The 144,179-nt window shown below is 34.7% G+C and overlaps 2 protein-coding genes and 1 long non-coding RNA gene across 3 annotated transcripts; 2 read left to right on the top strand and 1 right to left on the bottom strand.

Annotated features, from left to right (window-relative positions):
• Window positions 1-14,658: 14,658 nt before the first annotated feature.
• LOC138713567 (uncharacterized) lies at window positions 14,659-17,487 on the top strand. The gene is made up of 2 exons (XR_011335918.1): window positions 14,659-15,322; window positions 17,386-17,487. It is a non-coding gene; the product is annotated as an uncharacterized lncRNA (long non-coding RNA).
• Window positions 16,187-25,794, bottom strand: LOC138713566 (putative nuclease HARBI1). The gene is made up of 2 exons (XM_069845739.1): window positions 24,480-25,794; window positions 16,187-17,727 (listed from the first exon to the last, which is right to left on the bottom strand). Exon 1 carries the CDS (start codon window positions 25,600-25,602, stop codon window positions 24,481-24,483), a length of 1,122 nt encoding a protein of 373 aa, XP_069701840.1. The 5' UTR covers window positions 25,603-25,794; the 3' UTR covers window positions 16,187-17,727; window position 24,480.
• Window positions 25,795-33,485: 7,691 nt separating this feature from the next.
• On the top strand, window positions 33,486-112,723 carry LOC138713565 (PRKR-interacting protein 1 homolog). Its single transcript, XM_069845738.1, has 3 exons — window positions 33,486-33,660; window positions 103,986-104,165; window positions 111,691-112,723. The coding sequence occupies exons 1-3, from the start codon at window positions 33,526-33,528 to the stop codon at window positions 111,886-111,888; spliced, it is 513 nt and encodes a 170-aa protein (XP_069701839.1). The 5' UTR covers window positions 33,486-33,525; the 3' UTR covers window positions 111,889-112,723.
• Window positions 112,724-144,179: the final 31,456 nt, after the last annotated feature.

The following is a 144,179-nucleotide window of genomic DNA, read 5'->3' as shown; positions in this document are numbered from 1 at the left end:
AGACCGCATTTTATCACTCTTTTCGATTTTCCACTCATACCAAATTTCTCTAAAAATTTGTTTTTTGCGAGATTTTAAGCCATAAAATCATAAATAAAATCTACAAATCCCATCGGATTTCTCTAGTTTCTTAAGAAAATGTCGAAATCTTGTGTACACACGTATTTCTGTCCAAAGATTCTTGTTCGCGTCCAGATATATTTGCGTTTGCTAGTGAATCGTAAAAAGTGGAAAAATCGTCGTTTCTCGAGTTAGATATGCGTTTTTTTTTTGTATATATATTAATAAAACCTACAAATTTAACCCGATTGTGCTAATTATTTCTGAATGGGTTTAACATTCACAATGAGACCGCATTTTATCACTCGTTTCAATTTGCCACTCATACAAATATTCTCTAAAAATTTAGTTTTGCGAGTTTTTAAGCTATATAACCATGAATAAAATTTACAAATCGCATCGGATTGCTCTACTTTCTTAAAAAAAATGTCAAATTCGTGTGTACACACGTATCTCTATCCAAAGACACATGTTCGCGTCCAGAAAGAGATGTGTTTGTTAGTGTAAATCGTTGAAGTGTGAAAATCGTTGTTTCTCCAGCTAGAAATGCGTTTTTTTATACACATCAATAAAACATACAAATTCCAACCGATTGTGCTAATTCTTTCTGAATGGGTTTAACATTCCCAATGAGACCGCATTTTATTATTCGTTTCGAATTTTCACTCATACTAAATGTCTCTAAATTTTGGTTTTTGCGAGATTTTAAGCTATATAATCATGAATAAAATCTACAAATCCCATCGGACTTCTCTAGTTTCTTTAAAAACTGTCAAAATCTCGTGAACACACTTATTTCTATCCAAAGTTACATGTTCGCGTCGAGAAAGAGGTGTGTTTGTTGGTGTAAAGCGTTAATGTGGAAAAATCTTCGTTTCTCGAGCTAGAAATGCGTTTTTTCTTTTTTGTATATATATTAATAAAACCTACAAATTCCAAACGATTGTGCTAATTCTTTCTGAATGGGTTTAACATTCACAATGAGACCGCATTTTATCACTCGTTTCGATTTTCCACTCATACAAAATTTTTCTACAATTTTGGTTTTGCGAGATTTTAAGCTATATAATAATGAATAAAATCTAAAAATCCCATCGGATTTCTCTAGTTTCTTTAAAAAATGTCAAATTCGTGTGTACACACGTGTTTCTATCCAAAGATTCATGTTCGCGTCCAGAAAGAGATGTGTTTGTTATTTTCAATCCTTAAAGTGGAAAAATCTTCTTTTCTCGAGCTAGAAATGCGTTTTTTGTATATACATTAATAAAACCTACAAATTCCAACCGATTGTGCTAATTCTTACTGAATGGGTTTAACATTCACAATGAGACCGCATTTTATTACTCGTTTCGATTTTCCACCCATACAAAATTTCACCAAAAATTGATTTTTATGAGATTTTAAGCTATATAATCATGAGTAAAATCTACAAATCCCATCGGATTTTTCTAGTTTCTTAAAAAATGTCAAATTCGTGTGTACACACATATTTCTATCCAAAGACTTATGTTAGCGTCCAGAAAGAGGTTTGTTTCTTAGTGTAAATCGTTAAAGTAGAAAAATCGTCGTTTCTCGAGCTAGAAATGAGTTTTTTTTGTATATACATTAATAAAACCTACAAATTCCAACCGATTGTGCTAATTCTTTCTGAATGGGTTTAACATTCACAATGAGACCGCATTATTCTCTCCTTTCGATTTTCCACTCATACAAAATTTCTCTAAAAATTTTTGTTTTTGCGAGATTTTAAGCTATATATTCAAGAATAAAATCTACAAATCGCATCGGATTTCTCTATTTTCTTAAAAAAATGTCAAATTCGTGTGTACACACGTATTTCTATCCAAAGATTCATGTTCGCTTCCAGAAAGAGGTGTGTTTATTAGAGTAAATCGTTAATGTGGAAAAATCATCGTTTCTCGAGATGGAAATGCGTTTTTTTTTGTATATACATTATTAAAACCTACAAATTCCAACCGATTGTGCTAATTCCTTCTGAGTGGGTTTAACATTCACAATGAGCCAGCATTTTATCCCTCGTTTCGATTTTCCACTCTTACAAAATTCCTCTAAAAATTTGGTTTTGCAAGATTTTAAGCTACATAATCAAGAATAAATCTACAAATCCCTTCAGACTTCTTTAGTTTCTTAAAAAAATGTCAAATTCTTTTGTACACACGTATTTCTATCCAAAGTTTCTTGTTCGCGTCCAGATATATATGCGTTTGCTAGTGAATCGTAAAAAGTGGAAAAATCGTCGTTTCTCGAGCTAGAAATGCGTTTTTTTTTATATACATTAATAAAACCTACAAATTGAAACCGATTGTGCTAATTCTTTCTGAATGGGTTTAACATTCGAAATGAGACCGCATTTTATCACTCGTTTCGATTTGCCACTCATACAAAATTTCTTTAAAAATTTGTTTTTTGCGAGATTTTAAGCTATATAATCATGAAGAAAATCTACAAATCCCATCGGATTTCCCTACTTTCTTAAAAAAAATGTCAAATTCGTGTGTACACACGTATCTCTATCCAAAGATTCATGTTCGCGTCCAGAAAGAGATGTGTTTTTAGTGTAAGTCGTTAAAGTTGGAAAATCGTTGTTTCTCGAGCTAGAAATGCGTTTTTTTATATACACATCAATAAAACCTACAAATTCCAACCGATTGTGCTAATTCTTTCTGAATGGGTTGAACATTCACAATGAGACCGCATTTTATCTCTCGTTTCGATTTTCCACAGATAGAAAATTTCTCTAAAATTTTGGTTTTAGCGAGATTTTAAGCTATATAATTATCAATAAAATCTATAAATCCGATCGGATTTCTCTAGTTTCTTAAAAAAATGTCAAATTCATGTGTACACACGTTTTTCTATCCAAAGATTCAAGTTCGCGTCCAGAAAGATATTTGTTTGTTAGTGTAAATGGTTAAAGTTGGAAAATCGTTTTTTTCTACAGCTAGAAATGCGTTTTTTTATATATACATTAATGAAACCCACAAATTCCAACCGATTGTGCTAATTCTTTCTGATTGTTTTTAACATTCACAATGACACCGCATTTTATCACTCGTTTCGATTTTCCACTCATACAAAATTTCTCTAAAAATTTTGTTTTTGCGAGATTTTAAGCTATATAATCATGAATAAAATCTACAAATCCCATCGGATTTCTCTAGTTTCTTAAAAAAATGTCAAATTCGTGTGTACACACGTATTTCTAACCAAAATTTCTTCTCTACTGCAGTATTTGTTCCGCTATGCTTTAACATCTGAAGGAGAGCCAACATATTTCAAGCGCTTTTTGTGCTACTAACATTAACTCATCTGCCTCCACTGTAACGAAAATTGTTACTTATGCCAATCTTCCTCTCGATAAAAACCTAATGCAGGTTGAGCATAAAGTATAAGGCGCGCAAATAGTGTAAAATATTGCTGTCTTATTACAAAGTTTATGTTTGTATTAGGTAGGAACGGTTCATCTATGGAACCGCCAAAATAGGAACCAATTAAGGCCGAATTCGATCCCCGAAAATATATAATTCATCATTATAGATATTAAAAATTACAGGAAAAGCCCAAAAACATGTACACGCAATGCTCCACTTCCGCGAAATTACAGTCTGTAGTTTGGACAGTGACGGCATTATATCCTGGGTTTGAGCTCCGAAAATGTATAATTCTTAATTAGAGACATAAAAAATTGCAGGAAAAATCTAAAAACTTGTATCGACATTGCACATCTTCTGCCAAATTACAGTCTCTTGTTTGGACAAAGTGACGGCAATATATCCTGAGTTCGAATACCGAAAGTGTAGGCTATAATTGTTTATTAGAGGCATAAAAATTTCCAGGAAAAATCTAAAAACTTGTACACACTGCTCGACCTCCGCCAAATTACAGTCTGTAGTTTGGACCCAGTGACGGCATTATTTCCCTTGTTTGAGCCCCGAAAACTTATAATTTTTTATTAAAGGAATAAAACGTTTCAGGAAAAACTAAAAACTTGTATACACAATGCAAATCTTCCGCCACATTACAGTCTGTAGTTTTAATCCAATGACGGAATTACTTCTTGAGTTCGAGTCCTGAAAATGTATAATTGCTTATTGTAGGAATAAAGAATTGCAGGAAAAATCTAAACTTGTATACATAATGAACCCCTCCGTTTAATATCGGACTATAGTTTGAACCTAGTGAGCGTGTTATCTCCTTAGTTCGAGCCCCTCAAAATTAAAATTCATTAATGTGAGTATGAAGGACTTGCTGGAAAATCGAAATCTAAAAAAAAACTTACATATTGAACCCCTTCCGCTAAATTTCAGTCGTCACTGTCTTCTCAGTCATTGTTTTATTCTCACTCTTTTCTTTCCTTCATGAACTGAACTTTGAGACGAGACAGAGGGAAGGCAGAGGGCAGAGAAGGCACAAAAATGACAGAGTGAACTGAGTGTACAGAGAGTGGACTAAAATACAGAGAGTGGACTGAGAGTACAAGAAAGTGGACTGTGAGTAGGCCTACAGAGAGTGGAATGAAAGGACAGGCAGTGGACTGAGAGAAGAGAAAGTGGTCTGAGAGGAAAGAGAGTAGACTGAGAGGATAGATGGAGCACTGTGGGGGTAGCGAGGGAACTAAAAGAAAAGAGAGGGACCAGAGAGTGAACTGAGAGAAGAGAGAGTGGACAGAGAGGATAGAGTTGACTGAGAGAACAGAGAGTGTACTGAGAGCACAGAGTGTGGACTCAGAGGACAGAGTGAAGACAGAGAGTGGACTGAGAAGACAAAGAGTGGACTGATAGGATATAGAGTGAACAGAGAGTGATCTGAGAGAACAGGGAAGGGACAGAGAGTATAGTGAGGTGAGAGTGGACTGAGAGAACAGAGTGGGGTGAAAAACTAGAGTGGATTGAGTGTACAGTGAGTGAACTGAGAGGACAGAGAGTGGACTGAGAGGATAGAGAGAAGACTGAGAATGAACTGGGGAAACTGCGAGTCAGAATTCTTTCCTCTGAGTCCTCTCTGTGCTCACTCACTGTAATTTCAGTTTCGGTACTCTCTCTTTGATATTGGTCCACTCTGTTTCCTTTCCCTTTTCTACTACCTCAGTTCTCTCTCACTCTCCTCTCGGTCCAATCTGCGTCTTCTCAGTTCACTCTTTTTCTCCTCAGCCCACTCCATCCTCTCAGTTTTCTTTGTATCACTTTCCGTCCTTTCAATCCACACAATGTACTCTCAATTCACTCTCTGTAATCTCTGCCCCTTCTCTGTCCTCTCAGTCCACTCTCTGTTCTCTCAATATGCTCAACATTCTCTGTGTCCACTCTCTTTTCTCTCAGTTCACTCTCTGTTCTCTTAGCTCATTCCCATTCCTCTTCTTCATTCCCTATCCTCTCAGTCCACTCCCTATCCTCTCAGGCTACACACTGTTGTCTGAGTCCTCTCCCTGTCGTCTCCGTCCACACTGTCCCTTCATTCCATTCTCTGCCCCTCAGTCTACTCTCTGTACTCTCAATTCACTCTCTGTAATCTCTGTCCACTTTCTGTCCTCTCAGTCCACTTCCTTTCCTCTCAGTCTACTCTCTGTCCTCTCAGTCCACTCTCTGGTCTCTCAGTCTACTCACCATCCTCGCTCTCCACCTTCTTGTCACTCAGTTCAGTCTCTGTTCCCTCTGTTCTCTTAGCTTACTCCCTATCCCACAGTGCTCTATCTATCCTCCCAGGCTCCTCTCTGTCCTGTCAGTCCACTGTCATTCCTCTCAGTCAACTATCTTCTCTCAGTTCACTCTCTGTACTCTCAGATCATTCTCTGTCCTCTCAATCCACTCTCTGTACTCTAATTCCAGTCTCTGTTCTCTCAGTCCTTGCAAAAGTTTCTACAGCTATAGGACATTTGTCACAGCGTTATATCAACATACCAACAACACCTAAAGGAACGGCAAGGGTTAAGCACGGATTTTATACGATTTGGCGTTTTCCTAACTATATAAATGCAATTGACTGAACACATGTGGAAATACAATCACCAGGTGGAGGAGATGCAGAAATCTTCAGAAATCGAAAGGAATTTTTTTTCAATTAATGTGCAAACTGTGTCTGATTCTTCCTTGTTGATTCGAGACATTGTGGCTAGGTGGCCAGGCTCATCTCATGACCCACATATTTTTAATTCTTCAATAATTAAGAGGCGATTTAAAGATGGAGAATTTGGTGCAGCCATTCTAGTTGGAGATAGTGGATATGCTGTACAAAATTATCTCATTACACCACTGACAATTTACACACACGCCAGAGGAACAACTTTTTCAGGAGGCCATCATAAGGACTAGAAGTCCAGTAGAGAGAGTTATGGGGTATAGAAAAGAAGATTTCCTGTTAAAAAATGTTATGTTTTATTTAACGACGCTCGCAACTGCAGAGGTTATATCAGCGTCGCCGGATGTGCCGGAATTTTGTCCCGCAGGAGTTCTTTTACATGCCAGTAAATCTACTGACATGAGCCTGTCGCATTTAAGCACACTTAAATGCCATCGACCTGGCACGGGATCGAACCCGCAACCTTGGGCATAGAAGGCCAGCGCTATACCAACTCGCCAACCAGGTCGACAAGATTTCCTGTTTTAGCTACTGGAATCAGACTAAAATTCGACAGAATTCAAAGTGTAATTGCGGCAACAGCTATTTTACACAATATAGGTTGCAATGAGAATGAAAATATACCTCCTGTTACTGATGACCAGTTGGATGCCATTAACGCTGTGCATAACTTCCCTCAAGCAACTAACAACCTCCCAAATGTAGCAGAAAATAATGTCAGGCGAAACCACCTTATCCATCAGTACTTCCATGATTTGTTGGTGAACCAGTGAAGGAAGAGATTAAATTAACATAAAATAAGTTTCATTCACTCAGTACATGTAACATTGTTTATTATTCATGTTAAACTTGCATATTTTCAAAAGTATATTATAACTTTACTTCACTGGAAATTAAGCATTACCAACACCTTATCCATCAGTACGTTCATGACTAAAATTTGTTTGTGAATCAGTGAAACAAAGGGATGAAATTAACATAAAGTAAGTTTCAGTCACTGTAGTACATGTAACATTGTTTATTATTCATGTTAAACTTGGATATTTTCAAAAGTATATATTATAACTTTACTTCACTGAAAATTAAGCAGTACCAGTAATTTACACCATACCTAATTATTAATCCTAAAATTGTTATTTTTTTAAACCTGACTTATTATCTTGTGTGGTGTAGCTTTAGATGCAACACAACCTCTCTAATATAGAATCTAATGATGACCTGACTTAACTGTAACTGTGTTGTATAAAATATTACTACTGATACACAAACATTTTAACACATTATAGTGTAGTCACAATTTATGTAAAAATTTCACTTTATTTTAATTACGCAGTGATGTTACAAGTTGATATATATCTGCATTTGTATCAAAATTATATCAATGTCGGATTTCAATGACAGAACGTAACTAATTACTTGAAGTATGCAGTGTGTTTATTTTCTAACATATAAGAAATTAGCTCGAGGGAATATACTGTATATTTCATATTGTGTTCATGTCTATTAAAATAATTAGAAATGAAACTAACAATTGATTTATGAACACTTTGATGTCATGTTATAATTAGGCCTAGGCCTACTGTTTTTTTTCTTATGTATTATTACTATATTATAAATAAGCCATATATAAATTATGTTATAGGTGTTAACATGCAATAAATTTCGTTTTTCAATTGGAATTAAGTTAAACTACCTACTGATTAACTTGTTATTCAATTACTTAAGAAGCCACATATATTTAAATATCTTCTGTTTTAAGTAGCATGATAACCTGATGTGATATGTTGATTATGGTATTATTAATACAGTGAATGATATAAACCGAATGGCTTTATGAAAATATCAAAATGACATCATAACATATGAGGACCACTAAAAACTACTACAAAACTAAAGTTATCAATACTGTCTTTAAATATATAAGTTACCGGTACCTAAAGTGATTTAATACATTAGATTAAATTTTTTAATTTAAATAAAAAAGAACATATAGACTTGAACAAAATAAACACCATAACTACATCAAAATCTTGTGATTTCAGTTAGCTGTTTGTTTCAAGGTCCAATTCCCTATTCCTAACATCAAGTTCAAGAATTCTTCTTTTCATCCCAAGATCAAACTCCTTATTTTTTATATAAAGTTTTGTGAGTTTCATCTTCACTGTATGTTCTTCTTTCATAATATATGTTACCGGCACTTTAAATTCATGCTCCATCCTTTGGAATTGAATTTGATCCTCTATTGCTTGTTTTTGTAACTGCAGAACTTGTTTTTCTTGCCATAATGCCATAAGTTTCTTTCCTGCCAATAAACTGTCTTGTGATGGCCTTTTCTTCTTTACTAGGAGTGGAGTGGAAGTAGGTTTCCTTAGGTCCCTAATACTGAATTGACTGCTACATGGAATGGCTTCTACTTCATTAATTTGTATATTATCCAGAGATACTATTATAGTGGTATATCTTCAGTTACCTGATCAGTGGGATTTGAATTGTCACCTGCGACAAATGCTTGGGATTCAGAAGCTACAGACTTGTATAGATTCACAGATGAAAAGGGAATTACATTGGAATTTTGAATTGATTGGATTTGAGGAGGAAATTGTGCTTTTCCATTGTTTGCAGATGGGTGCTTCCACAGATGCGAGTAGTAATAACTGGCCAGTACAATCTGAGTCACATACAGATGGTAGCCCCTCAAGTTGTATTGTGTCAATTAATCTCTTTTATTTTAATATAAGTTATTATTAAGTTCGGTTGATTTGGGTCTCCACCTGCACCTATGTGTATTTTTTATCTTCGGAAAATCTCCTTTTACAGGTGTTTTTGAGGTTTTCATACTTCCCCTTTAATATCTTCCAATCTCTTACCGTACTACAGTTCCACTAATTTCATTGAAACTTTTTGCTAGCTCTTGCCAAGCTTTTTCTGTCCTTTAAAGATGTACTATCGGTTTGCTTACATTCTAATATATCTTTATTTGGACTAACTAAAGAGAGCAGTAAATCAATTTCTACTGGACTAAAATTCTTACTTTTTTTTCCTGAATTCTCCATTTCTGAACACAGGACCTTACAGTGTACGTTAATCAGCTTATGATAATCTGATCAAAATTCATAATGGACGATGAACCAATCACACAGTGCAACCAACCGTTTACTGAAATAAAAATAATACAAGAGGATGACACCTATTATGAATATTTAGGCCCTGGGTTTAGGGCACTGGAAAACTGGACAGAGCAAATGTTGGCACCCTAACCTCTTTCTTTAGCTTCATCCATTCTATTACCAAACAAAATGTGAAACAATAATTGTACCAATTCACCAAACAAAAAGCTGTTTTTATTACATTATTTATAAACATTCATTTTTATTGAGCATGTATTTAACAATTATTTCAACATCCTACCTTAAAATACTTTCTCTTGCTCTGGGTATTTGCCCATTCTAGCCAATTATAAACTAGGGCCTGTGAATATTACATAAATAGATTAGATCACATACTACAATGTTAAAAATAAAAGCAATTTCCCTTAGAATTATCATGATCCTGGGTACATCAGGTAGGCCTAATTTAGTGGGTTATCGAACACATTAAAAAGCTGGAAGTTGTCTTCTTGAAATTAATTAAGATTGATTTTCGGAGGGAAAGGAATAAACTAACGGAAATTATTTTTATATTAAAATGGATCCACATATGCCATCAGATAATGCACATTAACACAAGACACAAGTTATTGTACGATCTTGCCATCATAGAAAGGTGGAATCGAGAATGCTTTCCAATAAATTCAAGAAAACTACTGATTAAATGATAGATAACACTTCACATGGATATAAATTATTTATTTATTTGTGAAACTAGTAGATGCATTCCTTCTTTATTTGCGTTGATTTGATTATAGGATTAATTCTCTGTAAACAGCTGACATGTTGACGCGCCATCAGTAATCAAGTTAAGCCTGGTTCAGACGGTGCGTGTTTCTGTGATGGATTCCAAGGTGGCTAGCAGGCCGGGTGCCGCACAGTGGTTCATTTTCCCAATTTCTTGGCCAAAACCTCTAGAGATGTTTGAATTAATTTGAACGTAACAAAGTCGAAACATATCGTAAAAGTAACATAATTAAGAATTAAATATCGACTAAATTCACATAAATAGCTATAGTAACTGCTTTTTGGCGTGGATGATCATTTCATTGCTTCTTAGAATATTCAAAGTTATAGTCTATTTTATCTATATATGCATATATGTATATATTATATGTATAATATGTGTATAGTACAGTAATTCTTTCACTCACTAGCATCAAAGTGTGCGGAGATAAGGGAGTCATCTTCATCAGGGGCCTGAGTGGACACATCTAAATGTGTAGATGCATCTGGAGCTGACAGAAGTTATATTACACCTGCCCACATACGCTTCAGTTTCTTTCTTGGGACTTTCAATATTATTTATGAAGTATGGTCCAACAATGCCTGCAGATCAGTTTCAGCAGACTTTTCTGTTTTTTGAATGGCATTGGTATCGGGATAGCACGTCTTTTGTGTTCTGTATTGCTGGAAAATGTAAGCGTTGGATTTTTAGCCTCGGACCTAATCTGGTTAGACTGGAATTTTGTTAATATTACTTCAACTAGAATGGACAATGCTTTTACTCCAGATAAAGGTATACAACGCTCTGAACTTAATTTAAAAGCTTTGCTGAATTTTGACGTACTGGTTGGTGTTGAAAATTGTACATCTTGTATTGGAACAGCAGTATAAATCTCTCCTGCTTCACGAAGACTCATTTGTGTGGCATATGCGAGTTCAGAAGGACCTACGTTTCGTCTCAATCCCTGTGCTTTTCGTCTTTTATACCGTTCACCACTTTACTAAATTCTAGTAATGGACGCTCGACTCTCTGTTGTGTTTCAGTAACGCATATTGGAAAACTCGTAGATTTTCAAGCCATTTCTTATTCTGTGGTAGGAATCTTTCAACTGTCCTACTTGACAGTTGCCATCTGGTTTTAAAATTATATATTAAATGTTTTAATACATTCTTTAGTTCATCGGATGATGTTGCAGGGGAATCGGTTATGATTCTAATGCGTTCTCTTAAATAATCATAATTTTCTTCAAAATTAAATGATGAACGTACTGTAGTATAGTAAACAATTCACGCCTAGTGAGGTTTATGTGATGACTTTCATACCCTGAAAGGAATTACAGAAATAATTAAAATTTTAATAAATTGATGAAGGATTAATATACGACACAACAATTTTTGTGGCAACGTATTTCATAGGTAAGCAAAATGAAATAATGCACAAGAAAGCTAAAGGTTTTACTTATTCTTCGACATTGGAACCAAGTCTCTCGATATATTTCTTTCATCGTGACACTTTTCAGTACACCTCGTTCATAAAACTCCGTTTTTTGGGCGCATAACCACCTGCGCACGGCTGATTTCACTTCTTCATCCGAACCGAAGCATTGTCCTCCTAGGAATTTCTTCATTGTTCCGAAGAGGTGAAAGATGGTGCAAGGTCTGGACTGTAGGATGGGTGATTGCCGCCTTAATGATGCCTCTGACATTGGGTGGTGTTTCAGCGGTCACCGGTCGGGCGGAACGCTCTTCGTCGGCGGACTTCTTCGAAGAATCTGCACCACCTGGAGATGTTGCTATGGTCCAGACAATCAAGCGCCACACACCTCCAATATTTCCCTGTGGATTTCACTCCAATGTTTTGTTTTTCGCAATAAAAATGACTGCACCTCGCTGCCCTTCACAAGTGAACGATCGTAGAAAACGCGTCATTTTTACTCAATAGTTACAGCTCATTTCGCCAGGGTGACATCCGATCGAATCATTGCTGTATGTAGTGCAAGATTTAAACTAACTATCTGCCAAATTTGAACGTCCTAATCAGAATAGTATTCCGTTAGATAATTGTTGTGAGTTACCTTCCGATCTTCCCTTGTATTACAACGCAAAGACGCTGTGCGCACTTCAAAACTAAATTCGAGCTAGTGGGCCCAGTGGCAGTTGGGGGCAGACTTTCTTTATTGGTACATGAAAAGCATCCACATAGGTATGATTTGTAATGAGAAACTTGACAGGACCTCGCAGGACCGATAACTTTTAACCTCCGTGAATCCGCCGCTTTCACATTTTCAACAACAATCAACGTGATTATATTATTTAATATCTAAACGCCGTTAGTTAACTAAATAATTAATTAAAACTATGGTAAAATATTCTACACACTTCCAGGAATCGAATCCATGCTTCAGTATTTAGTTTCACACTTATATAACTTTTTTATAACACTTCAAAAACGACCTTCCTTTCATCACGCAAACTCAGCAACTGCACTGTCCAAGAGCGACGCATTTTCAGCCACGTATTTACAAGCACAGGACTGGAGATGGGAGATAAGATATACGATGTCTACATGCCCTGTCCTTCCTCTTCAACTTAAGACAACAACCAACCCTCCCCTATATGTTTCAGTTTTGGAGTTTTGGCCAGGAATTCGGGAAAATGAACCACTGTGTGCCGTGGTGGCTACGGTGCTGTGTTCCGTGGTGGCTGCGGTGATGGTTTTCGTTCACACGGAGCGAGCTGCCTTGCATGCTGGATCCAAAGAGTTTGAAGTATTACAGACTCTTTGGCTGGATCCCAGTTTGGAAGTTGGAGACAAAGAGTTTGTAATACAAACTCTTTGGTTGGAGATGCTGGCACGGAACGATTTGCAAACATCAAATTTAATATGGAAGCTGTATGTGAAGCTGTACGAAGAAGACGTTTAGCTGCCTTTGCTGTTTTGCTAGCTTTGAACGCTGAGGAGACGGATCAAATTAAAAAGAGTAGAATGTGGAGCCGAAAATGGTTACTGCGTAGAAATACGGGCCAAGATGTCTTAACAATGTTGTTTGTATAGCATGTAAACATGTTTCGTCTCTGTACGCCTCAATTAAAGTTCTGACTTGATTTTTGATCCAACCGTAGGAATTCATAATCAAAATTTTCGACTTGCTCTCTTAAGGAGAGAGGATGGTATTTTTCAAAACCTTTTTCCTATTTCGTGTAAATTATTAATTTTTTGTATGTAGAGAGCTCATAGCTGTGGCAACTCAACCAAATAAAAATATTTTGAAAAAAAAAAAAATTATTTGGGGGCCCAAATTTGAAAAAAAAAATATACCCAATGCAGGATTGTACTAAAACCGATATATCTAAACCGTTTTTAAAGATAGATTCAAACAGTTTTTGCAATGTATTTGCAAAAGTATGTTCTACAAACTGTCTGTAACAGAATTTTGATATTAGTCCCTACGTTGGTAAAATAAACAATTAAAATTGAATAACAATTTTCTGATTTCCTTTCTTGCAAACAAACGCACGTATTTTTTAAATGAAATCAGTTAACAAAATTCTGTTACAGAGAAAAGTTTCCTAATAGTCTAAAGAATGTGTGTTCTAAATATCATGCATGTATCTTAGTAGTTCAGAAATTATATTCATTTAGTCTGGCAATGTAGCAAAAAAAATGAAGTTACTGGAAACCAATAAAAGCGGGCGTGTGATTTAAAAATCCATAGCGCAGGAAGTTTAAAAATGACGTCTCAACATCCGATAAGAGCACAAATACCCAAAAAATGTTATGCAATGTACTCCACACATATCAAAGGGTATTTTAAAGAAAAAAACAATTTTTTGAAAATTTAATTTACCGGAAACAACAATAAAAGTGGGCGAGTGATTTAAAAATCCATAATGCAGGAAGTTTAATAATGGCGATCCACACATATCACAGAGTATTTTAAAGAATTTTTTTTGAAAATTTAGTAATTTTTCACAAAAAATACCATCCTCTCTCCTTAAAATAGTAGCTTCTGCAACCTTCCCGAGGTTGATCCACACTGTTGTTTTCGCGCTCCCAAGGTCCCAGAACGGTCTAGATAACACTCATGATAAATAAGAAACTAACCATAAGTGGAAAACAACTAAAATTCTACATTAACAATAGTAAATGTTGTAACAAAGCAATTAAACAAGAAGTTTATTTAAAACACTAAAGTTCTATATTTGATTATTCTATCCTTAGAAACTAAGAAATACATAAAAATAAAAAGATTTAGTTGAAGAACAACTATTTTCGTAACACTGAACCAGCACAGAAGCACGCAGGAAAAATAGCAAGGAACCTACCCTCGAAATCCAGCAAGCTAGCCATCCACGGAGCCACCAGAGCGCATTATTAACGGTGAGTGACCACGCAGGCGGCCCATCCGCGCAGCCACCTTGGAATCCATCACAGAAACACGCACCGTCTGAACCGGGCTTTATTGTTCAATGTAGCCAACACATGAGAAGCCATGAGCATCTAGTCCAACATTAGTTTAAACGGGTGGGCTGCCAGATATTTATGGAGAAAATGGAAGCATGTTTAAACTGAATAGTAAAGTTGAACGGGTTTAATTTAGCCCAAGTTTAACTAACTTAGGAGAAAACTGCCCTAAACGATGCAATATAACTGCCGCCATTTGTTATGTTGAGTCTCAGCTATTGTGAAATGTACCTGCTAAAACGGTTTAAGTACATGTTACTACTAGAGCTCTAGCTTTATCTATGGTGTGGTAGCTCCTTTACTTGTCTGTGTCTTGCGCATGCGCAGTGTCCCGTCATTGGACTTGAAAAATTTCTTGTGGGACACTAATGGCCGTGTGCACCATTCTCGATCATCTAGCCCGTTTATCAGCAATCACGGAAACATGGTCAATTCTTGACAATGATCAAGTTACAGATGCGGTGCACCGACATTTTCCCTCGATCAACTCATTACCGTCAGCTGACGGTACGCTCGCTTGAGAAGAATCATCTGAGCGCTAGGTAACCGCGTATAAAACAGCGAACGAACGCACTCTGTCAATTATCGCTTCGTTTTTGTTTGTCGCCTTGTCGGACTGTTTCAAACATCGTCATAGGTTTCAAAACAAGTTTCATGGAAGAAAAAAAGAAAAGAGCACCGAACTTCTCACAGTTCGAAGTGGGAATTCTTTTAGAACTCGTCGGCAATTCGGCATCTATATTAGAAAATAAAAGTACTGACGGAAGTTCTCTAAGAGAAAAGCAGGCTACCTGGTTGGATTTAACCTCACAATTCAACGCTGTTCCAGGTGAGTTATACGTGTTTACATAATTTATACAGTGGTTATTTCATACTTTTGATAATAATTGGGAAAATTTTAGTATACGGATACCTCACTGACAATTATCTTGAAATAGGCTACTAAAAAGAGCAGATTTGTATGTATTTGTCGAATTCTCATCATCTTGCTTACGAAGGGACATTGCAGAGCCAATAATTTATTTGGGAAAATTTCAGTATACGGATACCTCACTAAAAAAAAAAAAAAAAAAAAAAAAAAAAAAAAAAAAAAAAGGCAATTCATCTGTGTATGTCGAATACGCATCATCATGCATACGAAAAGGAAGTTTTTAGTGCCAATTTATTTTGTGTGCATGAGATTGGAATTTTGGAGTAAGAGGGAAAGGAAAGTATCCTTGTTCTGAAATTTATCCATTTATTTTGTGTTCACAAGGTTGGAATTTTGGAGTAAGAGGGAAAGGAAGGTATCCGTGTAATTTCTCTTAATTCAAGCGTCAATAGCCTTATTGTCCAAAACGTCATGTAGGTCCTAATAGTTTGAAACTGCAAATCTATAGCTAATAAGTGATAATCTCGCATTCCACAAAATGGTCATTTAGTTTTACTATATTATTACCAGCATATAATAACTACTTTATTATTAAATTGGACAGTTAGGCCTAAATAATATTTTGTCCTCAAGTAAAGTCCCCAGAAACATATATAAAATATTAGTCTATTTTTACAAAAAAAATACATATATTTTTATTATTCATCTGCAAACTTGCAGAGACATATCACTTTTTAGCCATCGATATATTATTAGACCTCCCTGTGAAAACTGTTGGGTAGTGTAAGGAGTGATTAAATGAAATTGAAGATTAGACAGAAGTGAATAAAATAAATTTATTGCAATTTATATCAGTGTTCAATATCATAATCAAGTAGTATTATAATTTTAAAAAATTCCAGCGGTCTACATTAATACAAATGAACATGACAGTTATCTGATAAATTAAATAATTTACATCAATTGAACATAATATGTAATAGGTAAATAGCCTATTTACAGTGAGGTCAGTATTAAACTATTTTGAACTACTTTTTACTTCACAAAAACACACAAAAAAACATATTTTTTTAACAATTTTCTCTTTTTTTTTATTAATACAGAGTTGCCGAGTTAAAATTCTGAAAAAGCTGAAATTCATGTTAAAAACAACAAAAATAAGCTGACACCATTAATTATTATTTTCATAAGATAAAATAAGTAAATACATTACCATGCATACAATAACAAACTATTCAGCATTTGAAATGTAAAACACACAACAAATACAGCCAGATTGCTATGAATTATTTTTATTATACTCTTCAGTGTGGTACATCTGACTTTATTAAAATATTTTTTGTCAAACACTTGTTCAGGGCACTTTCCAACATAGTTTAATTTGCAACATGCAATGGAAGAGAGAGTTCTGAGTTTCATTTTGTCGTTTCTATAAAAATGTGTATTGAAAACTTAAATAAACCGATTAATACAAAATAGACATTGGCACAGCAATTGTGACAAAAGCTGACAACAGATATGAACTGACAAGCTGACAAACTTTAGAAAATGCTGGTCAGTTTTAAAACCTGACACTTGGCAAAACTGTTAATAAAATACACCAAACCTAAGTTAAGCTGAGCAAACCTAAACTAAAGTGACAAGCCAGGCTTTGCTGTACAGTGAGAGTATATTTCCAAAAAAAATTTCACATTCTTTTTGTAAAACAGCAATTAAATCGAGGTTTTGCAGAAAAAAAAAAAGTTACGAAATCCAGTACTGACCTCGTTGTAAATAATGAATATGTAATATAATGTGGAGTTATTGGAAGCTGTGATAAGTAAAATAAAATTACACAATTTCCTTTCTTTCTAAAATTAAATAAGCTTATGCAGGGTCCCCTACAAAGTTTGAAGTATATTGTACTTATGGTTGAAAATTATACATTAATAGAGACTGTGAATACATTTAACCCACATTTTCTATATAGCAGCATAATTATTAACATGGTTTTTACATATTTATGTTTCTTTATGTTTTAGGTGTAACAAAAAGGTCTACACAAAATCTAAAAGTATGCTATGAGAATTTAAAAAGACGTCTACGCAAAGACCTTGCAGATGAGAAAGTAGAGACATATAAGACTGGCGGAGGAAAAAAGAACATTAAAACCACAAACATTGACCCTATGTATCAGCTACTGTAATACAGGACATCACACAGAGAGTAAATGTACAGACACCAGTCGATATGGTATCGCCTAATATCTTCCAAGAAAAGGAAGTGGCACACTCCAAGACCCCAGCCAGCTCCAAGCAGTACCAATGGAATCGTCGTCGGATGCCTCAAAAACCAAAACCTTCATGTGATGCTGTAGCTGACACCTTTAAAAAAAGAATAAGTGTACTGGAAAATCAATTACGAATGATGGAGGAAGAACATCTAAAAGAAATTAGGATAAAAAACTTAAAAATTTCAGTGTTATGACAGAAACTAAAATACTGGAAAAAAAAAAAATTCTGTTAATTGAAATGCCTACCACTGTCTCTTCCCGTTTTCAACTGGGTCATTCCGTGTCATTTCAACCAATATTCTTTCAAAATGTCACCCACCATCTCAGATCATCTTCGTATTAGGTGAACATGTTTGCTTACCTGAGATGTGAACATAACCAAAATATTTGTTTTACCTGTAGCACCATTTCTTTGTTATAGCTTCATGAAAATATAAAAATTGCATATATGTCACAAACACGGTTTATAAGGTACTCCAGAAACAAAAATTGCTGCAAAAATGGAATAATTGTACTTGATTCTTGTATGTAATTGTTTGTTTGTTATTGAAGATTTTGAAATTACTATTGATATGAAATTATAATTGTTTGCTTTCTTTTACACACACGCACACACACATTATAACACTTTCCATGGATTTGGGCCAAATGGTTAATCCGTTTCAGTATCAGTTATCAGTAGTTGTTTCAATGGTCGTTCCTAATGTCTTGTTCCCCAAGGTTGGAAATTTTTCATTATTCTTGGGAGACAATGTCGTGGCATCCATTGGATGTGTTCAAACCAGTTATTTTTGTATTTAATCCAGCACTGATGTAACTTTCAGTTACTGGTAATTTAAAATTTGTTTATTAGCCTTGTGATCTAACAAAATAGCTATACTGCGCAGTTTTTCTCATGAACTTCATTTCAGCCGCTCTAATTCTTGATTTATCAGATGTTTCTAGAGTCCATATGTCACTGCCATACATTAACATTGGAAGTGCCAAATTGTTACAAATTTTACTCTAGTAGGTACTCCTTGAAAATTTTGTAGGTTAAAAAATATTATTTGAGTCCTGTTATTTTTAGGAACTTTGAGATGTAATTTTTTTCATTCTCATGAGACAGTAAACATCCTAAATAGTTAAATGACTTTGTTTGCTCAGTGATTTTATTATTAGTAACTATTTCACTTCTTACTGGTTCTTGGCCTATGAATGTCATCATTTTTGTTTTTTATGGTAGAAATTGCCATTTCATAAGCTTGTATAACTTTATTCAGTTTATGCGCTGCTATTTGTAAAATATATATATATATGTGTGTGTGTGTGTGTGTGCGCGCGTATTTTAACTGTATATACTTACAGCCTTAGACACAAAAAATGACAGATCTCCTGTAGTGTGAATTTGTCTAAGTCCATTTTGGACAGCACTTGGTTTACACGACTAGGGAAAGGATATTTATTTTGCACTTAATTTATTATTTGAATATATCTTCCTTATAACACATATATCTTCATAACACCTATAAACAGACAAATAAAAGCAACTAACAAAACAAAGAAGAAAAAGAGCGGAGTCATGCATAAGAAATTTCTTCATGTGTTAACCTAAGCTCTCATTGAATCAATTGAAGTCTTCCGAAGGGGACTTTGTATGGCGGCCCATCATTTTTTGTGTCTAAGGTTGTACATGATACATCATAATAAAGTCTAAATGTGGAGCAACATAGCTTTTAGAACCACTACATATCTGATACAAACAAAAATAGACATTTATAATTGTACCCCGGGTCCAAGTTTAGTAATATAATTTTCACACAAATGTTTGACATTTTATTTCCTTAATATTCCTGTCATTTGGAATTAATGGGTTCATTTGTTATGTTCTTCCTGTTGCTGTGTGCATACTGCCTTCACACAGTGTAATGCTCAAAAGCAACCTCACAGGTATCACTTTGAGACCTATAATATGATAATGCTGGGCCATGTGGACGCATACATTTAACAGTTATATCCCTTTCATCAGTATTTACTGCTTCTGCAAATCTTTTGCACCAGTATGAATCATATACACAAGCCACGTTGGAGTTTGCACTCCAACTGTAATTATTGCACTTCCATTGTGAGCTGATGCTGTAATGTTCATCAGCACTAACCTTTTCGCACCAATTTCATTTATTGACAAGGACACAAATTGATGTAGACTGTGAGTACCAGAAATTATAAAAGCTTGCTGAAATCGTTTATTCAGTTGGACACGAGTTCATGATGTCTTTTATGGTACAAAGAAAAATTTCAATTTCTTTAAGTGTTTCCCTACAGAAGTTGTAGATCAGACGTACTCATGGTGGGCACATCGCCCAGTGCAGAAGATGGGCGGGTGCTGGAAACTTCTGTACATGCAAACAGACAGTGTCGCGCACTCAGACCTATTGTAACCTAGCAGTAAGGTTGCTTGCGGTTTGTATCATGGATAGACCTATTGATACAATATTTATTTAACCTGGTAGAGAGAGATAAGGCCGTAGCCTTCTCTTTCCCTCTACCAGGGGATTACAACTACAATATCAAAAATATAATTTAATATTAAATTTACAATTACAATAAAATCAAAGTACTAAACATTACTTGTATGATAAAGACTGGACAATTTATTATAGAAGTTAAGACCAAAGAAAGAATTAGTTACTGATGTACAAATTAAACATAGCATAATTAAATAGGGATGAAATTACTGAAGATCGAAGTATTTTATGCTACAGTAAGGAAGCTATTTACAAAGAGAACAGAAAAGTACCAGCACTACATTTAAAGTGACTCTTTTTGTTCAAACTGACAAACTTGCCAAACACTTACTATGTGGGCACTCTGTTATAGGGACAGAATATAACATTGAGCCACATTACAACATCAGGCATGCTCAAACATATGATACTATGCAAATCATGCAAATCTGGCTTTCAGGTAGTAGCTCCCTGTAAAGCAGGTTTGAATAATCTCAAGGAAAAATTGTTCTGGGGCCGGGTATCGATCCCGGGACCCTTCGCTTAGCACGCGAATGCTCTACTGTTCGAGATGAGCGTATGCAAGTAATATAAAATTTAAAAAGACTGTCATCAGTGAAGTAAGTTATAGGGAAGTAAAGCATTATTCCAGACATTTCCCTGGTTACTGAAAAAAAAAAACGGAAAAAAATATAAACAAGAAAATGCTTAAAGCAAAATCATAATGATAACATTTAGTTGTGCACATAATGTAAATATATTATAAATACAACACTCTAATTTGAAAAAAAGATATTGAAATAAAGTGATAAAATATTGTCAGTTCCACTAGGACAGTTGTTTTTAATCTTTTTTTGGAAAAAGAGGCCCCTTTGAAAATATGGTGAAAGCTATGGACCCCCTTTCTAGAAAAATATAAAAAAAGGACTAACATTTTCAGATACGCTTCTCCTTTTTTACTGCTGCTTTTTAGTTCTGTACTGGTCAATAGGAGCTGGATATTTTTGTGTATTTTACATACACACGGAATTGTGTTCCTGGTGATCCTGCTGACACAGTGTTTTGGTCTTAATAAATTGGCAAAATGTTGAAAAACAAACTATTGTGGAAGAGGGTTTTGCTTTAAAAGTAGAGTATAGTTCTTGCAGATTGCAAAGTATAAGGCATTTCTGTTCATGTACATTTTTTTAAATGCTTTGTCTCTGATGCCTGACAATATTCTGGTAAATTCAGATTATTATAAAAGCCAGTTACCATTTTCACGGTTTCATCTGCTAGCTTCTTTCCTCTTTTTATGTTTCAAAGATAAAGTCTCCCTTTCTCTTTCACAAGTTTTCTTCATTGCTTCACTCTCTTTCTTTTTTGACCAAATTTAAGAAACTAGTGTTAGTAACTAAATTTTTCCCTGCTAGTTACAGTTTGAATTTTTTGCATTATTAGGTCTAAAAGTATATCAAAATCTTCTGTCTTTTGCTTTATTTCAGTTCTAAGTGTTTCCTCTTCAGGTAGTGAAGCCGAATCAGGGTAAAGGATTCTCCCCCCCCCCCCCCCCCCGTATAAAATTTACCTAGTTTTGCTTTGAGAGAAGTTGATGCAAGTTCTATTTTATATTTGGCTACAGATGCCGTTCTGTGTTGTGGGATGCCATGGATGTTGAGACACCCAAACTAACAAGGCTTTCATTTATACCCTCTTTAAAGAAAATTTCCATAACAGTTTGACTACAAGATCATCCAAAGGACTGGACTGTTTGCTTCCTCAGAAACTTCTATTATTTTTTTTATCATTTTTCCTGCATATATATATATATATATATATATATATATATATTGAATAAGCAGTCGCGGACAGCCGATGAGGGGTGGTCCTCAGCTTGGGGGTTGGGCGAAGAGCTAACAACCCATCACCATAAAAAAACAGCTTGATACGAATCCTTCAAAGTGGGATATGATGATAGAGAATGGATTAATTTTGCTCAGGATAGGGACCAATGGCGGGCTTATGTGAGGGCGGCAATGAAGCTCCGGGTTCCTTAAAAGCCAGTAAGTAAGTAAGTATCATTTTTCCTGCAATTTGGACACATCTTTATGCCAAGTGCAGCATTATGTCCTTTCCTCTGTAATTTCCTGGCATTAACAAGGTAGGCTATATCTCTTTCAAACCAGATATGTTTTTTTGTGTGTTTTAAACAAATTACACTTGCTCACTATGAGTGAAAACCTCCAGAGATAATTATTTGTTCTTATGGTAATCACAGCATGTTGCCTTTGTTACAAGACTTGATATTGCTATATCTTCTCTCCATAACAGAAATTCTCCTCTTCTTTTGTTTGCTTATTTGTCATTAACAGACCCTTGACAGGTATCAGTATTTGAACAAAAGGCAGCATATGCATTGACTTTATGACAAGGTTTTACAGATAACACTCCATTACAATCACACAGAAATCAACGCAGCCTTATTTTATATGAAAGACTGAAAAGAATACCTAACGTAGACTACTGGAGAACCTTCTCAGATACTCGTACAAGCTTAGAGATCCAACAAGGTTTCATACAGAAAGTTAAATATCTAAAAAAAACCCCCAATATAGCCTACCATTAGACAAATATAGTATGGAAAGGTTACAACTTCCATCTTATCCTGTCAATAGATTAAAAATCCAAATTACAATATAACACTATCAACACAAGATTCCAGAAACTGAATGGGTACACATCTACACCGATGGTTCTAAAATCAGCAATAACTTTAATAATACGACTGGTGCTGGAATATATAATAAATTATTTTGCTTTTATATATTTCTAGGTCAAAATTCAACTCACTTTGATGAGAACTTGAGGCAGTCAATTCTACATAAAAACAACTTTTCTATCACAGTAACCTCTTTAATAAAGCTGTTATATTTAGCGATTCTAAATCAGTTATACAAGCCATTAATGCAAACACCTATGCAACAAAAAGAATTACTGAAATTCACCAAAGTATCAAACACTAAGTTATCTCTTCACAATAAATAGTTTTGCAATGGATTCCTTCACACTGTGGAATTCTTGTTAATGAGATAGCAGATTTCTTAACAAAAATTAAAAAAAGGCACAATGATCCAACAAATTAAAAATTCATGTTTATCATTTCAATTTTCCAAAGTAATAATTAAGAAAATCATCCAACAAGAAATACACAAAAAATTAGTAGGCCTACATGAGAGTATAAATAAGCAATGGAATATTTTATTAAACAATAACAATTTAATTCCAGAATGCCCATGAATGAAAGCTGTCGTCGCACTTTTTCAATTATATATGTGATATGATTGTTTGGCTGCTTATCTATATAAAATAAATATTTTTCATACTCCTAATTATTTATTTTGTAAAGAAGAAAATACTATAATGGATATGACACACCTCAAGAATTGTACAAATTTAACAGTACACATCTGTCATAATACTGGGAAGCAAGAATGCAAATGGAAGAACTCCAATACACAGAGCATTAGCAACCAAACAACATTGACTTTTGAGACTGTTATAGTATTAAAGATTATACCTGTACAATAAAAAAAGTAATAAGCCAACAGCAAGTTTACACTATCTAAAATACTCGTAGGCCTATATCAATATTCCATATATAGCTTAAGTGAACTACCCAAACTTTTCAGAAATATAATGCAAAGCAGAGTTTGAAAATTATAATTTTACATATGCTTTATATGGCTTAATTTCTAGATTTTATCAAAGTATTTTTTTTTTCTCGAGAACCTCTCATTTCTAAAAAAACAATTTTCTTCCCTAGTAAAGACTGGTGCACACTTAAAAAAAATCTACAATTCTGAATATACAGCAAATTGTTCTTTATAATATTATACATATCTAAATTTTTGAAGTAATTTGACACTTAGGTAACTAAATTACCAGTATACTGATAGCAAGAAGCCATATTGCGAAATTCTCCAATGTATATTGAATAAAATAAAGGAAGAATCGAGGCTCTGGCGTTCATTCTTTACTTTTTATATCTACATTTGTTCCACTCTGCACTCATCAATATCAGTTACTGAGTGAGAACACATGAACTTCAACGGGCTGTAACTCACTCATGCAACAACGGAATAATCTAAATTCTGCCAGATTTCTGTACTGGTACACATAAAACTCATGACCAAATATCATAACAATCGCTATCAGTGGGTAACATGTTTTAGTTGCACTGACACAGAATGACTCTAGCGCTTTGTCTAAAAAATAAGTGTTTCAGAAATTGCTAAATATAAAGTTAAAATTAATGTTCATAATTAAAAGCAAAAATTAAATTTCAATGTTATTACATTGATGCTACTGACTGACTTACCTTATTGAAAATGTTGGTTAATTATAGCTTGACGAAATGCTCTCCCAGGCACAGCATCATTGCGCTGCATCAACTCTCCTTGGGGAACAGGTTCATCATCATCAATGTCAGGGCCTCTTAAACCTCGTAACTCCTCTAGTAGTCGCACCATCTGTGGATCTTCAGGCGGTTCTTCATTGCTGGTGCTTCTGGCAATGTTATGCAGTACTGCAGTAGCAGTTATTACAGTCATGGCTTTCTGCAGACCACATCTCAAACCCACTGACAGTATTGGAAACCTTCTTTTCCATATACCATACTGCCTTTCTACAGTGTTCCTTGTTTTGATGTGTGCTCTATTATATCGCTGTTCGGCTGGAGTTAGTGGATTTAATAGTGGAGTTAATAAATATGGTTTGCAGGCATAACCTCCATCTCCTAATAAATACCCATGCGGTATTTCACCATTTTCAAATTGTGCTCTACGAGCACAGTTACGAAATATGGTGCTATCATGCACAGATCCTGCCCATCTTGCCACAATATCCCTTATCAATAGATTGTGATCACTGATTGTCTGACAATTCAAAGAGAAATAACCTTTCCTATTACGGAAGTGTTCTGCGTTGTCTCCCCCAGGAGATTGAATTCTAATATGTGTACAATCTATTGTTCCTATCACACCCGGAAATCCATCTATTTGATGAAATCCATCCATTACATTTTGTAAATCGGCCCTTGCTGGAAAAACAATGAAGCGTGGAAAGAACGATGCAATGATTTCCGACACTTCACTGGTGATACGCTGCACTGTTGTTCGATGTATATTAGCAGTGTCCCCGATAACAATATTAAAAGCACCTGTGGCATACGATCGTAAAGTTGCCAAAACTCTGTTCATAGGAGAAACGGGATTATTTCTGTTGGTAGGGAACTCTAACCTATCGTTCATTTGGTCCACTAACCACCACACTGTTTCTTTACTCAGTCGAAATCTCTCTTCAAATTTTCTGTCTCCCAGATCTTCGAAAGGATCTCCTCTTTCTACAATAACACCAATTCTATTATTTCCGCAGTGATTTGCGTGTTCAAGATACATCATTTCATCTTCGATTCCATCAAGTACGTCAAATCGTGCCGCCATTTTGGTTTTCTCGACTTGACCATGTTCAATTCAAGATAATCAGTCCCACACCCGTGATCAAATTTGATCATCATCAACTCGCTTGTTTAACTTTGATCGAGATTGATACTCCGCAAATTGGCGTTGAAGACGGTCAAGTGCCGACTTAACTTTGGTCAAATTTTGATCGAGAATGGTGCACACGGGCATAAGTGCAGTTTCTCCGCTGTTTCTATTTCTGTGCGACATTTCCGTAGGTGGGCCAGCCGAATTCACGCGACAGAACCCGAACATAGTTCGGAAGTCAGTAGCAGACAATTTTTAATCAGCTGTTTCTAGAGATGGGTCGGAGTCGTTCATTGATGCGAGCTAGCTCTTTGACTCCCGCTCCTTTTGAGGAGTCGTTCATTGAGAGTCGTTCAAAAGAGCGGAGCGGTATAGTGCCCTCCCTCTTTCTCAACCAGCTCGCTCCTAGTGATCACTCACCCCATGCTTCACCACCGCACCCGCTCAGACTCTTCTACGATGACTGCAGAGCGGGTGTTAACTGTAGTACACATGCTTCTCAATAGATGTCATTGCAATACACATTCGAATGGTCTGTTGAACTATAAAACGTCTTTGGTGAATGCGGAGAAAAGCTTCATGTACAGAGCCTATTTACATTATTTACGCTATTTTACGAACCAGTAACAATCGTGAAGTATCAGTATGTAGTATAAACAGATCAATTAAAAACAGTTCTGAAAGTGTTGGTAAAGTAGTATAAATAGCAATTATGAAAGTGTACAATGCTACATAAAAACAGCTAATGTGCAAACATGATCTATTTAGTAATAAGAACAGGAACATGACAGTATGCAACGTTTAAACGTGTTTGTATTGAAGTGTAATTTAAACATCGCACGTCTCTTTGTCATTGCGCATGACCACACTGACAGACGTGCTGCGCATCGTTGTGATCAGGGATTGTATACAGCTGCAATGGAGCTGTGGAGCGCTGTGCTGTTGTGGAGGGAGCGGAGCGTTGGGAGTGTGCCATAAGCAAGAGAGCGAGGTGAAGTTGCCTTGCTCTCCCAAGAGTAGGGAGCGAAATGTAATGAACGACTCGCTCTTTTGTAAGGAGCGAGCGGAGAGCCGCTCCAGAGCGGGAGTCGTTCATTCGAAACGACTCGCTCATGAGCGGCCCATCACTAGCTGTTTCTCTGTTTCCGCGCGCTTTGTAGCATCATGTCAGAGTGGAACAAAAACCAAGTAATGAAATTAATCGAGCTTTACGAACAATGTCCATGCTTATATGACATCAGAAGTAAGGACTATCACAATAGGATTCGGAGGGAAAATGCACTGAAGTTTATTTGTAAAAATTTGGGGTCTGTTCGTCCGAATACTATTCCCTCCGACATCAAAACAAAAATAAATAACATCAGGAGTCAATATGCAAGAAAAAAATTAAACTTACAATTCATTTTAATACAATCAATATCTATTGGACAATTTTGTTCCAGTTTTAAATATTTACTGAGAACATGGAATAACCCTTTCTCCTGCCTTCTGGATATCCATTTCCTTTCCCAGTCTCTCTTTGTTCTTTTCTTTACTTCTCATTAGTGCAAGCTAAGAAAACACTTGAAGCTGGAGAAGCTAAAACAGCTGCTTTTATATTGTTCTAATCCATTCTGTTCATTTAAAGGGCTCACCACATCACTCACGCGTTGCTTGAGCTCAAGTAGCAGACGAGAAATCTGCCAAGAGGGAACGGTTATACTACATTTATCGGACGGAAAGCGCTTGATATAGGAAGTTGCTCGACAACTTGCGTCGACTTGTGGACGAGAAATCTGCCAAGTGTAAATGGTGATGCTACATATAGCCGAGAGAAAGCGCTTGATGTTGCGAGACATTAGAGAGTACCGCATTCTCGACGGCGGCAGCCATATTTACTCCTTGCTCGGCACAGACGCGTAAGCAGTAATGCTAGAACGATGGTGATTAAAGGCGATATCATACATTTTGTTGTAATTTATTGAACACAGGAGACAAGAATTAATAAACATTATTGTCCTAGTGAAATGACTCATGTTATTATTATTTATGTTATGTCCATTTCAATATGGATAACATCGGCAATTTTCTAGTGCAATTACCACACCAACATTTCGATCGCCACATTTAGCAAATTGTTGTCGTGCAGACAATTTTCTTAACAATAAATATATTCTAGTCCTAAAATAGTGATAAGACTTTTTCAAAAATATTATAACGAATTGAGAATATGAGTTGAAGTGTTAATGAATAAAGACTTCAAATCCTTTAGTGTCAATACATTTTCTACCAACGTGTCACATTTTTCTGCATTTAGAATTATATCTAACACGAATTTACAAGGGTATACGTAACATTTCCATGTACGACTTGAGAGTCACTAATGTGCTAATAAAATTTATAGATTCATCCACGTTATCAGTTATTAGATATAAAATACAGTTTTCACAAATATTGTATAACTTATTTTGTTTTATTTTGAACAAAACTGATCCCAACAAATAGTAAAGAGCTTGTTGTTCGCTCAAGTCAATATTTCCATTTTCAGTTAGATTAAAATTTAGCCTATATCAATTTCTTTTGCTCACATTCATCTTCATTAGACTCTCTGATTCGGGTTTACTTACATCTGTACCTAGAAACTCAACTATTGTTCAGAATCGCAAACTGCGTAATTTTTTTTAAGAAAAACTGATGAATCGTAATGCAGTTTTTGAATTGTATTGCATCCGGGATTGGATTTAAGGAACGTACAGTAGAAAATAAATTTTCTAACACATCCTGAGTGCATCTATCTAGCATAAGATATAAGAAGTTCCCTTTATTAAGACAATTTCTTGAAAATCAAGAACTGTTTTTATTACCAGCATTATACCAGTTTGGAATAGTTTCCAACGTCCGCTTTTCTCCACCTTGATATTTTCAATTATAAATATTAAGTAATTATACTTACTTATTGCTTTTCAGGAACCCGGAGATTCATTGCCGCCATCACATAAGCTCGTCATCGGTCCCTATCTTGAGCAAGATTAATACAGTCTCTACCATCATATCCCACCAACCTCAAATCCATTTTAATATTATCCTCCCATCTACGTCTCGACATCCCCAAAGGTCTTTTTCCCTCCGGCTTCCCAACAATACTCTATATGTATTTCTGGATTCGCCCATACGTGCAACATGCCCTGCTCATCTCAAACGTCTGGATTTAATGTTCCTAATTATGTTAGGTGAAGAATACAATGCGTGCAGTTCTGCGTTGTGTAACTTTCTCCATTCTCCTGTAACTTCATCCCTCTTAGCCCCAAATATTTCCTAAGAACCTTATTCTCAAGCACTCTTAACCTCTGTTCCTCTCTCAAAGTGAGAGTTTTCAAGTTTCACAACCAAGGCCCTACACCGATAGCTGCGCAGACCGTATAGGTCTGGCCAAATAGAACGTTGCGCGTGCCGCCATTACTGTGGCAGCCTAAGCTAGCAGGCAATACGTTTATAGCTACAAATGTCACATATATAAGTATACGGACCCTTAATAATACGCAACAATATAATAAGCTGTCAAATTATTGTATCCTTACTATATTAAAATAATTAATAACTACACAAAACTATTGATAAAACCAATACAACTGGATTGAATTGCATTTATAAAGTTTCATACGAAGGCCTACCTGCTGCAGTTGAAGAAATAAAGTACAGTACATAATCTGTAATTATATTATTCTTGTCGAATCTAGCAATCCTCTTGATATTCACATATTAAATACAGTACGAGCGTTAATGTGACGAACAAAGTGACATCAAAAACGGACAGGAGTCAATGTTCTGTGAAGAAAATTACTGGATTACTGTTTATCTTCGAAAAATGTCGGAAGTGTATTCTGTTGAGTACAGCTATTTCACTCAATCTTACTTCAGAATATATTAAATTGGAATTCCAATAATAATAATAATAATAATAATAATAATAATAATAATAATAATAATAATAATAATAATAATAATAAATTATTATTATTTAGTACTTACATCAGAAAAAATATCTTACCTAATGATTCATAAACAAGATAGATTTAGTTAAATGCTGTCTAACAACTTTCTTGTGCAGGCTCACATTATAACTCTTTGCAGTATGATGACATCTAATCTTGATGTACATGTCAATGGTCAACTTAACTATTTCAAGATATGATTTTCTGGAAACTCGTTTTCTAATGCATGGTCATGTAGATGCAAAAACATGTTGGACAGATTGAGGTGTTTCATTACCTCCTTTCTTGCAATACAAGATACGGGGCCTTTGGGTGGTACACCATTGTTCTGCTTCAGCAACAGTCTAATTGTAGATTCACACAGCCTACATACCCTTACTATATCATCAGATGGAATCACAAGACCTCCATTATTTTTTCTCAGCAAAAATGTCAAATTACTGCCGGAGTTGTCTCCATAGAGAGATTCTTCACATTTGTCACAGAGCATCTTTTTACTTATTTGTTTCACAACGAACCCTGCAATATAAACTACCACATTTTCTGAATATTCAGATATTTGACAAGATGAAAAGAAAAGTGGACTATATACATAATCTACATTGGGACTTTCCGTTGTATCCAAACGTCTCTGATTTTCAAAACATTGGGGATCATGTATCGGCTGAAATTTTTTTTATGTCCCAGGACAACAACTTTGTGAAACCAGTTTCTGTGCAATTGCCTGTGCGTTTACATTTCACTTCATTAGCAACTAATAAGTTCTTGTAGGCTGCCTTGAACTGCTGGGAAGATGGGTTATTGTTATATCCTAGTCTGCTCCTAATCATATTGAAAAAAAGTTCAGTGTGATCTTGGCTAAACTTGTGTGTTGCAAGATAATTCAACTTTTCTGAATCAATCAGTTCATAAAAAATCTTCCTTATCCCCCTACACAGAGACAAGAAGCCAATGATAGCCATCTTCCTAGGTGTCTGATAAATAGGTCTGCCATCACTAATTTTAAGGCCAAGCAAATATGTTTCAGCATAGTCTAAGAAATTCAACAATACATTCTTGTTTGCTTTAGAAAATACACTTTTGTAACCCTTTGCAAGTGGGTTCTTTGAATTAAAAACATCAAAGAGCTTATCAATAAACAAACAGAACTCAGCAGTTGCTTCTGCACCCTCAAATTCTTTAAGTTTTATATCACAACACAAAAACAACAATGCATTTCCAACAGAAGAACTTAAAACTTGTGCTGCTAAACTGACTTTCATTTTCTGTTGTTTGTATTGAATGTGGTGCTTTGTAATTTTGTTGGCCAGGACTAATGATTCAGTATTCTGAATTTCTTCAAGTGCCTGTATGTACTTCCAGTCAATGATTCTGTTGTTATGATCTTTCAGAATTTTCATATCCCCAAATAAATTTCTCATTAATTTCAGCATGTGACAGGCATCGAACATAATCTGTATATCATGGTCTCCTATACTAAATGCTGTATTTAGCTCCTCAGCACTGAAATTGCAACCTAATTTATTACCCATGACTATGTTACTGGACAGACCGTCGCATGTGACAGATACGACATTTACTTCAATAGCTTGTAAGCGGCTTATACATTCACTGATTATGTTGCCTTTTACATCAGCTGACATTCCATTGATTAAGAAGTAAGCGACTGGAATCTTCCAGGAAGCATTTATAGCAACTACCATAATAACAAGTACTTCTTTGGCTTCCTCCATTTCGCTCAGACATATACCATCACCTAAATCCACATATCCCGTGAAGGAATTGCCATCCTACTCAATGGGTTTTTTTATGGACATTTCGTCAAATGTTACACTGGCATAAATAGGATATCTTGAAAGTGATACACGTTTCTCTAATGCCAGGAAAACTTCAGGAGCGAACCCAGGACTTCCATCAACTGAATTACGCCACTTTCTTATGGTATTTACATGTGGCAAAGACATATTCAGACACTTCCTAAGGTACTGATATGCACTCGGTGAATAAAAATGCATTGTAAGAGCCAATTTTTTTAAACTGTCTGGGTACTCTGAATTAGGGGATATTGTAGCTCTCTGTATCAAATCAAGCATCAGATCTGAAAAATTGTTGTTTACAATATCATGCAAATTTTCATTAATCAGGTTTTTTCCTTCAGTTCTTTCGTCAAGCTTTTTAAGTTAGATATTATAATTGCATTTCTGTCACATTTTCGTTTACAAGCTAGGTTTTCTTTTTTCAAACTTCTAATCCGTTCATTCTTTTTCTGTAATTCGTCTTCTATTAATCTCAATCTTTTCTTCGGACTGAGCGTATAATTGTGTTCCGAACTAATATTATCAGGGGCGTGTGAACATTTGGCGGTAGCAGTTACATTATCTGGTTCTGAGAATTCAGTACTTCTATTCAAAATCCTCCTGGGTGGTTTTTCGACCTAGAAAATAATATTTTACCATGAAGACATGATATGCTGTCAAATACTTTTAATGCATGTAGTTCAAGTCAATGAAAATTAGGCCTATGTAAAGTGATCTTGTTTAAACAACGAACCTACCTTCATAAGATGTTTTGGAAAGTTAAAGAGAGATGGAACTGCATCATCTTTCAAAGTTTTTTTAAATGCGATTTCCAGAAGCAATCTTCTGTGAAATCTTCTGAACACAGTTTATGATACTTTGTTGGAATAAAATTATCTCTTTTAATGACAGACAGCCATCGCGACAGTAGTTCTGCTTTTTTGAGAGGAACGCTGGAAATAATACGTATTTCATTATTATAATACTCTAAGTGTCATATTTAAAAATAATTACTACCAATATGTTCGTCGAAATAGTTTTAATGTTAAATTATTTGTCTTGCCACACGCTGATAGAATAATTCAATCTATATGGAAGTGCTGTTTACTGCCTGCATTAATTCAATGTTAAACTATTATATACAATTAAATATTGATATTTACCTATGAAAAGTGATACTGGAGTCTTTCTTGAAGCGATTTGTGCAGTTAAAAGCCGCACAAGAATGCACCATTATGATATATTCATCAAATAAACACTGGATACACTCGAAATCACTATCACACCCACGTGCTAAATGCCACAAGTTGCCACAATAATGACGATGCGCGAAGGGTTTCAATTTTGTACAGCACATCAGCGCTCGCTGTGCGTCTAGGTAAGTAACTACAACGTCATTGTTCACAACCATAAAGAACAACCGGTAATATAACTGTTTTATAAATTCTAATTTTCAGATTTTTTGATAGCAGACCAGATGACAAAATCTTCTCAACCGAATAATACCAAGCATTTCCCATATTTATTCTGCGTTTTATTTCCTCCCGAGTGTCATTTATATTTGTTACTGTTGCTCCAAGATATATTAATTTTTGTACCTCTTTGAAGGATAAATTTCTAATTTTTATATTTCCATTTCATATAATATTCTGGTCACGAGACATAATCGTATACTTTGTCTTTTCGGGATTTACTTCCAAACCTATCGCTTTACTTGCTTCAGTAAAGTTCCTGTGTTTTCCCTAATAGTTTGTGTATTTTCTCCTAATATATTCATGTCACCTGCATAGACAATAAGCTGTAATGATAATTCAGTACAACAGCAATTGATTACCCATTGATTAACTGCACGACAATACGGCATTCTTCATGATAATGATGGAATATCACACTAGAAACCTGTTCTTACGCAAGTCTTGCGATGTATTGAGTCTCCGCAGGAGTAAATATGGCCGCCGCGTCGGTATTTGTCGGATCCAAAGAGTTTGTAATATATATTACAAACTCTTTGGTCGGATCAAAAGAATGCGGTGCTCTGCGCGACATATAGCAAGTGTAAATAGGGAATAAAAGCGAAGAGAACATCAAGTCGGCCGTGGCTGGCTACACTGATGATGGCTGTGTTAGAGAAAGGTGTATGTGTTAAAAGCGATAAAAGAGAGTGTAAAGAAGGCGGAAAGCCTATGATTGCGAAAACTCCGTATGATCTTCAGAGACTGAAACTAGACAAACTGATGAAAAATGTGGTATGTATTTGAAGAGAATTTGCACATGAAGTAGCTTAGAAAAGAGTTGTAGGTGTACACCTTTAACCTTAAAATGAATTTTTGGATATATTTCAGAACACGGATACCTTCCTGTCCCTCTTACTCCATAATTCCAACCTTGTGCACACAAGATAAGGGTGAATATTACTTATGTTCCAGCCACTATAGGAACTTGATAAAAGACCTTGGATTTATAGTATTGATTAGTAGAAATTTATGTGATCACTGGAAGAGCTGTAAGCCCACCCAACCAGCCCTAAATACGTACCATATGTACGAAAATTGTCGTGCATGAGTGATGAATATGCCCATATTTCGTTAATGTAACAATGGGTTTTAGTGTTTGTCACCAACATAATAATAATAATAATAATAATACACACTTAATCAAACCTAACCTTACCTCACTCATAACTACACACACAATCATACCTAACCTAACCTGCCACATAATACTACACGCCTGTAGTAACATTTCTCACATTTAGTATCATTTCGTTTGCATGTATTGCCGATCCTGCTGCTGGTGCCGAAGCTATCTATATAGTGGAAGTGTATCGTAATTCCATGAAAAAAAAATATATATGGCGGCTCTCATAATAATTACATTTGGTATTTTCCTAGTACCTGGTACTCGTTACATAGACCACTCTTACACTAAACCTGGAGTAATTTAAGCTTATTAATCAAATAAATGATTCTACTTACTCTTTTTTATATGCTCACCTGCATGTAATTTCTATTTTATACACATTTCATTGTTATTTTCCATCCGAAGATCATTAAGAACGATGAATATTACTTAATATCTCCTATCGTTCTTCAATTAGTGTTTATATGCCATGTTAAATTTAACTTGTTTTCATAAGTTAACAATGATACACATTGGGAGCAACATATAAGAAATTATTTCCTACACAATCCACGCTATATTCACGTTGTTTTGAAATGATTAATCGAAAATGGTTTCCTTATTGTTTATTACACGCACATTGGTATGTAATTTCTATTCCATACTTTTTTTTCTATCCCACGATCATTAAGAATAGTGAATATTGTTCATGCTTGTTTCCTGTACTTCTTAAAATAATGTTCTGTGGCATGTTAGTTTTTATTTGTCGTTATTTACATAAAAATGATGCGCCAAAAATAACAATAATTTCGTACACACTCCACATCCTGTATATTCACATTTGTTTTTCAGTGATATATTAAAGAATGTACCGGTACCTTCAACTCAAATGTGATGGACCGGTTAATTATTATAAATTAACTGCATGAAGGTTTGGGGGCCAAGTCCCCAAGAGGGGGAACACTTCATAAAATATAAGTCGTACCTTCAACCCAAAGGTGATGGACCGGTTAATTACTATAAATTAATTGTACGAAGGTTTGGGGTCTAAGTCCCCAACAGGGGTTTTAGGGGGCGGAGCCCCCTAAAACAAGAAAGAACACATTATAAAATGTAATTCGTACCTTCAACCCAAAGGTGGTGGACCGGTTAATTACTATAAATTAATTGCACGAAGGTTTGGGGGCCAAGTCCCCAACAGGGGTTTAGGCGGAGCCCCCTAAAGCAAGAAAAAACACATCATAAAATATAACTCGTACCTTCAATCCAAAGGTAATGGACCGGTTTATTAGGCTACTATAAATTAATTGTATGAGGGTTTGGGGACCCCCTAAAACAAGAAAGAACACATTATAAAATATAACTCCTACCTTCAACTCAAATGTGATGGACCGGTTAATTACTATAAATTAATTGCATGAAGGTTTGGGGGCCAAGTCCCCAAGAGGGGTTTTAGGGAGCGGAGCCCCCTAAAGCAAGAAAGAATACATCATAAAATATAAGTCGGGGTGTCGGGCACTGAAAAGTGCCTTTTGGAAAGCATGGTGATGCGCATTTGACAAACGCAGTGTACGTAGCCTACTTGCTAATAATCCCTTTTTTATTTGTCGTTATTTACGTAAAAATGATGCGCCAAAAAATAATAATAATTTCGTACTCACTCCATTTCCTATATTCACATTTCTTTTTCAGTGATTTATTAAAGAATGTACCGGTATTTAAAAGACTTAATTAGAAACATGTTACATAAATCACCCTTGTGCCAAAAGAGAATGCTCCCTGGACCAAATTGTCGTATTTTGCAGTGGTCGTCAGTACTCGCTGAAAAGGGTAATAATATAATATAATTATGTTGTACATAGCAAGATCGATTATTCAATTGATAGGATATTTTATGAGGTTATCACGACTGAGATATCTATTGTCAATTGTTTTTATTTGTCAGAAGGCCTTGACTGACGGGTATATGACTGGCGCTCTTAGGGGTGCAGGTCGGGGTTTAGGATGGCTCACAAGCAACAAGTTATACTAAATATGTTAAACATAAAAACGACCTATGAGTCATTCTACGTCAAATCGCACAGCCATAAAACACTACCTTCTCGGAAATGGTCGAATTTTTTTTCATGAATTCCAGACATCAAATAAAGATACCCGTATTGTTTTATTTTCACAATTATTAATTATTTGTGTAGTTATGAGTATCTGAAATTACGCAAATTATGCGCGCGCTGTTACATAAACTCACTTGGAACTCTGTTTCTACAAATAATTGAGATTTGCGGTTTGGCGCATTTTAAAGAAAAAATACAACACTTTTTATTACTTTAGGCCTATCACTAATAAATTTAAAATTTGGCTATTTTTTTAATTATTTCTTTTTCAAAGCATAATTACTATATTAAATAGCCAAGTTAAAAATCTGAAAAAATTATAGACTTGTTCCCTGATGTATTATCTGTAAACTACTGCATTTATAAATGTGGGATCTCCACACATACATTTGTAACAATTTATTTTCCGGAGGCATGCACGCGCTCGCGATTCCCAGCTAATGTACTACTTGCAGCCATAGATAAGACTAGAAGGCTGTCGGCGGCAATTTTTACGAAATCCCCCATTGCATGTAATATCTGATCTCGCAACACTACAAAAGAAATGCATTCATTCATCAAATGATCAATACCGTAAGGAATAGTAAATATCTAAAGTTATCTTATTATTGTCAGAGCAGCTAAGAGGGGGAGCCCTTCACAATGCTGTATATATACTGTAATATAGCGAAGTGTTTAACGATAGCAAGGATGGGTAAGGCAGTAAACTTTATGGCAGTAAACAGATGGCAGGAGACAAAATATAGAAGAGAAAAATAATCAGTCAGGGTTTGAATTTCACGGAGTGACGTGACTTCTATACAACATCAGTGACAGTAAAGAACGCGTAATATATAACAAGTGTTTAAATCCATTTGAACTTTCTAATCACGCTTTTAAAAAGAAAACACTAAGACGCGTAAGTCGCGATTAATTGATAAAGTTCAATTTAAAGGAGTCTTTGAATGTGCGAATATGTGATTCATTTGGTAAAAAATCTATCAACTTCCAGATAGGTCGGATGAAATTATATGTGAAGCCGGTAGTTCTTGTGATATTAGTAAGCATGAATCAAATAAAAGTGCGGGCAGAGAGAGTGATTATCCCAGTTCTTATTCTAGCAGATCTATGGATACAGCATTAGAAATCACCAATATTGAGGAATTAAACAAGAGTTTGATGTCAATGGAATCCCCTATCAAGAAAAGAAAACTACAACGAAAACGATACCCCCGTGAAAAGTTTAAAAAAAATAAAAGGCTTCCAAGCAAGTAAAGTTTTTCATGTAGAAGATGCATCGTCATCCCTTCAAAAGTCGCCATATTTTATTTTTGACGGAATGCAAAGAAAATGTACAACCTGAAAATTACATAGTTAGGCCTATTGCAGACTTTTCTGAAAATTATTCATTTGTAATACAAGACTGAGTACAAGGTGTGCATTGGAAAAAATGCCAAGACACAATACATCCTTTCGTAGTATATTTCAAAGAAGATACAGAAATTCATCACAAAAATATTGTCGTCATATCAGAAAGCATGAAACATGACACCGATTCCTTTCATTGTTTTCAATCCGAAGCAATCAACTTCTTAAAGCAAGAATTCAATGATATGAAAAAAATCATTTACTTTTCCGAAGGATCAAGTTAACAATACAAAAACAAAAAGAAGTTTAAAAATAATTGCTTACATGAAGATGATTATGGAAGTAGTGCTGAATGACACTTCTTTGCATGGTAAAAGTCCATGTGGTGGCATTGGAGGAACTGTTAAAAGACTTGCAACGAGAGCAGCCTATACAAGATCCTATAAAACAACATCAACAAAAAAAAAAAACTGTTTGATTAGTCACAAAAAACATTTCTAAAGTGTCATTTATATTTTGTCCATTGAATAAGCACAAAAACCACACTGAAAATTTGCAGGCCAGATACCACAATCTAAAACCAATAACTGGTACATTAAAATTACATTCTTTCATTCCGTTGTCAAAAACTGAAGATTTAGGCCTAGTAAAACAATTTTCTTTCAAGAAAGGAGGTAGGCGAATGAAAATTTAAAGTGTAGTGTGAATGAAAACAAACGTTTAAAAAGCATAATGTACAAATATTTGAGGATATCATAATAAGTAAATTAGCAGTGTTTTCTCGAGTGACTTGATCCCTACTGTGTGTAATCTTGCAACGTTCAGTCGATCATCCAGCGCCTATCAACCTCCCAGCACGCTTCAACGCTTCCCGTCCACTGCTGCTGCACCGACCGCTACACATTGCGTCGTAAGTAATTAAATTTCCATTAAACTATTGGAGATCCCATTGTGATTTTTTCTGGAATTATTAAGAATACTTCAGTGCGCCTAGTAGGCATTTTTTTTAGATTTTTAATACGGCTATTTCACATTGATATCTAACTTTTAAAAACTGAATCATAAAAAAATATCTGTAATAATTATATTAAAATTAGTTAGTAAATAATTAACAAAAGACAGTACTTTAAGCTTTTAAATGCATTTTTCAGAAAAATTTTAACATAAATATCTTCGGAAATATGACGCTTTAAATGTTGGATTGTGCGTCATTTTTAACGAATTTTAACATGCAATATTTTAAAAACATGTGGACTTAGGAGGAAATAAAAGTACACTTGTTGGTTTATTAGACCCATAGAGTTGGTAAAAAAATATAAACGCAATCAGAAATATGATGGTCAAAATTTGTATAATTTTGTGCGATTTCACGTGGAATGACTCCTATGTAACAAGTACCAGGTACTAGGAAATTACCTTGCATTTAATTCGTTCAGTCTATGTCTTGTTATAATTATATTAAATGTGTTAATGTAGTAATAATCATATAGGCCTATATATATTACAATAAGAATTGAAATGTGTTGTGGTTGTGATAAAAGTATTAAAAATTGGTTTATAGCGCCACATTGGCAGTGATACAAGTGTTCAATATTCATTCAGTGGCTGGTGGATACTCTATATTGACCAAAATAAATTATTGGCAATGAAAACTTCCTTTTCGTATGCATGATGATGTGCATTCAACAAACACAGACAAATTTGTTTTTTTTTTAAGATAATAATTGTCAGTGAGATATCCGTATACTGAAATCCCTTTTGTTGTCTGCATGGTTTAAGTTTAGATTCCTTGAGGCCTGTATCATATACTGGAAGTGAAGTGGTTGTCGTTGAAGATGTCAATCCGTCAGTGAGGATTGAATTTTGTTTGATAAGGTGATAAATTATGTTTTGTTCTAGTGATTTGTGGGGGTAAAGTGCGGACGAAAACTGCTAGAAAAGTATGCCAACTATGAAGTTCGAATGCCACCAATACCAAAAAAAAAAAAAAAAAAAAATCAAAGATGAAAAATTAAACATATTTTCATTTCCTTTAATGACTTGTTCTTTAAAACTATGAATATATTTTTGATTTTCCATCTTTGATTTTGTGATGTTTGGTGGCATTTGAACTTCATTTGATAATTGGTAGAACGTTTTTGGTAGTTCTCGTCAGCCATGTTGGATTTCGCCTGCTTTCTAGGAAATTACCAACGCTTTTTTTTTTTTTAATGACCTACTTTCAGCTTCAAATATGTAGTTCTTTCTAAATAAAGTTCCGATAAATCTTTGTAATAGGGTTTTAAAGGAAGACAGATAGTAAGGACTCCCCACCAAAGACACCACATGAGAGCATGGGTGAGAGGGTTTGGATAGACAGGTGTGAGTGGGATATAGGTATGCAATATTATATATACCACAAGCCCAAACAAACCTAACCTAGCCTGTCACTGATTTGACCTTAAGAAAACTCGCCTTTTCTCTGTGACCACTGATCAGTATGGAAACTCACGACAATGAGATGTGCTGTCCCTCCCTGCCGCCTGTTCTTTTCACATCGACTGAGTGATCCCACCCACTCTTTCGCACCTCTGTGGGACCCTACTTTCACAGTTATTTTCCACCCTTATTTCTGTGCGAAATTTGTGTCAGCACTTAATTTTTCTTTTGTGTATGGTAGATATGACTCGACTAGAAGCAAAGTACATAAATACATTTGTAGATACCTTTATGTGGTAACACATCTGTAAAGAAATGCCCCGGAATTAAAAGGCAAATGCAAAAACTTTGATGTTTTTCTAGAAAACGTAAGTACACCAAAGGAGGCTATATTTTTCTTTCGCTTCAATGGATTGTGTCACATGCATAATTATAATCATGAACAAGTGGTTTCACGTTGCCATCATACATACTCTTCACGTGAGGGTCATTCCATATAAAATCATCATAGTAGCTCACAACCCGACCCTTTCAAGTTTTAATTAAATTTTGTCTGTTCATAGGCCACATGGAACTATGTACCCATGTACATTTTTATTGTAAATTAAATTCTTTTGATGCAGTGCTGTTGCATATTTGCTTTACGGCTTGTGGTATACAAACTACTCTTCTTTGAGGGACTTGTTAAGCGTAAAGAGTTGATTAAAAACTGTTAGGAAGCAGCCATTCCATAGTAACAGATGGGACAGAGAGTTCTCTTCAAGACAGAGTAACAATTTTATAACATGTTCTTCAAAACTAAATTGGAATAACTACAAATAGGCCTACTCTCCAGTAGATAGGCGTATACTTTCAATCTGTCAAAAGTGGAAGCATAAGATTTCATAAAGCAAGCTGAAAATTGCAAATCTAGTCTTTTAGGTAAAGCTTCCTGTAAAGCAGATTTGAATAATTTCAAGGGAAAAATTGATAATTTTTATTATGTAACGGACAGCACACAATTTAGATATCCACCTTACTACTGCATATTTAAGGTTAAATTTCTGCGATTTTATTTGAAGTTAATCAGTACAACGTGTTCTTTAGTTTTATTTAAACATACCTACAACTTCAAATTAAAATATTACATTTTTTCAGAATTTATTACTCTCTCTTACATAAGTGGGAGAGAAGGGACGGGATGAAACAGATGCGGCAGTTTGGGTATTGAAGATCATGAATTAGATAATACCAGATTATTTAAATTTAAACATGTATTATATATTTTCTCTAATGGAATTCTTTTTTTTAGCGATATAATGTATACTTTTACTTAAACAAAACCATATATTTTACTTATTAGAGCTAACATTATCTCTTTTATTATTCTCTTAATTTTATCACTGTTTCCAGAGTTTTTCTTAAAGAAAATTCATAAAAAATCCTTCTGACTGGAAATCAGAGCTGTTTCCAGAGCTTCTTACTGAAGAATGAGACGTCACTTTATTCATCATCATAATCATCATCATCATCCTCATCAAGGTTTGGGCCATTTGGTCCATTCCTTCTCAGAGAAAATGATCTTCTCATCTATTACAAGATCTGCCTATACTCTGTCTTCCAACTGGAGTATAGTTCAGAAGTAATTCTGGGAACCTGTCTTCATGCATACGTTCAGTATGTTCTTTCCAGTCTTCTTTACATTATAATAATTTATCATTGAGATTAAAAATCTTAAGTTCAGCATATATGTCTTCAGATATTTTACGATCTAAGAGAGTAAACCTCCCAACCGATCTCAAAAATCTCATCTCTGCAGCTTCTATCTTCCTTCTGTCTGATTTATTCAAAGTTCAGTTCTTGCTACCGTATGTGAGCATAGGGACTGACATAACTTTATAAAATTTAAGTTGTGTGGACTTTTAAGTTTTACGTCCTAAGATTCTTCTTATAGTGTCACACATTCCTTGGAACTTATTCACTTTATAAGTTATATCGTTTTTCTGGCAGTAAGATACATTGCACCCTAGGTAATTAGGAGTTTACTTGTTCGATTATTTTGCCCCATATGACTATTTACCTATGAAAACCACAGTTTATTACTTTATTCATAGTCCAAATAATGTTAGATTTTTTTACCTCATCATCTTAACTGAAAAATGTTTCAATGAACTTGTTTTAGAACTCTTTTCAGCTGAAGCTCTAGAGGTACTAATAGGAGCAAGTGATGATAATTCATTATTCAAAGTCTCTTCATATGAAACTTGTGATTGTGCTGACACTGCTTGTACGAACAGCAAAAGGTAGCTTACTTTGTTGCTCTGAAACTAATGAATGAGCAAGTGCAGAATGTCTCTTGTCTTTCCTTTTTCATGTGTTTTGTGTTTTGACTCATGAAATACCACTGGCACTAATATAAAAGTCATATTTGCACATAATACAACTTGCGTTAAATTTATTGTTTTCTACTGGTCGAAGCCACAATTTCCATTTTGAGTTATCATGATGTAGCCAGTTTTCATTGAAACTGCACTTCCCAGCATCTTGAAGAAATTTATGAATCAAACACTTTAGCTTTCAGTAACTGAAGCTAAAAATATGGATATATATTATTTTAATGTACTGAAGTACACATGATATTTCCCTGCAGATATTCTACATCATCATACAATGAAAGAGTAATGGAACAGAGAAAAATTCTCTCAGGCACCGGGATTTGAACTCAGTTTTTCAGCATGCATTAATATCAGATAGAATATTCATGTCTAAATCCAAACGTACACATACGTAAGTAATCTTAAACAATTTATTAAATTCACAGAATACAACATAAGCCAATTACGATTCCTAACTGATTCATATCTTTCCCCCCTTTTATTTCAGTACATCACAATAGAAGCCAAAAGCATATGTTCTTGATAATGATTGTCAATATAAAACACAAGACTTATCAACTTGTAACATAGTGTTACACTAATTATATAGTATTTTAATACATTTTATCCTTCGTAAATTTTAAATCTATGATATAGCCTATCTTCATCTTCATTCACAATCAAATTTTAATCGATGTTTTTAACACCACTGATATTTGCATAATTCAATTGCTTGCTATTTAATCATGTATGTACACCTGTAACATGAGTTATATGTATATACAACTACTTTCGTTTTCTTTCAGACTTGTATTGTAATGAAATCAATTATAACAACCTATATTAGTTTCACACATAAAACTCATGACGATTTCATTAACCATGTACATTATACTGGTAGTCTGTCAGTTTATTCAAGTTTCAGATCACGCATTTTATTATATCTGATGATGCCAAATAATGCGAAAACGTTAATATATATTTAATACTTTCATAGCAAATAAACATTTGCAAATAGATATGTCTTATGATTGAACTTATATATATATATATATTTGTACTATATTACTAGACATATCTGAACATAAAAATGAACTGCAAATCTACGTGCTGATGCTTTATCCACTAAGCCACACCGGATACCCATCCTGGTGTCGGTCAGAATAGTCTCAGTTTAAGTTCCAACTCTTGGATTCCCTCTAGTGGCTGCCCTCTGCACTACGTCATAGATGTCTATGAACGTAGGACTGAAGTCCACATATGTGCTGAGGTGCACTCGTTATGAGTGACTAGTTGGCCGGGATCCAACAGAATAAGCACCGTCTTAAATCACGAAGTGATTTACGCATATCATATATATTATTTTAATGTACCGAAGTACATATGATATTTCCATGCAGATATTCTGCGTCATCATACGATGAAAGAGTAATGGAACAGAGAAAAATTCTCTCCGGCACTGGCAGAGGGCGGCCACTAGAGGGAACCAAGAGTTGGAACTTAAACTGAGACGATTCTGTCCGACACCGGGATGGGTATCTGGTGTGGCTTAGTGGATAAAGCATCAGCACGTAGAGCTGAAAACCTGGGTTCAAATCCCGGTGCCGGAGAGAATTTTTCTCTGTTCCATTACTCTTTCATCGTATGATGACGCAGAATATCTGCATGGAAATATCGTATGTAGTTCAGTACATTAAAATAATATAAATGATATGTGTAAATCACTTCGTGATTTAAGACAGCGCTTATTCTGTCAATCCCGGCCAACTAGTCACTCATAACGAGTGCACCTCAGCACATATGTGGACTTCAGTCCTACGTTCATAGACATCTATGTCGTAGTGCAGAGGGCGGCCACTAGAGGTAACCCAAGAGTTGGAACTTAAACTGAGACGATTCTGTCCGACACTGGGATGGGTATTCAGTGTGGCTTAATGGATAAAGCATCAGCACGTAGAGCTGAAAACCCGGATTCAAATCCCGGTAGCGGAGAGAATTTTTCCCTGTTCCATTACTCTTTCATCGTAAAAATATGGACATTAGTAGCAGGCCTGTGAAAGAATAAATTGTATACACATAGAAACCTGATTCAGTTTAAAATAAGTACAATGCATGTGGTTGATCAGTGTGCGATCACAAAAAAATTATTTATGATTCCACCCTTCACCACTTAGCATGGAACATCGAACACCACCACAAATTCAGTTTTAAGTCTCCTCAGTCAAAATGTATTGTATTTTTCATAATTGGAGACAGTTACAGTATGGCATAAAAATATGGTAAAACTATCAATAAATCAATATCTACTTACCAAAGTTTAACTTGTGTTCGTTCAGGTGCTGACACAAAAAGAAATCATGACCACTCACTCAATTTCATTACTTTTTCATTGCTTTATGACCATCTGTTCAGTTTCCTTACTTTTTCATGACTCAAGACCAGTATACACCCTGCACACGCACTTTCTAAAATATTTCTTTACAATTCAGTTACTGCAGTTTCATCTTCAAATTACACATACACTGAGAACATTAAACGAGGAATAAATTGGTTATTTACTAATTTTTTTTTTAATTCTCGCGAATATGTTAAAAATTCAATGTTAAAAATGTATTAGTGTTGTATTTACAGTAATTATTCCAAGAAACGATATTAGTGATTTCCATTGAGCCTAAAATGAGTTCTAACAGAACCAAAGTTATAGGCTAAATGTTTATGTCTATTAATGTGTACTCATTTTTTATTTTTTCAATGTTGAAACACAACAATTTTCGAACTGTTTCGAAACATCAAAGTCACAAGCCTGTTCGATTTGATGTGCAATGCCTCATATATATATATATATATATATATATATATATATATATATATATATATATATATATATATATATATATATATAGGGAAAAACTGTGTCAATATGTACAGCTAAACAGACATGGAGATTAGATACTCAAAAGCTGATAAAAATTAAAAGAAAAATTGTAAAAATGGCATATTAACTTATCAGTTGTTAAAAAATCCATGTCTGGTACCTTTCAGGAATATGATTTTATTTTTCATGTAATTCTCGCACTTACAACATCTGTGTACAAAGTTTCATCTTCCAGCTCAAGTGTTATAGGTACATGCTACAATTTTTTTTCTGACAGTTGTTTTATAATGTACTGTAAGTAACTAAGTTCAGAGCTTCAAATTCTGAATCTTTTGAAACTCTGAAAATTGGGTCATAGTTCTGCCATCTATCCGCAATATGCAGAACCCGAATCATGCAAGTGAAGTGTGTAGGCATTAGACACACACACACATTATTGATGATAAGAAAAAAAGCATACAATATATTACGATTATTTTTTTATTTGGAATATTCCATCATATAATGGTTCTCCTTCAACCCAAACCAATGTGCTGTAGCCAAATGTCTCTGCCCTGCATCTTCATCATCAATATTACAATTGTAATTGATAAAAATGTCCCTAAGTTATGTTTCTTGGTGACATGTTGTTGGCTCGCAAATAACATTAGGATAGCATCAAATCTTTCTGCCAGGTACCATCATTTTGGTTCTAAGACTATACAGAGGATATATTTATGTTGAATCCAGCATGTATCTACACTGGTGGACCAGAAGAAAGGAGCAGCTGAAACTTTTTGATAAAGAAATGTAATTCTATAATCATGAGTGTTGTGTGACTTTCCGACTATTATATCAAAACACCATTTGCTGTCATACACATAAGCTACAAAATGTTTTATCCTTCACATCCTCAAATGTGACATTAAAACAGGCTGAAAGTATATCGTCGAAAATACTGTATAAAAAATGTATAAAATTCCTTGAATTTTGAGGATGTTGGTACCACTTGGATTATGATTTTATGTTTATTTCTATGGTATTCCCTTGTTCCAGGAACTGCATATCGTCGTGTGAATGCAAGAACTAGGTAACTCGAAATTTGCGTTTTCTAGTTACCTCTTTTATAGCATAGCAAAAATCGCATAAAATGTAATCCGGGATCTAGGTAACTGATCGAACGATACCAGCGACATTTATTTTCCAATATAACAAATAGGTAAAAGAAAACGAGACATATTCCTTAGTGCAATAAATAAGTAAATGGGCAATGTCACAAAATATGAAAAATCAAGTTACCTAGTTCTTGCATTCAGGCGATGATATGATCCTTTGAATCTGTGCGATAGTGCATTATTGTGACTTAAAATATCTTACAGATGAAACATAAAATAGCATGCCTGTTATATGTTCATATGCAAATTTAAAAATTTTCAACTGCGTGTTGTAAACGGCTTTAGCTGCAAGTCATGTGACTGTTTCACCAACTCCATTATATGCACCCTTGCCATGAACTTGGTGCAAAGAATTGCTATTTAGCCTGTATACTAAGAAAATATCTCCTTTTTGGATCACCATACTTGTGAAATGTTTATTGTTTTTGTAGTAGCAGCTCACTATCAGAAAATTAAAGTATCCTTTGAAGATCAGGATGTTTACCCCTAAGATACTCAGTTAGGCCTACAACTAGTTGAAAGCAATGGGCAATTACAATGCTATGTTCCATATTACTAATGATATACATAGATATGGGATGACTGAATTCAATGTAAGTCACAAAAAGGTGAAACATAGAGTGATCATTAACCCAATGAAAATCGTGAACAAGCATCTTGGGCAAAGTTCTCAGAAAAATCGGCTGAAAACTGGATTATTGTCTGGCAATGTACTCATAATAGTGGTTATGGAGGTGGGAGGGTTTGTCACCTAATCTTTCAATAAAAGAAAGTCATACTTGTTCACACATGTCACAAACCTATATCTGTAGTGATACACTGTTGTTTGTACACTGTCTGATCTAACTTTTATATTTGTTCGAAGTTTTCAAACATCACCTTCACAGCTTCAATCTCTAGATAATTGACACAGTCCCCTAATCATACAGTCTTCAGAATTGGTATCAGTCATAACACATCATCGTTTGAAGAAGTTGTTTTGCACTACACAAAGATTGCTATTAGTAATTTTTTATATCAGGAATGATAATAAAATGTACCATTTATTACCATGAGAAGTATCCTCGAGTATTACATCGGCTGCTATTACTATGATTTTGATATTTGGAACTGTTATACAGTATATACAAAGTTAGCCAGTTATTATGCTCTTATTTGATATTATAAATTTTCTCAAAATTGAAAAAAGTGTAGGCCTAATCCTTACAAATTTGTAAGGATTGAACCAGTTAGTGTTGGAAAACGAAATGTACTGCACAGACTATTAATACTGTACTGAATATGAGGAAAAAATATGAAATATGAAATCTCTCCAAGACATCGCCAAATACAGTCATGAAAATTTGAAAAAAATAATTTCGGCCAAAACTAAGACCAGAATATTTCTTTTCTTTATTCATTATTTTACAAACTGATATATTCCATTGTAAGGATTGAACCAGTGAGTGTTGGTAAACGAAATGTACTGCACAGACTATTAATACTGTACTGAATATGAGGAAAAAATATGAAATGTGAAATCTCTCCAATACATCGCCAAATACAGTCATGAAAATTTGAAAAAAATAATTTCGGTCAAAACTAAAACCAGAATATTTCTTTTCTTTATTCATTATTTTACAAACTGATATATTCCATTCATAGATGTATATGAGAGGTAAGTAACTGTCCTGAAAAGAATAAGTCTTTATCTTGAATCTATCCTATTGGAAAAAATATTATAACATACCAAATCTCAGCAATGTTTCGTTATATTATGTGACACTCCTGTGGACAACCCTTGAAATTTTGGGACGTAACTGTCTGCCTAGTTTTTACTGTAGAAAAAGCTCTTTCAGATGATGGGTAAAATATGTGTCATTAGTTATTTGCTTTTAATAAGATATATTCAACACCTCGTTTTGTATTTCACTGCTAATTTTCAAAATTCTGGACTGCGCTGGCATGCAAACTATTTATATTTCACGATTTTCCTTTCAGAATTATGCATGCTATATTAAGATTTCTTCACGAAAACAAATATGTTAATTTTGATGACAGTCTTGCGACACTTTTTTTTTTATTAGTTGAGTTCACATAGAATAACCTTAGCAAATAAGTATATATTACTAAAATTGAGCAGAAGTTTATAATAAATTATTCTAAGCTTGTGAGAGTTGTTGATCTCTTGTCACTTAGCTATCCCCTCATCTAACCCACTCTAAACTTGTCATAGTCCTCGGTCTCTTGTCACTTTGCTATCCCCTCATCAAACCCACTCTAAACTTGTCATAGTCCTCGGTCTCTCTTGTCACTTCACTATCCCCTCATCAAACCCACTCTAAACTTGTCATAGTCCTCGGCCTCTTGTCACTTCTTTATCCCCTCATCTAACTCTAAACTTGTCATAGTCCTCAGTCTCTTGTCACTTCACTATTCCCTCATCAAACTCACTCTAAACTTGTCATAGTCCTTGGACTCTTGTCACTTATCTATTCCCTCATCTAACCCACTCTAGCCTTGTCACTTAGCTATATCCTCATCTAACTCACTCTAACCTTGTGACAGTTGTCGGTCTCCTGTCACTTAGTTATCCCCTCATCTAACCCACATTAACCTGGTGACAGTCCTCGATCTCTTGACACTTGGCTATCCCCTCCAGCTAACTCACTGTAACCTTGTGACAGTTCTCGGTCTCTTAACACAACACTTAGCTATCTTCTCATTTATCAACTCTAATCTTGTCACATTTGTCGATCTTACATCACTTAGCTATATCCTCATCTAATCCATTCTAACCTTGTGACAGTCCTCTGTTTCTTTGACACTTAGCTATCCCTTCATCTAACCCACTGTAACATTGTGACAGTTCTCGGTCTCTTGACACTTAGCTATCCCCTCATCTAACCCACTCTAACATTGTGACAGTTCTCAGTCTCTTGATGCTTGGCTATTCTCTCATCTAACCACTCTAACCTTGTCACACTCGTCGACCTCACATCACTTAGCTATCTCCTCATCTAATTCATTCCAATCTTGTGACAGACCTTGGTCTCTTGACACTTATCTAGCCCTCATCTAACATGCTCTAACCTTTGACAGTCCTCGATCTCTTGTTACTTAACTATCCCATCATCTAACCTTGTAACAGTCTTTGGTCTCTTGTCACTTAGCTATCCCCTCATCTAACCCACTCTTACTGTCGGTGACTCAGGAGAAGACGAGCACAAAGCGAGAAAAAAGAGTGATTAATAGATAACGTTATGACAACACGTGCAATACTTGTACTACTAGTAAGTGGAAACATTATTTCCACTTACAAGTATTGCACTATTGTCGTAACATTCTCTATTAACTACACTTTTTCCTCACTTCGCGCTCGTCTTCTCCTGAGTCACTGACAGTACCTTATCAAAGTTTTCAGTCTCTTGTCACTTAGCTATCCCCTCATCTAACTTACTCTAATCTTGTCATAGTCCTCGGTTTATTATCACGTAGCTATCCTCTCATCTAACCTATTCTAACCATGTCACATTCGTCGACCTCACATCATCTATCACAACCTAACCTTTGACTAAAAATATTTACGGAAATATACGCTAGCAGAGGGTAAAACACAATGCAACCCAATTCCCATAGTCAGACGAGATTTGGCAAAAAAAAAAAAAAAAAAATTTTCTTTTTAAACCCATAGGAGCTGATTTTTCTGGTTTAAACCAGTTTTTTTTTATTTAACCCATTTTTTTTATTTATATTCTGTTTTTAATAGTGTTGAGAGATTTAATCGATTAATCGATCAATTTCTGTTGTAAGGTTAATCGATCAAAAATATTTAATCAAATAATCAAGTTGATTAAAATTAATCGGTTGTAGTTGATATTAATTATTATTTAGTTAATACAAACTCGTACTAAAAATTCCGACAATATTTCTCTCTCGGAAATTGCTTACTTAAAAGCACAATAGTACTGCTATTTTCTAACTGTAGACGAGGTAGTGTAGGGAAAAATCTTTGCACAAACACTTCAGAAAGAAATGGAGATAAGAGGACAGTGACCTAATCTACCTTTATTGAAAGTTGAAACACAATGCAAAACCCTTATTAAGTTTTTATGATTTTCCAAGAAAACTTTTACCTTGTTTTCAGCTCATCTTCCTAACATATGAAATACATACTTCTCTGGGATTCGTCCCCCTCATCCCTTATAAAATAGCCATGTCTATACTGTATGCAAGTGAGAGTGTAACTACCTTCTTCTCTTTCTAAATCTGGTAATTTGATTACAATAGGGCCCAGTCTTCTGTTTCGACCGCTGTACTTTTGCAATTGTAGTTTCTGTACTGAGTTTGTATAAGGAGGTTGTGTGTTCAGTTTGATAAAGAAAAAAAAAATCAGTTTTCTGTTTGTGAAAAGTGTAACTCCATTATGTCATATGAGAATTTGAGAGGTAAACTCAGTGAAACGTTTAGATTTAAATTGAACGATCGTGGAGAAGTGCTTGACAGAAAAAAAAAGTTTTTTCGTGTTTAGTGATGCAGGAAGCATTGTTACTAAACATAGAGCGGCACTTAATTTGGAGCATGTGAATGCACTCACATGTTTAAATTCATGGTTGAAGCAGTGTTAACTAGGTGAGTCTTTATACGTCTTGTTATTTATGTTTGTCTCAAAAATTCCCAGAGAAATTGACACAATAAATTATAAGCCTCACAATAAATATGTTAGTAAGTAATTAAAATAGTTATTTTGTAATATAATGATACAATATATACAGATATACAACATTTAATACTTATGCTTATCACCGAACACAAGTTAAATTTAACAATAATTGTGTATTACAGTATATTAAAACATTTTTTCAACTCCATCAAAACTCGATTAATCGATTAAATTCAAATAGTTAATCGATTAAATATTTTAATCGATCAACAGCACTAGTTTTTAACATTAATCACAAACAATGAACAATGAAGCAGCATTTGCTTTACAACATCACACTGACTTCATTATATTAATAACATTGATAAACTAATCTAGAAGAAAGGGAAGGAACTAAATAAACTTTGTAGGTTACATTTTTTTCGTGACAAATCACAGATGGGGTATCTATATAACCCCCTGCTCACGCTCTATTGTTCCTTTTCCTCTTCCTCTATTGTTCCTTTTCCTCTTCCACCAATAAACTAACAACATTTAGTTAAACATCAAAATCATCCAAATTTGCCTCCTTATTGAACACTCTAAACAGGAAACCAACTTTGATGCTTTTTCTGTTCACAATCTGTTTCTATGTTTAGAATGAACTAGTCCAAATTTTTACAACTCTCCCACCAGTCATAAGCTGTCACTCCCTTCATCACTTCAGGTTTAAAGAAAGCTTTATGGAATGGTGATGATTATTTAGCTTGATATTTTATGATTAATGCTACAAAGAAGTTCCTGGATAATGTTCTCCAGATGTGGGCCATCATTTAAACTAAATGAGTGCAAGAAATTTATATCGATAATAGTAGCACACTTAAACTAAATACTAAAGTTAAACGTGTTTCATTTATACCAAGTTTAATGTAATTTGGAGAAAATGGCTCTTAGAGTTCGTAAGTATATTGGTTAGCAGTTTGGAAAAAGTGTAATTTGAAGAGTTTAGTAAAACTCAAATTCGTGTCTTTCATGATAAAAAAACTGGACAGTCATATATATATGACACATGTTGCATTGTTTTTAATATGAAACTTACTGTATATTTAAGTATTCCCCGAATTTCCCATGCCCAGTTAAAAATTGTGTCAATACGAAATTTGGCGTATATATATATTTGGTATATAATACGTGAATGTGAAGGCTGTCTTTTGTTATTAGGTGACCATGCCAGGTATGTGTATTTCTCTGTATTGTTCTCAGTTATAATTTTATTAAAGTTGTACAGCAGTCATTATTCTAACAGTTTATGGGTCCAGCTCAACCTGCATAAAGGTTTGATATTGTATCATCATCATCATCATCATCATCATCATCATCATCATCATCATCCTCATCCTCATCCTCATCCTCATCCTAACAGGTAATAGTCCTAAAAAGGAATGTTCAGATATACAACATTTTCCTTCCATCTCTTCACAGGGCATCCTACTAATCTTTCTCCTGCTGGTCTGTAATTCAAGACTGCTTGAGGGATCCTTGTTCTAGGTATACAATTGATATGTTGGTGTCAGTTATCTTGATATCAGTGTATATACTGTCATACTGATACCATTTTAAGTTCTCTTAGGATGTCTTCATTTCCTTCGTGATCCCATTTGGTATAATCAGCTGTTCGATGCATGATTTAAGGTCCAAGCTTCACAGTCATAACAAAGGATCAGTCTTGCTAGGGTTTTGTATACATGACATCGGGTGTGTTTTTGGACTAGGAAAGGTTTCATTACACTGTTAACGATGCCTATGGCTGTATTAAATGTAACATTTTTTGCAGGAATATCTGAATGTCCTAAAAATTATAGTTTAAAGCCAAGATAATCGAATTCATTAACTCTTTCTAAAATTCTATCATTTATACAAATCTGACTTGGTACTGGTTCTTTGCTACAGGATTTGATGTATTTTAATTGTAATTATTAAAGATTCAAGATAAACATGTCAAATTTAATAAATAGTACACAAATTACAAAGTTAAATAGCAATAACTACAGTATCTGGAAGTACAAACTGGAATTGCTGCTAATTAAAGAAAACTGCTAGGAGATAGTAAGTAAAGATATTCCAGTTCAAGAAGGAAGTATTGTGTGAGATATAAAAAAGATAAGGCAAGAGCTTATATAGGATTACTGTTTGAAGATAATCATCAGAATACAACACATAAAGAAAACAAAGAACAGCAAAAGAAGCATGGGATGCATTAAGAGCTTATGAAAAATCAACTCTATTGAAGAAGGTAAATTTGTTTAAAAAAGTTATGCAGAACCACACTCTGTGAAAATGGTGATCTGGAGGCACATTTGAATGAAATAGAACGTGATTATTTCGTCACAGCATTTTTTACATGTAATGGCGGACATCACATTTTCACGTTTACTGTGCTATCATTAACAATAATTACAAATAACACTTCTTTGCAGTATACTTCATTAAAACTACCCTAATCCCACTAGCTCTCTCTTATCTTACTGCTCAGTCCATCATCTATTTAATTCAGTTCAATTTATTTGGCCATTAGACATACAGTTTTAGGCTTCGTCAGAATACATTGAAAAGACATATAAATACATTTTAAAAAACACTAATAACAGAAACAGTAAAATTTAAGTAATACAATGAAAACATGAAATAATTTGAAACTTTTAAATTGAAGAAAACTAACTAAATTGCAATTAAACTTATTTATTAAAATACAATTTCATACAAATTTGTGTTGAAAAACTCAGCAACAGAATAAAAAGGATTATTTAATAACCAATTGTAAAATCTAGTTTTGAAGCTATTGATTGGTAATTTATAATATTGACTTGGGAGCTTATTATATAATTTCATCCCCATAATTAAAAAGTTTGCGTTGCTCTTGTGTAATCTACAATATGGAATATTAATTTGTTCGCTATTTCTAATTTCATGATCATGTATATTGGCCACTAATGAGTAATTGTCGATATTTTGTCGAGTGTAAAGTACTAGATCATATATATACAAATTTATGATTGTTAAAATCCGCGATTGTCTGAAAAGTGGCCGACAGTGTTCCAGATAGTTTGATTTACATAAAATTCTAATGGCTTTCTTTTGTAAAATCCAGACGGTTCCAATTTTGGTTCCATTTCCCCAGAAAATTGGGGCATATCGAATTATCGACTGAAAGAAAGAATAAATAATTTTGAGAAACGCAAGTAGTTAATTTCTTTAGCAAATATGAAACTCTTGATAGCTTTGTGCATATGTATTCGATGTGCTTATCCCATGTTAAACTGGAGTCTATAAAAGGTCCCAGAAATTTTGTGTAGTTAAGTCTGTTGTCCTTATTTATTAGATAGTTTAGGCTGAAAGTTAAGTTGATAGTTTTTTCTTGATTAAGCAAGAAACCATTGGATTCAAACCATAAAGCCATCTGTGATAGAGTGTCTTTGTTGAGAGCATGTAATTGATTTAGAGCAGAGGAAGAACATAGGAAAGTAGTGTCATCTGCATACATAATTGATTTAGAGCAGAGGAAGAACATAGGAAAGTAGTGTCATCTGCATACATAATTGTTATTGCTTTAATGAATTTTGGAAGGTCATTTATTGCTATTAAAAATAATAGAATAGAGGACCAATTATTGAGTCTTGAGGAACCCCATAATGTGTAGTGGTGAGACTTGACCAATTTTCACCTATAGCAACTAATTGACTTCTGCCATGAAGATAGGTTCAAAAAATACTTAGTGTGTTTCCTCGAATACCATAAAATTCTAATTTTGATAAAATTAAATTATGATCAACACAATCGAACACTTAAGTGAGATCACAGAATGTAGCATTAACTGGTGACCTATTTTCAAAATTCCTTAAAATTTACGTTATTAAAAGCTCAATTGCATCATTTGTTGATTTACTTTTCCTAAAGCCAAATTGGTTAGTACTAAAGAGATTTGAATTTTAAAAATAATCATAAATTTGATTGAAAATTACATATTCAAATACCTTAGATAACACAAGAATGATAGAGATTGGTCTGTAACTACTTGGACTTGTTCTATTGCTTTTTTTATATATTGGGATTACTTTCGAAATTTTTAGTTGATCGGGAAATATGCCTTGTTGTAGACAAATATTGATCATATGTGTTAGAGGAATATATATGGAATTTTTAACTTTAAAAAAAAAATCATTTGACATATCATAAACATCTTTTGAATTTGATTTTTTCAAGGTATTTATAGTATCCCATTCCTGCTCGGTGGTGACATCTTTCCATTTAAAAGTACAAGAGATTGTCATTTCTGTTTAGTCACGGTCGACTATAGTAGAAGGTCGGAAGGTTCAACTTGGCAACACTGTGTTGTCAGTCATACTGCTGTCATACTCACCATTATAACCAAACACTTAAAATATAATATGTTACGAATTATAGATGGATATATATATATATCTTCAACAAATTAAAGTTTTCCTTTTATCTTTTTTTTTTTCCATTTTAGAATAATGTGAACTCGTAATAAATGTACTGTATATTAATACGAGTGTTCGTAACTGTTATGCTGTGTCGTATTTTTTTCTTATTTCGCACATTATAGTTTTGCATTGTTTATAAAAAAATCTCATATTATTTACTAAACTCATACACAGATCATAAGCGTGTATATTAAATACATTTTACCTTATGTAGATCCTAGGCCTACGTTGCTTTCCAGCCAGAGTTAATGGGTTTATCCAGTTAGACTAGGCCACCTTCTTCAGACTTCAGTAGGCTAATGTCAATTTATGAAAAGTCGCAATAAATAACTTACAAGGAGTCATGTCTTTATTATTAGCATTTTTTAAATCTTATTTCCAATTTCTATATCCAATTACATCATACATTATCCAATTACGTCATGTGCAAAACTCAAACACATACTGTAGGCCTACAATTCCTAGGACTATAATACCTACATTTTACCTTATTTAGGCCTACATTTTTTACATTATTAACACAAGATTGGTTACATATTTACACAGATGACTCACTCATGAATCCAGATGAAGGAGCAGGTGCTACTTGTCCATATTTTTCATTTTATAAAAATGTTGGCAAATGTAACTTCAAATTTTGATGGTGAACTTGAAGCTATCTATGTGCCGCTCCAAAATTTTTTCCCTTGGTTATAGAAATGCAAAAATATAGTTCTCTTATCTGATTCCAAAGCTGCAATCCAGGCAGTTAGTACAACTACTTTTGCTATATCAAGAAAAATGAAGGAAATCCATTGTATGTTAAGGTACATTCAAAATTTAAATAATATCTTAGTTCTCCAATGAATCTCAGCGCATTGTGGAATATATGGTAATGAGAAATCTGATATATTGGCCAAGAAAGGAACTAGAAAAAACGTAAAGAAGAACTACAGTTTTTCATATGAGTTCATAAAACGAGTTATAAAAGGAAAATTACCAGCAATTACCACACTAATTCTCCAAGTGAACATCAAAATTGGGTCAGTCCAGAGTAAGTTTTGTTAGTCACAGGACATTCAGAATGTTATGTATCTAAAACTAATAAATATATTCATGTCCTGTTTTTTTTAGTTTTATCCAGCTCAAAATCTGCTACTAATTTCATATTAGCTCAATGCAATATTATTATTTACTGAGTAAACAATAATAAAATACAGTGTCAGTCACAGGGCCACTGACTGTGGAATGACCCAATTCAAGATGAAATAATTTACTACAAGATTTAAAATCCATTCCTGATCTACCACGAAAATCTACTGTGGCTATGTTCAGACTGATTACTGGTCACGACTGTCTTACAAAACATCTACATCGAAACAGCTTATTGGACTCTGCTAAATGTTTATTGTGCAATAAAGAAGATGCCATCCATGGACATGGAATATCTAAAAAAATCTGTGAATCTGTGGAAAATTTTATGGACCTTACATCTAAATATTGGGAAGAAAGAAGGAGAATGACTTCACCGCTAAATATTGAGCATTAGACACACACACACTTTTTACATCCATTTCTAAAATGTCTGTAACTTTCTCTTACCATACACTGGTTTACTGGCAGATATGTTATCATTCCTGGCCTTTGAATAATTATTTAACAGTATGTTCGTAATGACTGAAAGTATTTTGTCAGCAAGTTCAATATATTCCATACCACATGGGCATACATCATTTACAAAACCAGCATCACCACACAAAACTGTTTTGCAGAGTAGCATCAACAATTTTTTCTGATTTCCACATTTTACAAATTGTTCTTCATTTGTACCCCTTGAAATCAATGCATTTACTATGCAGTATGCAATTTTTGCAATGTAAATTACAAAATCTGAAGGAAGAGTAAGTCCTCCTCGGTTCAGAGTGTCAAAATAAACATCTTGATTGCTGGTTTCTTTCCCTACCAAATAATCAATACAAAGTGGACACTGTAACCTTGAAGATACCTTGAAAGAGGCTGGAGCTATCAGCTTCAAAGGTGAAAGTATCGGGATCTTGGATGACACTAAAAAATGGAGCTACATCTACAATTTCATTCCTTTTTAATTCTATATTTTCTGCTGCTTCAAATATTTGTGAGGACCATTTTAGAATTCCATACTTGGCTGATTTTATACCTAAAAGAGATTTCATTCTGAGTTTTTTTTCTGCCTCTAAGACCTGTACAAAGGAAACATTGTAGTTACCACCTGATAACTGCCTACAGCAACTGAAGCGTTGCTCGAGATTGTTGGTTTGTAACTTTCCTGGCAGTACAAATTCCACATTAAGAGTTTGCAAACTGTATTGTATAAATTCAATTAACACAGAGGTACTCTGAAACAAAGCCCTGAAAGTATCAGGAGTTAAGCCACCTTCTCTAATGCACTCTCATTTTTGCAACCATTGTAAAAATTGTCTTAAAACTTTAAGGCGGGCATCTCCAACACTATAAAAGGGATTCGCCAATTCATTTCTTTTCATAGTACCCAACAGCTTGGATTTCACGTTTACAATTGTCCACCACTGCAGTTTTATCAATACAAACTGACAAGTACCGACTTGACACAATACCAGATTGACTTTGAAATTCAGCGTTTAAAGCACTGTAAGTAGACTCATGGAAAATATTGCAAACTAATTAAACTTTCTGTCTTTCTAAGTTGCTTGGGTACAGAGATTTATGATTTAATTTATGAGCAGGTTTCAAGAGAGGACTGACATTATTACCATAGTGATACAGTTGCTTAAGGTCTGAAAATTTTGCAGTCAAAAGTGTGTCTGTGTCTTCAAAATCTGGATAAATCAATGTTTGAGAAGCATCTTTCTGATTGATTCAGCAGTTTCTAATGTTCTTAAAAATATGAACAAAGTCGTATGTAAAAAATGTCTTATATGGTGGATCAATGTCATTTGAAACATACCCTTCATTTGAACCCTGAAGTAGTGCCATCATATTTCTGTTTACTCTGTGATCGTCTGAAACAACAGAAAGTATATGGCACCCACACTTTCTTAATAAATCAATTACAACATTTATCATATCATATAAATCTTTGCCTGTCAAATTCTTTACTGGGTAAAGAGCAACAATTTCCCTGAAGTTACCAAATAGAGAAGAAACAAAAAATGCCTGGACAGTGCTTGCGTGGTATTTTTCTTATCCAGGCTTGGCGAAGTTTCTCTTCATTTGGGAATCTGAATACTGGAACATAACCTCCTTTGCTCGGATAATTTGAAGTGCAGTTAGGAACACAACATTTATCTGGCATTGTAATTAATGCACTCCTGAAATAAAATTGAATAGTGAAGCAAAACGAGCCAATAGATAATATTATATTAATAAAACAGAAAACATATGCATAATATATAGGATTTGACTTTAAGAATGTTTGTTACTATTTCCTCTGCAGGTTCATTGGTGTAAAGGCGAAACACACGTAAAAAAAACTCACCATAAATTGCAAATACTCTTAAATAAGTGTAAACAAAGATTAAACCGCATATGCCGTGTGAGTTGGTCGATGCCTGATGTACATGTTGCCAAGTTTCAGTGTTCCGACCTTCTACTAAAGTCGACCGTGGTTTAGTATATCCATAGGAGATAGTTGAGAACGTTGAATTCTGGATTTGATTATGTCCACTGAGTCCATGAAAAATTCATTGAACTCTTCCGGCGATATATTATGATTGTTTATATGATTTTGAGTGTTACTGGATCTTTCTCTATTTATGAGATTCCAGGCAGTTTTATACTTGTTATCAGAGTTTACGATTAATTTAGTATTATAATCCAGTTTTGCTTGAGTTAATTGGCTTCTGTACTGTTTCTTAATTTCATTTAATTTATTTTTAGCCATGGGCAGACCTGTCTCTTACCTTGTTTTTGCTATTCTTTATTTATTCACTAGTTCACATATACCTTACTGTTTATACCGGTTCATTTCTATAGCTGATTGGTTATTCAGTTCACTATTTGCTATAAGAACTCATGTGCACCATCAATAACACTGGTCTACAGTGATTTTGCTACTGAACAAAACAAGTGTACCAACCCTAATTTGAGTGTGCAGATTACAGATCTGAAGTCGGTTTTTTTTCCATCACGTCACAGTTTTAAAATAACATTTTTAATTTTTACATTTTAATACATTTAGATCCATTTTATTTATTTTATTGTAATTTTGCTATTGAACAAAAACAAATGTACCAACCCTAATTTGAGTGTGCTGATTACAGATCTGAAATCCTTTTTTTTCTATCACGTCACAATTTTTAAATAATAACATTTTTAATTTTTAAAACAAGGCACTAGTTGATGCAAAGAAAATATTTTTCCACCCCTTTACATTAAACTTAGCCTTATGAGAAACTTTGTGTGGGCTCTGAATCATGAAGGTGAAGGCTTTAAGTATCTGAAAGAGAAGTTTGGGAGAGTGAAAAGTAATGCAAAATTGAAGGAAGGAATTTTCATTGTGTGATACTATTGTACATTCGGATCAAAACTGAGTGCTCTTGAACTCGAAGCTTGGGACACATTTGTGGAGTGTTGTTTCAAATCGTATTAAATGCAGAAAAACAAATTTTACAGGAAACGTGAAAAACGTTTCACGGCTAAGATAATGGAAAAATTTTAAATATCTCAATGTCACCTTTTAGGCATTGTGAAATGACACCAAATGTAATAAACACTGACACCGATTGTTTAATCTAATGCGAGATAGTGTCAATTGAAGTTTGCACTTAATACGTTTTGCACCGACACATTGTATTTAATACGTTTTGAAGCGATTTTGTCACATAATACGATTTGCATCTATAAACCATGTTGAATTGTGCCTTTTCATTAGATATTTTTTCTGTGGTTTTTACAGCAGCATACTAGATAGGATGATACATCAATAGTTTTTATTGTTTTCTGCTGGAAAATAATGATAAAGAACGGTGAGTTTCATACCTGCAACCCTTCGGACCGTGCTGCCTAAAGAGACATACTTTAGATCGTGCTGCCACTTGGGTCAATCTCTAACTCACATTGAATATAAATTTTAAATAATTATGGCATCAACAGGTTGGGTACAAAGTCCCGTTGCTCCCTTAACTATCTTAAATACCTCAAATATGCACACTATTGATGTAATTCCGGTCATAATTCAAACCTACAAAAAAATAACCACTGTTCACTAACTGTGTATACCTAAGTGTCTAAAGAATCAGTATGTTCCCCATTATTCTCATGACACACAATAATAGGGAGGAATGGGACTTTGTGCCCACCCTGTATACTTTATTCTTGAATCCTTGTATATCAATATTTTATTATGCTCTATAACAAAATTATTAAATATGGTGTGAACACTTGTATTAATTACTACACTATCTAAGTAACTTTTAATAACAAAATTAAGAAATGTGTGAACACAACTTGTATTACAATATTTTTGTAAGTTTTATAACAAAATTATGAAAAATGTGTCGTAAAGATTTGTATTAAAATACAGTATTACAATATTTAAGTAAGCTTTGTAACAACTTTATGAAATGTGGCGTGAACACTGAAAAAATGTATTAATCATTGCATTAGATTGCACACATAATTTCATTAACATTTTAAATTTTACCCATACCTGGTTCTTCATGCATACAATCACATTCTTCATTCTCATTGTTTTTATTTTTAGTAATACGATTTGTATTAATAACAAAATCATACAATTTCAGTGAATCAACCTCTTTCCAATTGTCTCCGAATCTACTACTAAGTAGGTTTCGCAGATCAGATTTTTTGGCATCACTGATTGATCTGAAGGTAGTGACATTCGGAGGTACTTTGACATGGTCCATAAACATACCACATTTCATCAGAGGGGCACATGATTTAGATGGATTGTGACGTCTGTATGTAGGTTCCATTTTGAAAGTGATACACACTTTCCCATTCTTCTCTCATTTCTTTAGCTTTATTCTTTTCATTTCTTTTATGCCACTGAGCTTATGAAATTGATTAGCCAAGAGCTTGAAATCCCTGACATGCCAATCTGTGCCTAAAGATTTTACTGTCCCTATTGTTTCATATATCGCCTTATACTCCTCAGGATTAAGAATTTCATTCTTCTTACGCAGAACTTTTCTACTACCCTAAAGGCTCTGTCAGCTGGTAGAAAAGAATGGCCTCTTACCAGAAAAACTATCAGAATTTCAGAAACCTGAGGAGGTGCTTTTCTTTGAAGCCATAGACCAAGAGCATGTACAACATGCATGTTCTTATTTTGTCCACCACATTCATTGGCAAACAGCCTAATGCATTTGGTGGAACTGTCGAAATTAAATTCACTGAGAAATGTAGTGACACAAGATGCCACTTCAAAGTGCCCCGCCCAGCCTGTGCTTCATTCCATGTAAAGAAATTTGGCTTCTGTAAAGCTTTATCAGTTACACAGAGAGCATAGAAAGCTAATTGTCTTGAATAATATGCTTCACCTATGCTGAGTTTCGGGAGCAGTTGCATTTGCTGTAAGTCGAAACAAAATGACTGCGTCTCATTAGGTTCTGTTGTCATAATTTTATGGAACTTTTGGCGCGAAGCCTATGTGCGCCTAAATCGGCCAGGAGCCTAGTCTTTTTCACTGTATCATCGCAGTTTCTTATTTGGAACAGTATGCATGCGCAATAACTGCATTCATCATTGGCTGGTGTACCAAATCCTATATTGAATTCTGTCCGAAAGATGTTTTGAAAAAACCATCGTTTTACTCCTAAGTCTGGTATTACACTTTCATTGTACATTTTGAAGAGCTTTGCAATATTTAAATCGGAAGCCAAATAAAGTCTCTGACTTTTACTTCTGTTGTAATGTGATTCCCTTTCTCTTAATTTAGAGATAAATTGCACTACTGTCCTCTTCTTAGCTACGTAATGTGCTCTCTCTCGGCCATCACCTCTCCTCTCTCTGATTCCCTTACCATTCTTAATAGATTTTGCTATTGTACATAGCCTGATAATCACAATGATGTAAAACAGCGGGAAACTCAATAATGGCGGGAAGATAGAACACGCTGGCGAACGCTGTCCATTTAAGATTTTAACTAATGGAACTTGTACATAATACGATTTGATCCGACACATCATCGGAGTTGTACATAATACGATTTGATTCAACACATAATTTTCATAATAGAAAAAAGGCGGGAAAGAATACAAATTGCTCTGATATGAGATCACGGTCTTAAAGAATACCGTCTCAGCCATGCGAAATCACTTCAAACTAAATTTCGACCGAGGATGTATTTAATACGATTTGAAACGACACTCCACATTTATACTAGTGTCACCTAGGTTTCTGGGAAATTATCGAGCTGATAATTATGCTGAGCTAGTATATAACATGCTTAACATTTCAGAATCTAGGTTGTCGCATGTCTTTAAAAATGCACTTTCTTCATTCACACCTTGACTATTTTGCATCAAATCTTGGCGCTGTAAGTGACGAACATACTGAGAGGTTCCATCAGGACATATCAACAATGGAATTCAGGTACCAGAGTCAATACGGTCCGAGCATGGTGGATGATTTCTGCTGGTTCCTACAGCGATCAACCACATGCCAACATAAGCAGAAAAGCAAAGGTTTCAAGCACTTTTAAAAGAATTTTTAGTGCTTACTACATATTGTAAGTGTATCTTCTTATAAATGTATTTAAAATAATATAACAATTTGCAAAGAATATATAAACTAAGCTCAATTTACATACCTGACTTTACAGTACAGGTATATACTGAATAGTAAGATTTAGAATTAATGTTACAGTCTCTTAACTCAAAAATCTAACATGCTATGATAAATCTGATCATAGATCTGGAATCAGCGCATCAATTTTAGTATAAAACACTGAAATTTCCTTAGTAGCAGACAAAAAGTTATTATTATTATTATTTTTTTGTAGACCAGTGTAATTCACACTTTCGTTACTCTGATGTCGTAATATTAATCTTTTCATCTACTCTTTTCTTGATCTTTTACTAATTCACTAATACTGGTCACTCATTAACTCGAAAGATACTATTCACTAGTATTTTTTTTACCTTAGTACTGACCGCACCTCCTCCTCTCTTCATAGCCTGCACTTTCTTTGTACTCTTGTCTTTCTTATTCTATCAAATCTCGTCTCTCTCACCATAATTTTCACCAATTTTCGTTATTCCAACAGCTCACTTAACATTTGACTTTCCTCAAGTTTCTTTTACCATCATGTTTCTGAAATCTTCAATATCCCCAACAGACACTGCATTTGAGTCTTTTAAATTACTTCTTTCAATCTCATCCAGGGCCGTCCCAACGATTTGCAAGGCCTGGGGCAGAAACAAAGCGCAGTGCTCTCTAAATAAGGCAAAAATGTGAGTTCCAACAGATAGAATAATAATAATAATAATAATAATAATAATAATAATAATAATAATAATAACAACAACAGAATCAACGGTAACAATCGACTTAGGACCATGCAGCTGAATACTTCGATGTCATGACCACATATCAGCCATTAACGTTATAATAATGGTAAATCTTAAATTTGAGGTATTTGGAATAAACCCAGGCTACACTGTCTTATCTAGGTCTACTATTGAACATTACAGCACAGTTTGACAGCATATCTTAGAGAAAGACAATGTTCCTTACTTTTTTTTTGCAGTAAAATCCTTCATCAACTCCTCTTTTTGTATTTTCTTGGTTGTTTCACTTTAAATGGAAATCATTGCCAATCCATTTAACTGTTCCTGTTTCATCATGGTCCTTAGACAGTTTTTAATGATTTTCAACTTTGAAAAACTGCGTTCCCCTGAGGCGACAGTAACAGGAATAGTTAGAAGAATTTGATAGGAGATTGTTAGATTGAGATAGGAATCACACAAGGGCTGCAGAAAACTGAGTACTTCCACAGCAGTTTGTACTTCAACTTGAATTGAGTGCCTGAATAATCATAGTTCAGAAAAGAGATCTTGACCATCTACAGTACATCAAAAGTCTTGCCATCGTGTAACTCTTGAGATAGGTTTATGCAGCTTCTTTCTAGATCATCTTCTGTCATAGTTCGCAACTTATGTTATACAGAAAATCAAAGCACTTTGCATATTCATTCAATTCTTCAAACTTCACACCAATTCCACTCACAGCTTTGTCAATAACAGGAAGAAAATAACATCCTAAATTCTTCTTCGGCTTCCATTTGCATGTTTGTGTCAGTTTTCTGAACACATTCTGGATTTGCATCATTGTCATCATCATTGCTAAATTCGTCAAAAAAGTGTTTATGTCTGGCATGTCATTTCACTTTGAACTTAGGATTGATTTTTAAGTGTTTGCACATATTCCGAGCTTCAATCACTGCACCTAAAAATCCATTGTTCCTGTAATTCTGCAGAAAACATACTAGCCCTTCTATCTGATTTATTGCAACATCAAGCTGCATGTCTTCTGATTGAAGAGTTTTTGTTAACACAGTTGACTACATGTAAGAGACCATACCATATTATCACTTTCAAAATGAACTCGTAAGAATTAGTACTGTATTTTCGCAATGATAATGCTTCAGAGTTAGCAACAAGATCTTTTGTTTTATTGGAGACTTCTTTCAAAGCACATCGAATTTCTGTAAGCTGCAATTTTATTGGCTTCACACTCTCAAATCTGCATTCCCATCTAGTTGTTGAAAGTGGTTTTAGAGTCAGTTTGGGACAAAAGGTAGTGATAATTGCCCAGTGCTCCGTAGATGCAGAAAACGTGTACCAGCTTGTTTAATATCTTGAAGAATGTCATGATGTGATGGTTACACTTTGCCGTGTCACCTAGCATTAGATTTAGATTGTGGTAGCCACAAGGCATAAACATTGCACTTGTTGGTATTGCGAACTCTGGCTTGAACATCTTTACATTTTCCTTTCATATTTGCTCCATTATCATACCCTTGATCTCTGCAATTCTGAATGTCCAAATTGTTATTTTCTAGAGTTTATTTTAAAGCCTTGACCTGTAGCATCGTCTACAACAGTGGGTATAACTAACATATCAACATATCAAACAATCAAGGTCATCTGTTCTTGGTGGTTCTTATCAGGAATACAATCAAGGATTACAGAATAGTATTTGGTGTGCCTCACAGCATCAAATATACGATTTTTAGTGGCTGTACCCAGAAGTTCAATTACTTCATTTTGAATTCTAGGTCCAAGGCAGTGTAAGTGGGTTTCTTTCTCACGAATGCGCCTTATATGCTCCTTCATAGGACCATCAAAAGTAGAAATCATCTCAGTTAGTGTCAAGAACTTTCCATTATTAGGTTCGTAAAGTCATTCGATCCACATAAGGAGGAGTTAGTTTCTGCTAAGTACTGCATTATAGCAATGATTCTTACCATTACTTCCTGCCAATGCCTTGTTTTCTCTTTGTATTTGATCTTCGGTTTCATGACTTACTGTACAGTTTAATTTTAATTGTCGCTCTAACTCCCACCAACTGATCATGCATGAGATATGCATGACTAGTGATCTTAGTGCTCAAATGTTTCCAATTCTTACAACCTTCCCCAGTAGAAAGACTTCTCGATTTAACCTTACTTGCAAGAAAAAGTCTACAGCAAAAACAGTAGGTGGCATCTTTTTCTTTCGAATAAACTAACCACTTTCTTGAACATCTTTCACCATTTACCAAGATACGAGAATATAACTCCGAATAAAAATGTGTATTGTTACTGTCCAAGGGAAAATTATAACTGCCTGAAATTTGTTTTGGTCCTTTTTCCACTATGAAGTCTCTTAAGCCATCAGTGAAAGCAGGCAGTTTCCTGGATCATCTAGAGCATTAGTTGAATATTTAGATGGTAGATGTGGTGGAAGAGATTGTGATTGTGTGGAGATAGTGGGTAATCCTGTTGTTGGGAAGATGAGGTAGGGAGTAAACATTCGGAATGAATAATAGGTGAATATGTAAATCCCACAAGGGTAGCTGCCCTTCAGTAAGGGTTGCCAAAAGACACAGCATACTAAACAAATAAAAATAATCATTTGTGTTATGATTATTATTTTCAAATGGAAGCTACCCTTGGGAAAGTATGTTTATTCAATAATTATTAGTAATCAGATAGAATATAAAGAAATTTAGGTGTACAGGTGATTATGTAAAATCTGAACAGAATATTTTATTACGTCTATAGCAATAATTTTCAAAAATTTTAAAGAAATTCTAAAAGACTCAAAACATTCAACTGAGAATTTTGGAATTGTTCCCCTTGCTCCAAACAATAATCTAAATACTTCAATCTGTCCTTGTATATGATAATAATCCCTAAAGTAACTTATTCAATTGTAGGGTTATAGATGGTCTTCTTTTCTTCATGTACTGCTATGGGTTGTTCAACTGCAGTTTCAAAGCGCACGGTGGGATCGATGATAATTGCTGTGTCATTTCCTCTATCAATGACAATGATGTCAACTCGCCGAGAACTTCCATCTTTTGCAAGGCAGTGGACTTCTTGGTGAACCTCGTAGAAGGAGAGAAGACTTTTAGCAATAAGTTCTCGTATTGCATGGTGTCTAGTATTCCGGATGAGAGTTCCATGTTGGCAGAATCCCAGGATGTGGGGTAAGGTTTCTATCTCAGTGCAATGTCTGCACTCGGAGCCATCCTGAGACCGACCTGGCATGGTACGCATGTTTGACACTTGTCTTATCATTTTAATTGCCTCCTTCCACTCAGATACAGAGAGACTGCATATTGACCATCGACATTATTAGTAACTGAGAAATTACTCCCTATGTTAAAATCACCAGTTGATTCATTATTACCTGCGGAAAGAAACTTATCAATTGCCCCCTTTGAAACTTTTCAAATTCCTCGTGCTTTCTTTTTTTTGCGCAAATTTTCAGCTCCTGACTGATATTTACATCCCCTCCTTTTCTCTGCCTGACATTATGACAGCACTAGAAAAAAATAACTGAACAGAAGAAATAATTCACACAACACTAAAGGAACGAATTCAATAAACATACAACTTTAACAACAGTCCACTAACGATTGGCAATAGTTACCATTATCTCATTTCACTCCTTCCGAGAAGAAGTTTGAATGCGAGCTTATTTTTATTTTAAACTCAGTGCGATTGTTGTGACAATCGAATATAATCACAAAACCAATAGCATAACACAACATTAATATTACTGGACTACTACTACTTACTATTATTACTAATAATAATAATAATAATAATAATAATAATAATAATAATAATAATAATAATAATAATAGTTTAATATTCCGTCCTTCAAGTGTCTAGAATTTGAATCGGGAACTCTAGCAGCGTGTTGAATAACAGATTCTGTTGTACTGGGTGGGCCAAGACAAACCAAACTCAAACCTAATAATGAACAAAGAACTGGAGGGCTATTTTATTTTATATTTTTATACAACTCACTAATAATAATAATGCTCATTGATCTTGATCTTGAATGGAGGGTAAAGTGTGGGGAGATTGGTAATGCTAAAGCTTGCTTGTGAAGGAAACATCTGCAACAATCAAGTTATTGCATGCTTCTGTATTGAATATCGGGTTCAGTTTATCTTGGCCCTCACTGTTTACAAATAATACAAAATAAAGTAAATTTTCTGTGCCAATAATAAAGACTGCAGTATATGGGTGGTTCTGAAATTAAGAGGAAATTCAGGTCTGAATTTTTGGAAAAAAGAAAACACTCAATACTTTTGTAAACTAATTGTAAATCAATTTCTTTATTAATATGAAATGAGGAAAAACATTCTGTTAAACTCAAGAGAAAAATAATTCCTTAAAAAACAAAATTTTAATTTTTTGAAAGACATGGAGGTGACAGCAGCTTCCATGTAATTTCTAGGGTCCTTTGAAGCCACTGTCCCTGTTTCTGATTCACATTCAGAATAACTGCTGTGGTAGATCAAATTAATTCACTCTCCTAGGGCTTTCATGACCTGATTATCTCGTTAAGGAAGGTTAAGACATTTATTGCAATCTTCTTTTCAACTATTGATGTTTATTCAATATGTATATGGGGCAATTATCTTATGTTTACTTACATTATAGAAAAGTAATAAAATTATATTCTTTGAAGGATACGTTTTCCAGAATGTCTTAATGGTTCGAAATAACCAATCATATAGTACACACATACTTGTTCTGGACCACAGTTGCTACAACTTACGCAGTGTTTCTGAAGTGAGTTCGTCCTTGCAAAGCTCCAGATAATCTGATGAGCTCGCATTATGCCAGGAAAAGTTGAAATTTTTTATAGAAGGACTAAGTCCATTTTCTCTATTTCCTCAGGTTCAACTACAAATAGTTTGATTGACTTTGTTTCCATGGATATCATTTCCACTAGCTTCTCAAAGTTGTGAATATCAGTGCCTTCCCCTACTATCCTGTTTGCTGCTCTTTTCAATACTCCACTTATGCCATCAGGAGTCCCTTTCCTATGACCACTCAGTGTAATTCCAAACAAGTCCTTTCTTGCTAAAATATTTAAGCGTATTGAGTGGTGGGGCTATCACTGAGGAAATTGATTGTATTTATTGCACCTGTCAGATTTTTAGCATAATTAAGTATTTGTGTTAGGTGTGCACACATAGAGCTCGAATCATATCACAGTGAGGTTGACAGTGAACAGAAGGCAGGGCAAAGGGGGCAAGTGCATATGGGCCCGTGAGCAGTAAGGGCCCATCAGATTAAGCGAGTCTGATGGAAATGTACCAGTACTATAAAATTTTGTAAGAACATTTGTTACATGAATCTGACATATTAACCAACAATACTAGAATTAATACAAATTACCACTTCATTATGTAAATGTTTAACTTTTATGTAATAGAATATCGGTTTCCCACGTTAACAATCATCAACATGACACTTGAGGACTCCGGGATTTGCATGAAATATGTTCCCATCGCTTGTACCGAACACATTCAATTGCTTCTCCTCTTAACTACCAATCCCTGCCAGCCCACCACAATATGCTAGTAGACTCTCCCAAATCCAAGCCAGAGGATTACGTTTCCTTTTCAGTAGGTCCTACATAGTATGTTTCGTGACGAAACTTTCGTCTTTTCGTTGTCGTTTTTCTAGTAAATCCTGTTGATTAGTGTTACCAGTGGACAATGGACAATAGAAGCATAAGGCTGGATCTGAGAAGCGCAAGGAGAAACAGAAAAATTAGAAGATATTAAGAAAAGGGGTAGAACTTTGTCTGAAGTTGGTGTGAAATTGAGCGACCTTGGAAAACTAAAAAGTAGCAGACAAATTGTGTCACTAAATGTGTTGTTCGAAAACAAGAGCCTTTCCAAAAACAGTATTACAGTATTTTCAAAACTCAAGAATGGAGAATGTGTTCCCAGAGACTGGCTAGTGTGGAGTGAAAGAAATCAGGGAAAATAGTACAGTGACTGATTTGTTTCACTGCATACTACCCAGTCTGTGGGAACACATTCTCCATTCCTGGGTTTTGAAAATTATACTGTAAAGGCTCTTGTTCCATCACTTAGAAAGTTATTAGGCAGGTTGAGGGTACTTTTTCGAACAACACATTCAATGACACAATTTGTCTGCCACTTTTTAATTTTCCAAGGTCGCATGTTACTTGCCATGACTCAGAGTTAGGAACTGATATGTGTAAATATGTTTCACTTGCATATATAACACATAATTTTTGCTATTGTTTGCTTGTTCTGATTCAATACTATTGTTAACAATTTTTTTTTCTAGACAGCCACAACCATCAGTATGAACTGTCTTCATTCTTGACAACCTGAACAGACGGGCTTGAGATTGGTTTATTTTCTGCACCTTCACTAGCAACGCTCAATTTCACACCAACTTCAAACAAAATGAAGGAAATAAAAATGTATTCAGAGTAACAATGTGCCAAGAAAGACTGAGTAACCTTGGCCTCCTTAGTCTGGAGAGCCATCTTGCTAGGTCTTCAAATTTTGAAGATATAATTGATGATTTTGCATCATTGAAGTCAAGAAGAGTTGTTTGTTGATGTTGGCCTGCAAGTCAGAAATTACAGCTGTTTAAGAATAGTGTTTTGTGGAAACGAAATGAAACAGACGACAATGAAAAGACAAAAGTTTTGTCACGAAACATATTATGTAGGCCCTACTGAAAAAGAAGCGTGATGAATATAATATATTGTGCTAATGTGAAGTCTTGCTAAAAGTTTTCAATGTAACAAAAGTGTATATTCTTAGATTCGTATCTGTGTATGGGGTTATCTTTTATTTATTTTACAAATAATTATTTTCGCCAGAATAATTGGTAACTTGTCATTTTAACTTCTTTTTCAACGGGGCCCGAGCATAATATTGCACAGAGGCCCATAAATCCTGTCGGCGGCCCTGACAGAAGGACAATACTTTCAGTTCTCCAGAAACATCCTTGTACTAAAGGACTCCAGTATGCAAAGTCACTTGTTCACGGGAACTGCCAAAGTGCACACTTTGAATCTCTTCGGAATATTTACAATAATAATTTTCACTGAAATCTACATGAACAAAGATTTCATCATTGTGAAGAGTTTTCTTTTTTTCGGAGACACTGCATATTGGTGCATAATATTGCATACATGTGACTTAAAGCATAACTTATTAATGAGTTCTTTTTATTATTTGTTTAAAGTAAACAGAAAAGGGTGTATATTATTGAAGAGGTTGATCTGAACCCTGGAAAACATACTTCTGTGCTGATAAAATTATTATTCTATGGTTAAGTGACCTTATTATGACATAAAGTGTGTGTCAGTTCAAGCAGTATCTTTATTTGTCACCTCCATGGCATCAGTGTCACACCCACGGAACTTTATTATCCATAGAGTGACTTTCATGAGTGTGACAAACTTATTTCCCTCCAATATTTCTAACCTATAAATAACCTAACCATGAGATTTTAAATAAAGATAGAAAAATACGTAAAATAAAACTTAGTTATAAAGAAATTTCAAATAAAACTAGTAAATTAAAGTTACTGAAAACATGACGGTGACAGTCAGTAAAAGTATACCAGTATATCTTGTTTTCCCTATGTATTTTTGTTAAAAATAAGAATAAATAATTCGTTACCTTTTATCACAAAAATCCTCAGACAAAACAGAAGCTTCATGCTTCATCCAAGCAAGTTAGTGCTGCCTACTAATGAGTTTTCATTGAACCTGCAATGCAATTCCATGGAGGTGACCTTGCCTCCATGGATGCAGTTTAATGGGTTTGCAAAAATAAAATAGGTTTATGTTTCTTTCTGATCTATTTAAAATAATAATAGATAAGGTATTTTAATTTATTTACAATAGTTAAATATTAACTTCCTTTACAGTAAGATATGAAATAACTCAGTTTTGTTTGTAAGATGGGGCAGTGGACATTACATGGAGGTGACATCCCACATATATTTTAATCAATATTAAGTAAATTCTATTAAAAATCTATTAATTGTTACTCTATGGCTCTTGATAATGGCAATTCATTTGAGAACATATAATAAAAAGAAAACTATTATTTTTAAAAGAATACAAAACAGAAGAAACAAAAACACGGACACAAATTTCCACTTAATATCAGAACTACCCATATATTGTTTGGCTACATGTGAAATCAAGGTTCAGTTTAGTACAACACATGTCAGTAATTAAACCTTCAACAAACGGTGCAACATTTTATCCACATACATTAACATTATTGTCAACAATTGGTTTCGTTACATATAATAAATCTATCTCAACATTCATTTTGCTATTTATTTTTAAGTTTCTCACAGTAAAAATTGTAACAAGAACATAGGACTAACATTATTTTTATTAATAACACTGGTCGACAATGAATTTTCGCCAAAAGTATTATATGTACAGTATGTTAGATATTGTTGCGCTGATTTCAGATCTGGTTTTACTTTTGTCATATCACAAATAGTTTTCAATCTATTCATAATAATCTCTTAAGTCGCTCCATTTATTTCCGTGTGGCTAATAGCTCGGCACTCTTTAGTGCCTTATCTTTTGCTGCATACCCCACACGTAAACTTCCTGTCCTAGATAAAATTTATCTTGTCCTTTTTCATCCCCATGGAATCATCTTCCTCAGTCACAGTTTGTAGATTGAACGATACACAATCGTATTACAGAGTTATAGTGAATCTTGTGTGATAGTGATATATTTTGAGGTGCTGTGTATTTTACATCAATTAATAAGGTGAGTAGGCCTGTATCTTTTACCGGTACATGTAGTTTTTCATAGGTACTTTGTTTAACTAAAAATATAATACATAATCTCGCAATTCTTACTGGGGAACATTCCAAACGCCCCCTCCCTTAATTTTGGGAAATTGTACGCAAATAGAGGTAAAGGTACTAATAGGCTTTATTCTGTTGCAGATTAAATCACCTATCATGCCCCGAAAATGTCTAAACCATCCCAACAGCTTCTGCTACATATGCGGTTCCTTCACCCCGAAATCTCAATGGCGTACAATCACTCCACGGCTTTAGAAATTGTATCAATTGTACTTTGGTTGTCCTCTTGGTGATCAGGATAAAGGGTGGGCACGACATGTTGTATGTAAACCCTGTTCGACAGGCTTAGGGGACTGGGTACAAAAGAAGAAACGGTCGATGCCATTTGCTATCCCAATGATATGGCGAGAACCGAAAAATCACACTGACGATTGTTATTTTTGTTGTGTTAACATTAAGGGTTTTTCTGCCAGAAACAAACACAAAATTTTATACCCAAATATTGAATCTGCAATGAGGCCGGTCCTGCATGACGACAACTTACCCATTCCGAAACCTCCAGAAAATGAAATGGAACTGTTCCAGGAAGTGGACTGTGACTTAGGCAGTGATAGTGAAAATTTAGAATGTGCTTCTGATCGTGAATGCATTCCTGAGTTTACTAGTTCCGAACCACAGCGATTTACCCAACATGAACTAAACGATCTCATTAGAGATCTTTCACTACCAAAAGATAAGGCGGAACTTCTAGCTTCTAGGCTTAGAGAGAAACATCTTGTTGAAGAAGACGTCAGGATATGCCACTATAGAAAACGGACAAAATATTTAGAAAAGTTTTTTTCTTTAGATGGTCCAATGGTCTTCTGCAACGATGTGCCTGGACTCTTTGAGGGACTGAAACAATATGTTGCATCAGACTGGAGGTTATTTATTGACTCTTCCCAGCAAAGTTTGAAGGCCATTCTTCTGCACAACGGCAATTTAAAACCTTCTGTACCCATTGCCCACTCTGTGCATTTAAAAGAAACCTATGAAAATATGAACATAGTACTCAAATCAATTCAGTACGATGTACACCAGTGGCATATATGTGGAGATCTGAAAGTCATTGGCATGTTGATGGGTATGCAAGGCGGGGTTTACAAAATTCTGCTGCTTCCTTTGTCTATGGAACAGCCGAAATACAAGTGAACATTACACCAAACGAGACTGGAAATCTAGAAGCACTTACAACCCAGGTGAAGAAAATGTCCAGCATATCCCTCTAGTTGACAAACAAATAATACTGCTTCCCCTCTCCATATAAAGCTTGGCTTAACGAAAACCTTTGTGAAGACGCTTGGAAGGAGAACTTCAAAAGGATTCCAGTATCTGAGTGAAAAATTTTGTCGTGTGTCAGCTGCTAAACTACGAGAAGGGGTCTTAGTGGGCCCACAGATTAGAGAGCTACTGCGGGATCAAAAATTCGAAGAAAATTTGGATGAGATTGAAGTAAAAGCTTGGAAAAGCTTCAAGTGGCTGTGTATAAACTTCTTAGGGAAGACAAAGTCTCCGAACTACAAAAAAGGAGTTCAGGAATTACTGGATGCATATAAAGAAATGGGTTGCCGTATGTCCCTAAAACTTCATTTCCTTCATTCTCATTTGGATTTTTTTCCAACCAACCTTGATGATGTCAGTGACGAGATGGGTGAAAGGTTTCACCAAGACATCAAATCGATGGAGAAACGTTACCAGGGTTTCTGGAATGAATCCATGATCTCAGATTATTGTTGGATGCTGTATCGCGATGACACAGAAAAACAACATAAAAGACAATCATCTACTAAGCACTTCTAGCTTCCAGTTCCCTAGAAACCTATAATCCTGTTTTTAATTATCATTATAAGTGTCATAATAATTAATAATATAGAAATCTGATCATTTTATCATTACATAAGTGTATTGTTGTATTGATAACATTTAAATGTTTGTGTATTTCCATAAATTTAAAGTATTGAGTGTAATTGTAATCTATTTCCATAAATTTAAAGTATTGTGTGTAATTATAAATCTATATGTGACATGAAGAAACGGAAGGCATATCCGTAATCTGCATGAAAAATTGGTCTAGAAAAGTATAATTTGATCTCTGGTGATTAAAAAAAGTTAAATTTTGTCAACCCGTGTAATTGACAGATTGAATTTTTTTTCGGCTTAGGGGCCCCCAAATCGCGGGGCCTGCGGTGACCACCTCACTTGCCCTGCCCAAGGGCTGGCCCTGGTCCCATCCTTATTACTATCACTTCCTCCCCCATTTTCACATTCTGACTCGTGGAATAGCTTTATCCCATCACTCGTCTTCTTTCCTTTTCCCATGCTCCTTGTGCCACTCATCCTCACTTTCAAGTGCTTTCTTATCAGACTTCATTCCTCTTACTCTTTAGTTTAACATTGCTTTCCTCTCCATGTCGAGTCATCATGTTTATACTTCTTTGTTCCCCATCATATGGGTTCTTAACCTTTTTACTATCTGCCGTTGCCGTGTGGTGACCTACTATCTGATGTTCCATCCTTGCAGTTGGGATGATTTTTTTTCCACCATTCCTGTTCTTTCTCTTGGTTTAAATGGTTATTCTCGACTGTCGGGTGACTTACAATTTCTTCCCTCAGCAAAACTGACCTTTTCTCCCTTGGAATCTTTTGCTGCTCACATTCGTTCTTCTGTTCGATGCCTGTAATCCGAATTCAGGGTGCCTTTGTTCTTTAAGCAAAACTACAGTTCATAAAATTTACCATTCACTTTCAGCTTATCGTCATAGATTTTAGCGAAATGTCCTTTCGACCTTGCCGCTTTCTTCTATTTCTGACTTCAGTTGACAGATCTACTTTTATTCCCACTCCTGAATTACTAAGATTTCTTCAGTATTCAAAATAACTTCCCTTATTCTTGTATTTTTAAAGCTCAAAAGGATAGGCCTATTGGAGCCTCTCCCGATTCTGTACAAATAGTCAACATCTTCATTCTTCATCTACAGATGAAAGATCATTCTACACATGTCGTTCACAATTTCCAAGGTTTCCATCTCTTTTTCGTGTCTTGTTTCTTCAGTGCCAAAAATTATTAAGTTCTTCATATTGCGATTGTAGTCACTCATTTTCTTCTTTAATTTATTGCTCTGTGCTATCAACTCCTCTATCTTGTCGCTGATGCTTTCTACCTTTCTACTTAAATTTCAAAAGTGTGGTTCGTCATTGGTACTTCACCCTGTTTCATTCCTGTACACTTCATTCACTAACTTTGTCATTTCCTGAAATGACTTATATCCACTCTTCCATCTTCCCTACCTGTAAACTTACTTCTTCCTAAATTCTGACTCAGGTCAAAGACATTTCTACTTGACTGGGTGGAGTGTTGTGCACACGTGACTGATTTCAATGGAGTTCTGCTGTAGACTGGATAATCTTATAGGATAGTTGATTACTATTGGCCAGAACATTGAAGATGAGATGTATGTAGCCTTCTATTTAAAGTAATTTACTTGATAGTTATGACACATTGGTAACAGCATTAGAAATAAGATCAGAAAAGGATTTATCTCCATCATTGGTAAAGAATAAGTTAATTGAAGAAAACGAAAAGAAAAGAAAGAATTAGATGAGATGAAAGAAGAAAAGACAATGAAAGCTGTACTAGCAAAGGAAAGTTCTGTTGAAAGAAATTGTTATTTTTGTAGGAAAAATGGCCATATGAAAAGAGATAGTGAAAAATATCTGGTGTGGAAAAAACGACAAAGTAAGTACAAAGATAAGCTAACATAAGAAGAATATGAAGATGTCACAGAAAAATAAGCAAATCCACAAATTTGCCTCAATGTAGGGTTTCAATCTTTAAAAGTGAGAGATGGTATTTTGATTCAGGGGCATAAGCTCATGTGTGCAATTCAACCAAATGAGTCATTGACATCAAAGAGGATGATTTTGCAACTGTAACCACTGTAGATTGTAGAAGTCTATATACTTCATGCAGCAACTCCAAGTAAGGCAAAAGTAATACAGTTAAATGATATTTCGTTTGTTCCAAAACTTGACTCAAATCTCATCCTATGTGGGAGCAATAACAGACAAGGGATTTATGATGCAATTTGATGACAATTTGCAAATTGTTAAAAGGAAATGAAGTAGTTGTATCATAAAGTAAAACTTGTAAGCTATATAGCTTAAACATTGAGAATATTGAGGAGAGAAGTTATAAATTGTCATATAAGCTTAATAAAAATTATTCCTCACTGGCATGAAATTCTAGGGCATTATAATCTAGAGGATATAAAGAAAATCTAACCACTGGAATTAAAATTGTTTCTTGTAAGTGTAAAGATTTATGTGAAATATGTTTGATAGGGAACATGGCTAGAAAGTCATTTCCAGCCCAATCAAGAAACAAAACTGAAATTTTTTTAGACTTGATTCATGGTGATATCTGTCAGTCATTATAAGTACCAAGTATTGGAGGAAGAAGATATGTGTTAACTATTATTGATGATTTTAGCACATTTGCAAGACGCATTTTGTTGAGAAAGAAAAACGAAGCTAAAGAAAGAATTAAGGAATATGTTAAAGAAGTGCAAACACAATTTGGAATGACAGTCAAGAAGATTCGTACAGACAGAGGAGGGGAATACTTAAATGAAGAGTTAGTATTATTCTACAAAAACAGGGGCATAATTATGGAAACTACTGTGCCTTATTCACCTCAACAGGATGGTGTTGTAGAGCATAAGAACAGAACCTTGATAGAAATGACAAAATGCATGTTAAAATGCTGAACTTGGTAAAGGATACTGCGGAGGAGTCGTCATGACTGGTAATTGCATACAGAACTGTCTTCTTACAAAATAAATGTAAGACACCTTATGAAAATATGATATGGAAGGAAACCAGATTTAAATGGTATTATCAAGTTTGGGGCAAATGTACTTGTTCATATACCTAAGGAAAGAAGGCAGAATCAATCTTCTTAATGTATCCAGCTGTTTGCTGACAACATAAAGTCAACCACAGTCCATTGTAGTCGCTTCAGTTCTTGTCTTTCATGAGAAATGAGGGGTATTTTGATCTAAAGAAGGCAGGAGTTAGATGGCAAAAGTCTAAAGGGAATCTGTGTAGGTTATGTTTCTGGCAGCAAAGACTATAGGTTTCTCAACAAAGAAACTGCAAAAGTAATACTAAGTAGAGATATAATACATATTACAGGATGTTAAAAAAAAAAAGTATCCAATATTTTAGGAGGTGCTAGTATGCATCGAAACAAGAAAATGTCTAATAAACATGAGTCCTGCAACACATACTTTCTGAGATCTGAACACTTCTTCATAGGACATGCTCAATCTAACATCTATTCATGGCAATGCATTCCTCTGCCCTTTGGTGTAAGGAATCTCGCACTCTTTGAAATTGACTGGTTCCTTCATGTGTCCCCATAACCAAAAGTCTAGGGGATGTAGGTTTGGGGAACGAGCAGGCCAAGGTGTGGGGCTTCCCCGACCAATGCAGTGGTCCTGAAATGTCAACGTCAGGTGTTCACGCACATTGCAGAGAAAATGTGCTGGTGTGCCATCATGCGTGAACCACATCTGTAGACCTGCTGACATGGCAATTCTCCAGCAAGGCAGGCAATACGTTAATAAGAAAGTCCTGAAAGTCTCTGTGGTAGCACGTATGGCCCTTAATTTATCACCAAGAATGCCTGCCCATACATTGATTGAGAATCGGTGCTGATGCCTTGTTTCTTCAACTGTATGGGAATTTTCATCAGCCCACACATGCTGATTACGAAAATTCACAACACTATCTCTGCCTACTCCGCTCATATCCGCAACCAGACTTTTGTTTTCAGTATTCCTTGCGACGTATCATTATTCCATGCCAAGGGTGTCAACTACGGTATGATTTTCTGATCGTCTGCTATATTGTAGGGCAGAGAAATGCATTGCCATAAATGGACGTCACATTGAGCACCTCCTATGAACAAGTGTTCAGATCTCAGGAAGTATATGTTATAAGACCCATGTTTATTAGACATTGTTTTCTTATTTTGATGCATACTATCACCTTCTAAAATATTGGATACTTTTTTTTTTAATCATTCTGTGTGTTAGTGATAGGGAGTAGAAAAATATAACAGTAATACTACCTGAAGATAAAATGCTTGTTCATCAGAAGGAAACAGCGAATATAGATTTGAAAGAAACTGTAACCACACCACATGCACAAGATTCTGGACAAGAGAATGTAAGAAGATCAAGTAGAACAAATAAAGGAGTGCCACCTGAGAGACTAATTGAAGTGATGTAAGGTAACTGAAACTAAAAATTTAGAAGATCCAAAAACAGTATCAGAGGCACTTACGAATAGATAATCAGTAGGAAAAGGCTATGATTGGCGAAATACAATCATTAGAATGGAATGGTACTTGGGAATTCAGACCTTCCAGCAGAAAAAAGAGCCTTGGGTTGTAAGTGGGTGTTTAAATTGAAACGCAATCAATAAGGAGAGATAGTTAAATACAAGGCACATTTAGTAGCCCAGGAATTTTCACAGAGATGGAAAAGACTACGATGAAGTGTTTGCACCAGTGATAAAACAGTCAACTTTACCTATGTTGACATGTCTATGACATTATGCTATTCATCATTGCAGGAGTGCAAGACATGATAGTCAAACATTATGATGTTGAAACAGTCTTTCTCTATGGAGATCTGTCACATACAATTTACTTACAGCAGCCTGAGCATTTCATTAAATAGTTTGTATGGACTAAAGCAAGGAGCTTGTGAGCAAAACAGTAAGTTAGACCACCCTCTTAAAAATATGCAGTTTAAACACAGCAAAAATGATCCATGTCTTTACATTAGAGTAATGGAAAGAAAAAACATGTATATCACAGTGCATGTTGATGATATTGCTGCAGCTGCTTCAGATGATGAATTCTTTAAATGGTTCGGAAAAGAAATTAATTCAGAATTCATACTAAAGGGTCTTTCTAGGTGTAGAAATAGAATTTGATATTTGATATATTTGGTCACAGCACTTCTTTACATGTAATGGTGTACCTCACATTTCTGTATCCGGTGCCACCATTAACACTTACAGTAACACATATTTGCAGTACATGTTTACACAACTTCTACCAATTAAACTATGTACTTTTTTTTATTATTACTTGTTCAATCTCCCTTTCAGTATTTCTCCTACATTTCGTTTGCTATTCTCTATTTGATCATTAATCGTAATATATCTAAATTTATATATGCCTTTCAAACCCCCTTTTTCCTCTAACTACTATTCACTAAGATTTCAATTTCACTTATTCTCTACAAATTATCATATTGAATTATTTGCCTTACTTGTTCTTTGACCTTTTCTCCTATCTGTCTCTTATATTCATTTACTGTTCCAACGTTCAAATGTCAGTACTAATTTTATGCTGTCACTTGTTCATTTCTTTTAACCCTTTTTCACTTTTCACTCATTCATATTTGCGCTCACTTTCAACTTTCTCTCTATTCCACTTACACCTAATCCTTTCACAATACTCTCACTTCCTATAAATCTTATATTTCTCTCTACACATCAGCTTATACACTTTCTCGCTCCCCTATACTTCTCTATCATTTACAATTACAATTACCCTTTACTAGCACTTTTTGATCATATCCCCACATTTTTTAATCGTATCTAATAACATTGCTATATCCTCAGCTGTCGCAGGTTCTGACCTTTCTTTACTGCTTGTCTCTGCTTTATTTCTATCTCTGTCTTTCTTTCTATTTCCTTCTTCTTCTTCTTCTTCTTCTATTCCTCTTTTATTCCCCCCCACGCTTTCACTTCCACCTCCTAGATTTCCACTCACACTCGCACCCTTAATCTTTTCACTACTTTCTTCCCTATCACTTCCTGACTCTTGGTTTCTCTTTTTATCCCCACTCGCCTTTTTTCTAGCACCTGTGCTTCTTGTTCCGTTATTGTCAGCATTCCTTCTGGAGTGCGCTAACCTTACTGCCATCGTATGGAGACTAGGAATCTGCTTACGCTGCTTGATCATGTTACACTTATCTTCTCGATGTGTCATCACCTCTACACTTCCTCGTACGTCAGCATGTGGGTTTCTGAACTCACTACTATTCGCTCCTGTTACCATGTGATCTGCGACAATGACTTGTTCCGTCCTTGAAGTTGGGATGATTTTCTTCTGCTCCTTCCCTTCGCTTATGTAGCAAACGTCGACTTTGTCCTCTTTCGTTCTTCTCGTTAGTCCAAATTCTGGATGATCTTCATTCCTCAGGCAGAACTCCAGATCATACCATTTTCCGTTCACTTTCAATTTATCTTCGTACATTTTAGCAAAGTGACCCTTCGCCCTCGCTGCTTTCATATAAGCTAGTAGTCGTTTTCTTCTATTTCTTACTTCAAATGACATATCTGTTTCCACCCTCACTCCTGAACCCCGGAGCCATCCTAGATTGTTCAGAATAACTTCCCTTACTTTTGTATTCTTGAGGCTCAAGAAGATAGGCCTTTTATTTCCTTTCCCTAATCTGTACGTATGGTCGACATGTTCTTCTCTCAACTCTATATTAAAGATCACTTCACATAAATCTCTCACTTTCTTAAAGGTATCCATCTCTTTTTCCCGGCCCCTTTCTTCAACCCCGAAAATTATTAAGTTATCTTTTCTCAACTTGAGGTTGTATTCACTCATCTTCTTCTTTAATTTGTTATTCTCTTCTATCAACTCTTCTATCTTTTCACAGATGTTATCTACTTTTAGTCTTAAAGCCTGGTTCTTCATATCTACTTCTACTTGATTCAAGCCTGCATTATTATTCCGTTCCTCTCTACTTAATTCACTTACTTTATCATTTCCTGATGTCTCTTTCCGTAACCACTGTTCCATCTTCTCTTACTGTAATCTTCGTTTCTTCCTCAGGCCAATAGCCTTTATACTGTGTAAGCGATTTGTGCACACGCAACTGCTCTCTCCGGCTTTCTGCTGTAAACTGAAATAGACAGAATACAAAATGGTATATTAAAATTACATCAGAAACCTTACATAGTAAAGAAGTTAAAGTATGGTCTTATAGATGCTAGACAGGTTATCAGAAGGCAAGAGAAATTTTATACGAAGAATTTGATGTTGTAACATACTGAAGTGCCATTGGAGCATGTTATATTTAGCAACAGACACCAGGCCTGATATAGCAGCTGCAACATCCTTTTCAACACTAATCTTCAAATTAAAGACTGGCAGGAAGTGAAATATGTATTTCGATATCTGAAGAAAACTTTGGATTATGCAGTTGAGATTGGAAAGAAATCTGAAGAAAGAGGTATACTTGTAGAAGCTTTTTCTGATGTTGACTGGGGAGAAGATGCAAGAGATCGAAAATCCAACAGTGGATACTGTATTTATTTTCATGAGAGTTTAATTTCATGAAGTTGTCACAGGCAAAGTATGGTTGCCCTCTCATAACTGAAGCTGAGTACATTACAATGGTAGAAACTGTACAAGAAGTTATCTGACAAGAAGAATGGCTGAAGATTTTGGGCAGGTTATAGATACATCACTTGTTTATGAAGATAATCAGAGTGGCATAAGACTAACAAACTGAGAAAGGAAGCAGAAGGACCAAACATGTGGATACAAAGTATCATTTTGTTAGGGACATCATTAAAAGTGGACAATTATGTATAGCTTATAGAAATACAGAAACAATGGTAGCTGACAATGACTAAATCACTTGGGATAGTTAAATTAAAGAGATTCAGGAATGGATTAGGACTAGTAAATAATATCAAGTGTTGAGGGGTATTAAGTATACATTACTTGCGTTTGAAGGCTGTCTTTTGTTATTAGGTGGCCATGCCAGGCATCTATGTATTTCTCTGTGTTGTTCTCAATTTTAATTTTATTAAAGTTGTACATCTAGAACTCAGCCATTCCATGTGGACGGGTGTGACATTTGCATAACATTTTTAACTAGTTTACTGACCCCCGATTTTTTGCAGTGCATGCTACAAGTCTCATACCTGGATCACAGTGTAATACATTAACCTTGCACCTACTGTGTAATATTGTCGCAGAATTCTAACTATAGCCTACTTAAGATAGCAGTGTCGTAAATGTCCGAGGATGGCTGTGACAAAAATATGCACTTGCAGTGAACACCTCTAATGAAAACAAGAAAACTCTGTGAACTTAATAAAACAAATATCTTGAGAATTTTTGTACTAAAAGTTATTTAATGTTATACATGTTTCCTGTAATAATTGCACATTTATACCTGGATCATAACATTTTAAAAATAATTACGCACAGGATGAGCGTGACACTTTTCAAGTGGACAGGTGTGACACTGTGAAATTATATTTAGCGTATGTGTTGTATATCAAAATAATTAAATTTTAAAATTAAAAATGATCCATATGATCTTAGAGAGCACTAAATTAAATTAGTAGTAATTGTAATAAAATATTTTAACAACATTACAACAAATATAAACATAGAAATCAACTTAGTTCTAAGATTGTTCAAGAACATCAATACTTCTAGAAAATACACAATAGAGTCTTGTTTCCTGTAATCTTTATAGTTGGTTCTGGAAGAATACCTGTAAATTATTCATATGAAACATAAGACACATCATTTTAATGAATTCTGAAAATGTGAGTATTTTCTCCATCACACACTCTCAAGCACATAATTTTAACTTCACCATCTCCTTCAGCTTCAGAATCTCGTTCCAAGATTTCTTCCTTTTTTGAACACTGTACTTGGAACATCTGGATTTTCTTCCAAAAGTTTTTCAATAACTGCCTGTTTTTTACTCGGACTTGTAGGAAGCACCTTCTTCTCTCTTTTAACTGCCTTACAAGTGAAGTGACTGCACACACTTATAAGAACCAAGCTCAGGAGTTCCATTTCCAGCCTTTGCGTACTGCTCTCTTCTACCTTTCAGCATCCTTGGCCTTCAGTTTGTTCATGTCTGCAGATCAACATTTCTTTGCATTTGCTCGCCTCTTCCTATCTCTGTCCCTTTCCTTCAACAAGTAAACTTTTTTGGCTTCTTCATTTTCATTCAATTTCTTTCTCCATTTTTTTATGTTCTCCACTTCCCTGTATTTATGTACGAATAATAATAATAATAATAATAATAATAATAATAATAATAAAAACATTTGAAATGTGTTATGTTTTAGACAAAGAACAAAATTCATTCATATTTTTTTTTAAATTATCCTTATTTGTGAGAATGAAGCTATACAACATGAACACGTACAACCACAGAAGTCTCGTATAAAATTCAACTTAATTTAATTTAATTTTCTTTTCCATAGGTAATAGTAAATAAAGTTTAATAACTCAGTCATACTCTGTGGGATGGATGTGACAGATATTAACCAGAACTTTATTATGTCTTCATTCTGAATCAAGCAAAAGTAATATTCAGATTGTATTGACCAGTGACTGAACCTTACTTCTATAAACTTTTATTTCTTTTATAGTTTCTTATTAATAATAAATAAAATAGACTTCAGAGTAATTTTTGAGATGGGTGTGACACACACAACTGTTACCATTAATGTTATTAAAACTCGTTATCTATCTCACCTGCTTATAGAATGAATTCCTAAAATGTGAAAGAAAACTACTGCTGTAGATAAGATGACATCAAATCAGCTGATTGATGAAAAGAAGAAACAATTCAAGGACTCTCAACATAGATAATTTTTCACACTGAAGTTCATCATGTGCACACTTCACATTTGTTCATAAAATAGACACATACAGTGAACTAAGTTGTTGAACTTATTTCTACTGTAAAATATAAATAATAAGGATTTATTATTATTAGTCTCCAGAAAGAAATACTAAACTTTAAAAAATAATGTACAGGCTCAGTTTAGTATGGAATGGCTGAACTACAGTACAGGAATTATTATTCTAACAGTTGTTACTATACAGTGGTAGCTTGACCATTTTTGAAAATGTTTATTTTTTAATATCTCTCTTTGTAATAATTGAAAGTTAAGGCCAAAGTTGATTACCATATTTAAAAAAAAAATTACAGTTTCACAATTTTTTTTCTGCAGCAAGGAAGAATGAAATATCAGGGCTGTCATTTTGTTACAGGACAGCTACAGTATATACACAAACCTATAGCAAAAAAATATTTGAGTTCTCTTACTTATCCCTCTTTTCAGTTAGAGCAGCTTAAAGGTGTTCACTTTTCAGTTTTTCTCTTAATTTGAGCCCTAATATCTCTGGTGGTAGACCTAATGAAAATGTCCAATATATAATATAAACAGTACTCTATGAAATGTAACTATATAAAAATATTCAAATTTGATATTCCATGGGAACCGAAATTACAACAGGGGAAAATTAATGAAAAATGAATTTATACTGTAGTATACTGTATTTTATTTCATGGAGTGCAATTTCATACAAAGGACTTTGCCAACAGACCTTCTACTGCCCCCCTACTAATTGGTTGTCATAAATAAATGTCTTCCCCACTATGACAGAAATCTTGTCTTCTCCTGTCAGTAACCAATCACAACCCTCGTTCAGAAGAATTGACAGGCTCCCATCAAATCCACGTGGAGGCAGAGTTGCCGCATCTTTTCCGAATTCCAAGAATCCCGTCAGTGTCACTGTCTCATTTCGAGGGTCACCAGGATTGTGGCAACTGTGCAATGTTGGGACGAGGGTACAGGATGGAATTGTCAGAGGTGTTTGTGTAGGAAGTCATAAATTTGTAAGTGGGTGTTCAAAGGAGCCACCGAACTGCACTCCTTGAAATAAAATGGAGTATAATACTTATTCGATTAAATATTACCATGTTTAACAAACTATCATATAAATACTATGAAAGGCCGAGCTAGAGTGTCCCCTCCACCTTCGCCCCCCTTCCCCATTTGCCTGTCTTACCCTCACCAAGCAACCAGCTTGGCCTTCCGTACGCCGCCAGACAGTACAGTTATTATGCTTAAGATACTGTTGTGCCTGCTTGTTGTTGGGCACAACTTTGTTGTGGCCGATGCTATCGGTCACGGTTAAGTTATGATTAAATTCTGACACCAAAATTATTATATTGTGGTTCTGCCCTACCAAGCATTACTTTTGTCAAGGTATTTCTGATACCAGTTTATTTTAGTTTACGTCAGGATATTTCAGGATGGTAATGGTCGAGCTATTAACTTAATTAGGTACTGCGTATTCAAGAACAGGATCATAGGTTGGATCAGGCTCGAAGAATATCAGCTTAATCAAATCAAATGTCACTTCACTAGTTATATTATAATATATTGTTATACATTTAGCTATTCAGCTATGTTATGAAAAGTTGCAGAATGCTTAACAGGTCTAGTGAGTTATGTATGTTTCTTGTTATTTCACTTTACTTTACTTTACTTAAGCAATAAAAGAGAATCTAGGATATACCTACTTGGTATACCTACTCAGTTACATGAGTTTAAATAAAAACCAAATGGTAAAATAAATCATTGATTATATTAGAATGCAATTGATTAAACAATGAAATAATATGGAAACTTCAGTGCGTCAACTTGGTTACGTAAGGTGCAATTAGTCGAACAAACTTCGTAAAACAATGCAAAATCATTTAAAGAATTTACCTACAAAGGCGTTTGTTGACTCAGGTGCCATTCGGCTTGAATCCCCGAATATTGATAATAATATTGTCCATCGAAATATCTCGTGAGGTAGTACCATTCAAAAACCTCGGAATAATCCATTATGTCTTAAATAAATGCGATCAAAGTAGAACTTTGAAATATACACGATTCACTGAATTTCAAGCACTGATATTTCCTTATATTCTCTGTGGTATATTACTCTGACACTAGTAACATTTAGTATATCTCTTTCGACATTAGTAGCAATTGGTATATAATGAAATGTTATAACTTACAGTAACAAGACGAAAGTAGTGTTGACGATGGCGGACGCCATGGTCCCTGCTTCTTTTGGTTGACTTACATGCTTCTCACCGTCTTCTGACTTGCGGTCACAAAACTGACTGATTTGTTCGAAGTGAGCACTCGAAAGAGGGGCCGCACCCGTGGAGATGTTCGTTATATTGAGAGCGGTAGCGTTATGACGCTATCCGGGCCGCGTGAGAAAAGTATGGCTACTACTGAGATGAAGTGTATTTCGTATACGCCAGTCTTACTCTCAACGCAAATGCTGGATTTGCGTTAATTTAACATACAGAAAATTATGGGATTTCCTGCGATCAGCTGGTCTTAATATGGGTCTCAAAGCAAGAGAGGGCTATGGAACAATCTAATCACGCACACGTCCTAGCATGTGGAGGATAAAGCTGTGAGAAATGCTGACTTATCTTTCTCAACAATGCGAGTCCACATGTTTGCGTCTTATATGCAAATGCGTACAGTTCGTCAAGGACTTGCACATACATGGTGCTGTCCATAAAACTTGCTGTGAAATTCATGACAGTTGCTATGTTTAACCACCGTAATTTATTCCTTAAATTAGCGGGGCATAACAATACGCTTTGATTATACAGTTGAGATCCGTATTTCTTCAGACAATTGGCGAAAATAACATGTGAGTGGCCTGTTACTGTTGTAAGTTTCAAAGCAGATATTTTCTGTTAGCAGCTGACTCTTTATCTTGAGAAATGCTAGTTGTTACTCTCTTTTTATCAATTTAAAAGTGTGTATAATCTAAAAACAGTGACTGTGAAAAGTCTGCAGGGACAGAGGATTGGTTTGATTCTGAAGTGTTATGAGAATTATCAAACTGGGATAGAGTGGGATCACTGGGGACTATTGAGAATTGGAAAACGTTGAAGGTGTGCATATGTTTCCACCAGCTCCTGCATGCGGCTTCTGATTGAAAGTAGCCTAGGTTCTGAGATTTTACTTATGTGTTGTAGTAGACTTTTAAAAATGCACATGTTCGTCATCCTCACTTTCTTGACCACGTTTTCTACTTGCTTTTTCTTGTAAATATTGAAGCTTCTGCTTTCAAAATGTAGCATCTGTTGACCCACGCCTTTTTTTCTTTCTGTACCTAATACAGAAGGGAATTCCAAAAATGTTGTAGTAGTATTAGAGGACTCTCATGCAGGAGATCGTGGGTCATTCTCTGGAACAAAATTACAGGTATATTTTCTATCCCACGAGAGATGGGACTGGTGATGCACTACAAGGATCGTCGAAGTCAATTGCAGCTGAGAATTGTCTCGTCTGAAGTACCAAGAGCTACAGACACTTTGCTGAAATTCCCTGGCATTGCCCTGGGTCTCACGACATCTTTAAGAAACTTCATAGCTTCAAACTCATGAGTGGTACCTTATTAGCATCACTTGTGGGGTCCAGATCTGTCTTCAGACAGTTGACTAAACAACATAGCTTCAAAATGTGGTCATTTTCTTCTGTGATTGCTACAGTTACGAGGATCTCTGCATTGCGAAGTTAGGATTTTCCCATTCTCGATGGGAAATTTATCTCTTAAATATGTGCACCTCTTCTTCAGCATTGTTTTTAAAAAGAATATAAGTGAGAGTCCTAATGTAGCACTTTCATAATCAATGAAATCAATAGTTATAGTCAGAGACCGGAACTTTAGCAGAATGCCTTTTTAAATGTATTAAATCTATCTTCATTTTGAAAGTAAATCTGTACGAATTATACCTTTGTGATTGAAACGTCACAGTTTTATGTTGCCCTTTTCTGCCTTTTTAAATATAAATGCCTAATTTACAAAATAAATGCTTTTTTTGCCTTTATTTGATTATTTATCTATCATTTATTAATTTATTATTAAAAATTGCCTACAAGTATGTTTTAATTTATTTTTATAACCGCTATAATGAAAGTGACTTCGCCGAATGTATATTATTGTCTTTCAGTCAGTTCATATTCTCTTTGCAACAATGAGTGCTGCCATGCAAAAATGTATAACAGTAACTGTTTTAATTATCGCTTGTGTTTATTTGACAAGGCAACAATGAGTGCTGGTCTAATGTTATTTTTAACAGTTATTTTTTTTTCAGTTTTCATTGTGACATTGTTGTAGCTAGCTAAATATTTCATATCGCAACATATCAGTACAACCAAACACAAAAATGCACTTTCTAAGGCTACTGGGAAGAAGATTTCTTTGCTTCCAACAGTAATTGCAACATCAAGTCAAAAATCTCAATTTGCATTCGACTTTTGTAAAGCTTTTCTTGCTGCCAAAATCCCTTTGTGGAAAGTGCAAGGTTTTTGTAATTGTCTTTTATTGCGTATTTTATCTATTTATAATGCCTTTTTGCGTGCCTATTTTAGCTATTTATGATGCCTTTTTGTCTGCCTATTTTAATGATTCATAATGCCTAAACTTCCGGTCTCTGGTTATAGTGTTAAAAAAATGTAACAAATCAAACAATAGGAATTTTTGGAAAACATTTTAATAAATTTAATCCCATCTTACTGACAGAGAATTTTATTGTGAAGTAATTTTAACAAATTTTCCATTTAAAAGCTTTTAATGGTATATTTATAGTCTACTTTTCCCATTATAAATATGATAAACCTTAAAGAAAAGGCTTGTGGGTGACTTGTTATGTTACAGTATATCTGGAAACCCTTTAATTATTGTAAATTTTTATTTTTATCTTATTGTCCTGCTTCATTTCCTCACTTATTTCTTTTCAATATCTCTACTACATTCCTGTTGCTATGGTACTTTGTCTTTTATCCTATACTGCAGGTTTACTATGAACAATATCTATTAAAGTATTATCCATTTCACTTCCTCCTGTGCACTGCCAATATAGAATACAGGTGTCAACAACCATTGAGCAGGAATAAATGAATGATTCATTCTGGTAAACTTGTAGGTGCTTGTTACATGCATTGACAAGTACGAACCTGTATCCTTTCTGTTTGGACCTCATGAGTTGACGTGCACAACTACTTGGTGCTGGTAAACACGTGTCAGTGTTGGCAACCTGAAAGCAGGAAACTTGCTTCCTTGTGTGCATACCCGTAGTATTCTTTGCATTTATCTTCACACTATATTGCACACAGCTGTCATTTAACTCCAGTAACATATCCCATAGTATCATCTCCTCTATTGCTCACAATGCCGTGTCATCAGCAAATTTTATGCACTTTATCTTCTTCCTCCTACTATCACCCTTCCTATGTTTTGAAAACAGTTCTTCACTAAATACTTCAAGTAGATGTTGAACAGGATAGGTGTTAAAGGGCATCCTGGATGTACTCTCCCTATACGACTTCCCTCTGACATTTCCTCTCTATTCTGACTTAGACTAGTCATTTCATATAAAAATTAATATTCTATTATTATTATTATTATTATTATTATTATTATTATTATTATTACAAGAGATCGACATCCATGGAAGCGTTGTGAAGACCAGTTTTAATAAATTTGCTATGGATATGGAAGTAGGTTAGTAGGCCTAAACTGTGATGATTGTGATGATGATGATTATTATTATTATTATTATTATTATTATTATTATTATTATTATTATTATTATTATTATAGGCTTTTCCCTAGTGAAGCTTCCTTCACATATATTAACATAAGTTGTTTTATTACCCGTGATTTATGTTACTCAGTCGAAAAGAATGTGCGTGACTACTTATAGGTGTGAAAACTCTGCACAAAATTAAATTAATAAATGCAATATAAAAATAAAACACTCAAATGTAAGAAATTTTAATATGGTCAGAAAAGGTGATGAAGAAGTAAAATATTAAATTACCTGTAGAGGAGAATTGTTTGGCGACTTTGTTCACAGCTTTACCTTATTCATTGTTATTACTACATTCCTTTAAGATGTTATCGTAAACACACGGTACTCCTCCATGGTTTGTTTTTTTTTTTTAAGTTGATTATTTAACAACGCTGCATCAACTACTAGGTTATTTAGTGTCGGTGAGATTGGTGATAGCGAGATATTTGGCGAGTTGAGGCTGAGGATTCGCCATAGATTACCTTGCATTCAAATTACTGTTGGGGAAAACCTCGGAAAAAACCCAACCAGGTAATCAGCCCAAGCAGGGATTGAACCCATGCCCGAATGCAACTTCAGACCTACAGGCAAGTGCCTTAACCAACTGAGCCACGCCGGTGGCTTCCATGGTTTGTATGAATAATATAGTGAACTGTTCATTATCTGGTAGTTTTTGTGAAAACTTCATTATATACACAACTACTTTGTAATCATGTGGTAACAAGTGAACAGGCACTGAAATCTGTACAGACTAGACACTAGTTAGACACAGCTTGTAACATGAGTGGAACAACACAAAAGCACAAGCATGGTCCCAAGTAGCATAGCATAAAATAAATCCAGATCTGTGTGGTAAGTTGCATTCTGCAAGCTGTATTACTGCCACACTATTTCAGTGTGAAGACTTTACTTCTTCATGCAGGTTTTAAAAAGAGTAACATGCCACGTGTATCCACGTCTCACATCACATGTGGCATGCAACTTCGGTGTGAAAGCTGCCTTAGTCTCAGGTGCTATGAAAAAAAAATAAAAAAAAATAAGAGTTTGCTATTTATGTCTTCAATGTGCAGCCTAATTTTATTAAATCTGTAAAGATCCAAGAGGAAAGGTTCAGAACAGAATTAACAAAATTTCTCCCTACTCATTCCTTCTACTCAATTGATGAGTTGTTTATGCTTGTAAATGGAATTAATCTGCTTGCTACAAGGGTTGATCCCTATGCTGTAGCCCTGACCTATTTGTAGTTGAACTAAAATTTCTATTGTGTGGCTCACAAATAACTGAAATGTGTTATGGCTGCATGCCAAGTTGCAAGTCTGTACATGTCCACGTTGGCTCGTAACAGGTGTTAGTGTGTCCAGAGGTGCTGCATCAGTAGAGAAAATAGTCTATCGAGCAAAGAGCTGCAAAAGAAGGGAATGTCTTCATCTCAAATTTACCAAGATATGACAGGTACCTTGAGAGATTCTACTGTATCTTATGGTATAGTAAAAAGGTGATATCGAATATTTAAATGTGGGAGAACATCATTTGAAAATGAACATGGCGGCAGCCCTTAGAGAATTGTCGGAACACCAGAAAAGATCAATAAAGTGCATGATTTAGTACTGCAAGATCAACGAATTACCATCACGGTTATAGTAGAGGAAACTGGCTTCTCATACCATAGTGTGCACAATATTTTGGTAAAGGAATTGGGCATGAAAAAATAACTGCAAGGTGTGTATGTTGAATGTTAATGCTGATGCTAATCGACAAAGAGCAGTGCTGTGCTAGCAGCATTTAACTAATTTTAGAGAAAAAAAAAATTCTTGAACGCTATGTGACTATGGATGAAACACTATGATCCTGAAATCAAAATTCAAAGTATGAAGTGGAAACATAAATTTTCATTGATCCCTAAAAAATTCAAGGTGTAGCCATCAGCAGGCAAGGTTTTGCTCTCTGTTTTTGAAATGCCTAAGGTGTTATTTTGACAATATTTGTAGAAAGAAGCCACAATAACAGGCCTTTATTATGTAAATTTAATTGAAAAATTGCAGGATGCTATCAAGGAGAATCGCGTAAGAAGTTGAGGCAAAAGGTTCTTTTCTGCCTAGACAATGCTCAGGTCACAAGTCCTTAGTTGCAATGGCTGCAATGTGAATAGTAGGACCATCCACCCTATTCACCAGATCTGGCACCTAGCAACTTCAGGCTATTCCCAAAACTGAAACAACACCTGTGTGGGAAGAAATTTTCATCCAGTAATGAAGTTGTGCAGTCTGTAAAGCAGTGGTTTGCAGAGGTTGGACAACCCTTCTTCCAGGAAGCTGTGGAAATATTAGAGCATCGCTGGGATAGGTGCATTAATCTACTAGGGAAAATGAGGTAAGATTTTTTTTTTTCAGCTATAAGTGAGTCAAGGCTACAACATAGGGATCAATCCTCATATGTATTTTAAATTTTACATAACCTTTTGACATGTTCTATATCTCAAAGCTACAATGCTGATGCAAGTTCTGTGGAATATGATCAATGAAATGTACTTATCTAGAATATCTCGAGTTTAGTCACACTTGTATATTCATCTTGTTGGATAAAAGGATTTTATTCCAGTCATTACCCTTATTGAATATCCAGATTTGAATTTTGTAATGTGGATACATTTTCTTCGTGCTTTTATTGAATGACTCAATAACACACCTAATTCATGCACCCACTGCATTGCATTTCTTGTAACAGTTTCGTGTCTTTCCTCTCTCACCAAATTAATACAGTGACAGGGTGTGTACTGGTCATGAAAGTCATGAAATTGAATGAGTGATCATGAATTTTTTTTTGTGTTGGCACTTATATGGACACAAATTAAACTGTGGTAAGTAGATATTGATTTATTGATAGTTTTATCATACTTTTATGCCATACTATATTTGTCTCCAATGATGAAAAATACAATACATTTTGACAGAGGAGTCGTAAAATTGAATTTGTAGTTGTGTTCGATGTTCCATGCTAAGTGGTGAAGGTGGAAACACAGATAATTTCTTTGTGATCGCAACTGATCAACCACATGCATTGTGCTTAATTTAAACTGAATCAGGTTTCTATGTATATATTCTTTCACAGGCTATTACTAATGTCCATAATTTTAGCTTCAGATACTGAAAGCTGAAGTGTTTGATTCATAAACTTTTCAAGATGCCTGGGAAGTACAGCTTCAATGAAAACTGGTTTCATCATGATGACTAAAAGTACTGAAAATTGTGGCTTCGACCAGTAGAAAACAATAAAAAATAAAGCAAGGTGTATTATGTGTAAATGTCACTTTGATATTGATGCCAGTTATATTTCATGTGTCGAAACACATGAAAGAGAACATTCAGCACTTGTTCACTCATTAGTTTCAGGGCAACAAAGAAAGCCACCTTTTACTGTAGTACAAGCAGTGTCAGCATAATCACAAGTTTCGTCTGAAGAGAATTAGAATAATAATTATCATCACTTGCTCCTACTTACAACTTCTAGAGCTTCAGTTGAAGAGAATTCTAAAACATGCTCATTGAAACATTTTTAGTTAATGATGAGGTAATAAACTCTGAAATTATTGGGCTATGTCTAAAGTGATGTCTCATTCTTCAGTAAGAAGCTCTGGAAAAACATAAAACTTATTCCAAATTATGTTTCCTGATAGCATGATTGCCAAAAAAATGGAGTTATACAAGGATAAGATGTCATATATAATTATGGATTCGGTCCTCATTTCCAGAATCTTCTAGCTAACGAATAGGGAAACTGGATTCTTTTGTGTGTCATATGATGAGAGTTTAAACAAAGGTGTCCAAAAGAGACACATGGATTTGGTGGTTTGTTTCTGGATCAACAAAGTCAGTCTGTATCTACAAGATATTTAACATCTGTGTTTTTTAATTCTGCCACATCTGCTAGTTTACAGTCAGGCTTCTTGGAGGATCTGAATAGTTTGGATTTATTGCCTAAAAACATAACTCAAATTTCAATGGGTGCCCCAAATGTCAACTTGAAGATGTTGCATGATTTGCAAATATTTCTATATTATGAAGAAGATTACTAACCATAGATGTTTTATTGTGGCACTTGTTCACTTCATGTAATGCATGAAGCTTTGAAAACTGCTCACAATAAAAGTGGTTGGAATGTTCATGAGTTTCTTAGGATGATCTAGTACTTCATGAAGGATGTTCCTTGAAGTAGGACAATCTTCTCAGACATTACTGGGTTTTTCAAATTTCTTCTCAAATTTTGTTCTATGGGATAGGTTGGAATTCTTGATGTCATGAAAAGAGCAATTGAATTTATACAGCATTTGAAGAAGTATGTTGCTGAAGTACATAAAAAACTAGAAACTAGTAACTTTGAAAAAATTAAACATAATTTAGAAGATGGCCTCCTTTGTGCAAAACTTGAGTCTTATATCATTATCAAATGAACTTGAGTTTTAACTAAGTATCTTTCCGATGACTCTTTTTTCCCATTTTTGTACAAAGATTTGTTCAGTTTAATGTATAGCATTGCTTCTCGATTCATCAAGAAAAATGTTACGGAAATGGTGACAAATTCTGGCAGATTACTTGTCATTGATGTTACCAAACCATTAAATCGTAAGACAAGTCACTATGTACATATTAGATTTGATGCCACTGCTGCTAGCAAGAACTGCACAGGTATTTTGCAAATTTGTATCTTAAAATTTCATAGAAGAGTCTTTCGAAATTAAAGATTGTAAAAGGTGGCTCATGTTTATCGCCTGAAGTTATGCAGACTTCCATTTCGAGAAATTATTGAGTGACAGTTGCAAGAATTTGTGTTAAAAAAACATATAACTTTGACAGCTAATGTTGTGAAGAGAGAATATTTGAATTTTATGAATATTCTAAAAAAAACAACTGGAAAAGCTCAAACCTAAGACGTACAAACTTATTCACTTTTTGATGAATTTACTACAAAATGTGAACCATGACTTTATCAAGTTCTTATAGAAGCTGCTGTGCATGTTTCATGGCAATGCTGCAGTTGAAAGAGGCTTTTCTGTTAACAAAGAACTTTTAATTGAAAACTTAGAAGAAGATGCAGTTGTTACAGGAAGAAGTGTTTACAGTGCAATAGAATCAATATGTGGTTTACTTAACAATGAGAAAGAACTGAATGTGGACATCACAAAATCAGTGATACTAGGTGTTACAAAATGCTTCATCTAAATGAGAACAAGCCTTAAAAAAAAGAAATCTGATGAAGATGTAGAGGCTAATCATAAAAGGAAATAAAAGAACTCAAAGATAAGAAAAAACCTTACAGAAAAGACAAAAGAAGACACTGAAGTTTTAGATGTTGAGATTTCAAGTTTATCTAAGATACTTAAATGCCGAGTCTTTTACTGTGAAATTTAAACATTCTTAATAAATATTGTACTTTAATAGTTTTTATATTGCCTTAAAGAAACTTGCAAGTTTTTACAGCATTACCATGGTAAAAGAATTTGTATCTTAATAGACGTAATTATAAATACAAATATATCTAAAAAAATAGCCATATGCCATCCTGAAAGGAGAGTTCAGTATTTTTATTTCTTTAAACACAGAGAATTTGATGACTATCATAGTGCAAGTCATATATAATTACATTATTCATGTTGACAAGCAATTTTAGTGATATAAAAATTACATTCAGCTTTCATCTCAACTGGCTTTCAGGTAAGGGTTCATTAAAAAAAAGAAAAATCTTTGTCATTGTGACACAAATATTGTCGAGATGTAATGAATTTAACTAAAGAGGTAATGGAAAAGTCATGAATTTGGTCTATTAGAAATCGGTAGACGCCCTGAGTGAGTACCTCAACATACAAATAATGCTAATGGCTGCCTAGTTTTAATTGCTGATTAACTGCTGGGTTGATTCATTCTGGTCAATACATCAATTATATAATAGCCTCACCTGATGTCTCTGTTGCACTGTGTAGTTCAAGAAAACTCTCGTGTGGTTCACATTTGTCATCCATGTGAATGTAAGTACTTAATTGTTAAACGCTATTACATCTTAGGTACCGTTAAAGATAAAAAAAAGAAAAATCGGAGGCCGAGGTTCATGTATATTGCTACTAGAGATGAGCAGGTGCTGGACTCAGGCTGAGTTAATTCTTGACTTTGATTTACAAGGGTAGGCTAAGTTGTGTCATATCATGTAGGCTTGTGCTGTTCATGTAGTTACTCAGTGGGCTCTGAGTAAAGTACAGTGTTTACATAAAAGTGGTAGTTCACTGATACAGAGCAGAGCTGTAGTTTCTGTTGTCAGCTCAGTAGTATGGACAGTAACATGTGGAAACTCTGCTCTTCCTTCACAGTAACTTGAAGTGAACAAAAGGTACAGTAAATATTTTAAATTATTATTAGAACAAAATGTTGCATTGCCAAATACACCTAGTAAAAGAGAATATAATTGTAAATTCAGTTTTAAGGTATGTTACTTACCAATGTTATGTATTTCCTTTTCAAGCACTATAAAATATATACAAGGTGGTACCCAAAAGTTCCCAGAATGTCTGTGTAGCTCGTGAATTATAAGTAGTATGATGAAACACCACCAGATGGTACCTCATATATCTTTTGTGAGTCAATGCCTCAAGTGGCTTTGTGCTAGGCAGTCGTGTTTAGTTTTTATGCACATTTTTCCACTGTCGTATGTTGCATGACTTATAAAATTGTCGGTCGGATTTCCGAGACCATTGTGTGTGCATAAACTTTTGTTTCAAACTCGGCAAAACCGCTGTTGAAACAAGCATTTGGGGAAGACGCTTTAGATCACAGCCAAACTTAGGACTGGTTTAAACATTTTAAAGATGGTAGAACATCGTTTGACGATCCCCGTTCAGGATGGCCATCAACCGGCATTACGCCTGATAATGTTGCTGCTGTTTGGAAAACGTTCAGCAAGATCGTAGGCAGACCATCTAGGACATATGCAATATTGTGGGGCTGTCGTATGGGACGTGTCAGAGGATTTTATCCGACAAACTAAACATGAGATGGATTGCCGCAAAGTTTGTGCCGCGACTTCTCAGCGATGAGCAGAAACAGCATCATGTGTAAATCTGCACAGAACTTCAAGAAAGGCTTGTAAGTGACCCAGACTTTCTTTCGAAGGTTATTACTGGTGATGAAAGCTGGGTTTGTGGGTACAGTCCCGAAACCGAGCAGCAGTCTACTCAATGGAAGAGTCCATCGTCATCCTGTCCTAAGAAAGCCCGGCAAGTGAAGAGTAATGTCAAGTCAATACTTATCTGTTTCTTCGACATTGAAGGAATTGTCCATAAGGAGTTGGTCCCTCCTGGTCAGTCCGTCAATCATTGTTCTACCATGATGTCTTGAGGTGGTTAAGGGAGAATGTGAGAAAAAAAGTCCGGAAAAATGGCGCACAGATGATTGGTTCCTCCATTATGACAGTGCGAGACTACACACTTCGTTGATCATCCTGGAGTTTCTGGTGAAAAACAAAATGACACTTGTTTCTCATTTGTTGTATTAACCTGACCTGGCACCATGTGACTTCCACTTGTTCCCCAGAATGAAAATCAAGTTAAAGGGCCGAAGATTTGACACAGTTGAAGAGATTCAAGCTGAATCGCAAGTGGTAATAAACAGGCTCACGAAAACTACATTCCAGGGAACTTTCAGTGCATGGAAAAACTGCTGGGAGGGGTGTATACACTCCCAAGGGGACTACTTTGAAGGTGACGGTGGTGAATAAGATCCAGGTATGGTTGATTCCATTAACTTTTGGGTACTACCTCATATTATTGCATGTAAAATGTGTCTTTCCTGTACTATTATAAGAGGGTGAAAGAGAGAGTTGTAATGATGAGGAGGATGATTGGATGATTAGAATAAAAGATGGCTATAACAATGAAGATAAGTATTCACTACAGCTTACTTAAATAAATATTATCCAATTGAACGACGTGTGTCAGAGGAAGAACAATAAATTGTTTGTATGCATCTGAAGTCTGATTATTGGAATATGTAGCTAATCGGTGATGTATGCATTAGAGGGGGAAGGGATTGGCCTCCCTACCCCATTATCTCCTGGCCTAGTTGCCTCATGAGTGATGCCTTGTTGGTGTTACTTATGAGGTTCAAATCTGTCTTTGAACAGTTGATTAAACAAAAATCCAATAATTGGATGTGATTTAGATATTCCATTGTATGAATGTTAGTAGTGCCAGAAAATTGCTGTTTCGTGTATTTGTTTACTTTCTATTGAAGGATTGATGTAACATGGTATACATTAATTGGTTTTTTTCTATACACATATAAATTGTCTAATTCTTTTTATGCCCACATAAATCATAAACACCGAGTATACATAAGTGAGTTATTCACTTGTCTAGCCACTAGGAACCATGGTAACCAGTGTTTTAGTTTTTTTACATATCTGGGAGTTCATTTTCACTACAAAATATACTCAGATAAAAAGAAAAATATAACGAATTTTACACGTGATCTTAACAGTCTTACACGAACCCCATGACTGAAACCTGATCAGAAATTTAAGATTGTGAATGAATATATATGGTCTGGGCACATCTATCCTTTGCAGTGTGCTCCACTTGATCAGCTCCCTGACAGCTCCTTAAAGATTAAGTAATTGGAAGCACTGTCGAAGAAATGATATCTCTTGCTGATGATACTCCTAACAATATGCTATATGCTTCTAAAAAGTACATAGTCTAGGACTTATTAAGACTGAACAGGAAGCTAATATTCAGCATTTTAACATCTGTAAATGACTCTCACAAGTCAATGATGATCATCTCCTCCTTGTTAGGAATCTTGAAGAGGATAAGAAAACAGCTCTCAAATGCCTGAAAATTCCTGAAGTCAGCATAACACCTCGAACTACTGGAAGACATCTACATGATAAATTGCGAAAGAGATCGTTTGAGTCCTGGTGTAGTTACCTCATAAAGGGAAAGGTATAGTCATCTACAAAGAATATCCGTGGCCAATTCATGGCTCAGCACCGAAAAAAATTTGTCATCTTTGGAATACATTATTGCAATCAATATGTCTTGCAATCTTACTGCAGTACGCTCTGTTCCTGGCAGAGCTTTTAACACGACCCGTTGCTGTCAACCCGACTACAATGAGACAGAAACCCTTGGCCATGTGTTGGGCTTTTGTGGAAAGAAGAGTTATTGTGTAACAACAGATATCATAGAGTCCATGGAGCTGTAGCCAGTCTTTTTCGGAACAAGGGTTGGGAATTTCAGGAAAAGGTCCACTGCATTTCTGAAGATGATTCTCACAGAAGAGCAGATATAATAGCATTAAACAGACAATAACAAAAGGTTATTATCATAGATCCAACTATATGCAGGGAGAGAGATCTCAGCCAAGCTCATCAGGTTATCATGAAAAGAGGACCATTTTTGAGCCTTGTATTCCCTACCTTAGTGCCAAGTATAACATCCCTTTCTTCAATTGGTCAGTAACAGGTTTACTTTTTGGTGTCCGGGGTTCTTTACAAAAATTTACATATAATTTTTTAGAACTACCATCTTTTAAATTTAAAAAATCATCACCCAAATTCTGAAAGATTCCCTGTAAATTATACAATTAAGGATAGGTATTCCATATGCTAATTTTAATTAAACGGAAATCTTTTATTCATAAATTTAATTTTAAGGTTATTTTTTAAGATTTAATTTTATAATTGATATCAACAGTGCTTAATTATTACAAAATATTTTTATAACAATATTCATCTTTAATTCATTATATTTGCTATTAATTTCTGGATCCTCGTGGTCATCTTTAATTAAGGCCAGACAACTTATTTTTCTTTAAATCTCTCTCTCATTGGCATTTCAGATGATATGAACTCATTTAAAATACTGCCCTTTTTCTCGACTTTATGACAACACTTCTGTCATTAATAACGAGTACCACCACCTCCTGCATTTAGTACTGCTCGGCACCTTCTTGGCATTGAGATGTAAGATTTCATCTTGATCAGTGTTCTGCTAGTGAAATTGAGATGTGCGAACATCTGATTCAGAGTATCAATGTTTTCAGTGTCCTCTAGAATCCTCTTTTGAAGGCTATTGCATAGATTCTCGATTGAATTAAGATCTGGAGATTGAGTAACTTCAACATTGTGTGTTCCCAACCATTCTAATGACGTGACAACATGAACAGCGACGAAAATTTGATAAGGAATTGGCAAATTCCAAGATGAAATCAAAAACTCAGTGTCTTATGACAGAATTTTACACTAAAAATGTATGAAAGTGAAGAAAATTTAAATCCAAAAATGGCTGATTTCTTTTTCTGGAAAACTTGAATTATTTAGTAGTATAGAACACAACAGGTGCTGTAAAATGTATTTAATTGAATCAAATTAATTTAAATAATTTCTCTAGTAGTAGTAGTAGTAGTAATTATAATAATAAAGCTTTGTAGAAATTAAATTAATGTAATCGAAATGGGAATATACTCAGCTGTTACAGAATTTATAATAGTAAAATATCTTGTGTAGTTTCCTTATTTAATACTGCATAAATGTTATACTACTGCAATCAGAATTTTATACTCACTCTACATATATTGTATAATGACACATTTTGATGAAACTGTAGGTATCCAACTTAGATTTTACTATAGTGCAAAGTTAGAAACAATTGAAGACACTTGTGTGGCAAATTGTTTCTGTATTATTCGACCAAAGAATCCTCAGTCAATTGAAGAGCTCATAGATTTTTTAGATTCGAAATAAGCAGCTGTGAAATTAAACAGAGCAGTCACGATTGCATGCAGTGAAAAATTGTATACTGCAGTACTAAATGCTATTTTAAAGTCTACTTCCTGTTAATTTTAGTTTACGTCATTCTTGTTCTACAAAGAAAGAGAAATAGAAGCTGTAAACTTGTACAGTATTTCAAATTTTCAGTTGTCAAACTTGAATATTACAGCTCAATTATTTTATAGCAAGCAAACAGAATAATACATTCTGAACATTGTTTTGTTGATGACCACAAAAAGGAAATTGATTAGTAACAATGATAACTGCAAAAATATTCAGTTATAATTACACAAATAGTGTATAATAATGCATATAATAGTTTATTATAATAATATAATAATAATAATAATAATAATAATAATAATAATAATAATAATAATCAGGGAACGGATTTATATGGACTAAAAATATATGAAATATGTAAATATATATGTAGTTATTTTTACCAAAATATGGAATTAAATATGGATTTTTACCAAAATATGGAATTAAATATGGACTTAAAATTATAAAAAAAATGACTATGTACGTTAAATATTGGTACATTTTAATCAAACTAAACAAAAAATATAATGGACGTACCTTATCTTCCAATGTAGTTTCAACAAAACACAATTTTTATTGTCTGTTACCATAACAATAGGTTACAAACATTTCTTTCAAGTGCTGAAAAGTGAATCTTCTTCTATTGTCTCTGAGGATAGATTTATACTGACTAAAAGAGCGTTCGACGTCACAAGAAGTAACTGGTACATAATTCAATTTCACAATGTCTGCTGGGGATAAGTCCAAGTTAATCTTCACTGTTGATTCACCACTCATCACAGCAACAACCTTTTGTAGTTCTTCATATCCAGGGTTTTTTGAAAGTACAGTGTCCACCTTAGCTCTTACTGCATCTGCAACTTTACCTCTACCACGATTCAGTTGTTCCACAGTACTATTTATAATTTCAAAACTTTCAGATAGTGAAAGGTGCCTATTTTGGAGACTTTTGAGCGTTTTTATGATGCATGAAAATGTATGCTGAATGTGAGCTAAGTCATTCTTCACACTTATGTCACAGGTAACTGTTTTCGCAGTATCAATTGAGACTGCATCTTCAGAGTCCAATGCAAGGAGAACATTGTTAATAGAGTCTATATGTTCGGCATAATATTCAACTGCTTCTAGCCATGTACCCCATCTAGTTAAAATTGGCTTTGGTGGCAATGGAATTTCAGGGTACATTTCTTTCAACACGTTAACTCTACTGGGAGCTTTGAGAAATACTTTTTTCACTGATGAAATCAACAAATCTACTTTAGGGAAATTGTCTCTGACCACTTCTGCCACACGATGAAATGCATGCGCCACACAAGTAAAATGAGTCAATTTAGGATATACAACAGATAATGCTTGTCCAGCTTTGACCATATAAGGGGCAGCATCGCTAATAAAGAATAACACATTATCGTACATAATACCCTTTGGCCACAGGATACCCATAGCTTCGTTGAACAGTTTAACTATAGTTTTGTTATTGCACTTTTCTAGAACATCACAATGTAAAAGAATTCGTTCAGAATATTGTTCACTTAACAAACCGATAACTACATTACCAACAAGTCTACCTTCTTTGTCGGGAGTCTCATCAATGGAAACCCAAATTGAACTATCTTTAATTTCATCTCTTATCTTCTGTATTGTCTCATCGTAGATGGATGGAGCATACGTCTTCCTAAGTGTTGACTCATCCGGGATTGTATGTTGAGTATATTTTTCAAGGAATTCCCTGAAGACCTTATTCTTTAGTTTGTAGAGAGGAATATCAGCAGAGATGAGAGAACGGCACAGGTCGATGTTAAACTCAGATCTTACATTCGATGTTGTTGGTTGTGTTAAAAACAATTGTCTCTGCTTGGAATTTAGTTGTTTGTTGGCCTGATGTTTACTAGTTGTAATGTGTTGTTGCACCAGGAACTTTTGTGTAGATGATACTGCACACTGACACAAATTACAAAATAATATTTTATTGTCAGTTGATAAACCATCTTCTTTAAATTCTGAAATGTAACTTGTTAGTTTTGATTTTAAATTGACTGAATGACGTACTTTTGGCATATTTACCGTCTTTATAGTATGATTTACAAAACTGAACCTATGTGTACTCTGACTGGCATTTAACTGTTGAGCTGCACAACTGAAGTCTGTTAAAAATTTTAAATTAAATTAATACAGTTTTGTAACTTACTTTCCCATTGTTGATAGGACTGCTAATTTTCAAATAACTCTGATGTTAAAGGGATTACTGAACATGTGTTTAAATCTCTATTGTTGAAATGTATTTTTAAAAGTTAATGGAATTTTGTTTTGTTTTATTGTTAAACCTAATATAATATGGACTGTTTTATATGAAATATGGAAAATATATGGAAATTAACGAAAATATGTACTAAACTCTAAAATATGGAAAAATATGGAAAATAAAAGTAGGATTTTTCAACCCTACACATTGTGAAACATAAAGATAATGCAAAATATAAATTATATTAGCTTTATAAGTAAATATGTATTTACATATAAATCCTTTCCCTGATAATAATGAATAATGCAGAGATATGAAACTGTAATTACTCGAAAAATATTGAGGGACACATCCACCCAACCCACTCACCACCAGAGGTGCTTGTGAAGAAGATGATGATGACGGTGGTGGTGGTGGTGGTGGCAGCGGCAGCGGCAGCGGCGGCGGCGCCAAATGTGAAGTTAATTTAAAAATTTTATTGTAGCAGCAGTAGTACACATAAAAACTCTAACATTACTTTGCAAAAATGAATTATGTTTTACCTGTTAATAGTATGTTAAAATTAATTTAATATTATCTTTCATGTCAGGAAAAACCAGCGCCAATTCCTGAAAGACCAAAGGAGAAAAGTATGCCACATGTACCAGATTTTGTACGAAATGTAATGGGTTCAAGTGCTGGTGCTGGAAGTGGAGAGTTCCATGTTTATCGACATTTGAGAAGGAAAGAATATGCTCGTCAGAAGTTCATTCAAGAGAAAGGAGAGAAGGTATAGTTTGTATTGAGTTACTTAATGCTACCTTTCTTAGGAATCTGTGTCAATACTATAATGTCAACCTGTTACACATGCTTCAGTATTACTTCATATGCTTAGAATAGAAATGAATACAATGCACGTCACTTATTATGATCACTTTCGAATGCTGCTAATTTGAGAGCATTCCAATTGGTAACAGTGACTGAAAAAAATTTGTTTTCAGTTTTCATAGTTATTTACTCATACAAACAAGCTTGTTCTCTGAAATAAAGAGCACTGCAATATAAAACAGGTACAGTATATAAAACTGCAAGACAATACTACACTATTAGCACTTAAATAAATCGTCTGTTGTTGTTTTTCATTAAAATCAAATAAGATTAGCTGTAATACAACATAAAACTGAAAGTCAATACTATACTATCGAAACTCAAATAGTCTATTGTTATCTTTAATTAAAATCAAATAAGATTCGTTGTAATACAGTATAAAACTGCAAGAAACTCAAATAAATCGTCTATTGTTGTCTTTAATTAATATCAAATAAGATTCACTGTAATACAATATAAAACTGCAAGACAATACTATACTATCAAAACTTAAATAAATCGTCTATTGTTGTCTTTCATTAAATCAAATAAGTTTTGCTGCAATACAGTGTAATACTGCGAGACAATACTATACTATCAACACTTAAATAAATCGTCTATTCGGAATATGTATTATAAATGTCTTTCTCGTGTTAAATTCTATCGTACCTGGTTAACATGTTTCGGCCTGTTATTTGCCTTGTTCAGAACTGGTTGTTGCTGGTCTTGGCGCCTTTTGTTTTGTTTCCTGTGGGGGTGTGTTTGTGTAGTGTAATGTGGAGTCAAAGAGTGTGTGTGTTCTGAAATTGAGTTGTGTGCTGAGAATTTCATTTGGATGTGTTTTTGTGTGTCTGTATATTTCGTATTGTTGTAGTGTGTTTAGTTTCTGGCTATTTGGTTGGATGTGTAGAATTTCCATGTCTGTGTAGGTGTGGTTAGCATTTGTGATGTGTTCTGCATATGTGGAAGTGTTTTGTAATCTTGTTATGGCTGTGCTGTGTTCTTTGTAGCGTGTTTGAAATGATCTGCCTGTCTGTCCTATGTAGAAGTTGTTGCAGGTGTTACATTTGAGTTTGTATACACCTGTGTGGTTGTATTTATTTGTGTGTTGAGATGTTTTTGTAGAGTATTATTTGTTTTGTATGCGATGTTGTAATTTAATTTCTTGAAATTAAATTGCAATATACAGAACAACTAATTTGGTTTCTTGAAATTAAATTACAAAATCGCATACGGAACAAATAATACTCTACAAAAACATCTCAACACACAACACAAACAAAAAAATACAATCACACAGGCGTATACAAACTCAAATGTAACATCTGCAATAACTTCTACATATGACAGACAAGCAGAATCATTTCAAACACGTTACAAAGAATACATCACAGCCATGACAAAATTACAAAACACCTCCACATATGCAGAACATATCACAAATGCTAACCACACCTACATGGAAATTCTACACATCCAACCAAAAAGCCAGAAACTAAACACACTAGAACAATACGAAATATACAGACACACAAAAACACATCCAAATGAAATTCTCAGCACACAACTCAATTTCAGAACAGACACACGTTTGACTCCACATTACACTACACAAACACACCCCCACAGGAAAGAAAACAAAAGGCGCCAAAACCAGCAACAACCAGTTCTGAAGAAGGCAATAACATGTTAACCAGGTACGATAGAATTGAAGACGAGAAAGACATATAATACATATTTCGAAGTGATATAGTGTTAAAAGTTGTGTAATTAAGATGTATAAATCGTCTATTGTTGTCTTTAATTAAGATCAAATAAGATTCACTGTAATACAATATAAAACTGCAAGACAATACCGGTACTATACTATCAAAACTTAAATAAATAGTCTATTGTTGTCTTTCATTAAAATCAAATAAGATTCGCTCCCTAATACAATATAAATCTGCAAGGCTATACTATACTATCGAAACTCAAATAAATCGTCTATTGTCGTCTTTAATTAAAATCAAATAAGATTTGCTGTAATATAATATATAACTGCGTCAAATAAGATTTGCTGTAATATAATATAAAACTGCAAGACAATACTATACTATCGAAACTCAAATAAATCGTCTATTGTTGTCTTTAATTAAAATCAAATAAGATTTGCTGTAATACAATAGAAAACTCAAATAAATCGTCTATTGTTGTCTTTAATTAAAATCAAATAATATTTGCTGTAATACAATATAAAACTGCAAGACAGTACTATACTATCGAAACTCAAATAAATCGTCTATTGTTGTCTTTAATTAAAATCAAATAAGATTTGCTGTAATACAATATAAAACTGTAAGACAATGCTATACTATCAAAACTTAAATAAAGCGTGAAAAGCTTCAGTGGTTATACTGAGCACATTAATTAAACAATAACTGAAATAGCATGAAAACATTAACAGGATTTATAGTGTGTACGTGCTTGGGCGCATGCATGCACACACACACACACACGCACACACACACACACACACACACACACACACAGAGATATATATAATGGCCTGATGATTCATACGATGATAATCAAATATCTTGTGTATTGTTTATATAATTACAATAGATTTACCACTATTATGTTAAATGATGGTAATGAGTTTTCACCATTGAATTCGTAGTGAAGAGGTTTCTGGGTACAAACTTAATAGCCTGGAATCAAAAACCACTGTTTTACAGGTGGCATAATGATTTTTATCAGGGATGCTGATGTTTAGCATTTGTCAAATTTTTTAAACTTTCTGTTCAAGATTATGATGAACTAATTTGGTTCAGAATCATTAAGGTCTGTTAATATTAATCACAACATGCTCCTGATCTTTACAGTGCTATTTCAGTCTTCCCAGATCTTGGTGGCCTTGTAGTTGATATAAAAAATATAGGGTACTGGCGCCTATGATGGGCACCCCTACAGTGATGGGCACAGTGAATTATTTATTGTAATAATAAGGATTTGCGGATTAGTATGTAGTTACTTTTTGTTCTATATGATTGGCAGTACTGTTAGCAACCATTCTAGCGCATGGCCTGTGTCCTGAGAGGATGTGGGAAGCTTCATTTTCGAATTGATTGTGGTCATGTGCATACCCATGATTATTGTCGCTTAAAATTAATAATTCGTTAAGTTTCATTGTTGTCATAAATAGTGTTTGTAGGTTCTGTTGTTACTTGTGCTGTATTCGAAGCTCGATTATTAGCTCCGTCCAGTGTATCTCAGTAAAGGTAAGTGTTTATAACGACAAAAATTATACTTCTAGTGCTTTAATGGCCCATGCCCATCGCTATGTACTAAAATCAATTGATACACAGTGATGGTCACAGTATGCCCATCACTGTTTTTTGTAATTTTACATAATTTAAGTTGTTCATCATGCATATTTGTAGATCTTGGTACTACGAATATAATATTATAAAACGGATGTCTTAGAACTATTCTAAACAGTAATGGGCACAGTGCCCATCACTAAATATTTATAAGTGCCCATTACTAGAGCAATGACATAAAACTCACAGACATAGACTACTTCATGTTTAGAATCCTTTTATGTCGGAAGATTCTGGAGTAATTTCCGTAGTCAGGACGAACCACTTTGAGTAGCTAAAAATTTAAATAGGCCTATCCAATGGTAAAAATTAACGCATTAATGTCATATGCATTGTGTTTCAATAGAAGCGCACATTCTTATAAATATGCTCTTTCTTCATATAATTTCATTCCACTTTTGGAATACAATGTATAGGCTAAATACACAGTAGATTGTGCTGATCTAATCAATTTCGTTTCACGTAACTATACACAAAAAATGTAAATATAGGCTATTATCTTAATTTAAATCACATTTATTTTCTCTATTTTCGATGTCAGTAGTTGAAAATCCCTACGTTGAGTATACTTCATACTGACTGCATTACGTAGCGATATGTTTACTAAGGAGCCTTGTTTCATCTTCCGAGTTGCTTATGGTTACCAGGCATGGAATGATTAAGTTCACTGTGTTATCGGAGTGAAACATTCTCTGCAGGCCAAGGGTTCACGACAAAACAAAACACTCATAAATTGCATGGTGTAACTTCTAAGAAGTCGTTCTAATTATAGTTTGCTTAGTCAGGACATGTCACATGGGAAAAAAATGTAATATCATAACAATGCTTCAGAGACATTATCTTGTTCTCCACCAAAGCATAGTACAGCAATCATTCTATGACAACAAATAATCAACATATAGAGAACTTTTATTTTATGTTATTGAGTTCAGAAATACTGACATCACCAAATGATAGATTTAAATTAAAAAATATTTCCTCCAACTGTTCCTGTTGCAGTAAACTTTAAAAATGCAATATCATAAATTTAATGATTTCCATATATGTATATAGTAATAAAAGTCCGACGTGTAGGTCTACAGCTTTAGTCAAACTCTATTTTATGCCTATTTTTCTTTCAGTCTCAGAATGCCTAATGTCGGAAAAATTAAGTACACTAAAGATCAGTTGATGTCAGCAGTTGCAGCAGTTCGAGATGGTGAGAGAATTAAAACATCTGCTAAGAAGTTTGGTGTACCAAGATCAACACTCCAACGGTACATTAAGGGGCAGGATAAATCAACATATGGTCCCAAATCTGTTCTCTCAGATGACGAGGAGATGATGTTAGTAAATTGGTTACTGAACTCTGGTAGAAAAGGTTTCCCTAGAAGAAGAGAAGACATTCAATTAAGTGTCCAGGAGTTCTTGAATTCAAATAATAGGGTTACTCCTTTCAAGAATAATTTGCCTGGAAAAGGATGGTACAAAGCTTTCCTCCGAAGGCATCCTGTTGTTTCAGAGCGAACAGTGGAAGGTGTGACGATGGCGAGTTCAAATGTGAGTGAAAACAATATAAGAAAATGGTTTCTTGACACTGAATCGATATTAAAAGAGGAAAATATGTTTGACATATTGCAAGATCCAACAAGGGTCTTTAATGGCGACGAAACTAATTTCCAACTTTGCCCTAAAACTCAAAAGGTTCTTGCTCCCAGAGGATCTCAGAATGTCTATGAAGTGATAATGGGTAATGATAAAGAAGCCCTTACAGTCATGTTCACCTTTTCAGCTGCTGGATTTATGTGCCCTCCAATGATAGTGTACAATTACAAAAGGCTGCCACGTGAAATAGCACAGTCAATTCCTGATGAATGGGGAATTGGCCTCAGTGAATCCGGATGGATGAAATCTGAAGTTTTTTATGAATTTGTGGGCAATATTTTTCATCCATTTCTTCTCAAAAATAAAATAAAATTGCCTGTTATCTTATTTGTGGATGGGCACAAAAGCCACATGACACTCCAGTTGAGTCAGCTATGCATTGAACTCAACATAGTTCTTGTGGCTTTGTACCCTAATGCAACTAGAATACTACAACCTGCCGATGTTGCTGCTTTCCGGCCTATCAAGGAGGAGTGGAAAAAGGGGTTTTAAATTGGCGGCGGGAGCATCCTTGTCAAGCCCTCTCAAAGCGAGACTTTGCACCAGTACTAAATGAAGTACTAAAGAATTGCGTAAAACCTGACACACTCAAAAATGGCTTCCGAGCAACTGGTCTTTTCCCATGGGATCCCAACAACATTGACTTCACAAAATGTTTAGGAAATGAGCACAGTGCACCTGAAAATTCACAGGTAAGAGATTCTGAAGGAGTTGTTGAAGAGAGGCCTAACCAATCGTTGACTTTTAGAGAATTCTGTGAAGTTGTAGGAGATGAGCGAATGTCCAAATTTAAGAATATTGGAAACATTGTTGAACAGGAAGAAAACAGTGAAGAGTTCTATGTTCTCTTTAGACTGTACGAAGTATTTGCTAAAAAGAATGAAAAATATTTTGAAAGAAAGGGGCCACCTGTAGAACCAGAAGAAATAACGGTTGATAGCATGAAAGTAGTGAGAGATAAAGAAAGAGATCAGCCAGAAGATAACGAAGAAATAATTGAAAGACAGTTAAGCAGTCAAAGTCAAGTGGATGCAATAGAAATAGCAAGTAACGAACATTTCCAGACAGAAGAAGTGGGTGCTAATGTGGGTATTCAAGAAGATAATCTACTGAAGACACCAGAAAAAAATCTCAGCAATGAAGAAAAGAGAACATTGAGACGATCAGGAGTCCGTACATTGGAGGATTGCTTGATATGGCCTGAAACTCCAAAAAGAAAAAACATTCGTAAAACTGAAAGAATGCCATACGTTTTAACATCAAAGAAATGGAGAGCTCTTTTTAGGAATAAAGAAGAAAAGAAAGCAGAAGAAGAAAGGAAAAAGGAAGAGAGAAAAAGGAAAAGGGAGATGAATAATGGAGGGAAAATAGCTAAGCGTAAAAGAAGTGTTGAATCAACAAAACACGTAAAACATGGAAGAAAAGTTACTGAACTGTCAACATTGAGCTCTCACGAGAATCCAAAAGACAGTAGTTTAATAACTGTGGGCCTTTCATATGACCAAAATGTTCAAGCAACTACTAGTTCCGGTATTGGTACAAACATATTAGAGAAGAGAAAGGACACTTCAGAAGAGCCGAATAAGCTGCTTTCATCAGGACTCTGTTACAAGTGCGGCGGGTGTTTAAATAATAAGTGTCTTGGTATTTCCTGCAAAAAATGTCTTAAAGTATTTCACAAGAAGTGTCTTCAAAACGAATTCAGTGATAATGATTCAGAAGATGAGAATGTATACTTTTGCAACAAATGTGTGAGAGAATTAGACGACAGTGAAAGTGATTAAGCCTAATAGATTGATGTAAGAAAGAAAAACATTTAGACTCATAATTAATAGAGGCAAGGGCATCTTAGAAGTTGAAAACGAATAAATTAGTTTCAATTTGAAGGTAAATGTCTCACTTTTGCATCAAATATTAAAGTGCCCATCACTGTATACTTAGGTGCCCAAGTCAGAAGCTCGAGTGCCCATCATTATGTTTTTCTCCTATTTCAATATTGATGTAATTTCAAAATAATCAGACACATTATTGTAAGTTCTTTCTTGTGTAAAAGAGTCACAAATATATTCAGTTCTTTATTGGAAAAAAATGAGAAATATACCTCTGTAAATTAGAGGTTCCCAACCAAATATGTGTTGCAATGTGCTTAAAGTGCCCATCACTATATACTTTACCCTATTTATGGAAAACGATCTTTTGTTCGTCCTGTGGACGTAGTTGCTGTAATTTGTTGATATAGTAAGATACTACATCCACTATGTTCGAAATGTGCAATTTTTTTGTAATTTCTGTATTAGTGTAGCATACTGTATATCCCAATGTTGGCTGTAAAAACCTAGTTTGTGCAGTTTCTAGTCTTTATATATATTCGATTGAGTGCCCAAATTTTGCTGAGAAAATAATTACAAAAATTGAAAACCCAATTTTTATCTATTTTAGGAACTCTTAGAAGAAGCATATCATAAGAAAATTGAAGACAATCGTAAAGCTGCAGAAGAAAGAACAGCAAAAAAGAGAGCAAAACGGCTTAAAAAGAAAAAGCAAAAGAAGCAGAAAAATGATGATCCACAAACAGTTGCAAATAATCCATCAAGTGATAGTGAATCTGAAAATAGCAGTAATAATGCAGAGAACTGAGAATGTATTTCAGTGACTGAACAAACAATTCTCAAGATACGTACTTCTATGTATAAATATTTTACTTTTGTGCACATATACACAAGGACACATACATGTAATGTCCAGTTCCAAAATTTTTAAAAAGTTGTGAGAATAAAAATAGATAAAAAATTCACAAAATACATCTATTTTCTGTTTTATGTTACAGTTGGAAACTAGAAATTTGACAAAATATCTTTTTCAGTTTGTTTATACTGTCTCAAATCTGAAAGTGATTGTACAAGAATTGAATCTTGGAAATTGCCATATCGAGATTTCAGTTTCCTTTTCTGCCTTAAATACATCTTTTCCATTTCATTATTAGAACGTTTTCAACTGGCGAACTTTGATGAGGGTATAATTATTATCATAGCTTGTTGCATTAGTAAATATGCAAAATTGTCGATTCCACCAATAGTTTGTATTTGACCTTTGTTATAAACAAAAGTGAAAGTGGTTACTATTACCATGGAAAAGAGTGTGTTGTTTGATAAATAGTTATTCCATATTTGATGATGAGAAGTTTAACTGATTCTACATTGTTAATTTTAAAGACATTATGAAGGCCCTAATAAAAATTCAATTTTGATAGAATTTAGTATTGGTCAGTGAGAAAAGGACCGTTTTAATTTCTTGTCCTCACATCACAGCCTGTTGGACAATATTATCTTAGTCATATCAAAGACACCTTAAGCGTTTTGAATCACTACCTTTATTTCAATTCTTGATTTGTTATATTATTTTAGATTTAAGTTATCTCTTGTTTTATATATGTGTACATTATTAAATAAATTACTTTCTAGGTTTATACATATTTACTAAATATTTTATTATGTTGGTTCAAAATGCTGGTTTTCTATTTTATTCTTTATATTATAATATTGTATTATATTTCTTATTCAGAATATTCTGTTTTCCAAAATTCAGGATCTTGTGGTCTACCATTGGTCTGATGTTTTCAATAAAAATTTATCTATAATCGGAGATTGAATCTCCTCAAGCACATCGACGACTTCACCCATTTGTTCATCATCAAACAGTTTTTTAAGTTTAATGTATTTCATTTGATCAAAACTCTTTGAGTAAAAATAATAATAAGTAGAGTCAACCCATCCATTTCTAAGAATAAAGTTATTTATTGCCAGTACAGTTTTTCCACAGCCTGATGGACCTACAAATAGACTAAAGCTCTGATACATAAAGTAGTTCTTCAGTTAATCTAAATTCATTCTTTTCACTTCCTGGAAGATGTATAACATCCAAACACACACTGCCACTTGCACTCAAGGGTTATTGTACTGTCTGGTGGAGCTTTTTGACAGCGACTTCTTGACTAACTTTTTCTCTTTTCAACATTAGTTTTCTTGTTGCTGGTTTTGGTAATTTATTTACGTAAATGTATATCAAACTGGAAGGCACAATCTCCGTGGCTTTCTCTCCAAACAACCATGGATATGAAACTCGAGGGAACAACTGTTACAGGGACCTTATCCATTGTTGGGTTCTGTTCAACATTCTTAACACCTAATATTAAAGAGAAGACTATTTCAAAATATAGCATTCAAGATATCATTGATAAAGGCCAATATACATTTAATGCCTTGGAAAAAAACACAGTCTCACATGCTGGGCTTAGAAATTAAAAAAAGCAATTAATAGAGTTGTTGTCATCAACAGAGGAAAAAATAAATTTATTTGACAAACCTAGGTAAACTGTTAGGATTAGAATAAAATAACAACATAGTCTTAAAACTAGGAGGAGAAAATTATAGGTGATAGGTCTCCAAACTTCATTCCTTTTAAGGATGATGCTGTAGATATTAAATTTAACGAGTTAATTTCTGGTGGGTAAAAATAATCCATTAATATTCGGTGTGGAGTGTAAAAAATTGTTTTACTGCCTCGAAAGCATGAGATAGAATTTGATTAATTTTAATTTTATAAATACATCATGCTGTTATGTTCAAACAATATAATAATAAACAGTGGCATAGCGTGACAAAAAAGTATGGTAGGCTCAAAATATCTGAATCATTCCGAAAACAAGAGTAAAGTAAGTTTTCACATGCACTAGCTACTTATTTAAATGATTCCATAACTACTGAAGAATTTTCTTCAGCTCTGTTCAGCATGACTTCATCCTGGCAAATAGTATCATGGGTCAGTGTTCTCATAAAATGTGCTTGAATTCCAATATAATGTCCTGCCTTTACAGTGGTCCCATCATAGGTCTGATATACTATTTTATTATCAATTTTATATTCCTTGAAAACAGAAATTGTATGTAATGCCAAACCTCACACACTTTTATCCACGCATATATCAAGAAACCTTTCTTCAATACATGATTCATAGACATATTGCACAATTATACTTTGCTATGCTTTGACAGACACATCTGTAGTTCATCTGCTTGAAGAGCCACAAATATAGTTAATGCAAGCTGTCCAGCCATATTTTCCCCTATAACATTATTGACAAACTGGATGAAATCATTACGAATATCTGGAGATGTGACTTTAAAAAGAAAACTACTTTTAAGTTGGTCTTTCATGAAGGCTTTGCCAATAAGTCTAGGGGTTCTAAATAATTTTATTTATTTATTGATTCTTGGGCTTCTTGATGTCCTCCAAAGGCTAATTTATTCTTGCTGTCTGAGGTGTCACACTACATCAATAAGCTGATGAACTATTCGTCTATTCTGTAGCACATTTTCATTATGTCTAACAGCTTCTAAGATCATGTTTCTGCCAGTGTTTCTTCCCAACATGCAAAATTTCTGCATTTTTAATGTCTTTATAGCTTTTGGTTCAGAGTTTTTTATTGCAGAAATACCAGTACAGTTCCATGGTTCTTCACCTGCTCAGAACCTCATAGCCACCTATATTAAGAGTAAAAAGTACTTTCACATTTCCGTCTTTCTGAGATAAATTTAATTGACGATTGTCCATTTATTTTTCTACTTTTAAGTTCAGCTTCTAGTCAAACATTAAAGACAACAAAGAATTGCTTTTAAGAAAACTAACAGAATCAAAGGTCAGATTGTTTATGCCGAACATTATGTGATATCTTTCCATGCTTGATAGAGATTGTTAAAAACTGCAGCAAGACCACCTGGAAGCAGGGTGCGCTATATTCTGTGTGTGAAGTAGGAAGTCCTACGTATGTACGTTTTTAAGGTGCAGCCACTTCCTGTAGTCATGATAGTAGTTATTTCTGAGGCGCCTAAAACATGATTTACATGGCGCTGGTTTTAATCAATTTGAACAAACATCTTTATTTACTAGTCAGTTTACTGGCAAAAAACTTTATACTTTTTACCAGCACCATGTAAACGTTTATCAGCTAGTAAATTTTGCAGTCAGATTTTTGCTCCGGAAAAGCATCTAGGTGGCAACAGAAGAAGCTAGGGAGTACTGGTAGCATCAAAACCAGCATCATGTAAACCATGCTTAAAATAGCCTACACATAACTTTACTAACTTTATCAGAAGTTAAAAGAAATTTGTTTAGACATTTCAAAAGAACATATAAGCAAATTATACCGTAAAACCTCTGTATGTTAGATACCTCATTATATTGGATATATTTCCTTGGAACAAGACAAATTTCTATGCTTTTACATGTACAATATATTCTCTATGTTGGACACTCCTCAATCTGAAAGCTGGACCCCCCTTACATTTCTTTTTTTAGACGATTCTCATGTTCTATTGTGTATTTCTGCTACCTGTTTAGAGTTGAGTTTCATTGAACCCTTCTGTTTTACAAGGACCGTTAGCACAGTAAAATGAGAAGGGTTTTCCTTGTACAGTACAGCAACTGTGAACCGCTTTCTATCTTTCTACTTTCCTGGAATTACCCACTTTATCCTTTTTGTAATTAAATTTGAGTATAGAGTGAAGAGGCATTATTTTTCTTAACAGTAAACTTTATGGTGCGAAATTCTTTCAGTGGGCCTGCAGAATAGAAATCAGTCTCTGTTGAGGTTTTTACCTATGAGAGACACTTTGTGCAGTTTGTATAGTGTCTCAATATGAGTAAGTGAAAGTTGGTGGAATTAACAGCAATTGAAAGCAAGAAAGAAGTTACTGATCATTTGCGTTATGATGTTAGTTGTAGGAAAATTGCAGAAGAGTTTGGAATTTTTAAATCAACAGTTTCAAACTGCACTAATAGGACCTCAATATTAAATGCATGGGAACGAAATTGCAGTGAGGAAAGAAAAAGAGTTTGCAAAACTGTTAATGACGAACTAAATGACAAAGTGTTTGAATATTGTAGTTCCGTAACATTATATACAGTAATTTCCTTTCCATTGCATGCCAGTTGCGATTTCTTCATGTAGGAAGTGAGGAAGTTCCTACACTCTCCGTGTCGTCTGCTACAATATTCTGTTCTTTTGTAATGATCAGTTCGACTACATAGTTATAGTCTGTGCCAGTTTGTTGCCACTGAAAGATTTGTCTGAATGATAGATTTGGCTAAGTAGCGTTATTCTTTACCAATCTGTTGCTCTGTTGTCTCCATTTCTGTCTGCCTGAGGAACCTCATGGCATTCAATACAACGTGAATGGATCAGTGCGTGAAACGGTATTGCACAATACTATAGGACTGTAGGAATGCAGAAACATTCCTCGAAGTCTGAAGTGGGCGTGAGATCTTCCTCATGCATGATTAACGTGTCTGAGTATGATCAGAACCGACAATGATATAAGTAGAAAACATGTTAAGGAACATGGGTTTGGTTAATTTTAATAATAGTGAATTTTATGTAGACAGATTGACATTCTGTATTAGCGGCATGTTATCTCACATGTAGGTTCTTCTTCAGTATTGAATTTGTTATAGAGTCATTCCACGTCAAATCGCACAGCCATAAAACACTACCTTCTCGGAAATGGTCGAATTTTTTTTCATGAATTCCAGACATCAAATAAAGATACCCGTATTGTTTTATTTTCACAATTATTAATTATTTGTGTAGTTATGACTATCTGAAATTACGCAAATTATGCGCGCACTGTTACATAAACTCACTTGGAACTCTGTGTCTACAAATAATTGAGATTTGCGGTTTGGCGCATTTGAAAGACTAAATACAACACTTTTTATTACTTTAGGCCTATCACTAATAAATTTAAAATTTGGCGTATTTTTTTAATCATTTCTTTTTCAAAGCCTAATTACTATGTTAAATAGCCAAGTTAAAAATCTGAAAAAATTATAGACTTGTTCCCTGATGTATTATCTATAAACTACTGCATTTATAAATGTGGGATCTCCACACATACATTTGTAACAATTTATTTTCTGGAGGCATGCACGCGCTCGCGATTCCCAGCTAATGTACTACTTGTAGCCATAGATAGACTAGAAAGCTGTCGGCGGCAATTTTTACGAAATCCCCCGTTGCATGTAATATCTGATCTCGCAACACTACGAAAGAAATGCATTCATTCATCAAATGATCAATACCTTAAGGAACAGTAAATATCTAAAGTTATCTTATTATTGTCAGAACAGCTAAGAGGGGGAGCCCTTCACAATGCTGTATATATACTGTAATATAGCGAAGTGTTTAAAGATAGCAAGGCTGGGTAAGGCAGTGAACTTTATGGCAGTAAACAGATGGCAGGAGACAAAATATAGAAGAGAAAAATAATCAGTCAGGGTTTGAATTTCACGGAGTGACGTGACTTCTATACAACATCAGTGACGGTAAAGAACGTATAATATATAACAAGTGTTTAAATCCATTTCACCTTTCTAATCACGCTTTTAAAAAGAAAACACTAAGACGCATAAGTCGCGATTTATTGATAAAGCTCAATTTAAAGGAGTCTTTGAATGTGCGAATATGTGATTCGTTCCGTAAAAAATCTATCAACTTCCAGATAGGTCAGATGAAATTATATGTGAAGCCGGTAGTTCTTGTGATAGTAGTAAACATGAATCAAATAAAAGTGCGGGCAGAGAGAGTGATTATCCCAGTTCTTATTCTAGCAGATCTATGGATACAGCGCTAGAAATCACCAATATTGAGGAATTAAACAAGAGTTTGATGTCAATAGAATCCCCTATCAAGAAAAGAAAACTACAACGAAAACGATACCCCCGTGAAAAGTTTAAAAAAATAAAAGGCTTCCAAGCAAGTAAAGTTTTTCATGTAGAAGATGCATCGTCATCCCTTCAAAAGTCGCCATATTTTATTTTTGACGGAATGCAAAGAAAATGTACAACCTGAAAATTACATAGTTAGGCCTATTGCAGACTTTTCTGAAAATTATTCATTTGTAATACAAGATTGAGTACAAGGTGTGCATTGGAAAAAATGCCAAGACACAATACATCCTTTCGTAGTATATTTCAAAGAAGATACAGAAATTCATCACAAAAATATTGTCGTCATCTCAGAAAGCATGAAACATGACACCGATTCCTTTCATTGTTTTCAATCCGAAGCAATCAACTTCTTAAAGCAAGAATTCAACGATATGAAAAAAATCATTTACTTTTCCGAAGGATCAAGTTAACAATACAAAAACAAAAAGAATTTTAAAAATAATTGCTTGCATGAAGACGATTATGGAATTAGTGCTGAATGACACTTCCTTGCAACGTCGCATGGTAAAAGTCCATGTGGTGGCAATGGAGAAACTGTTAAAAGACTTGCAACGCGAGCAGCCTATACAAGATCCTATAAAACAACATCAACAAAAAAAACTGTTTGATTGGTCACAAAAAACATTTCTAAAGTGTCATTTATATTTTGTCCATTGAATAAGCACAAAAACCACACTGAAAATTTGCAGGCCAGATACCACAATCTAAAACCAATAACTGGTACATTAAAATTATATTCTTTCTTTCCGTTGTCAAAAACTGAAGATTTAGGCCTAGTAAAACAATTTTCTTTCAAGAAAGAAGGTAGGTGAATAAAAATGTTAAGTGTAGTGTGAATGAAAACAAACGTTTAAAAAGCATGAGGGTGGTGTCGTTATTGAGGTCCCACGTTGGACGCCATTTGAGGGTGAGTGGTTATTGTGACCACACGTGGGGCGCCATTAGAGGGTGGGTGCGTCTCGGTGTTGCGTGAGATTCACTCAGGGTAGCCGAGGTACTGTTGTGGTATAGGATGATGTCGGGAATAATACCAAGCCGGCTACTTATATAAAAGGCAGTGTAAACTCCAAAACTATAAGTTTATTGTCGTATTCACTTGGTAAACCCTAGAGTATGTATTTCCAGCTGACTTATAATTCAATCGTTGGTCGCAATTCTGTATCGACTCTGTTGCAGCTCTGAATAAGCTCTGTCCGATACTATAAATTCAATACTCTGTCCCGTACACTATGATCGAAGCTCCTAAACGTTGGCGAGTAGTCTCGCCGATGACAAAGTTCAATCTATCGAGTCTTCGCCTGAAGAAAGACTATTAAGTTGGGCCGCCGACACCAAAAAAACTCAGTGTGTCGTGCCGTCGACACGAAAAGAAGTCGTCGTCCTGTCGACACAAAACGAAGTAGTTATTGTGCCCTGTATGTAGGGCCGCCGACACGATGAGAAGTTGTGATCGTGCCCTGTATGTAGGGCCGCCGACACGATGAGATCTTGTGATTGTGTCGACACGAAGCGAAATAGTAGTCATTATCTCCGCTACCCGTCACCCTTATTTATAAAAACCTATCCTACGCTAAAACTAACTATTCTATTGGTTAAAAACTACGTCACTAACTGGCCTAAAATCTATTCCCTATTGGTCCAAAGTGACCTCATAAGCTGGACCAAGATCTCTTCTTATTGGGCGCGAAATATGTCATCTCTAAATTTAAACTTTGGATTTCCCATAACATCTAATTAGTTTGTATATCTCACAAGAATACCCGTTCTTTGGAAAACCCAAGCTTGGCAGTATCTTTCCCACGGGTCTAGTCCGACTTTAGGATTTTGTGCTTCATCGAGTCTCTATACGAAACCCCGCTCAAGGTGGCCCTAAATCTGTCCGATGCTGACAAGTGACGAAACACCTGTGTGGGGAAGCTAATTCTAACGAAGTCACCAGAACATCCCCGCGAATACATGTAATAAAAATATGGAGATATCATTTCGCTAATAAATCGGTCTCTCCCTCTTCTAATTACTGCTTCAAGCATAATGTACAAATATTTGAGGATATCATAATAAGTAAATTAGCAGTGTTTTCTCGAGTGACTTGATCCCTACTGTGTGTAATCTTGCAACGTTCAGTCGATCATCCAGCGCCGATAAACCTCCCAGTGCGCTTCAATGCTTCCTGTCCACTGCTGCTGCACCGACCGCTACACATTGCGTCGTAAGTAATTAAATTTCCATTAAACTATTGGAGATCCCATTCTGATTTTTTCTGGAATTATTAAGAATACTTCAGTGCACCTAGTAGGCATTTTTTTAGATTTTTAATACGGCTATTTCACATTGATATCTAACTTTTAAAAATTGAATCATAAAAAAATATTTGTAATAATTATATTAAAATTAGTTAGTAAATATTTAACAAAAGACAGTACTTTAAGCTTTTAAATGCATTTTTCAAAAAAATTTTAACATAAATATCCTCGGAAACATGACTCTTTTAATTTTGGATTGTGCGACATTTTTAACGAATTTTAACATGCAATATTTTAAAAACATGTGGACTTAGGAGGAAATAAATGAGTTGGTAAAAAAAATATAAACGCAATCAGAAATATGAAGGTCAAAATTTGTATAATTTTGTGCGATTTGACGTGGAATGACTCTATAGCAGATAAAATTATTATAGTTCGACTGTGTTCATTGTTTTATTACATATTATGTCATAGTTGTGAAAGCTTACTGATAGTTACGTATTAGGTAACAGTTGACAATGGCTAATAATTGAAGCGTCGGCTGGAACAACGTTATAAGTTACATTTAGTAAAATTTACAGGAGCTGCAAAAACGTGTACATGTACAACGTTGTTCTTATAGGGTAGCAAACGTTTGAGTGGACAAATGTCACGTACTGCATTGATGGACAGTTGCAAGCCAAAGAGTAACATGACATACAACATTATTACACGGAAACACGCCGAATGAAAATTTTGTAACTTACAACGTTGTTCCAGCCGACGCTTCAATTCGTGTGTTTAATTGAACGAATTTTTTAGAAACTTTTCACTACCTTAAGTTACAGTGAAAAGAAAAACATAGTAGTTTCAGAAAGGCGTCCAACCCCTCCTCTCCCAAATTTGCATCAGGCAAAAAAAGTGAGTGCTAAGATTGTGAAACTTTCGTTTTGGAAAAGTAAATATAGTGAAATTCCGTGGTTGTGTAGCTGCAACAAACTAAATAAATTATTTGGTGGCCTTGTATTCAGTTTGGTGTTCAAAAAACTGTCTGGAATACTGCTGGTGTTAATGACTTGAACAATTTAGGAAATGTGTTATGAAAGCGTCATCAGTAAAGTAAAGATCACCTAACAGCTGCAATTAGTCTTAAAGAATTCGAAAAATCTGACACTAGAATTGAGTTTTCTCTAAATAGGGCACACAAAGAAAATATTGAAAGAAATAATGCTAAAGTGGCAAGCAATAGGTATGTGCTTAACTTTTGATAAATGTAACATGATATCCAGTATTTCAGGAGCAACCATTCTGTGGTCATGAATCGGAAAGCTCTTCCAATAAAGGTAATTATAGGGAATTGGTTGAGTTAATGTCTGAAAGAGACTCTGCTTTATAAAGTCACTTGCTAGTCAATACTGTTTTATCCGGTCAAAGTTCTGCAATTCAAAATGATCTTATTGAAGCTTGCGCAAGTCATATGATGAAAGAAATCAAACAGAAATATTAGGTACAGTACGATTATTTAGTCCTGACAGTTGCCAGAGATGTGCGCCTGGGTCAGGCAAGTCCATTTAGTTATGCCGAGGGGTGTTTGGGTTATTCACTCGCTTGCCTTCGGAATGATCAGATGTCATGCATGCAGTAGAGCGGTATGTTTCCGGTACAATTAAGCTGTACTGCATTCCTTTACCAACCACTCGCCCTTATCTCTACTCTGGAACTCTCCCCACTCCTATTATTTTCCCTCTTTCACATTGCTGAGCTGTCAGGACTAAATAATCGATCTGTACACAGTTTGTTGCAATAATTGTTGACGAAACAACATGTGTCCAAGAAGTCTCAACTCTGCATTGTTTTTAGATGCACTGATCCAAAGGCTGAAATTAAAAAAAGACTCATAAGGTTTGTAGACGTTAGTGATGATAGGACAGCTGAGAGAATATCCACTGTCTTCGATCATTTAGAGGAATTTGATTGTAGCAGTAAATTAATTGCACAAACTTACGATGGAGCTTTAGTAAATATTGATCAGTACAATGGCTTAGCAGTCAAAGTTAAGTCTAGGTGTCCTCAAGCAATGCTGTTTGTTATGCATGTAAACTAAATCTAGTTTTGCAAGACTCTGTGAAATGTATCAGTAAATGCAAAATCTCTCTTCAGACAGTTTCTGTCTTTGCTTCTTTCATTTCTGCATCTTCTAAGAGATTCCGCACTCTCAATGAAATTGTTGAAAGTCATATCCCTTCTGTTGCTCCAACTAAATGGCTTTATAATATTCGTCTTCTTGAAATGATCCATAATAATAGAGACAAATTAATTGAGTTGTTTAATCACATTGTTCTCAATATTATTGTATTTGATCCTGAAACACGGTATTGTGCAGCAGGTTTCAAAAACAATCTCGTTGATTTTGAATTCAATTTTCTGATGGAAATTTTCCATATTGTGTTACCAAAGACAGAAATTTTGTTCAAAATTTTGCAGACGAAAACTTTCCACATTATTCATTGCCAAATCAAAATTGAAGACTTCAAAAAATTCTTAAACAGACTTCATAGTGATTTTGACTCTATGAGGGAAAGGATGTCTGCATCTGACTGCTACAATAAGAAGAGGCAGCAGATAAATGATGGCAAATGGAATGCTGTAGACTCTACTTTGAAATAATTTACAGTTTCATTGTTACATTCATGAAAGATTTTCCGATTTACATCACATTCAATTTTTCGGTCTTTTATATTTCAATAAATTTGCAGAATACTCTATTAATTTTCCCTCTGTGTCTTCTCCATAATCTCATGAATTCCCCTTATGGTTGGCATTTTAGGCGTCACGGCCTCCTGTCTGAACTTTCTTATATTTTCAGTTCAAAATCCTTAAAATTAGAATCTGTCTCAGATTTGCATAGGTACATAGAGGAAAATGATTGCAGCGAAACGTTACTTGAAGTATCAAAGCTCATTAAATTGATTTTAACCATACTAGTTACAAGTGCCTCTGCTGAAAGAAGCTTTTCTGCATTGAAATTAATAAAAGACTACTGCAGAAATACCACGGCTCAGGATTGTCTCAATGACTATTGAAAAATCACTTTTCTAGGAACTTAAGAAATATCCCAAGTTTTATGATGAAAGTTACTGACATCTTTGCTGCTAAGAAAGAGAGGAGGATACAGTTCCAAGTAAAACTGTCAAGCAGCCAAGGATATGTGGTGAGTGGAATTAATTCGTATTCTTTATTTGCATAATCAATTGTTCATTAGTAATTGTATTTTTTTAGTGAATCGCTATTCATCACCTGGTCAGTTTTTTTGTAACATCCTACACTAAAAAATTTCCATGAGTCACCACTGTTGCATGCTTCCATCTACCTTGGACATCACATTAGGTTGGACAATTTTTTATTGAACCATATGTGTCCAGGCTAGAGAGGTTTCACTGTAATAGGTATCAGTACCATGAATTATTTCGTGAATTTTGGGTAGATAGTGTCCTTCAGAAGTTGAAAAATACTCGATCAAAGTGGTTGGGGTAATACTATATTTTTTATGTCAATACTGTTTATTCTTCTATAAGCTTCTGGCCAAGTGATTCATTCTGTAGTGACAAGCAGTAATTCAAGGTTACACTCTCAGTGGGGGATGGCCATACATCAGTACCACATACAGTATCTTACAAGCCCTTCTATCACAATGTGTATGATGACAGTGTTCGAGCTCAGAACACTTGGGGGGGTGTAACTGAGGTTACACTTTCAATGGGGATTACGGATCTCCTTTTAAAATAGTATCTTTTGTGGTTATGTTTGGAGTGAACGAAGTGACAAGCAACTCAATGTGTCTTCTTTACATCTGTGTGGCTCTTTAAGGAACTGCACTCGAAAAGAAACTCAGTGTACTATCTTATTACATCCCCGAAGGGTTTTTGCTGACTTTATTACCTAACCTACCAATAGTACTAATACTATTACTAATACTACTAGTAAAAATTTTATTTTTCATATATTACGACATTAGAGGTTAAAAAAGCCATACGCTATATTAAGTCTAAAGCACAAGGTGTAGACAATATAAGCATTATGTTATTGCATAAAAGAAGTCATCCTGCCCACACTGACCCATAACTTTAATGCCTCTATAATAACTTTGTCATACCTGAAACTCTGGAAACAGTCCATAGTACGACCTTTCCTCAAAAACTCCACACCTGTCACTCTTAAAGACTACAGACCAATCAACATTCTCCCCGCCATATCTAAGGCTCTAGAACAAATAGTTCATAAACAATTGATAAGTCATCTCAGCGCTTCTGACCTATTAGATCCTTATCAATCTGTCTTCAGGGTAGGGCACAGTACGACGACTTAACGTGACTGAGGATATTCATCGTGCCATGGACAGTAGCCCATTGACTGTACTTGCTCTTCTTGACTATTGTAAAGCCTTCGACTCTGTGGACATTGACATTCTATTAGCAAAACTATCTGCTTTAAACTTCTTAGAAAGCTGCATCTCTTGGTTTGATTCATACCTTCGTGACCGCCAGCAATATGTTTTGTTTTCTAGCAGGTTTTCTTTCTGGCGTATTGTGAAGTGTGGTGTTCATCAAGGATCAGTATTAGGGCCTCTGCTTTTTTCAATTTATATTAATGATATACATTCCTAACTAAAACAGCAGATATCATCTTTACGCTGATGATCTCCAAAGTTATTTACATTTCCGCCCAGAAATGATAAATGATACATTGAAAATGTTTAATGGGAACCTAACTTAAAAAATATGAGCTTACATTAAACCCAGAAAAATTCCAGGCTATTATTCTAGGGCACAAGAGACTATTTTCTTCTTTCAAAGTATGACATGCACCATCAGTTGTCATTAACAATATTTCTATACCTCTTAAAAATTTAGGTATCTATTTTGACGAAAACTTAAGTTGGAACAATCAGATTACAAATATTACAAAAAAGTGTTCTCAGTTTTCCACTTCCTAACCCACATAAAACATCTTCTCTCCTTTTCTCTGAAAAAAGTCCTTGTCCAGACTCTTATAATGCCATTATTTGATTACTGCGATGTTCTACTAACTGATATAACTTCAAAATTAGGCATAAAGCTACAGCATGTCCATAGATTTATATGCAACATTCGGAAATATGACCATATTTCACCATACTTCGAACAGCTGCCGTGGCTCCGACTTGAGAAACTCAGAAAACTACATTCACTCTCGCTGCTGTATCAAATCATGCACACTTCTTGTCCATCTTACCTTTCATGTCAGTTTCAGAATCATCTCTTCATAGCTTTGGCACCCGGTCTCAACAAGAAACTATTATTGTTATATCTAAGCAAAGAAAGTGCTCTTATTCTTAATCATTCACAATCTACACCTCTCGAAATCTTGAATCTTCTTCCCACCGATATTAGAACCTGTCAGACGGTATCGTCTTTTAAAAATTACAATGCACAATTATCTAATTCAACAGACAGAATAAATTACATTGGCTCTTAAATGTAATACTCGTAAGGATTAATTAATAATATGAGTTTTTTTCAAACTAGTTTAATGAATTGATTTTCTCTTCTTATGTTGAACAGTGATATTTAAATACCTGTATCTAAATAATTGTATTTTTACTTCATAAATGAGAGTTCTAAGTAATTATCTTTACATTTATAATGTATACAGATTAACTGGTAACTTAGATAAGTTTCAATAACAGTATTTCACACTGCTGCTGTTGCTGCTGCTGCTACTGCACTTGTATTAATTGTAGACCTGGTTGAGTGCCTTAAGGCTTTAACCCGGCCAGGTAAAATAAAATTATTATTATTATTATTATTATTATTATTATTATTATTATTATTATTATTATTATTATTATTATTAGTTTGTATGAAATGCGTCAGTGGAACCTAGTTACTAAGGAGGTCTTCCTTTTTCTTCTTTCTTTTTTATACAATACTTAAGATAAAGTGACATGGCATCCTGATGTCTTAATGGCGTTAACAGAGGTGGTTTATCTTTAGGGGCTAAAGGGGCTAGGTCCTACCACTCATTTCAATTATTATCTTATTTACATCTAAGCAGAGCACTCTTCCAAGAGTTTGTGAAATCATAAACACACACATCTCTCTCTCTCTCTCTCTCTCTCTCTATTCCCCCCCTACCTCCCTCCCCTCCTTATGTTTCTCTCCGAGAGGAGAGAAGAGAAGGAAGAAATTAAGAAGAAGTATAATTCAAAAGGGAGAAACATAGCCTGTAAATAAAACGCAACAAATACGAAAGTTTATAAATGAATCTCAGAAATTTATTAATGCTATTGATTTAGGGAATTTGTAAGGTTATAATGTTAAATCAATAGATTTTCAACAATAGAGATAAAAGTGGTTTAGTTATTAAAAATAGTATGTCACCTCTTGATTATGACTCACTTTATAACATTTTCAATATAAAATATGATAAAACTAGAAAATGTTTCAAATTTCGAAGTATCAAGATATGTTCTATATGGCCGTTGTCAGTGGTCTAGATGCTTCGATCTTGTAGGTTACGAATCAGTGTCTTCTGTGGGTGGAGATAAATGAGTATGGTGGTGGGTGATGACGACATTTGAATTGAAGTTTAAGGGTGAATTAAGTATGCATTGTGTGTGTTATAGTATGTTTGTAAATTTCTTATTTTTTTTTTTTTTTGGTAAAGACTTTATTCTCTCTTTGTGTTTATTTTTTTTTTTAATGATCGTCTTTGTTATTGTAAAACCTGTGTTTGTTACTTCTAATATTTCTAATAGGTACCTATTTCAATAGGAAATTATCTGTACCAATTTGTAATTTTGTCTGCATATTTTTTTCTCTTAATTATTTAATATTATATGTGCATAGTTAGGTATGAATATCTTCACTCAGAGCTATAGTGATATTGCTGATCTTTATCCTTCTGTTTGCATATGGTATTCGCTATTGTATAGAAAAAAAAAAACACGCACGCGCACAAAGGAAGAATCTATACTAGTGCAACAGTAAGGTAGGGAAGAGACCTCATCTGTGCGTATTATGTGAAACAAATCTAAACTGGTGACAGAACTTTTCGTGGAGGACTACAATACTGTGCTTATCTGCGTGAGTGCATTACCAGTATTTATATTATGGAGGAAGAAGCGAGTGAACAGCTCGAATGTGCTTTGAGTATTTTTATAAGCATAATGGAGAAGAGCGGAAATCTCAGGAAAGATCTAAAGCAAGACATTCTACAATCAGTGAGCAAGGTAAAGAAAATATTTGCGAATGTTAAAGGAGGACTGAGCAAAAAGAATGACGCGATTAAACAACTGGAAAGTAAGGTTAGCGAAATGAGGAAGTTTCAAGCAAAGAAAACTATGCAGCCGACACTTGTCGCGCCACCTGCAAATGGCACTTTGGAAAATCAAGCAAGCAGCGTGAGACAAGTACTCCCACATCTTGGCGGGGAAAAGCAATCCTATTCCGAAGCACTGAAAGGGGACACCGGTAAACGGTACAAATTAAAGCCTGGTTCAGATGGTGCGTGTTTCTGTGATGGATTCCAAGGTGGCTGCGCGGATGGGCCGCCTGCGTGGTCACTCACCGTTAATAATGCGCTCTGGTGGCTCCGTGGATGGCTAGCTTGCTGGATTTCGAGGGTAGGTTCCTTGCTATTTTTCCTGCGTGCTTCTGTGCTGGTTCAGTGTTACCAAAATAGTTGTTGTCCAACTAAATCTTTTTATTTTTATGTATTTCTTAGTTTCTAAGGATAGAATAATCAAATATAGAACTTTAGTTGTTTTAAACTTGTTGTTTAATTGCTTTGTTGCAACATTTACTATTGTTAATGTAGAATTTTAGTTGTTTTTCACTTATGGTTAGTTTCTTATTTATCATAAGTGTTATCTAGACCATTCTGGGACCTTGGGAGAGCGAAAACAACAGTGTGGATCAACCTCGGAAGGTTGCAGAAGCTACTATTTTAAGGGGAGAGGATGGTATTTTTTATGAAAAATTACTAAATTTTCAAAAAAAAAAAATTCTTTAAAATACTCTGTGATGTGTGTGGATCGCCATTTTTAAACTTCCTGCATTATGGATTTTTAAATCACTCGCCCACTTTTATTGTTGTTTCCGGTAAATTAAATTTTCAAAAAATTGTTTTTTTCTTTAAAATACCCTTTGATATGTGTGGAATACATTGCATAACATTTTGTGGGTATTTGTGCTCTTATCGGATGTTGAGACGTCATTTTTAAACTTCCTGCGTTATGGATTTTTAAATCACACGCCCGCTTTTATTGGTTTCCAGTAACTTCATTTTTTTTGCTACATTGCCAGACTAAATGAATATAATTTCTGAACTATTAAAGATACATGCATGATATTTAGAACACACATTCTTTAGACTATTAGGAAACTTTTCTCTGTAACAGAATTTTGTTAATTGATTTCATTTTAAAAATACGTGCGTTTGTTTGCAAGAAAGGAAATCAGAAAATTGTTATTCAATTTTAATTGTTTATTTTACCAACGTAGGGACTAATATCAAAATTCTGTTACAGACAGTTTGTAGAACATACTTTTGCAAATACATTGCAAAAACTGTTTGAATCTATCTTTAAAAACGGTTTAGATATATCGGTTTTAGTACAATCCTGCATTGGGTATTTTTTTTTTTTCAAATTTGGGCCCCCAAATAATTTTTTTTTTTCAAAATATTTTTATTTGGTTGAGTTGCCACAGCTATGAGCTCTCTACATACAAAAAATTAATAATTTACACGAAATAGGAAAAAAGTTTTGAAAAATACCATCCTCTCCCCTTAAGAGAGCAAGTCGAAAATTTCGATTATGAATTCCTACGGTTGGATCAAAAATCAAGTCAGAACTTTAATTGAGGCGTACAGAGACGAAACATGTTTACATGCTATACAAACAGCATTGTTAAGACATCTTGGCCCGTATTTCTATGCAGTAGCCATTTTCGGCTCCACATTCTACTCTTTTTAATTTGATCCGTCTCCTCAGCGTTCAAAGCTAGCAAAACAGCAAAGGCTGCTAAACGTCGTCTTCGTACAGCTTCACATACAGCTTCCATATTAAATTTGATGTTTGCAAATCATACCGCGCCAGCATCTCCAACTTCCAAACTGGGATCCAGCCAAAGAGTCTGTAATACTTCAAACTCTTTGGATCCAGCATGCAAGGCAGCTCGCTCCGTGTGAACGAAAACCATCACCGCAGCCACCACGGAACACAGCACCGTAGCCACCACAGCACCCGGCCTGCTAGCCACCTTGGAATCCATCACAGAAACACGCACCGTCTGAACCAGGCTTAACAGTTAAATCCAAAGGAAAACAATCTCCTGTGGAGTTAAAGAGCATTCTTCAGACAAATATCAACCCTACGGAAATGAAAATAGGAATAAACACCTTTAAATCACTAAAGGATGGATGGGTTCTAATAGAAGCTAGAACCAAAGAAGAGTTAAGTGCACTAAGCAACACAATTAGTGCAAAGTATGGTGCTCAATTAGAAGTGTACGTACCAAAATTGTGGAAACCAAGGATGATTATTTACAACGTTCCTCAGGATATCATGGTAGAGGACTTTGAAGAAACAGTATTAGCACAGAATCCTGAACTCGGTTTAGACCAGGGCGAAATCTCAGCTAAATATATTATTAGAACAAAGAAAAATCAGAATCACATTGTAATTGAAGTAGGCCGTGAGACGCAGAAAAAGCTACTCGATCATAAATTGAAAATTGGCTGGCTGATTTGCAATACAAAGGATTATCTGGTGGCTAAGAGATTTTTTCGCTGTAGCAGGTTTAATCATAGGCACACTGAATGTAAAGGCGAGGAGACTTGCCCTCTATGTGCAGGGAATCATAAACTGCGAGAATGCACGGCACCTGAAAACGAGCATAAATGCATAAACTGCATGACATAATATGTATACAAAGAAGGAGAAAATATGTGTTAATCACACCTCACTCCACAAAGACTGTCTGAGTCTGCACGCTGTCCTGAACAAGTATAGACAAAACACAGATTACTGAGTATGGTCACTTCACCTAACTGTAACTCTACACCTGTACAAGGATATAATAGGTTTACCAGACCAACACAGATCAGATGCGTGCAACTAAACCTACAACATTCACGGAATGCAACTTACAACTTATCCCAAATTATACTAGATAGAAGCATAGATATTGCTTTCGTGCAAGAACCCTACAACATTTCCAATAACTTGGCTGAATTTCCTAAGTCTTTTAAAACCTTCACACATGGAAACGGAAGGAAACGATCATCCATAATTATAAACAACAACAACATAGATGCCATAACAATTAACCAAATCTCTGACGAGGATTGTGTTGTATTGGAGTTAACCCACAAGAATATTCACTTCATTGGCGCCAGCATATACTGCGACATTCAAAAAGAAATAAAAGAAGATATCGAGAAAGTGGAGAAAATCACAGAATTGACAAGAGGAAAAGGTCTAATACTCTGCATGGACACCAACGCAAGAAGCAATTTATGGTACGATGTACTCACAAATCAACGAGGGAAATCTTTTGAAGAGTTTCTAATAACAAGTAATCTGGTTTTGATTAACGAACGTACAGAGACTCCAACCTTTGAATCTCCTAGAGGACATAGTTGGATTGATCTGACTTTATGTAACTACATATCAGCCCAATCAATAAGAGACTGGACGTGTGGTGCAGAGGAAAGCAGTTCTGATAACAATCTAATACTCTTCAATATCGTCAGTGGAATAAAGGATAGCAAGGAGCATACCTACATCCGCAACCGATACAACATAAAAGCCGACAATTTCAAGAAATTTGAAGAAAAATTGGTGCATTGTTTATCTTCAGCTTTTGGGGTGGATAATAACAGTGAACCCTCTAACTATGACGACGAATTGTGCAACAAAGCAAAAGTCTCCACAGACACAGAAGCTCTTATCACCAAATTTAATTCCAGTATAATATCAGCTTGCAATGCAGCCTTCACAAAGTCTAGAACTGGGAATCGTGTAAATACGGAAAAATCAGTGCCATGATGGTCAAACGAACTGACCATATTAAGGAAAAAGACACGGGCTCTGTGGAGGTGGTACGAAAGGACGAGAAATGACGAAATATTGAGACAAGAGAGAAAGCTACAATACCATGAAGGCAAGAGGATATACCAGGAAAAATTACAAGAAGAAAAAATCAGATCGTGGAAATTATTTTGCACCCAAACCAGTAATTCCAACCCTTGGAATGCCGTGTATAAATTAGCTTCGGGTAAACTGCAGAATACAACCACACTATCTACTCTTTGAACTAGAAACGGTAACTACACAACAGATATGAACAGCACAATCCAACACATGCTAGATTATTTCATACCTGAAGACAACCGAAACAACAATAATGAATATCATAATTAAATCAGACATCATGCTGTGCAGCCTATTGATACACCTGATGATGTGGACTTTACGGAGGAAGAAATATTGGCAACATCACAACAGTTCAACCCAGACAAAGCACCTGGGGAAGATGGTTTAAATAGAGAAATACTTACAAAGACATTCAACCGTTTTCCAAAATTGTTCACAGAGACATATAACCAATGTCTACAGAATGGCTATTTTCCTAAACAGTGGAAACGTTCAATTATAATCCCCATAGTAAAGCCGGGGAAAGAAGCATGTGAAGAAGTCTCCAAATATCAACCAATTAGTTTATTAAATGTAGGTGGCAAACTGCTGGAAAAACTACTCATTAACAGAATAAATCATCATGTCTTCTCTAACAAACTTCTAAATGACAACCAATATGGTTTTATTCCTCAAAGAAGTACAGTGGATGCAGCATTTGCTGCAAAAGAATTTATAAAACATAACTTACAAGAGAAGAACTCTGTAATCATGGTGAGCTTGGATGTCAAAGGTGCCTTTGATGCTGCCTGGTGGCAGAGCATACTAAGTAACTTGCACAACCTTAGCTGTCCAAAGAACCTCTACAAACTAACCAATAACTATTTTGAGGATAGAGTAGCAACTCTCCAAGTAAACAGCTATAAAGCAGTCAAAGCAGCAACAAAGGGCTGTCCCCAGGGATCATGTTGCTCTCCTGGATTGTGGAACATCATGTACAATAGTCTCCTAAATTCAGAATTTTCTAAACACACAAAAGTAATAGCTTTTGCTGATGATATTGCTATACTGACAACAGGAAATACCCCATGTGAAGCCGAAATGTATGCAAATTCAGACCTTGCAAAAATAGAGAAATGGGCAAGAGACAACAAAGTAGAATTCAATGACAGCAAATCAAAAGCTATGTTAATAACAAGGAAAAAGAAAATCGAAAACATCGACATTTATTTAAACAACAGTAGACTGGAAATGGTTGAAGAAAAAAAATATCTAGGAATACATTTTGACCACAGACTGACTTTCGACAAATATATAGATAAAGTAGCAGAGAAATCCACCACTTTGATCCATATGCTAGGCAGATCCGCAAAACTTAATTGGGGTCTAGGCCATAAGGCACTTAAAACAATCTACAAGGGAGTGCTGATACCATTGATTGTATATGGTGCCCATGTATGGGAAGATTCTATAAATAAACAAGTAAACCTTCGGAAGCTACAGAGGGTACAAAGGCTTATAAATATAAAGATGGCTAAGGCCTATAGAACTATCTCCTTTGAAGCCTCCTGTGTGATGGCCGGCGTGCCACCAATAGGATTGGTAATAGAAGAAAAAGTGCAACTCTACAAAGAAAAACACCACGTAGAGAGAAGATCTGATTATGATCTCCCACTACCTGTTGAAGACTGGTCACACCCAGCACGACAAACGAAAATATATGAAATAAATGGCTCAACAACATACCATTACAGTCTACTATATACAGTCGTGAGCTCAATATGTAGTAAAAATGCAAACATGGGTAGTTGCCCACCACTAGGATCGCTACTATCGCCTCATCATCACAGATCTCTCCTAGCAGATGACAAAATATGTTACACTTTCGTTGTGTTCTTTTGGAAAAATTAACACCTTCCTTCCATTATTGAAATATTAAATGGATAAAGTTCATTATTTTAATGAAGTATATTAAATTCCACCATAAACTCGAAGCTACCTGCAAGAAATAGGTTAATATTATTTTTGTTTGTGCAAAACGAACTGAAATTTACTATAATCACTTCACTCATTCAAGATTATAGCGATAATGAACTATGAAACCAATAAATATTAATTTGCAGTTCCCTTTACAACAATGATATAATAACAATAATAATGGAAATATGAATTAATAGGAGTAACTTACGTGTACCGGTACTTGTAGTGTAGGCTTACGTAGTTAACAAAGTGGGATGAGGTTAAGCAATAATAATCACACCAGAATTGGAAATAAAACGTCATCAATAAATTTTATTGTAACAGACTTACTTTTCCTACGTCTCTAGTAAAGTAACAAATAAAAATAACAACAAAATTAACAGCTATAATTAAAACATATCCTTTGAAAAAAAAAAGTAGGCCTAAGTTGTCTGAAAATGTGCAATTATTCAAGGAATCAGCTGATACAGACGTAGAATTAGTGCAAAGCTTTTATTTCTCAGCTGCAGGTAATAACAGAACAGGTTTATTTGAAACATCAAATAAAGTTGGAACTGCATTCCAGATTAATTTATTTTTGTTTTCATTCATAAATTGTGTGTTTTCGAAATGAAGAGAGCAAAACGTTATATTATTATAAAGATATGCATCATTCTTTGTCATTAAATCTTCCCTCCTGCTGTTTATTAACCACTTTTTGCATCTAGAAGTAAAATAAGAAATAGATGTTAGGATTTTTCTTCACGAGCATCAATGCGAAATACGCAACGACCTAGCACTCGATGGAAATACGACTCAGTCCACTCTAAATCCAAAGTCGACTGTGGACAGTCTATTGTTTCTAGTTGCTAACCACTTGGAGCGCTTTATCGCGAGATTTGCAAAAAATCACCTCAAGCTTCGCAACTGTATATAGTAGACTGTGATACCATGTACATATCTTCACAGACGGCAGCAAAATCGAAGACAAAGTCAGTGCAGGAGTAGCAATATATGTAAATAGAACTCTGACAAAGAAATTTAAGTACAGACTACATCAAAATTGTTCAAACAATCAAGCCTAGGCTATAGCCATTTTGAAGTCCCTGGAACAACTACAATCTCTCCTCAACTGTACTAACGACAACAAAACAGCAGCCATTCACACTGATAGCAAAGTGACACTTGCCTCACTGAAGAATAATGTTATACATAGCCCAATAGTAGAAGAAATTCGAAGGAAGATTCGCCAACTTAAGGACCTCAACTGGACAATTCACTTTGGATGGGTAAAGGCTCATATTGGTATAGAAGGCAATGAATTGGCAGACAGACTTGCCAAAGAAGCAGCCCAAGATAGTGAACTTCCTATAATCTATAACAGGAAACCTGTAACATCAGTCATCACTGAGCTGAGGAAAGAATGTCTTCAAAAGTGGCAGAGTCAATGGCAAAACACACAGAACGTGCCACATTTAAATTATTCTTTCCAACAATAGAACAACGACTAAAACTGAAAATCCCCATATCACCAGAGTTCACAGCACTTGTTACAGGGCACGGGAAATCAAAAGCTTACCTTCATAGATTTAAATTAGCAAATGATCCAATGTGCCCCTGCAGCTTTGGAGAGCAAACCATCTCATCCATGAATGCAAAATATTGGAAAGACAAAGGGAAATTCTGAAGAACCAGATTGTATCTAGTGGAGGGAACTGGTCAACCACTTACAGTAACCTCATAGCAAGATATACACATGCATTCTCAAGATTCATTAAATCGATTAACTTCGACAAATTGCAGTAATACCGCGAGTCACATGAGATGCAAATGTATCATATATATTTTTAAGTCTGCAGAACTAGAATTTCAACATAAAAGAAAAACTCAATATCACACTTGTATATAAGTATTACACAGTATATGTGTGTGTGTGTGTGTGTGTGTGTGTGTGTGTGTGTGTATATATATATATATCAAATGATAACTGAAGTAAATATGTTTTAGTTTTACTTTTATTTTTTTGGGATTAGACATATAAAGTAACAATATACATCCATAAACTAGAGAAGAATTAATAAAAAAAAAACACTACCAACATCAAATAAATCAGTCACCTCCAACTTCGAAAGTGAATAAACTTTAACCACCTCTGCTAAGATAGAACATACAGCTAAAAGAAAACTAAAACATATAATATTACTTTTGTAATGGGGCATGTTGCGGGGGGGGGGGGGGGGGGGAACACACACACACACGTCTCAGCTTCACAAAGTGGTCTACCTACCCATAGTCAGATGCCTTCTGGAAAGCGTACAGGTATTTCCAGTAATATAAATGTAACTGCCTCGTTTGCGAGCTTCTAGGAATTTTATTCTTGAAATAAAAGAAAGCTTACAAATCTTGTCTCTCAACACAGTGCACTGAATGTGAGAAAACTTAGAAAAACGTTAAGTGGCCAGCAATATAACCAATGGTAAGGGTCTATGTGTTACTTTTTTTTTTTTTCTTCTTTTCAGAATGGCCTATATCTAATCTAATTCATGGATCTCCACCAGGAATTGTCTTTCATTATCATAGTGCACTAATGCTATTAAGATGAACGGTAATGTTACAGCTGTCAGGAGGGTTTCTGCCAGGAGCAGGGTTGCCAGATGTCCCAATTTTCATATAAAAATCCTGAGTCCCATTTCAATTCAAGGCGGGATGCCAAGAGGCCCTGCTTTAGAAAATTAACATCACTTGTATAATTTCATCGTTACCTAGTAACTATTTTCTTCTAGGCCTAAATATTTACATTAAATTTAAATTAATTTTCTTAACAATGTAGGTTTGCGCATTGGAAAACACAAATATTTTGGCAAGTGTAAGGTTTGTAACAGCAAATTCAATAGTGAATATGATATTTCTAAACATTTAAAAAGAGATGTTCATCAGTAGGGGGCTGATGTTGATGAAAAGTCGCCTTATTTTTCACATCAGGACAATCCCTATAAATATCCTTTCTATGTTAATATCAACGTAAAAAAATATAATTTCTTATATTGCATTTTTTGACATTTTTGAACTAATAGATCATTTTTATATTTTTTTCGGCATTTTTTGGTCATTTTTAATACTTTGAAGAACTTTTAGATCACTTGGAATGCATTTTAGTTTTTTCTTTATTGATAGGTCATTAAATCATTTTCTAAGCAAATAGTTCAGTACTGTCAAGTGGGACTACTTTGATAGATTTAACTTACATTTTTTATGGTTACAGTTTAATTTTTTAGTATTTTAACATATAAAAAATATGTAGATATGAGATTGTCTTTACCTTGCTATCCTATTTCTAAGAAAATAAATGTGTTGATTTGTACCCGTGAAAAAAAATAAAGACCATACTATCAAAGCTAAACTGTGATGGGGGCTACTTTGATATACCATTATTTAAAGCCTGATTTCCGTAGTAACCCGAAGATGACATAATAGAGTCAAACTAAAGTTGTGAGATTTGCTATTATAGAGGTAAATCAGGGCAAATTAAGCAAATGAAATTATATTTAAAGGACATTTCAAATACCACATTAGTATTTCATTTGCAAGAAAAGTACAAAGGCTCATTATACATTATAATAGACATAGAAAATTATATAAATTGTTGAAATCAAATTTGTTCTATCAAAACATTACCAATCTCATAAATAATTGAATCGCTTATTTAAGAAAGGCCCTTTGTCCACAAAATAGGCATTTTCATTTTATTGTGTGGATGAAATCCTTATACCAAGGCGCTTCATATAGGCAAGAAAGGCCGCATGTCCAACTCATTGTGTGTGTAATACGGGGTTTCGTAATAACTGTTTATTTACGAATGGCCATATGTCCTGGAGAAAAGACCTTTCATAAATAAACTTGGGTTGTAATGGTTGGTGAACGGAAATTCGAAGCATGAAGAAAACAATCATGAGTCTGTTAGCTGTTGGTAAGAAGACGGTAAGGAGGTTACAAAAACTCATTTTATTGGATAAATTCCCAGAGGACAACAGAGGCAAACAACAGAACCAGAAGATTATTCCAATCACTACAGTGATGCAAGTAAAAGATCACATTGCAGGTTTTTCCCTTCAAAACAAGTCATTACTCTTCCAAGGAAGTACACTACCTTGATGCAAAGTTAGACATTAAAAAATGTATATCCTTTTTAAGGAGAAATATCCAGATTGTTCTGTAAAATATGACTTTTACTATAACATTTTTAAAGAGCATTTTGACTATAGGTTTGGTAGACCGCAGATAGATACATGTTGTGAATTCGAGGAGCTTTAGGTCCGTATTAAAAGTCCTACTCTTAATGAAACTGCTAAGAGAGTGGCAGAAGCTCAACTAATGGTTCACAAAAGGAGGAGCAATAAATTTTATGCATCACTGAAGGAATATTCCAAAGATAAAGACAACGTTCTATGTTTAACCGTTGATTATATGCAGAATATATCTCTGCCTCATACAGTATTCCAATCCAGCAGGTGTTTTACTTAGGGCCGCTGACACTGCATGTATTTTCTATTCACAATGTTAAGTCTGGTGAGGCCTACTTCTTTGTATATCATGAAGGCATTGCAAGGAAAGGGAGTAGTGAAATGTGCTCTTTCTAGCTCACATATGTGAGGAAAGAGGTGTCAAGCAACATCAATGAGCTGTATATTTACAGTGATAATGCAGCAAGACAAAACAAAAATGATGCCATGTTTTGCTTCTTGATGGCACGTCTTGCGGATATGGGCCACTTTTCAAGAGTTGTGTACAGACTATCAATACGTGGACATTCATACCAGCCAAATGATAGACATTATACAGTCAGAGATGTGATAGAAATTATTGCAAATGCAAGTCACAAATTTCGTGTTAGGTTTGTTAGAACTGAAGACATCTTGGATTTTCAAACCTGTTGCTCCACTATGTATAAGAGATCTCCCGTATCGGAAGAAAGTCAAGTTCACAGATTGAAGAATTCTAAGAAAGGGAATAGAGAAGTCTTTGCAATATCAGCATACCACGAGTTCATCTGGACAAAAGGAAGAAAGAGATACGTAGAGGCATTACCTTACATTGGAGGACAAAAAAAACCAAGCACTTTCTATTTGCATTTGGTACAGAAATAGTTTTGCCAAACCAAAAGGCTTACACTAATTGTCAACCAATTACAAATGACAAGGTTTCTGATATGAAATAGCTTTTGTCATACATTCCCAGAGACAAAAGCGAATTGTTTCGCACTCTCACATCTTCATGGCCAAGAAAGCAAAGTAAAAGGCAAGGGAAAGAACACAGAAGGGAAAGGGGGAAAAAAGCAAAGGAAACACGGGCCTACATCTTATGTTTACTCTTATTTTTGTAATAAATGTTTCATTGAAGAATGGAGGAAATGTGTTTATTTAAGAAAGGCCCTTTGTCCAGGCTTTTCAAAAAGCTGTATGCTTGACAATTTTGATGATAGTAAACTGAAAATTTTCTTAACATGTTCCCTTTACCTTGTAGTATAACATATCATGTTTTGAGATTTCAAAAATATTTAGTATTTTCAATAAACAATTTTCTTTAATTTTCCATAAAAACATGTTTTTGGACAAGTGATTCAATTAATCTAGACTACAAACTAAATCAACTTTTCATAAAAATAATGGAAACAAAACTAGAATTTATTTGAATTCAAGAACAATAGGGAAGACATTAATCATGGAATTGTCAGTTCTGCGACTGAAGAAGGTAAAATCTTGATGATTTGTTGCATTGAAATAGTAAAAATGTCCTGTCAATTGGTTTAAATATTGTTTCACTCTCATCAGCTCTTTTGAGACCATGAATCACCATCCCATTTGATGTCATGTCCACAATTTCAAAGGCATGTGTGAAGATTTTCTTATCTTTACTATAAAGAAATTAAGCAAGGATGAAATTTCCTGTTTTTGGGTTTTCCGATTCTATTTCATATGTTAGCTTCTTCTGGAATTTTGGGGCCTGAAACTTTGATCTGCCTATTTACACAAATCACCTGAGGTTTTTTTGTCATCATTGCTGCCTTTATTGTTTGAAGTAGACGCAGTAACTATACTCTTTCCTGATTCAACATTGAGTCGTCTCTTTTTTCTCATCATAGAGCCAGCTGTACTAGAATTCTCAAATCAGTGTTCTTGAAGAAATGTAATGAGGCAACTCTCAACCTGTTGTTCAACAACTTATACAGGCTCCGGAATTTTTTTTGAGGACTTCTTTCTTATTGTAAGGACAAATGCCCGTAGAAAAGGAACTATTTTATCAAAATGTGTTTTATTTCAGACTGTTCCGTATCTCCGGGAAATGATTGTTTATTATTATTTGTCTGTAACTTTGTCTTATCCATGTGGATCAATGCTTTCTTCAACAAGCTTGGAAAATTAGCCTTCGGTACAGTTGAAAATCGAGGATTTTCTCTTTCCACGCCATCAAAATATGTCTCCAGGCTCCTCTGAAGAATCTGAAAAATTGTTGTACTGGCGAGAACCTGGTTCCTTTTTATAATCTCCCACCATAGTATCTTTGGACGGACAGCGATAACGTCTAAAACAATATAAATGTAATTTGAAATGTTTGACTAGATTATCAATTTAGCCCCATCCTCTCTATCAAAGTTACCCCGTGACTCTTCTACGTAACTGGTGTGCATACTGCAACATTCAAGTGAACGACAAGCAACACTTTAAATGCCAAGTCCAATGATGGGACACTGCGCATGCGCAAGACACAGACAAGTAAAGGAGCTACCACACCGTAGATAAAGCTGGTGCTCCTACAGTAACATGTACTTAAACCGTTTTAGCAGGTACGTTTCACAATAGCTGAGACTCAACATAACAAATGGCGGCAGTTATATTGCATCGTTTAGGGCCGTTTTTCTCCAAAGATAGTTAAACTTGGGATAAATTAAACCCGTTCAACTTTACTATTCAGTTTAAACATGCTTCCATCTTCTCCATAAATATCTGACAGCCCACCCGTTTAAATTAATGTTGGCACTAGATGCCCATGGCTTCTCATGTGTTGGCTACACTGAATAACTAGCCAATCAGAGCCAAGATTACTGATGGCGCGTCAGATTTTCAATATGTCAGCTACAAGTCACGATGTCAGTTGTTTACAGAGAATTAATGCTATAATCAAATCAACGCGAATAAAGAAGGAATGCATCTACTAGTTTCACAAATAAATAAATCATTTATACCCATGTGAAGTGTTGTGTGTCATTTAATCAGCTGTTTTCTTGAATTTATTGGAAAACGTTCTCGATTCCACTTTTCTCTGATAGGCAAGATCGTACAATAATTTGTGTCGTGTTAATGTGCATTATCTGGTGGCATGTGTGGATCCATTTTAATATAAAAATTAATTTCCTTTAGTTTATTCCTTTCCCTCCGAAAATCACGATCTTAATTAATTTCAAGAAGACAACTTCCAGCTTTTTAACGTGTTCGGTAACCCACTAAATTAGGCCTACCTAATGTACCCAGGATCTTGATAATTCTAAGGGAAATAGCTTTTATTTTTAACATTGTAGTATGTGACCTTATCTATTATGTAATATTCACAGGCCCTAATTTATAATTGGCTAGAATGGGCAAATACCCAGAGCAAGGGAGCAAGAGAACGTATTTTAAAGTAGGATGTTGAAATAATTGTTAAATACATGCTCAATAAAAATGAATATTTATAAATAGTGTAATAAAAGCAGCTTTTTGTTTGGTGAATTGGCACAATTATTGTTTAAAATTTTTGTTTGGTAATGGAAGGGATAAAGTTAAAGAAAGAGGTTAGGGTGCCAACATTTGCTCTGTCCTGTTTTCCAGTGACCTAAACCCAGGGCCTAAATATTCATAATAGGTGTCATCCTCTTGCATTATTTTTATTTCAGTAAACGGTTGGTTGTACTGTATGATTGCACCATCGTCCATTATGAATTTTGATCAGATTATCATAAGCTGATTAACGTACACTGTAAGGTCCTGTGTTTAGACATGGAGAATTCAGGGAAAAAAGTAAGAATTTTAGTCCAGTAGAAATTGATTTACTGCTCTCTTTACTTAGTACAAAGAAAGATATATTAGAGTGTAAGAAAACCGATAGTGTATCTTTAAAAGACAAAGAAGAAGCTTGGCAAGAGCTAGCAGAAAGTTTCAATGAAATTAGTGGAACTGTAGTACTGGTAAGAGATTAAAGGGGAAGTATGAAAACCTCAAAAAGACCTGTAAAAGGAGATTTTCCGAAGATAAAAAAATACACATCAGGTGCAGATGGAGGTCCGAATCAACCGAACTTAATAACTTATATTAAAATAAAAGAGATTATTGGCACAATACAACTTGAGGGGCTACCATCTGTATGTGACTCAGATTGTCCTGGCCAGTCATCACTACTTGCATCTGTGGAGCATCCATCTGCAAACATTGGAAAAGCACAATTTCCTCCTCAAATCCAATCAATTCAAAATTCCAATGTAATTCCCTTTTCATCTGTGAATCTGTACAAGTCTGTAGCTTCTGAATCCCAAGCATTTGTCGCAGGTGACGATTCAAATCCCACTGATCAGGTAATTGAAGATATATACCAATAGTATCTCAGGATAATATACAAATTAATAAAGTAGAAGCCATTCCACGTAGCAGTCAATTCAGTATTAGGGACCTGAGGAAACCTACTTCCACTCCACTCCTAGTAAAGAAGAAAAGACCATCACTAGACAGTTCACTGACAGGAAAGAAACTTATGGCATTATGGCAAGAAAAACAAGTTCTGCAGTTACAAAAACAAGCAACAGAGGATCAAATTCAGTTCCAAAGGATGGAGCATGAATTTAAAGTACCGGTAACATAAATATGAAAGAAGAACATAGAGTGAAGATGAAACTCACAGAACTTCATATAAAAAAATAAGGAGTTTGATCATGAGATGAAAAGAAGAATTCTTGAACTTGATGTTAGGAATAGGGAATTGGACCTTAAAACAAACAGCTAACTGAAATCACAAGATTTTGAAGTAGTTATGGTGTTTATTTTGTTCAAGTCTATATGTTCTTTTTTATTTAAATTTAAAAAATTAATCTAACATATTAAATCACATTAGGTAACTTATATACTGATAACTTCAGTTTTGTAGTGGTTGTAATATGTTATGATGTCATTTTGATATTTTCATAATGTCATTCGGTTTATATCATTCACTGTATTAACCCTTTGTTACTCGCGTTAAATTTTGTAACACCAGTACTCATCTGGATTACAATGGTAATCCACATTTGTTTTTATTTACAGACAAGGTTTAAACATTGCAATTAGATTTAAATGTTAAGAAATATATTGTTTTCAGTTATTACAGTAATGAGAATGGATATGTTACGCATAACGGAACGTATTAAATATAAATATTAATAATGAAATATATTATAGTACACAAATTGCATTCAAGTGACATGTTTGCATAATATTTCCACACTGGACGTGTCTTTGAGTCATAATTTATTGTTGCACCATGTTATGAGTTAGTTCACTATCATCATAATTATGTAGGATATCTAGCATTGTTGCTTATTCGCTGTTTGAAGGTCACCTGAACTCTTGATGTAATCTCTCCCGCAGGAAACGCAAGTTCACTACTGCTGACCTTTCTTACGTCATATTTGATGACTAAATACCTCACTCAGGGGTGTAGCAATGAAAAAAATCAGGGATGTAACAATCATTCTCACTTCACTTGTAATATTTTACAGAAGTTTTTGTGTATTGTAAGAAAAATATTGATGCTCTTTCATTTTTATGTTTGCTGTTCACACTTTACACACGTGAGTCTAATCTACATCTGATCTGTACATCTGATTCAATTATCTGAGTAGACATATGCATTTCTTCTACACAGTTCAAACAAATTACATCTGAATGAGTAAGACAAATTCTCTTCAAGCACTGGAAACAAGATTGTCTTGTGCTCTTGTTTCTTGTTCTACCACACATGTAGCACCTACCAATACCTTCTGGCCGTTTTCCTTCTTCATGACTTGACTTGTTTGTGGAATGCCTAAAAGTTGCTCTCCTCTTCTCTTTATTTCTCTTGAAATTGTCTGTTGGGTGATACGCTCGAAAATTAGTGGCTTCATTAGGTCCAGAGCAAGGGTTTTGAGAATGTTTTTCCGTAGAATTTTTTTGTTTTTGTTTGCAGAATAAACAACAAGAGCATTGACACCTGCTATGTTTAGTAAGTCAAAGAAATTAGAGGCCAGCGGCGTGAATTTCTGCTTGCATCATAGGCTAAGCATAACTGGTCCAGGACATACACAGCACATTTAGTTTTTATTATAGAATGATATTATTTCAGGTTTCTGGCTTCCTCCCGTTTCCTCATGCATTGCCTTATCATAATGCATGGTTGATAATGTTAACACTGTTTTGTTTTTCTTTGGTACATACTGTACGAAATAATTGTGCAGCTTTCATTGAATCCAAACAATGTGCTGTTAACTTGCCTGTCTTGAGTAGTTGTGAAATGAGGAGGCATTTCTCTTTTGTTTTTTTCCAAGGTTCCTACAAGTGTAATTTTGTTATTTTCTAGAAGAGCTAAACACAGAGGTATGCTCGTGAACCAGTTATCGGTGGTCACATTTCTTCCTGTTCCTTTGATGGGATGAACCAGCCTCTTCACCACTGCATGTGCACTGTTACTTCGGTGAAATGGACCATCTGGTTGAATATCAGCATAAATTTCCAAGTTATGAGTGTAATA

This window comes from Periplaneta americana, chromosome 14 (genome assembly GCF_040183065.1).
Source record: "Periplaneta americana isolate PAMFEO1 chromosome 14, P.americana_PAMFEO1_priV1, whole genome shotgun sequence".
Taxonomy (NCBI): domain Eukaryota; kingdom Metazoa; phylum Arthropoda; class Insecta; order Blattodea; family Blattidae; genus Periplaneta; species Periplaneta americana.
Note: the sequence above shows the minus strand (reverse complement) of the source record. Positions and strands in the feature narration are given on the sequence as shown.

Coding starts and splice junctions, on each gene's coding strand:
- LOC138713566 (XM_069845739.1), bottom strand. CDS start 25,602: ATGGCGGCACGATTTGACGTACTTGATGGAATCGAAGATGAAATGATG.
- LOC138713565 (XM_069845738.1), top strand. CDS start 33,526: ATGATGGCTGTGTTAGAGAAAGGTGTATGTGTTAAAAGCGATAAAAGA. Junction 33,661..103,985: donor ACAAACTGATGAAAAATGTG/GTATGTATTTGA, acceptor CTTTCATGTCAG/GAAAAACCAGCGCCAATTCC. Junction 104,166..111,690: donor TTCAAGAGAAAGGAGAGAAG/GTATAGTTTGTA, acceptor TATCTATTTTAG/GAACTCTTAGAAGAAGCATA.